We start from the raw sequence: 121,896 nt of genomic DNA, 5'->3' as shown, positions 1-121,896 counted from the left end.
TTGACCTTCAGCATGAATGTCAGGTCCAAGCGAAGGACCACCCTATTATCATGAAAGGTGCAGAGGTCTGCCCTGGAAGAAAGTATCCCTAGTTCAGAGATGTGCCTGGCCAAGATGATGGCCACTAAAAAGGCCACCTTAAGCATCAAAAACTGAAGCGAAACAGTTCTGAGTGGTTCAAAAAGTTTGCCCATTAGGGCCTAGAGAACTGTAGGGAGGTCCCATGTGAGAAATCTATGGACCACTGGGGGCTGTAGATTGGAAGCCTCTTTTAGGAATGCCTGATGATCAGTTGTTGAGCTAAGTGGTTTAGTAGACTGTCTTCCAGCACCGTGGTCAGTGCTGATACCTGGCGATGGAGTGTGCTGTGTGACAGACCCTTCTCGAGTCCATCCTGCAGGAACTCCGGGGGGGGACGCAGATGTAGACCCTGGCCTCCCACACCACCTAACAAATACCAACCTGGTCGCATTGTAGATACGCATTGTCGAAGGCCACCTAGATGCCTGGATGGTCGAAATTACTCTATCGGAAATTTTGGCCGCCCTCAGGATCCTCCTCGCAAGTGCCAGGCAGTCAATTGGAGACACTGGGGCTACGGATGGACTAAGACCCCCTGGCATAGGGAGACGTAGGGACAGAAAGACTTGAGGCGAGATTCTCGCCACTGCTGCAGATGCGCTGATGCCTTGACTCTGGTATGGGATCAACACCCATTGCAGGTCCTGACATGCAGACAAGCCCAAGGTACGATGTCGATACAGGAAATCATCTTCCCTAGAAGACTGGACAACAGGAAGACTGATATCAACTGAGCCTTGAAGACCTGAAGTATCAGCTGGATGAGGCTTTCCTGACAATCTGGGGACAGGAAGACTGCACCATACAATGTCAATCGTCCTCAGGTGCTGAAACCGCCTGACGGGGTGTGGATGACTCTTTTGAGAAGTTCACTGAGACACTATATCTTGCAATGTTTGGACCATCAGTTGCAGATCTTGCCATGCCCAGGTCGCTGATGTTGCTAGAACCAAGATATCTTCCAGTAGCACTTGATCTTCATTGGAATGCCTAGAGGTAAGCCGCCAACACTGCCAACACCTTTGTGAAGGTCCTGGGCGCTGCATATGCCTGCATATGAAAATCTGAGAAATTTCCTATGGTCTGGAAGAATCTTGACCGTGCAAGTAAACCTCTGTAAGGTCAATAGAAACTAGTTATTCTCCCTTCCTAATGCTGCTAGAATTGATTTTAAGGATGACATCTAAACCTACAGTACACTAGATAACGGTTAAGGGATTTGAGATCTAAGATCGCCCTCCAGCCCCCTGAAGTCTTCGGAACAACAAAAAGGTTGGAAAGAAACCCCAACCCCCTATCCGCCTCTATTGCATGGATGTCAAGGAAGTGTTTGATAGCAGTGCTCATAGCTTACGTTTCTCCCTGACCTTGGAGACTTGGAAGATCCTAAAACAATTTGGGGAAGAGGAGAGGAATTCAAGCCTAAGACCTTCATGGACGGTATTAAGTACCATGCGTCCGAGGTGACCACTGCCCAGGATCCTGCAAAGATGGCAAGGATCGACTGCTGGCCCCACGAAAGGGCCTCCTTGTCTGGGACTGATAGTGAGGTTGGTACTGTGTCTGGTACTTCTGCCTGTCCCTAGGGAAACCCCTATCCCCGTGCCTATCCGAACGGGGGCTGGCAATACCTTTGAAGTGGAACATCTGAGTCAGGCAGACAGTAGGCTAATCTGCGGTTGTAAGATGCCGGCCGTTGTTCCGAACGCTTAGTGAAGGATGTGGGCAGCACACCTTCTCTTGCCTTATTCTTGACTAAGATCGATTCAGAGATTCCCCAAACAATGAATAAGGAGCAATAGCTAACCTCCATTTGGACTTAGCGGCCGCCATTCCAATTGCACAGCCACACCAGCCTCCTGGCCGCTATAGATGATGACAAAGCCTGGGACGCAAACTTCACCACTGTAAGGGTGGCGTCCGCTGAGAACTGTTGCCACCAGCAACTTATTAAAGTCCTGCTGGAGGTGGGCATCCTGCAGGGAAATCCTTTCCTGTATCTGTTGCAGCCACAGCAGAGAAGTTCTGTTAAAGAATGAAGTAGCAGAGGCAGCCTTAATGACCCAGGCTGCTGATTGGAAATTCTTCCGAAGGATTTGCTTGGCCTTTTTGTCCTCTGGTTTAAGATTGTCTGCTATGTCCCCAGACACTAGGGAGGAGGAAGTCACAAACGCCGCCACTGGTGCATTGACGGATGGAAACCTGCAATATCTGGAAAAGGCCTGTTCCATGCTATAGAACTGACGGTTGTTGCCTCCCGGGTTGGTTCACTGGTTCTTAACTACCTCTGAAAATAACTGCAGAGCAGGATTATCTTCCTTGTTCATCTGGGGCTGAGAGAAAAGAGAGCCTCCCTGAAGCGACTGGGCTGCTGGGGCCTGGTTGGCCGTTGGGGTAGGGGCAGCTGTCTCCAGATTAGCAGTTGCACATGCCTAACGGAGGAGGGACTTGAAAAGTGAGGGGGGAGAGCAACCGGAGAAAGCAGGAGGTTCTGGTTTTGAGGATTCCTCATCATTTGATAAATCTAGGTCCCTCTGGGGCTTCTCCCCCAGCAGGGAACCTTCACTGACCACAGAAGGGGATATAGGCCTATTCTTGGGGATGCCCAAGCCTCCCTGCTGTGACTGGAGCTTTGACCCCTGATCTCGCCTTGCTTAGCAGGTTTTTTTGGAAATGGCCAATATATTGAATGATCAAGAATATTCCAAAGATTGAGATCAATAATTCAGAAGTGGAGCCAAGGGAAAACATTCTCTCTTGGACCAGACTGAGTTAAAATGGGGCCAAGGAAGTGGAGAGTCAGAGGCGTGGCTTAAGAATTATTGACTCAGTCTCTGGACCAATCAAGGCATGAGAATAACCATGCTTGAACCCTCCTGCTGGATCCATGGAGAATCCAAGAATTCCCAACAGCCTTGCAAATCTTAGCAGAAGGCAGATGCTTTGTTAAAGGGCCAGAAATAATGTAGAAATACTTTCTTAAGGATTTTCAAGTCAATCTTTGACAAGAAAAAAAAATGTCATATGTAGACTTGGTTTAGAGCTGAAATATTACTACTACCGGTAATGGTAATGCCACCAAAGATGTTATTTTACAACCTCTGTTTTGAATTGGCTTTTCTTTGATATGATTTTTGAAGTTTTAACCATCACTGTACACTCGTATATTTGACCAGGTCTTAATAACTGTTAAAATTACAAGTGAAAAAGAATTGCTTAGAGGGGAACTACAATTGTCCTGTACAGAGAAAATGAATATGACTGTATATTTGAGATATTAGAATAGAATAATAGCGTTGGAAAGGACCTTGAAGGTCTTCTAATCCAACCCCCCTTCTTAGGCAGGAAACCCCTAAAACAACTTTGTAGGGTGTTAATTTTATTTTTAGATTTATAATTAAATTTGTTATATTGTTAGATTCTAATACTTACAAGCTGCATGGAGGCCACTCAGAACTATACTATATTCATTAACCTACTGTTAAAGTGCTAGATTCTTGATGACAATGTCCTTAAGTACTATAAACCGAAGGTGGGAACTTGCTGTAATCCAGATGTTTTCAGGCTCCAGGTCCATAAATCTTTGCAAGATCAATGCTCATGTAGTTTGTAGAATTGGAATCTAAACTATCTGGAAAGAATCATATTCCAACATCTGGGACATTTCACTTTCACTCTTGGATGAGGTTGCATTTCAACGGGATCCCCTCTTGGACTACCATCAATTCCTCCAAGGTAAGTGGCCACTATGGCCATAAAGGCTTTGTACTGATACGTTTTCCTCAACTAGCTATGATCAGAAGACTTGGACAATTGCAACATGCTACATTTGAGGGTGCCCTTGAAGACAATCCGTATAAATGCCAGCAAGGTGAACTGTAATAGGTGTTTCACAGGAAGGTGTACCTTTTGTGTAGAAGCATTCCCTCTTTTGGGGGATACATAGGGTTCCTATCCTTCAAACATTCCATAAGTTCTGAAGACCAGTCTTCATCTGAGTTGATAATGTCGATGGAGCCTTGGCAATGTTTTGGATGTTATTAATGTGGGACTGTAGAGTCCAAGTTTGAAATCTAAAACATTAATACACTTTTGGTTGTTAATGTCAATAAAGATGTTTGAAAACTGCATATATGTGCCAATATTTCCTGCATAGAAAAACAGCACCACTATGTCCTCCACTGCTATGTTAGAAACTCAAATAGTTACGTGTGAAAATATATTTTATGAATATAAACAAACATCAGTAAAAGAAATTCAGTAAATAGTGAAAAATGTTATTTTTTATTGTAGACTATGCACATATACCAGTAATGTTGAATGGAGGCACATTTGTTTGAAATTCTTCATATATTGATTTGTTTATACCTCAGCATATTCAAGCATGCAGGTTAGGAATTTGCAGTGGGTACACAATTATCAATGTGGTATCTCTTTCAAATAAATGTCAAAATATGTAAGAAATTGGTCATGAAGTTATTAATGATAAAAAGTATTATTGTAGATACCCTGCATATATTAAAACAGATTGTGAGAAGTGTAAAATGGCAGTTTCCTATTTTTTTCTTCAAGATTCAGGCATTCATTTTAGTTATTTTATTCACCACATTTCTATACTTCCCCTCTCACCTAAGTGACTCTTGAATGGATTAAAAATTCATAATGCATTAATATGAAATTATGTCTAAACAACTGGAAATATCATGAGACGTATGATTTTTCAGAATGAGCTCAAGCCTCACTAACACTTCTTGAAAAGGGAATAAATAGGAAATTACAGCCATGTTTTGCCCTCGTTTTTATAATCATGATGGCTCCTTGAAGAAAATGTGCGTCACAATTATTTGAACATCTAGGTTCAATACCTGGTATCTTAAGGACTCAAGTAGTTACATATTTTTATATCTATAGTAGATAAGATATTTAGTTGTAAAGCTGGCTGCTGTGCTTCAAGATGGTGGAAGAAAAAACTATCTGTCAAATAAACTTGGAGAAAGGGGAATGTTCTATGCACCGTCTGGCCAACCTCAATGTTCCTGACTAGAGAAATGTGAGGAAGTAGTATGGTGTTTCCCACCCCCCACTCCAATCTCCATAAATTCACCCATTTTATTTAAGTTTCAAGATTTCTTAGTTTCTTTCAGGTACAGGTTACCAAAATTGCATACGATTAGCAACTTAGATCGCCAATTGCTGTTATAAATTAAGTTGGGTTTCTTCATTGCCAGAAAGCACTGAGAATGTTGTTTTCATTGTGTGTGAAGTGAATACCCAACCAATCTTACACTTAACTGCGTTTCTTGGTACACTTCTTTGGTCGTAGCTTGTTTTTGGCTGTAATGATACATCAAACAACAGAAGCCTAAAATTATGTAACCAAGTAATGAAAATATTGCATTTAGTGTTTTCGGTTATGAAAACTTAAGAACTGGATCATAGATTTCTAGTAACTACACAAAATAGCTTCAAAAGCTGGAAAAGATAAAAAAACATAATTGTCCAGCCAGACGTATTTTGAATCCTTTGGGAGAAAACTTGGAACATGTAGCAATCAGCTTTACAGCAGTATGCAAAAAACTCCCTGTTTGAGTTCAATTTTTTCCCTCCAAATTTGAAATGAACAATTTTTATTTTTTTTAATCACGCTAAAAGCTTCTGTGCTCAAGTCGCTTCTGGATTGGTTGATCTAGTTCATTTCAAACTTGAAAGAGATCCTCTCAAATTTACATCAATTTAAATTCATCATCTTTTACATCCCTTAACAATTTTACTCCTTTAAAATTTACTCTGATAACTTGGTAAGTATTGTTTCCTAAACAAACTTTTTAATTTTAAAAAAATTCAGGATGTTGTTCAGGTATTAACTGTTACAACTAAAAATGGTAAAATTAAAGTTTATTTTCTCCACATGTTTAAAAAAAAATGGTTTCCAGATATCACTTAGGAAATAACAATGCAAGGTAACACACATGGCCCAAGCAGCAAGTCCTGTTGTCACTCCGGCTTTATGAGACTTCCTTTATAGTGCCACATGTCTGCCTTTTCTACAAGTAAAACTATATCTACGTGACTCCAGTTTTTAGCCCCTGTCTGATCTGTGAGGCAAGTATGGGAAATAGCCAGTAGGTTACAAGCACCTTTGCAAGTAAGAGTTGTTGACAACAGTATGTATTTTCAACATTTCTAAATCCAAGGACAAAACCCCAAGAAAAAAACCTTCTTCAAGAATTCAACAGTCCAAGCCCTTTGTAGCTTGTTAGCCCACATTTTTGAAAAGTAGAATTCTTTAAATTTCCTTTGTATACTTTTTGCAAGGCAGTGAAAATGACAGAAACAGGAGCAAGGGATTAAAGTGCAAAAAAAATGTTTTTCAGAATACTTGGAGAAAGATTCTTAATAGGCAAACATGGTCAAAGCCACCTGAAGACCAGAGACCGTGTAAATCTGCCACCTTTTGTTGCTTTTTGGCTTCTACTGAACTTAATACAAGGTTAATTCCACAACCATTCAAATTTGTTGATGTAAAGACACAATCAGGATGAATGAAGTAGCTTGTTCTCTTGTGGCCAGGTTCCTTTTCTCACAACATTGCCCATCTTATGATGAGGCACTTGCAAAGGCTGCAGGTTTGGGCATGTAGCATAAGGAGCGGGAAGAAAACAGGCTGCAATTCCATTTGAAGCAAAAGGCAGGGAAGGCCCATAGAAAACTTCTTCTTTTCCTTCCTTACTACATCCAGTACCTATGTAAGGAAAAATAGCAATCAGACTTAGACATATATCTCGCTCTACAATGCTTTACAGCACATGCACATGGGTGGTTTACAGAGTCAACGTATTGTCTCCAACAATCTGGATCCTCATTTATCCAACCTCGGAAGGATAAAAAGCTGAGCCAACCTCAAGCCAGTCAGGATCGAACTCCTGGCAGTGGCAGAGCCTGCAATGCTGCATTCTAACCACTGTGCCACCTATGGTTAAAATTAAGTCTGCTATTTTATTCCAAGCAACTACAAAACCTCATATAAGAAATACCAAAGGTGAGGCCACATTCAGGTATACTTTCTTGTAGTTTCTTTGAGTCAGTGTTGTCTCCTGGCTACTACCAGGACAATTCTCTGCAGTTTTCTTGGCCAAGTTTTCAGAAGTGGTTGCCCATTGCCTCCTTCCTAGAGCTGGGAGAATGACTGGCCCAAGGACATACATTGGCTTTGGGCCTAAGCGGGGCAACAACTCACAAATTTCTAACCCAGTGCCTTGAACACTACACCAGACTGGTTCTCTGCATTGTAGACTACAGTGAATGAATATTGTATACTATCTAAAAAACAATACTGGATTTTTTTAAAAAAAAGCTAAGTGATATTCTAAAAATTAAAGCATACAGTGAAGATGTAATATTCATGCCATTTTTTAAAATCAGAAATTTACCAAAAAGCTCCTTATTGGTGATCTACAGTATCTGATTAAGTACACTTAATATAAAACTGCACATGTCTACACCATTATGCATCCCAGTTAAACATTTTCATAAAATAATTAACGAAAGGGTCCAATAGTTTTCTTAAAAGCTTTCTTTTCCCTATTTCTCACCAAAGCATCTCATCAGAACAATTTGAAAAAGTCAAACGGACAAGTTACCTGGATACATGCTGAGGGTTCATTTGTCCAAATTGAGTAGCCACCAACTAGATATATTCTGCCATTGTGTACAGCCACTCCAGATTCATTCTGGCCTGATAAAGAGAAAAATAAACCATGAATTTTGTTAGCTTATTATTAAACACCAGAACGCCTTTACAGCACACTTCCACCCATTTAATGCTGTGACAGTCTCAGTTAATTTTAACATGACATGCACAAGAGGACTAGATTTTTCTGCAATGCAATGCATGTTTGTCCCGCCATTTTTTAAAGTGTCTTCTGGATGGAATTTTGCATGCGCTATGGTTTGATAAGGTTAGGTATACCATATAAGGTGCAAGGCACTGTAGTGGTCATTAAGACAGAACTCTCTTTTAGAGGAGGAGGAAAAAAGTTCCAAATCAAGCTCAACTTGTGATTTAATGGGTTAATAGGGTTTAGCGGCCACTTCCCCCATCTACTCCATCTCCAATCTTCCCTGAGTCTTTCCATCCCTCTGGTGTTATTGGATGGGCAGCCAGGGCTCAGGACCCTAGGGTAGATTTATGAGAACTGGTTTAATGTCAAGGCTCCAACTAAGGAACCCAAGCAAATCAGAACTCTGAAACTAGGATCCTTTCTCAAAAGTCGTCTTTATTGAGTACTTATTAGCACAGTTTCAAAGGAAAACTAATTCTAAATCTTTCCCGCAGTTTTAGTATAATTAAACTAAGAAATAACCCCATCCCCAAATGTCACAGATCACATTGGGTTAATTGCGTTCTCCAGGCACTCCTTTCCCAACGTTATCTGTTGACAGTAGAGATGACCTTGGTTCTCATGAGAAAGCTCTCTGTTTTGTCTGGAAAGGCATTTCAACCTCCTTCCCCCACTTCCCCTTCTGTATGGCAACTGAGGAATGGAAAAATGGCTGCTGCCAGGTTCAGTTCAAAGTTGACTCCAAAATGATCTTGAAATGCTTTGTCACTGCCACCTCCATAGATGTTGTAGATGTCATTTCAGCTTCACAATCTAGCCAATAACCCTGATACTTCCTGCTATCTCTCTAATATTAACCAGGTCTAGCCTGCATAGCATTTTGATGTCAGTCAAAGATTGGGCGGGTTGTTTGTTTTTGTAATATACGTCTCCAGTTAAAAATAGGATTTCTCCTACAGGTTGGACACATTCTGCTAAGAACACTTGCCTGTCAACATGCTGAAGTGACACCGGGTCCACTGGTCGCATCTATGCTGTAGGAGTCTATGTGGCGGCCAAGATTCTGTCATTGTTGTAATCTAGATCATTGCCCCCTAAAACATAGAGTTTCCTTTGAACAGCAGCCATGGAATGGTAGACCCTCCTCTGCAACATGGGGCTGCGGCTTAGCCATTTATTCTGCAAAAGCAGACAAAGAAAACTTTACACACAATGAACATTTTAGGTGTGTTGATTTCCCATTCACCAGTCCGCTGAAACACTCTCATAACACCTGCTATCCAAATACCTCTTGCATAAAACCTCATCATTTATTTTAGGGAAAAGAAACAAATAATAATAGTATGCCTTTTTGTTTGTAGCATAATCACTGAAAAATGCAAGTTTAATGAAATTCCATCCAGGGGGAAAAAAAGACCAATTTTCTATTATTTCTAAGATATTTTATCATTTTGATGTGTAGCAAATATTTAAGGCCAGCATGAAAACTATTTTGAGCTGTTTGAAACATTGTTAAGTGGTGAGTGTCAAGAGCAGAAGTCAGAAAACAATTGTCCGATGTAGCCCTTCCAAACGTATAGCTATCCATTAACTGTGCAGCACCTGATTGGGAGAAATTAATATTTGCATTTACAGTGCATTCCCTTGACACAGGACTATAGGCACCATCTGCTTTGCAAAGCCTGCCTGCATCCCCTGATTATATTTAGCTTCCTTCACAGCAGTGACTGCCAGGTAAGCCGCCAAGCACTGTAAAGGCAAAGAAGTGGGGGGTGGGGGCGCTGGTGGGGTCTTCCTAATAAGTCAGCGTGTGAATACTAATCAGCAGTGGAGAAGCAGAGGTCACCCCAGCCTGCCTGTTGGCAGGTAGCGATGTGCTCGGTGGCAGATGGTAGACATTATCAGCACACCACAAAGGCCTTGTGCAGAAACAGGCACAAGCACCCAACGGATAGAGTTATTTGAGATTCTGTGCAAGACGCAGGGCAGATGTGAGGGCTTCGAGTGCCCACCATACAATCTGCCAGCAGATTTTTTTAAAAAAAAATAAAAATAAAAAGGTATGTGTGTAAAACCATGAAATAACCCACGCTGTAAGAATGCTAGCCCGAACTTGCTGCCTTTTCATTGTTGGTGCAGACTGTGGGGATGAAATTTGGGAGCAGCCAAAATGTGGCAGCTCCTGGAGTGTTTGGCAAGCCGGGCAGGGAAAAAGGACACAGGGAAAAGGGGAACATTTGACTTTTTAAGGTTTAAACACAGGCCAAAGGGCTCAGTTTGGCAGTAGAAATGCTTGCTATAATAGGACAAAGCAGAGCACAGGTTCTGGAATTCTGTACCCAACTCTCACACCAGTGGTGAGAAGGACCTGCATTTTCTTCTATGAAAATATGGTAATTCGAACAGCTGGTTTAATACTAAAAATGGTGAATGGCATTCTCCTTCCTCTTCTTCCTGACAAACCACTGAAACCGTACAAAGATTTCAGCAACTGCTGAAGCCACACATTTTTTTATATAGCCTGTTTTCAGCCCTTCCTAAATGCATTGCAAGGCTTCAGCGGTTTGTTGGCTCAAGGGAGAACAACATCTTTTTTAGTAATAGGTACTCTGGTTTTGAGTACAAATTCAGACTCCTACAATTCTGGGATAAAGAAAAGTTGGGAACAGAACTCATTCTTTAACCAGGGGACTAAATGAAAAGATTCCGTCTCAGGAATTCCATGTAAAAATTCTCAAAGATGCTGGGTAGGGCCTATAAAGGATGCTAATCTCAGGCGAAATCTTATATTTACAACCACTGATAAAGCTCAAGAACATGATTCTTTCAGCAGACAAGGACAGACAGCACGTGGCTGCAGAGAGATTCTGCACAATTAAATAATACACCTTCCCTTGCCACCTCATTGAAGTACATGGAACATGAGAGAGAGAAAAGATGTGTGTCTTTTGCCTTTGGGCTCTCACATGCATTCACACAAACTACGGCGCAGAAGTTATTGGAGAAGCAGAGCTTGACTAACAGAATGAATATAAGCTTACCTGGGCTTGGATCATACACCATTAGTCTGTTCTGATAACTGTGCCGTGTTGTCACTCCTCCTGTAACAAACATTCATGGTATTACACAAACATTAAACCCAGTTGGGAAGGGTTTCATGGGAAATTATTTACTAGTAAGAAAGCATGCTAATGTAGAAAAGAAAATGGCTGAGTTCAGAAGTCTTTCCAGCCTATTTATTCCTTCTATTTATAAGTTAATAATATACTGGTGCAGATTTGATTGGATCAAATCATTGCCAGGTAAAACAAGATAAATATTTTAAAATCTAAGAATATGGTCAGCCGGTGCATTTTGTGGGAGGGGGAGGGGAGGAGAATATGTGTGTATGCTGTGGAAGAATCTCTTATATAAGCTAACTCTCAAAAAAATATGCAGTATTTTGTTCCTAATTTGTAATGGTAAAAAAATCTTAAAAATCTTTTTAAGGTTTAAGATTTATTACATGTACCATATTTACTTGTGGATAAGCCAAAACTTTAGATGCCAAAATAAATGGAAACAATGAGTTCATCTTCTCAATAGATTTCCCTATTAGTATTAATAGATTAGCTTTTTAAAATATCAATATACCCTGTAAATACTCATAGATAACCTTAACCATTGGCAAATCTCCCTTCAAATTTCCAACCAAAATACCAGGAAAAATGTACCTCCCTTAAAAGGTAACAGTAAAGGTTCACTTGCATATATGTGCTAGTCATTCCCAAAGCGCCAGCACTGTCCGAAGGAGTCTCCGTGGTCATGTGGCCAGCATGACTAAATGCCAAAGGCACACGGAACAATGTTACCTTCCCACCAAAGTGGTCCCTATTTTTCGGCTTGCATTTTTTTACATGCTTTCGAACCGCTAGTTGGCAGAAACTGGGACAAGTAACAGTAGCTCACTCCGTTACGCGGCACTAGGGATTTGAACTGCTGACCTTTCTGATCAACAAGCTTAGCGTCTTAGCCACTAAGCCACCGCTTCCCTGTCCCTCCCTTAGACAAGTCAATTGTGAAAATTAAAGCATGAAAATTTTATGGGTTATATATTATAGTGTGTGTGTGTGTGTGTGTGTGTGTGTGTGTGTGTGTGTGTGTGTGTTGCATTTGTGCTGATAAATAAATAAAGGGACACTAGTATAGATCTATTTCAAGCTATTTAGCTCTCATCAGCTAGCCATACCCTTACTGGGATTCGAACCTGTGCTGTATTGCATATTAAGCAGTTGTGTTAACCACTAAGCCACAAGGTTCTCCTCCTTTATCAGTTGAGCCAGGGAAATAGGTTTGTATTTAGTGTTACAACCCCTGGTATGCCCAAATATGGGAGGAAGCAGACTGCTTCCATTCTCTGTCTATCGGTATTTGGGCATACCAGGGGTGTATATATATATACACACTCTCGTGATGGACTCTTGTGACGAGCCGATTGACAGATAATGGAAGCAGTTAGCTTCCTCCCATAATTGGGGCATACCAGGGGTTGTGACTCTAAATATATACCTTTCTCCCTGGCTCAAGCTGATAACGGAGGACAGCCTGTGGCTTAGTGGTTAACATCTCTGCCTGATATGCAATCAGCTCAGGTTCGAATCCCAGTAAGGGTGTGGCTAGCTGATGAGAGCTAAATAGCTTGAAATAGATCTATACTAGTCTCCCTTTATTTATTTATCAGCACAAATAACTATAACTATAACTAACTATAACTATATAACTATAATATATATATATACTATATATAATATATAATAACTATATAATATAACTATATATAATTAACTATATATATAACTAACTATAACTATAACAACTATAACTATAACTATAACTAACTATAACTAACTATAACTAACTATTATATATATTAATATATATATATATATATATATATATAATATATATATATATATATATATATGATTTTTACAACCCCTGGTAAGCCCCAATTATGGGGAAGCTAACTGCTTCCATCATCTGTCAATCGGCTTGTCACAAGAGTCCATCACGACAGAAACCCAATATTTTTACTGTTGCCTTTGTTATATTTGTGGTTTTTTTTATTTGTGCTGAAATAAATAAAGGGAGACTAGTATAGATCATTTCAAGCTATTTAGCTCTCATCAGCTAGCCATACCCTCAACTATTAAGACTTATACTATATTGCCTATATGACTTTAACTAAAAGTGAATATGTCTAACTAATCTAAAGCTGGTAACTATCACTATAATTCTGAGCCACGGTGGCGCAGTGGTTAAGAGTGCAGTACTGCTGGCTACTTCTGCTGACTGCTGGCTGACTGCAATTTGGCAGTTCAAATCTCACCAGGCTGAAGGTTGATTCAGCCTTCCATCCTTCCAAGGTTGGTAAAATGAGGACCCAGATTGTTGGGGGCAATATGCTGACTCTGTAAAACCTCTTAGAGAGGGCTGTAAAGCATTGTAAAGTGGTATATAAGTCTAAGTGCTATTGTTGTAATGACAATACCTGATCTCAAACTGAATGATGATCTCTCCTATCAGAATAACAGAGCTAAAAGTTCTTCTAGTCAAAGCCTCTGCACAAGCAGGAGACCCTATACCATTCTGGACAAATGGCTGTCCAATCTCTTCTTAAAAACCTGCAGTGATGTAGTATCCACAACTTCTGAAGACAATCCGTTCCACTGGTTAATTGTTCTCACTATCAGGAAATTAGGACTCTACGTTCCCTCTCACATAGTGATGGGTTCCTACTGGTTTGGACCGGTTTGGCCAAACAGGTAGTGATTTGGTGGCCTGGGTCACTGGAACCGGCAGTGACCCAGGCCTGCCATGTCCCCAAATCAGTTCTCCAGTTCATCTTGTTTTTCAGTTCTGGGCATGCACAGAACAATTTTAATTGCACTTCGCATGTGCACACAGTGCACATCAAGTGCATGTGCATGTGCGAAGAGCACATGCACACAAGGAAACCGACAGTAGTGCCTGCTGGAACCCACCCCTGCTCTCACAGTTACTGCTATTAAACCAGGTTGCACTTATTCTATAACTATACATTTGGTTTTCCTTTCTTAAGTGTAAAACTTTACTTTTCTTACAACTGAATTTCATTTTATTTGATAGGGCCCAGTTTCAAATCTGTCCAGAGCCTTCTGGATCTGAAGTCTATTTTCTGAGGTGTTGGCTATTCCTGTCAGCTTGGTGTCATCTGTAAATTTGATTTATTTCCCTTCTATTCCCCCATCTAAATCATTTATGAAGATATTGAAGAGTACTGGGCCTTAGACAGAACCTTGGGGTACCACACTGTTACTTCCCTCCATTTAGCTGTAGTTCCATTAAGAACTACAGGTTGAGTGCAGTTTGTCAGTCAGTTGTGAATTCATTTGATGGTGATGAGGTCTATCCCACACTTTTCTAACTTACTAAGAAGTAGGTTGTGGTGAACTTTGTCAAATGCCTTACTGAAATCCAATATACTAGGTCCACAGCATTTTGCTGGTCTACAAATTTGTCAAAGAATGAAATAAGATTTGTTTGGCAGTTTCATGTAGATTTTAAATAAAATGGGGAAGGGACCAAGCTTTGAAACACCCCACAAAGAAGTGCAGGTTTTTAACATCTTCCAAATCTCACTGCACGAGTGACCAATGCAATTTCCACTTCATTGTCAAAAAACCTATATTTGAAGTCTGTAAAACTTCTAAGATGGTTAGATCAAGGAATGGATATTTAAAAAGCACACACTGTATTGCCTACTTAAAATCATTTGGCAAGAATCCCTCCACCAAAAATCCCTCTACCACCTCCTGATCCCACATGAAATCATGTTCTTTCTGACTGCACATATCATTCATAAGGGAAAGGATCTAAGTTGTAAGTGGCTGAGATGATCCTCAGGAAAATTAAGTATTAAGGGCTCAAAAGAAACTCACAAGATCTCGGTCACCTCATATAAGATTTGGCCAATGTAATATCCAGTTCAGAATAAAAATGAGTTATTTCTCTCCTCAAAATACCTAACCAATTACTTACAAATGCCAGCAAGGGGATCTTCTGATGTCCCCATTTTGTCAAACATGTTCTCAGACAAGTTTAATAAACCAATACTGCTCTAATATATGCATTTCACTTACCTTTTTAGTGTATAAGAGAGCAATTGTCATTCTACTCTCAGTCATGAGTACAATTTTAAAAAAACTCATGTTAACGTTTCTCCATAAATACCTGTGGTCTTACTATTTTCCAATACTCCCAAAGCACATATGACTTCCTTATTGCCAGTTATTCCCCCCACCCCCAACTTGGACACTAACATTTATAGCATTATTTCCATTCAGCTCTGATAAATCACTCTCATTCCTTTACTAATCTCTACAATCCACTTCTGCCATTCCCCCACTTCAATTTCATTTTAAATAATTTCATTATTATTGCTTCCATTCACTCTGCAAGAGGCTCACTACTTGCTCCTTTTCATCCAGTTCCAAAACATGCTTTTTTTAATTATTTCCTCAAAACTGCTTTGCATACTCTCTGCCCTTTTTAATCTTTGCAGCTTTTTTAATTCACAACTCAGATGTTTCCTTTGTCCTAATTTTGCAGCAATCATTATCTTACAGATATCATCCACAGTTTATTTCACTTCATCATTGCACTAAGCATCCTTCCTCATGCTTCTCATTAGTGTAATAGAGACATCTGTGGCATTCTGTAACGTAAGTCTTTTTATTCTGTTCAAAGCAGCTTCCAAAACTTTCTTTTCTTACATCCATTCTTCATACATTCCATTGAGAGGTTAATATGTTCTCTAATACTTTCTCAGACTTTGTATAGTTACAGTGTACTTTCACTGTAATTTGTTTTCTTTTTCATCACCCCTTATCCTACACGGAATCTGCCTTACATCATAAAAAATTAACCAATTATGCTTCTAAGATTTATATCCATTGTTTTGTTTAAGCTACAGGTAGTCCTTGGCTTACGACCGCAATTGAACCAAAAAATTCTGTTGTGTATTAAGTGAATTTTGCCCCATTTACGACCTTTCTTGCCACAGTTGTTAAGTGCATCGCCACAATTGATAAGTTAGCAAAATGGTTGTTAAGTAAATTTGGCTTCTCCACTCACTTTGCTTGTCAAAAGGTTGCATGACCTTAGGACATAGCAATGGTCATAAGTAAGAATCAGTTGTCAAGCAACTGAATTTTGATCACATGATCATGGGGATGATACCCTAGTTCCCTAAAAATAAGACCTCCCCGGATCATAAGCCAATTGGGCTTTTGAGTGCATGTGTTAAAATAAGCCCTCCCCAAAAAATAAGCCCTCCCTGAAAATATTGCAACACAGCAGCAGCCATGAGGTGACCACACTTGCCGCCTCCTGCATCTCAAAAAGGCCAAGTGCTTATTTCGGGGGTCAAAAGAAAATAAGACCCTGTCTTATTTTCGGGAAAACATGGTACAAAGGTCGTAAGCGTGAAAAAAGTCATAAGTCACTTTCAAGTGCCATTGTAACTTTGAATGGTCACTAAATGAACTGTTGTAAATCAAAGACTATGCATTAAAATGAATCTTCTAAGCAAATATCCCTGAGTAGCCATTCTGAGTCACCTTCACCTTGGGTGTCTGAATGGCCCCTTTTTTTTTTGTGCTTTGTCTCATAATTATCCATCAATTTATCTCACATAATGGAGTAGCTGTTTGTCAAAGATGACATTCCTTCAGAATGATATGCTATTTTTCCTAAAAAATTTCTTATTTTTCATTATCATCATATTCGCTGAAGCATTACTCAAGGCTAGAGCGTTAGCTAGCAATCTAGAAAAGCCAGTTTCTGTCTGGCACATTTATTCCTTTCATCCACAATCAAATATACAGATCCACAGTTATACTTGTATTTCATCAATCCTGCTACAGTTCTCTCTTAGTGTCACAAATGTAGAAGATTTCTTGTGTTTTGATTTCATCCTATAATCTGGACTCTTTATTATTTATTCCCATATTCAAAGTTGCAAAGTTCAAAATTTGCCATGGGATCACCAAATGGGCTCACAGAAACTCATCTCAACTGTCAACTGAGGCTTTCCCACAATGTTTTTAGTTTTAAAAAGAAGGAATAAATAGATTTAGTAGCCTAAATCATACCAGCATCATATGCAAAATTCCTTTACTATAATAAAGGCAGTATGAATTAATTCTGGCACATTTCGGCCATTGTGCCACAAATAATCAAAATAACAGTTTTACTCCAAATATAGTCTACTATGTAAGAGCACGATATCTAGAGACAATCCTTCAAGCCAATACATGCAGTAAACTGGCATTCAGGATATATTGGGACTATAGATTCCTAAATTCTTAGGAAACATCGCCATTAGCCACACAGATTGAGAATTCTAGGAATTTGTGTCCCAATATAGCAGATCATAAAAATTCAATATAAAGATGGTTAAAAGATCAGCAAGCACAATGAAATTATAGACAGGACAGAAGTTACTGCTATTGGTTGAAATAGATATTGGTGTGTCTATGTGTGTATGGGGGGAGGGGACAGGCATAGGGCCAGAAAAGCTGGAAGACAAGTAATTGCAGAGACATGAGCAAAGGGTACATCACATTTTAAACTAAGATTAAAAATTAGGCTCTACATTTTCTTAAAACAAGGAATGAAAATTTTCAGGAATGAAAATTATGCAAATCCCAGTTGTGCTTTTGTAAAAAGCATAATTGTCGGACTGGGTGCAGTTAAGATATTTGCTTCGGAGTATATGGTTATACATTTATTTATAATTGGAACACTCTTGTTCTGCAGGTTTTGGTTTTTTTTTCACATACCACATGCATGCCGAAAACCGATACTTATTTAGCATCCTTTAAAAAAAAAATCTAGCAAAATGAGATGCTATGGATTTGCATACAGATGTGACTACACAAAATAGGAGTGAAATGAATAGCACACTCTATATGTTTTAATCCCCCACCCATTAGATCAAATACCCTTGCCTGCAGCAGAATCCCTGGCTTTGAAAGTCATCAAGCTGATTTGTCTGCTCGCAAGCTAGGCTGCCACATGCTGCTACATTGCCCCCTGCAATCACTGCATTTGCAGAGAGACATCCCATGCCTTCCCTGCCAACAAGTATTTAATAGATTGGTAGTCTTGCTTTCTGCTGCTTCTGCTCCTTCGGTCTCCCTCCACCCTCTCTCCCTGGGAGGATAATATGCATCTTAGCCGTTTTCTACAGATTTGTCTGACATTTGTGTTACAATTTCCTATCAGCACCCATTTTCAATACTTAGCTTTATCCTAAATGCTGCAGCAAAAGTTGTTTTATTTTTAATGTTCCAGTTTTTTTCAAAAAATGAGAAATTCAATTTCTCCTGTTTATATTTAGCAAGCTTAAAATGACCTTTTGGATGGCCAGACTTGTAGAATACTATAGGCCACAGCAAATGAAAATAAAATGAAAGAAGGGAGGGAGAGAGAGAGAGGGAGGGAGGGAGGAGGGGGAGGAAGGAAGGAAGGAAGGAAGGAAGGAAGGAAGGAAGGATGGAAGATAAGTAGTAAATAGAAAATGTATAAATTGTATCAGCAAAAGAAGCACTTTCCCATTGTAAGCTGGGACAATAAAAAGAGCAATTGCTTTAATTTCTTCATGCAATTTTCTGAAAGAAAGAAAGGGAATAATGATATGATATCAAGATACTTTTAAAAATAAACTCCATAACAGGTGAGCTGCAAAGAGGACGTTCTCTGCTACTGTTCCTGCCCTGTAGAACAGGAGTCCCCAAACCCCAGGCCGCAACCCACTACCAGGTCGTAGTCTATTTGGAATTAGACCGCAAGAGTGGCTGGCCGGATCACAGAACATACAGATCAACTTGCATGAGCAGCGGGCCAGCAGGCACTCACAAGTGTGTGTGCCAGTCCGCCGCTTACACAAGCGTTGTAAGCACACATACACCGGCCCATTGCTTGCGCTGCCCAGTTCTCCTCTTCCTCCCCCTGGTCAGGCTGCAAAGATTGCTATAGAATATGCTCTTGTCTCCTGGCCTTTGAAGATGGCTCTGCCATCTTGTCTAGGGATCGCAGAGCAGCACACAAGCCTAGGATGTTCAATGCCTAAGGTCCACCTCCCACCTTTTAAATTATTTAGATTTCTACCATTCTTGTGAGTAATGTTCTTTTTCTATATTTTTACACATTTAACTATACACTGCTCAGAGCTGCTCTGAGAGAAAGATGGGCAGTTCCCAAATTGGACAAATACATAAAAATAATTTGTAACTCTCCAAATACTACAGAGAAATGTATCCAAATATGATTGTACATTGTATATGCTACAAAGGACAACTTTCTTGTAACTAAGAGTGGCATTATATGTTGTTGTTGTTGTTGGTTGTACAACCAGTCGGATGTTTAGACTGGGTGTGGCATTTTTATCCACCTATCAAGTCCTTCCCAAGGACCTGGGATAGACAGATATAGTTGTTTGATGGTGTTGAAAGTTATCATCACAGAATATAAGCTGGAGAGACATGGACTGTCCTTAGTTTTTGGTTCAATCTACTTTGGCTGTTGGGGGGAGGGAATGAAGATCTCTGTATAGGTTACTATGAGCCCTTCAAGGAAAGCCAGATATAAATCTTAACAATTAACATGAATTATCGGAAGGTGAGGTATTGGACTTAAATGGATGCCTTACCTCATGGTTTGATGCCCATTTCTAAGCCTCATAAGAATAAAAAAGGAGCTCAAAGCTTTGGCTCTACCTCTAACCTAAAGTAGCTCTGAGGATTGCGAAAAGACACTGGGGATCCCTAATTCATACATCTAGCGTATTAGCTATCCAGTCCAATTTTAAATTATCTCCAAATATGGTAAGCATTGCTCCTACCACTTCATCCAGATCATTAAGAAAAAAAGAGGGCCATATAGTACAAGGGTGTCAAACTTGCAGTGCCACATTGCCATCACATGACGTATCATGTCTTTTCTCCCCTTTGCTAAAAGGGGGGGGGGTGAGTGATGCATCCGGGCCGTGGGCCGCGGGTTTGACACCCAATATAGTATATTCAACACTTTCCTGAAGTTTGATGAAAATATTGAGCTTTTTACTGAGTACAGTTTTCAAGTAAGAAGTAGATTCATCAAAGAGATGTCATCCAGCCCATACTAAACTACTTTGTTTTTCTGAAATTAAGTTACAGTATATGCTACAAATGCCTACAATTTGGAAGTGCCCAATAAAAAAAAATGACTTCAACTAAGTACTACATTGAAAAACAAACACTAAACATTTGGAAAACAATCTATTCTGGACTCTTCCTAACTGATGTCAAACTGATTGCTCTATAGCTTTCCAGATTCTCGTTTTTTAGTGCTTCATGAAGGTCAAAGATGGCTAGAGATTCAGTCAAACTATCAGCAAGTCCTTTTAATATTCGAGAATTTCACCTTCTTGGGAAACCTGCTATGTCTCCTTTCAATTTCAGAAAATCATTTTTAATGATAAAGGAGATATTCCCACATATTGCGTACTATTTGAAATCCCCATGATACCTTTCAACATGATAATGGTTCCAATTTCTCCTTTTTTGAATGAATATTGACAAAGTAGGAGGTTCCCTGTGGGAATAAAGAGGTCAGCCTTGTCCCAGAAATAAGCATCCTCCAAAACAGATTTGGATAGGCGCAAAGTATTGTGTTGGTTCTATTTCTCTAGATTTCATTGGAGGAAAAAAATCTCTATGGCATAAATCAAGACTTGGTAACCTAGAACCTGTTTAGCGAATATTGCTCCCTAGATGTTTCACTCTACAATTAAGTCAGCAAATGAGGATCCAGATTGTTGGGGGCAATATGCTGATTCTGTAAAGCACTGTGAAGCAGTACATAAGTATAAGTGCTATTGCTATTGAAAATCACTTTGAGCTATAATTTGAAAGAGAATTTCTATATATTATTGGTATTTAACACCTAAAATTGTCAAAATATATAAAATGGTGTGTCAAACACGTTGGAAATTTAATCATTCCGAAGGCACCTTTTATCGCCTCTGGTGTACATATAAGGAGGCTAAGAGTTACTTGAATCAAATACATTTGATACGTTTAAAATTCAGGGAATTTTTAAAACAAAAGTACAATTGCAATCAGAGATTTTACTTTTAGGTTTAACTAAGCAGTTAGAGAAAAATATGGGACTTTGTTTTTAAACATTATAACTACGGTGAGATTTTTGTAATGCCCAGCGCTGAAAGGTCTTACAGATTCTCACAATGATGGATGGTGAAGTTAATGAAATTGATTGAGATGGTGAAATTAGCTATCTTGATTAAGGTAATTTTTTGTCTAACTTTGCTTCTAGATGGTAAACACTTTGGGATTATTTTGCTGGAAATACACACACACACACACGCACACACATAGAGTATATTGATTTAGGATTTGATACAGAGTCATAAAAGAAAGTTTTAGGAATGTTTATGATTATAGAAATACTGGGTATGATTAAATTAAAGTTAATAAATGTTTTATTTGTAATCATAATGAAGAAAGTTAAAAGCTTCACTTTATTTTTGTTTTGCTTTTTATCCTTTGCATCTTCCCTTCCCCCATCTTTTTCCTACTTAATAATTTTTGCTTGTATATTTGTTTTTATAGAAACAAAATCCTTCGGGATTGGGCGGCATACAAATCTGTTAAAACTTAAACTTAATATATATTTTAAAAAAGGAGGTTCAGTGCTGACACAGTTTTTTATTCTTCACTATTCATAAAGGGAAAATTTTGTATAGGATTTATTTATTCCACCTGTTATTTAAGAGTTCACAATGGTATCTGCTGCAGTCCCTCCTTTTCCTCCTATGTTGCCTAGGACACAAACCTTGAGGTAGAGATGAAAAAGAGTGACTGTCCCACATTCACCTAGTGTGTTTTCACAGCTAAGATTGGTGTCTCCCTTATTCTAGTCTAACATTTTAACCACTATACCATAGTAGCTATTTAATTATGCTAGGTATCAATTCTTTTTTTAAAAACTGAAGAGATAAAGGTTTCCCTTCTACTTTAAGAGACTCCACTGAAATAGTGGAAAAAAATAGTCCTGTAGCAGTGCCAAAACAATAGACAATGGATTGTTGAAAATAAACTTCTAGAGAATGGTAGAAAGGAGAAGTGATATTGTGACAGTTTTCTGGCTTATTGTCCAGGAGGGAGATAACAAGGTTTTAAGATGCATTAAAAAAACCATCCATCCATCCATCCACCAACCCACCCATCCAGAAAATATAAAACCAGATAATAACACAAATATTAATATCCTGGGAACATTTAATAAGCGACAGACGTTAAAACAAAACATAGAAATTTTGTCTGTTCTGAAGTTCTCTGATAAGCAATAGATCATTTGATCAATATGCAACTTAAGATAAAGAAGCATTGGTACATGCTTCTGCTCATATTCCCAATTAGAAAAACACTGATGCTCCAAGCCAATAAAAACAATGAAAATAAATAAATACACATTAGCAGGGCATGGAAAGTCAAACTGTTTAAAGCATACTGCTGAATGCTTCTTGGGGGAGGGGGCAATAGCTAGAGGAAATGAAGAACACTTGTAGGCTTTCTCAAGCATCTGGTTACCCAACATGCTTTATGACAACTAAGTAGATTCCCACAAGCAGAAAGCAGCAGTACTTCTTGCTGCTGCCTCCGACAACTGAAAATGGGGGGGGGGAGTAAATATTATGTAACGAGGAAAGAAAAGGTAAGGAAAACATGTAGTGTTAGATCAAGAAGGCCTGGCCTGTAATATGACTATATTGGAGGCCATTTGTATGCCAGGAGGACTGATGGATCAGTTAAGAGCATAGATTACACAGGCTTACTGGGTCTTCTAAATAGCATCAAGAAATTATAGAATAAAATGCCCTCTAGTTATTGCTGTTTAAAAGAGGCCTTTGCTATTGTATAAAATGACATAAAGTGACTATTGGTGTTGTAGAAGTCTTGGGAAGATTAGGAAATTTTTCAGTTGAATTATCTCAAATTGAACTTGGCATACATATTTGAATTGAGCCAATTCAACTCAAATTAAATCCCTGCCAACCCCCTCCCCGTAAGAAATACTCTTGCTTAGTAGCCTTTTAAAAACTTTCATTTAATCATACTGCTCCTGGTTTTGTCTGCAATCTTTCTTTTTCTTTAGGTAAATGGAAGATCTTGTTGTCCTTTTTAAAGTTTGATCAACATAGGTGCTTTCCTTTCTTTAAGTAGTAGCTGTCTTAGACCATACTGCATCAATCCAGATAGATTACTGAATATATATTTTTTAATGATATGGATGGGCTACATGGCTGTTTTATTTAAATACTTCACATTTTAAGCATATAGTATGGCTTTCTTTGGGAGAAATCTGGGTCAAATTTGTACTCACCACGTGGATAACTACTGAGAGCAATGCTGACATACTCCTGTTGCCATTCTACACTATAAAAAGGGAGGGACATGTTCTATGTTTGTGTAGTTTCAACCTCTACTATTCTCTGATAAGAAACAATCTATATATTTAATCATCACCACCTTACACAAGAACTTCAACAAATTCTTTGAGGGTAAAAGAGGTGGACAGTCTTCAAATTTTCACAGGAGTTCTAATTTAAATCATTCAATCAGTTACCTTTTTACGGATTACAAGGGTTCTGTCCATTCTGTTTCTATTCAACATTTCCAAAATGTGCAAAATCTTCCTTTTTGAAAATAGGACATTTATTCCTAGATTCAATACTCTTCTCCCCTATTAATTAATTGATTTTCATTACCTTATTCTCATTTTACATTTTTAAATAGTAGCAAATGCAATTGTTCTTTTGAGTTGTTCATAGTCAGGTGGCTTACTATTATTATTATTATATTATATTATTATTAATAATAAAATTATTATTATTATTATTTATTGTTAATTTATTATTATTGCCATGAAGACCCAATCTGTAACTGTGGAAGATCACTGACATACAACTATTATTTGCTTAAGTTTCATGCCTTAAAAATGTTACTTCAACTAAGATAGGTACTGAATCCAACAATTTGTGAAAAAAGAATCAGAGTGCATTTATTGGCATCAAGAGATAAGGATACATACATCTTCCTCTTAATGGGCCAATACAATATGTTTAAAATAAATTGCTGGGGACACTTCTATTTAAATTGTAATTGCTTTGTTCAGCAGACACTGCACTTTCATTATCCCTGTATACAATTCTCTGGCCATACAACTCCTCTCCTTTGTGCTGAATACCTATTGCTGAGTATCTGTAGCTCAGAAATATATACCACCTGCCCTTTGTATTAAAACTCAATTTCCAGCAAACAAAGGAAACCTTTCTAAGGCATGTGCCCCAAACGAATGCCACTGATACAAACTGTTTGTCATGCTTTTCGTCTTCAAAGTTGCGGGTGAAACATTTTCTACCTGATATCCAAAGAAGACCATCCACAACACATCCCGCATGACAGGAAAGGGACCTGTCAAGGACAGAACAAAAGTCCATTTGTTTCTTCTTAGGGCAGTATCGTTTCAACAGTTGGCAAAACTTGACGTAGCTCGTTTCTGCCTCCCACAGCATAGAGAAATTCATCCCAGCCCCAAGAAAAAAAATAAAAAGTACAACATGCTCCCTGCAATTCTTCATCGGAGCTATTTCTGCCCAGGAATTATTACGGGGATCATATCTACAAGCAGTCCGTACTGCACATGTGCGGCCAGTGGCTTGTTCAACTTCACCGCCTGCTACAAAGAGGAAATCTCCCATTACAGCCACGCAGTGGTGGCTTCTTCCCACTGGCATGGAAGCCAGCTCACTCCAGTTTGCAATCCCTGCAATGTGAACATTTTCTTGGTCCACAGGATTGAAGTATCGCAGCTCTTTAACTCTGCATATTTCCCGTTTTTTTCCACCTATGATGTAAAGAGTGTCTGACTGGAAGCGAGGTTTCGTCCTTCTGGTCTGCCAAATTGGCTGTGCATAGATACTTTGATGATAGACCAAAGCCTCATTGATCAGTGCTGTTGCCGTTTCACTAGTTTGGACAAGAGGGTGTGAGAGAGCAACTGTATGCAGTGTATCCTCATCCATAAGCCCAAATCGAACGTACTGTAGAAGTTCATCCATGTACTGATATCGGCAGTTGTGTTCTAGCCATCTCACAGCTAGCTAGAAGGGAGGAAAAACATTTTTAAAAAATGAACTTATCTACATTATTCACAATTCGGTGTGAGAAATACATATTTGAATTATTCAACTTATCAACAAAAAATTATACTCCCAAATTTAATCTTGCTGCATATATAAAAACATCCCTTCATCTCCCCTAAAATAATGATGAATCTGTGTAGAATTAATGTATGATAACAGGGCTGTCTTGTCTTAGCAAACATTAAAAAATGGGTGCCCTGCATAAACAAGAAGAAACAACGCATGACAACATGGGAGTTTTCCTATGATGTCTAATATACATTATATTGGTAATCAATTGACCAGAGCAGTCTTCTCCAATTTGGATCTGTATTTGAAAGTTCTCAAAAGTGTCCAATGTTGATGTTCACTGAGCATTATGGGAGTTATTATCTCATCATTTTTGGATGCCACCAAATTGGAGAAGGATTCTCTGGCAGATGTACCCATTATTCACGGTCACTGAGTGTTTTGGGGATTATAGTTCCAATTTATTTGAACAACACAAAAGTGGGGAAAGCTATGGGAAAGCAAGATAAAAAAATGTCAAGAGCCCACATCTCTATTGAGATATATACCTATCTATTGAAGTATAGGGTCTCCTGCTTGAGCAGGGGATTGGACTAGTAGATCTCCAAGGTGCCTTCCAACTCTATTATTCTTTGTTCTATTGACCATATGATATATAAGATCTTTATTCATTCTTGATGATTTTATATTCTTTTTTGGGATGGAGTCATTGTTAATGCATGTACGTAACTTTTGAACTCTTAATTGACAGTTAACCAAAAGGCACACCACTGAAGTATACCGTACAAAGCATGTTACAAAAATCTAATGAACACAACAACGATGATGAACTAGGTGCAATAAATTTTGAGTGCTAGCAATCATAGGTAGTAGAATGAAGCACACCCAGGATTTGTTTTCTAGTATATACATGCAGTGCTCTGCTGGACATGTGATAGTGCCACATAGCAGTGATAACTATGGCTGTATGATAATAATGTACTGGACAATATTTGAATTTGAAATACCCAACTGAAATCAATGGGAAAAAATCCACTGGGATTTGTTCCACTGATTCCAATGTGAATGAAGAACTGTATTAAGGGGTCTGGAGGCATGCTACACTACTCTCAACAGAGCTGAAGCTCTATATTGAATAACCAATCCCTCAAAAACCAAGTAGTAACATCTGGAACCAGCTGAAGCCTCCAAACCATTTTACAAAGCAGCACCGCTAATAGGAATGAGTCTCTCAGTTTCCTATTTTTTGCACGTGAAGCTCTGGTGGAGAACTACGTGATGAGAACAAAAAGGCATACTTTAATAAAGGTTTTTTCCCCCATGTAGCAAGATCTTTATTGTTTTTTGTTTGATTCTGCTCCCCCCTGGAATACATATATTCATTTTTAATAATAATTATAGCCTCTCTGAATGGGACATATGATCAGATGGACAGAAGTTCTCCCTCTCTCCCTCCCACCCGAGTCTCACCACTAAAGAGTGGGGGGGGGAGAGAAATAATGTGCCTTGCGGGAGCAATCATGTGAAAACTTTTCTTTTTTTAACTGCCATCCCTGTTTTCGTATTACAGATACAAGTCTACCACCTCACAAACAGCCCTGGCAATATTCCGTGAAACATACTACTATTTAAAGCAAAATAACTTCCACAATAATTTTTGACATTCTTATTCTACAACATGAAACAAAAAGCAAAAATAAGACTATGCCAGACACAGATGATAAACACCCTTGGAAGCGGGGAGGGGGGGATTAAAAGGAGGAGGGAAGCAGGATTGCACTAGATCCGCTGTGACTTTAAGTACAATTCACGGGGCCAATGAAGGGAAGTAAGGAAATAAAAATAAAAATAAATTAAGAGAGCAGAGGAAGCCACAGTGAAGGTCAGGGAGTGAAAGAACTTCCTCAGGGCACAGAATAAATTAAATCCCAAAGAGAAAAAAAAGTGATTTCCAGAGTGCAAGGCACAAACTCAAAATGACAATGATTGGCAGCCAAACTATATCCATGCAATATCGAAGGCTGCACGTTCTCATTTACCACGGTGTAGCCAGCAAGCGCCCATTAAACATCCGTCTGATGCCCAAATTAACCTTCTTGGCAAACTGAAAGAGGCACAAACTATCATAATCAACCTTTCATTATCACAGCAGCCTCTAGTTAAAGGGTCAGAATAATTGTGCCATCAGAGCCCTGATTGTTTTCAATCAACAGACGGCTGGAGTGACAGCTCCGTGATGGAGTAGTTTGATGAAACCGCACCAGGCCTAATCAGAGCAGATGAAAGGAAGGCATGATTGGTGCAAATGAACAGTCGTGCCTCTCTTTTTCATTTACAATCTGAAATTACTCTTAAATTTACAGGTTTTCCCCCCACCCACCCCTCCTCCTCGAGTACCTCAGAAAGAATATTTGACTTATTATGAGTTCTGACAGTGCAGAGTTATAAAAACACAGGTAGGATTCTGCCTCCTCCCCTTACTCCAAGTGCAGACTTTAAGTGTGCGTTCAGCATAATTTCAGCAAAACCCAGTCACAAGATAACTGACTTCCAGTGACTCACCTTTCCATGTTGCTTGATTAACTGGGCAGGTCATTCTAGCCAACAGTTTTCACAATGTCAGGAAAGTTTGGAAAATAGAAAGGGAGGAATAGCAACCACAATGAATGTGCAAAAAGCTCTGCAAAACATTTTCTTCAATGGTAAATGTATTGCCATTCTCAATTTTAAAATGATACATTTATGATGTTTTCTCTCTTTGGTGGTGGTGGTGGTGGTGGTGGTGAATCGAAGCCAAGAACATTTCTGGAATTTAATACGGGGGGGGGGAGGTTTTTCTTGGAGCTGCTGATTTCAGAACTATGTTCTTACTTAATCTATTATAAATTAAAGCTAACAACTGATACTCTTAATTATGAGGAAAGGGGAACAGAATATTCCAGGCGTTGCTAACTCACCCCATATTCCTACACTCTCTCAGCTAGCTTTGCATAATTCTACCACATTGTTTTTGGAGATTCTAGTAACTATTAAAATAAAACTGCCAAAGGCAACCTCATTTTATCACTGAACAAAGTAGGTGTTTTAAGTGGAAAACTGCAAGACACCTTTATGTTCTTGAGCTGCATCACATACATCTAACCAATCGTATTTCCCCACAGCACATCAGCATTCAGGACACTGCAGCAAAACAAGAGGCTTAGCAGAGGAGATTAACTTGTATCTGAAGAAAGGCAAAGCAGAGAAAGAAGGCTGAAGCTAATTCAAAGAGCTTCATATTTCATAAATTCACTTCCAGTTTGTACCTACCTGGCAAACTGAATTTATTTCCCTGTCCTTTTACATGCACCTACCCTTAATTGTAGCTACAGCAATATTAGTGTGCCCCGGGCTTATTAACTATTGGCAGATATGTAAATGTAGCAATGTTAAGTGGACATGGTCCAGTCTAATTTAAATATGCTTGAGTCCCATTAGTTTCCATTAAGTGTGCAATTCACTCTTTCCCACTGAAATCAATGGGACTTAAAGATGCTTAAAGGAAATTATTGTGTAGCATGTTAAAAAAACATTCCCATGATCAAAGATGCTTAACAGATCACTGACTTACAGCAGAGACAGCAATAGCAATAAGCAGCTGTATCTGGCTGAAGAGCAGAAGATCTTCCTTCAGCAGTATTACTGACCTGCTTTGTTTCTAAAGCAGTCATTATTATTGTATTTCATGTACCAATCTTTTGAGATTCTTGCAGTGATCAGCAGCTGTAGTGTTATGTGAAAGACTACATAATACAGCGAAGCTATAATACCATGAAACATTTTGTTTCAAGTCTGACTTGTGTTCTATATTTAAAAGCATTCTGTGACGTGACTGTTCATGTTCTTCACCTCTCCAAGCTAAAAGTGAAGGGAAAAGTAACCAATGCTGTTTGGAGAACCAGCAACTTTTTACTTTACTTGTATATCCCCTGGGTCCTTCTTATTCTTTGCAAGGCAACAGAATTCTGGAAAGAAATATTGTAGAGTCTCAGAATTCTTGCGGGTCTGACAGTCTGTCCATCTCCCTACTCAGGAAGCTTCCTTTCAAATGAACAAATATAGAACAGATCAAGAGATGACATTAGTGTGGTTGGAGAAATCAACAAAAGAAAATTGAGTTCAAAAAGGTAGATCAGTCCATTTAAAAACCACCAAGTATGCTTATTTCTCAGACTTACTTCAGAAGCTTTTTGTGAGGTAAAAAAAAATGGAATGAGCTCAACTTTTGCAGAAAGAAAAGGAGACAGAACACTACAACCAAGGGTGATTTTTCCTTCTCTAATCAGTTTCAAAAAGAACATAATCAAAGAGCTGACAGAAAATAATAGAGCACTTTATGAACTGCCCAGTCAAGGACTAAAGCTCAGCATCATAGGAGATTATGCAGCTATAATTACAGGGCTTTAATCTTCTAATCAGAAAGTTGCAATAGCCAATTGGGGATCCATTTCCCTTAAAATTTCAGCATACAACACTATAGTAAAATGTTCCTCTTGGTAGAAAAATATGTTCCTATGCTCTAAGGTTCTTATAACAGACTGCATTACAGTCCACAGTAAAAGGTTTTGAATAAGATTCTACAAAGGTAAAAGCTTTGTATCCCATCCCTGGGCTCATTCTTAAAGTTTGGCCAGAGTATTTGAAATTCATTTATTTATTCAGATGCCACTATTTTACAGCAGGAACCTGGACCGTGCCCATCTTGTCAAATCTTATCAGAAGGGCAAAAGTAATCTGAGACAAGTGAGCTCACAAATAAGCAGCATGTTGTACTGCACCTGGAAGGTCAGGAGTAACCAGTACACTTTGCAAAGCAGTGAGGTTCCATGGGAAGGCTGAGGTATGACCATAACTGCTCATGTTGCTGCAATCTAGACTAATGATGTGAGTGGTCTGAAGGGCAGTTCCATGTTGAGCATTTTTAGGTAATAGAGATGAAAGGCGACTATGGCATGAGTGCGTAGGGCAACAATGGATGCAACTGGCATAAAAGGTGGATTTGTACAAAGATTCTCTGAGCCCCAGATGTCACCTGTTCTTCAAGTAGTCTGGAGAACTTCCAAATTATGTCCCAAAGGTGCTTTTTCTAGCGGCAACTGGACTTTCCTGTTTTTTCTTTGAAAATCTTTTGCTTCTCATCCATGAAACTTTTTCAGCTCATCAAAGAAAAACCAGAAAGGCCAGTTGCCTCTCTAAAGGGCACTTTTGGGACAACCATGACCTGGATGACTGGACTCCATGGACATTCCAAATTTGCATTAGGTCTGCTTGGAGCAGTGCAGTCTTATTTAGAAACTCTCTGATTCCAGATGGTTTCCCCCAACCCATAGCTACTTGGCTGGTTTTGTTAGGATTGATCTTGAGTCAATCACCCCATCCAGAATGCAGGGAAAATAAACTCTCTTTGTGAGATGAGGGGCCAAATCTTGAAAAGGAGTCAATCTAATCAAGAGCTAAATTAAGCCACTATTGTTTGAAGCACATAAACTCCATCTCAAATTCTAAAAAATATTCCTTTTGAAATCAGGTCCTTTGATTTTAATGAATTTTTTTTACATGTATGTAGATTCAGAACCCCAGACCAAAGTGTAAAAGCGCACTTTCTGTTTGTTTTTAGAAAGCCAAAGAAAGCATTTTTCTAATTATTCTCTGATATTCAGCCTTGCCGGATAGATGAAGCTCACCAATGATTCTACATTGACCATTCAAATATGGTAGTCACCTAAATAAACAAAACAGTGAATTTCAGCAATGCTTGGTTGATCTGTAAAACAGACAATAAAAAGGGGAGGCAGAATTTCTTTTAACTATCACATAGTTTTAAGGGTGTATGTGTTTAAAAAAATAAATATAGAAAGAACTGGAAATACCCTATTATGTAGCTTAAGTAAGAAAACACTGCTGAAATAATTCAGAAAGAAATCATTATAAAAGTTTCAAAACCATTTCATCTGTGAAAATGGTTTAAGGGGATTGCATATATTGTATACATGCTCCCAAATTCATGAGACAAAACATTAAGTCCTACCATTAAGTTTTAAGAAGTTACAAGAAATGGTACTTTGAGAGGTTAGATGTAACTAAATCCTAATGAAATCAAAGACTTTTAAAAATACCTTGAATATCTTATGTTCAAGCTGAGCTACTCTAATTTTTTCCTTCAATTCTGTAGAAAAAGAAGAGAGAGATCTCTAGAAGACATATTCAAATGTAGTCACTGTGCTAAATATTATTAACTATGATACGTTTTAAAATTATAGGATTACTATCTAAAATCAGCAGAAGAACATAACAGATTATGTCAGAATCACCTAGAATCAATCGAAATACAAACTAGGAATGTATGTAGATCACATTTCTGGTCCAACCAGCCAAAATAAATTGAACATTATTTGCTATCTCTAAAATAAAAATAGAAGTAAAGAATGTAGGCCTACCACAGAGTTACAAAATAAAGACATATTTTGAAAATAAGGATTTCACACTATGACATATTTGGATCTATTCTAAATTCAAAATAGCCAAACATATTGTTAACATACGAATCAAATTCAACTCTTGTCTTTTTAAGTTCCCATTTCCAAACTCATCATTCCCTGGAGCACTGTCCTTCAAATGAGCTGTCTAAACCAAAAGACAAAATGTTTTATGCCAATATATCAATAAAGCAAGGAACAAGTGATCTAGGGTCCTTCCAAGTATTTTGGACTATAATTCCCACAATTCTGAACACCCGCACAGGACGTCTTCATGTTTTGCCCTTCTGTCTTCCTACAAAACTACTGTGCTTCAGTCTTTTAATGTTGCTTGCTTGCTGTGCTGTTACCTCCTTTTATTTCAATCTCTTCCTAGCTGGTGATAATATACTTTCTATTCAACGAAGTCAAGAACTGTGAACAGCATAGCGTATTCTAAGAAAGTATAATTCCAACCAAGAAATGAGGAAGCAGAGGAGGAAGAAATGTCTTGCTCCCAAACCAGGCTTTCCTCGTCTAGGATGGTCTCTGAAGTATGGCTGTTAGATTGTGAGAATTGTTCTTTCCTTTTCTAAAATCACATCACACAAGCCACAAAGCATGGTTGTAAGAGGAACTATTTTTACTACCTCAACCTCTGTGAATATAGTATAACCTTACTTTTCAATTGACGTGTGTCTGAGCCACATAAATACCCCATTTAACAGTTGTTGATAAAGATAAAAAGTCTGGATAGTGGATGCTGCTGTAATATCTGGAGACAGCAGAAGAGAAGACGAAGAAAGAAGAGAATAACAAAATACAAAAACTGCAAATAGAAGTAGAACAACTGTGGCAAAAGAAAACAAAGATACTACCAATTGTAATAGGCACCTTGGGTGCAATCCAAAAACTACTGAGATACCATTTGAATACTATGGCATTGACAAAATTACTATCAGTAAATTGCAAAAGGCAGCTCTACTTGGAACAGCTTACATCCTGCTACAATACCTTTAACAACATCATCTGCCTATCCCAGGTCCTTGAGAAGGATTCAATAGGTAAATAAAAATGCTAAATCTAGTCTAAACATCTGGCTGACTTTGTGACCAAAGAATAATATTAGTAATAATTTAAGTTTTCAGAAATTTATTAGCCAGAATTCCCAAACATGTACAGTAGTTTTTAGACACCAAGTGCCCAAACTGTGTGTGCGCATTCCCAAACTGAAAGGTGTATGAAGGTGCATGCGCAGACATGCACATGCAATGCATGGACACACAGGCATGCGCAGCAGACTCAAAGACCGACTGGCCAACGGGAGGCAGGGCATCCCAACAGCAAGATGTAAGATCTTTTTTTCTTTTCTGAGCTTCTGTTTTATCATTTGCAGGGAAAGAGAAGCTCACAAAAGAAACGCCATGGACCTCTGACCTGGAGCGACGGTGTGTGTGCCAGCAGAGAGGGCTCTGGTGTGCCACCTCTGGCACGCATGCCATAGGTTTGCCATCACGGATCAGAGTACACAATTGATACTCATCAATCCTTGGCTGTCCTGAGGTTTTTTGCAACAGACAATCCTTGTTGTAATCCATCTAAGTGCTGTGAAATTGCAATTTCTCTAAAGGTTGTCTATTTTATTTTCTGTCAGACTTTGAAAATTAATGGGAAAAAATATGTTGTGATTTTCTATATTTTGTTCTCTAACTGTGATGTTAAACACAGCAAGTCCCAAAATATTTTCATAAAAAGATGTGACCTTTATTGGGTCATAACCTGCAAAGGTGATACTTATGCCACTGATGTCTGATTTTGAAAAGAAGGCCTTTGTGTTTTCATCAGAAACAAAACCTTTAGTGTATAAGAATTGAAATATGCTAATGCTGGCATCATAGCATTTTCTTATATTCAAATTCTACCGAGTTTGTTTTTAACACTTACCAAGTTTTTAAGCATTAGCACTTGTTTATTGGCTATCAAAGATAGGGGACATTCCATGGCAAAATAAGAACGATGACACTATCTACACAAGGATCATGTGACCAGAATTCTATATTTAGCCACCGTCATATCTGCCTTTTGCCTGGCCTTACCAATATTCAAGATAAATATTTTTCTTCTAAATTGTTTAGCCAGTATAGTGAATATGAGTCATCATTTCAGTGACAAGAATGTAGGAATTATTTATGCCTAGGCAATATTGCTATCCACTCCAAGCGTCCTGCCCTTGGGAAAAGGAAAGCGCAGAGACACCATTAAATTTGTGGTCGATGCTTATTGGAAGCACAACTAGTGGATGATGCCTTGGGGGGGAATACTAAATCAGAGTTCTTCCTGTTCATGCATGTGCATACACAACATGGCTGCAGCTGGCTTTTACCAACACCTCACCAATTTAACATACAAGAGTAGTATTCTTCACCAGCTTTTCTATGCTTTTCCACCAGTGCCCTCACCCAAATTTGAGGCTAGGGGCCCCTCCCTCTCCAATGCCTCTTACCCTGTTGTTGTCCTTTAAGACATAGGATGGGGATTTGTCAAAGTCAATGAGCACTTTATTAAAGAGAGTGCTCAGTAATGAACAATTCAGCAATTTAATGAGATTCTGTAGCTCTGGCTCCAGCCTGTATATCAAGTTTCACTTCTCTAAAGCACCCTGACACTAATCCTCTGGCATACCCAATCTTCACTCTGGGCTGAATATTAGATTCTTCCACGGTATATTACTTTACCAGTATAACCTTAACAAAAATGATGAACTTAACTACACTCGAGGCAACAGAGCAACCCTGATTTGATTTTCATGTATTGGGTTGAAGGAATTGCTTATTTACTAAGATAAAACAAAAACAGTTACTTACTTCCCTCTCCAAGCTTAAATTGGCAAATATTTATGTGTCTTAATTCATTCTAGAGGTCCAGGAATGAAATTCTGGTTTCATTCATTTTGCCCACAGCAGTAAAATAGCTTAAAGATTCTAGGTAACGGCATTAGTAACCATTAGAGAGCCAATTAGAATAACACGTAGAATGGCCAGTGCAGCGTTTGCTGTCACTCAGAGAGCAGCAGTTTCGCCATAACTGAACGCACTATTCACACTACCAAATGTGATGCAGTAGAGAAGCACAAAGGCAAAAATAGCTGGGTGAACCATGCAGCATGGGGTGGGGGGGAGGGGAGGGAGAAACAGATGTATGTTCTGCAAAAGTTCTGGTTCTCGTAATGCTTCATGACTTGGGGAGATGGTCATGCTACTGCATTTCAGTATAAGGCGTATTTTCTGACAACTCCACACTTGCATTTCTCTCACTGGAACGTGGTAAACTCATCATTCAGGAATGAATTTTTCAAAGGATGGGAAGGAGGAGAAATTTTGAACTGTTGAATGGTTCCAAAACAATATTACTAAACTAAAACTCTGCTGCAAGCAGATCTTGAGAAGTTCAAGATCTGTTTGCAGAATCCACCATTCATGAGAAGTTCCTGCTTCTGTTTAAGATGCTTCCAGGGCAGTGTGTAAAAGAGATGAGGATCCTCATATTACTTAATAGCATTGTATAGCACTTCAGATTCAAACATAAAAGGTGCTTCAGAGTGCATGGGGCACTCATCTATAGCACCTGTCTGTAACGTCCTGCCAGGATTATGCAGCCGGCTTCCAGAGCTTCAGCACCAGAAAAAACATGTGTTAAAATTGGCTTGTATGTATCCGAATTTAGACCTAAATGCTGGAGATGTGATTGTGTTGATGCTACGTATTACCATATATGGTGGACTTGTAAAAAGGTTAAAGCATTTTGGATAAAATATGGTGGATTATGCAAAATATTCTTAAAAAGAGGATAAAGTTTACTCCTCAGTTATTCCTGTTAGGTATAATTACAGACTGTACAGTTATAGAGACTAATTTGATTTTGAATCTTACAACGGCAGCAAGACTGTTGGTGGCGCAGTACTGGAAGAAGGAAGAATTGCTTACTATTCAAGAATGGACATTAAAAGTAACAAACTTAGCAGAGATGGTTAAAATATCAGAATATCTTATGGACCATTTTGATGAGAAATACAAGCTGGAATGGAGAAGATGGACTGATTATATTCAGAATAAATATGGGACTAAGAAACTCCAGATAGCTTATGAGTGAATAAGCAAGGAATGATAGAACTTGTTTAAAGTTAGCTTTATAAAAGAGGAATTAAAGTACAAGTGAGGGATGATGCTGAAGTCTGTTAGTTTATTTTAGAATATGGTTGTTAATGTTTATACCCTATATTTGCTCTGGGAGGTTGGGGGGGAGCTGGGTTCAGGGGGAGGTACACATTTGTAAAACTTTTAAAAAAAAATTAATTAAAAAAAAACACCATGTTTAGTTTGAGTATCTACAGAACAGAATAACAGAGTTGGAAGGGACCTTGGAAGTCTTCTAGCCCAACCTCCTGCTCAAGCAGGAAACCCTGTAACATTTCAGACAGATGGTTGTCCCATTTTTTCTTAAAAACCTCCAGTGTTTGAGCTCCCACAACTTCTGGAGGCAAGCCGTTCCACTGATAAATTGTTCTATCTGTTAGGAAACTTCTCTTTATTTCTAGGTTGGTTCTCGCCTTGATTAATTTCCATCCATTACTTCATGTCATGCCTTCAGGTGCTACATCTACAGAGATGTACTACATGCATAGTCCCATACCCTCCAAAGCATTTTTTTACTTTGAATTTTGAGTTCTGAAAAGCCCAACTACTTAAATGCAACAAAGATTTCTTACTAAGAAACTCAATTTAGTCAGACAAAGCCTATTTATATTTTAGCCCAGTTCAGACATTTGGACACTTCAGACAATCTCCACTGATAGGAAGTGTGATAGCTATGGGATTTAAGGGATCATGTTGACATGCCAATTTATCAGCCACTTCCTCCAAGATCAACTTTTATCAAATTACTTATTAGGGATGTATATCTTGTCCTTCAAGGAAACGGCTACTGATAGTTTTTATACACATAATATTACTAAATATAAGAGAAATGAATTGAACATCTATTTTTGGTTTTGGCAAAGCATATTTCAGCTTATCCCTGCGTATTTTTCTAACTGTAAAGTAGACTGCATTGAATACGAAGAGCCTCTTATGTTAAGAATGTAAAGATACAAGCTATGCAGCAAAAGCTGAAAATATAATCCCCAACCAATTAGCTGTATTTGTTAACCCCTGCTCTATTTTAGAGCCCCTTCTTGGCATATGGAGGCCTTCAGTATGTTGGGATATTATCAACCCCTCCCTCCCCTTCTGGAACAGTGAAGTTTTACTTGCACTCTCGTCAAATGGGTAAAACAGACTTCAGAATGCCCCGGAGTGCTTTCTCGGGGCAATAATTAATTAATATAGCACTAATAATTAATTTATAATGCTTTTATTGTTTTTGTCTGTTTTATTCTGGAAATAGACATTATATTCCACTTTGTTTGATTTTCTTTGATATAGTCATAAGATTAATCAATCAATAAATTAGTTCCCTAGTTATGGATATACAATACTGATCTTTGAATAGTTTAATCATTCTTTGTACATTACCTGCCAGATTTGTTCTTCGCTGAGTGATGTGAGTTGATCACTTTTCAAAACTTCTTGGATGAGACAATATGGCAGCGCCAGGACTTCGTCAGGGTGGTTATTTAGTAGTTCTGAGAGATGTTTCACTAAAAAATCAACCACGGCTTTCTCCAGTAGATTTAGGTTGAAAAGATCAGCAAGTTTATAGAGATCCAAGTAATTAAAGCTATTTAACTCCTGGGCAAATAAAAAAACACAAATTGTTTAAAAGGAATGAGAATTTAATAAAAACCTATGGTAATAAAAATAAAAAATTATGGTAGAAGATAACTTCAGATTGAAATATCATTTTCTTAAAAAGCTGTCCTTCTGCAAATAAATATATTTTAGCATACTAAACCTAGAATAAATTACTAATGCAATCTTATATCATCACTATCTATATGCCACAACACAACTACAGAAAGAGATGTGAAATAATTTGTTTTGATGGATTAAATGTTGGCAATATTTGGGATAATTCTAGAACAACAGATGGAAATGCATTTCCAAAATATTCAAATCAACATTGCTAAATGCTCTGATTTCTTCTATAAAATAAACCTCTTTTGTAACCTTTATGAGAACATTTGCTATTCTTTGCTACTCAGCACCATAACACAAAACACAAAGAGAATATAAAGAACAACCACTAACCTGAGTTAGTTTGTTTGCTTTGACGCTCCTTTATCAAAGGTTAGTAACAATACAATCAGTTCCAAAGAGGATCTTTGGGTTTATATATCTCACATAGCCCATCACACACTTCCAAAATTCAGAGTTTTTAGAAGCAGAGTGTGATATGGCATATACCATTGTTAATGACATTGACATTATTGTCATTATTTTTCAAAATAAAACAACTAGAATAGTTTTCCCAATCCCGGTCAAAGTGAACAGAGACGTTATTAATAGGAGTTACCATATTTGTCCTTTTTTTTCTAAAAGCACTCTCTATCATTATCATATATCATTTTTGCCCCATGTGGTATAGGTATGTGTATACCAAAAGACACAATTAAATTAGTAACAAGTACAGTAATATAAATAAATATAGAATTTTCTTCAAATATCAATAGAACGGAGTCATTAAAACTTTGGAGAAAAATGAACACTTTCAAAGCAAATATTATTCCCAGATTAATTTATATTCTGAGAGAAATTCCAGTTCATATATCTGGAGAGTATTTTCAGAAAATAAATTCTTTGCTTACAAAATTTCTAAGGTATTCTTCAATCCCAAGAATATCTTTACAAAAAATGCAATTATCAATTGATGAGGGAAGATTCAGTTTTCCAAGTCTGGAGCTAGTATTTCCAGAAACAATTATGTCAGTTACAAAGTTCTGGAATGTAACGTCTATTAAAAAAAATACTTCCCTTTTCATGCTAAATTGACCTTATGAGAAAGCTCAATTTTAAAAATTGGGGAAAAGGTGGTAACATGGAAGAATTGGATGGAAATAGAGATATTAACTTTGCATCAACTGATAGACAACGCAGTTGAATTTTAACATATTCTATGTTACATGTATATAATTTATAACATGTAACCCAATGGCAATATTTATAGCTACAATAGTTAACAATAATTTGGACCAGCAGCATCTCCAGCTTCTGAGTCACCCGAGATAATCCTTTAAAACTTAAAAAAATCTACTATTAGATTTATAGATATTTGTTATCAATAAATCAATTTGATAGGAAGATGCTAAGAAAGCTGTATAATTAGAGGTTCCTATATACCAGGAGTTCCCAGATTGGGCAACTTTAAGATTTGTGGACTTCAACTCTCAGAATCCCTCAGCCAGAACTTCCTTCTACAGTGAATCTTAAGCAACAATTTATGCCATAAAAATAATAGTTAAAATTTGTTAGACTGTTATGTGTGGATAAAAAGGACTGTCTTAAGAGTATTTTGTGAGAGATGCAATAAGGACAGTACATCTCTAAAACATATGTATGTATCTGTGTGTATGTGTGTATATTATATAATGTGTGTGTGACAAAAGCTAAAATTTTCAGAGAATATTCTCTTGAATTACATACCTACATACATGGAATTTGACAACTCGGCAACATCAATGTATTCTGTGCCCTTGATGCAGCTAAAAGTCTGACATTGCAACACTCGGAAGATAAATGAATGGACCCATTTACTCAATGGTTTGAAGACCTGATTATACTTGCTACTTATGAGTGGATACATACAGATTTATATGGATAAGTACAGGTTAGTCCTCAAGTAACTATCATTCATTTAGCAACCTTTCAAAATTACTGGAAAAAGTGACCTATAATCAGTCCTCATATTTACAACCATAATAGCATCCCCATGGTCATATTATTAAATTTTAGGTGCTTGGCAATCAGAATGAATTTATGATTGTTGCATAATCCCGGAGTTATGTGATTGCCATTTGCAACTTTCCCAGCTGGCTTTCAACAAGCAAAGTTGGATTTATTTAACAACTGAATGATTCACTTAATAACTGCAGCAATGCACTTAACAACCATGGCAAAAAAAGGTTGTAAAACTGTGGGCTACCCTTTAACAACACTTTGCCTAGCAATGGGTAATTCTGGTCTCAATTGTGGTTGCAAGTCAAGGGCTATATATTAAAAAAATCTTTGTTTGTATGTGTGTCTGCATTATACATGTATATGTAGAATTATAATTGTTAACTGTAATAATGATATATTATACTTTAATTTTTTTTTTTTTCTTTTTAATGGATTTTTTTCTTTGCGAACATAGGGTTTTGTATTATAATTATCAATGTGTTTTCTTTTTTGTTATTATTTTAAAAGCAATAAAAAATAAACAAAAATGGTTTTCTCCACATGGTGATGACAATGATAGGTGGGTTATGATGATTTCATATTAGAATGTATCCTTGTCCATTGAAGACTAAAAATGGTACTTCTGAATTCTGGAAACTATCAGTCTGTTACAACAGAATTATTGTCACTGTAATACCAATCACTTGTTCGGCTTAAAATTATACACTGTGCTACCCTACTATCCAGCTGATGAAGCTGCATGCCAAAAGTGGCATGCCGAGTTGGTGAGATGCATAAAGCTGATCAGATAACCTACTTTCCAATCAGCAATAAGACTTTTAGGAACATAATGATAACAGTATAGAAAGTTTGAAAAAAGATTAACTTTCTTTAGCATACGCTTACCAATATTAAATCAGTTGCTTGAAACATGACCTTGCTATCTGCCTTTTCACATCACATTTTAATATAGAGATATACATTTGTTTTTTAAGGAGCCCCAAAAGTAATTTATTTCAGCAATAATGCACTGAAATGAAGCACATTTTCAGCAACAAAAATTATCAAGAGATTAGAAACTAACCCTAATGAAGAGACATTGAGGGAACTGGGTATGTTTGGCCTTGAAAAAAGATGAGTCAAGGGAGAGACGATAGCCCTCTTTCACTATCATATTACACAGAAGATGGTTGAGGCATGTTTTCTTTCATACCAGAGAACAGAATATAGAAAATGGGTTGAATTTTTTTTTTTTTGAATGATTGATATAGCCACCCAACTAGTGAACAGCAATTCTGGGTGACATGGGCTTAAAAGGATAAAAACAAAATGACAAATAACAACAACAAAAACCCAACAATGCAACAAAAATACAGCACGAATGAGGGCAAGCCAGAAACATACAGATAGTCTTCGCTTAATGACTATTCAACGTTACGAAAGCCTCTCAAGGGGGCTTTTTGGCCGGAAAAGCATTTATGACCATCATAAAATGTTACAATCCTCCCTTGCAGTCACATGAACACAATCTGAGTGCTTTTGCATTTTCAACCAGTTGTCAAGTGCCCCGTGATCATGTGATTGTCATTTGCAATTTTCTCTGCAGGCTTCCCTAGAAAGTTAATGGGGAAGCCAGCAGGGAAGATTGCAAGCTGCTGCTGCCTGCTGAGAGTACTCCTTTTTGTCTCTGGAGGCTAGCTGAAAGAGCTCCCTGCTGATCCGTACCTGCCTGGACCTCCACAGCCGAAATCCAAGCAGACATAGCTCAAAATTCCTGTTTTCCCATCTTGAGCTATCTAGTTTTATAATATATTTGTACTATCACCAATCATGATCCTGCACAGGTCATCTACCAAGTGCAATCAATACTAGCCCAGTACTGTATCTCAAACTGAATTCCAACTGCAAAATTTGTCTGTCTGCATAATATTTTTCCTTTGTAGCCAATAGAGATGCAAACTGTCTACCTATTTGCTGTCCAGGACTGCTGGATGGAGGAGTGGGTTTTGTTTTTTTGGGTTTCTTTTAGAACAGGACAGACCACTACTTTTTAAGAGCTGGAAGAACCAGTCTATCCCTCAAGGAAATAATCAACACCACCTAGATTTACCTGAAGGCAACTACAAATATCTCCTGGGAAACCTTAATCAACCAGGAGAGATAAAGAGTCTAATACACATGTGACTGCATTTCAATCACTTCTTCAGGACTGCCAAATTCTAATCCTTCCAGGTAACTATGTTAAGCCATGCTTCAGTTAACTCCAAGAATTAATACAACTTTTATCATATCATTCTGTTTCCAAAAGGCTTGTTGCTGGCTGAAAAGTAGGTTATCCAATCAGCTGTATGTATCGTGCCAACTTAGCAGACCATTTTTTGGCATGCAGCTTCATCAGCTGAATTGCATATTCCACCACATCCCTCCCCACTATGTTACCGCCTTGCTCCTCCCTCTAATACATTTGTGTTCACCCAATCCCTATCCTCTTTTCTTTTGAACAAAGGACCCCCTTAAGACCACAAACATTCAATTAGCTGATTCACCAGGTTTTGGGGATACAGCATCATCCTCTACTCTTTCTCTCTTCAAGATAACTAGAGTAAATTATATTCAGAAATGCCTACCTGAAGTACTGGGGGAATCACTATCATTCTCTATGTCTCACTGAAAAAAACAAATATAGTCCAGACACAACCATTTCTCAACAATGTCCACCAATGCCCACTTTTGATGTGGATCGCAGGTCCTATCCTTATCTAGAAAATGGAAAACCATGATGCCCCTGTAAAATAGAACAGTCCACAAATCTTCCAATGCCTCTGAGTTCTGTTATGGCTTATTAAGAGATAAGATAGTTACTGCCAATGTGGGGGGGTTAGGGTTAGGGTTATGGCAACACAAAACACAAATAAATCCTGTAGTCAGTGCACCATACTACTCATGCTCCCAGTGTTACTCAAAACTGTCATTGGGTGCTCACGGCCACCAAAACTCTAAGGGAGGTAACCCGGGATTTGCCAGCACCACCGCCACAAGTAAAGATACTCCAACTAAACTAGTCACCATCACCTGAACAACAGTCAGTTCCAACGCTGTTGCCAGCACACTACTGACAAATGTTCATCAGATGAGTGACAGTGTCTCCAGCTTATCACAGCATACCACCAATAACTGATCAGAAATTTTAGGTGCAATTACTCCATTCTGGCTCACCACTGATTGTAGATAGGCAAATAGCCCTAGCCCTGGTCTATACTGAACCACAAAGTCATCTAAAGGACTTTGCTCATGGTTGACTTTCACATACGCTGTGAACTATTGCCATGTTAATCTCTCAGAAAACCCTCTAATTCTCACTCAGGACATTCTCACAATCACAAACCAATTCCAACTTGCTTTTTTATTGCAACTCCTAGCTTTAAAAAAGTCAGGTTCTGAATTATTGTAAAATTTAAAGATCAAGTCCTAGTAGTAAGAGCAATTTGATAATGGAACCAAATATCAAGAAACATAATGAGCTAATTTATATTGGAATGTGTTCAAGTGGAAGATTGAAGATCTGTTTGGATCACTTCAGCCTGGATCATAGTATTTATAAAGTTTACATTCAATGGTCTGAACGGCTCTTTCCAACACTATGAATGTATTTATTTGTGATAGTTCTTATAGACAGCTGTGTTCTGTACATTGAAATGAATGCCCAAAGTTTTTGAGGTATTACTAGTTCAGGTTGTTAACCAGAATGGTTCTTATCCTTGCCTATGTTCCTGTGGACCAAGGATATTCATACAAGAAGTGCAAATCTCCTACATACGTTAAACTATTGTAAAGGTAAAGGTTCCCCTCGCACATGCTAGGAACCGGTGCTCATCTCCCTTTCAAAGTCGAAGAGCAAGCACTGTCCGAAGACATCTTCGTGGTCATGTGGCCGGGCATGACTGAACACTGAAAGCACATGGAATGCTGTTATCTTCCCACCAAAGGTGGTTCCTATTTTCTACTTGCATTTTTACATGTTTTCGAACTGCTAGATTAGCTGAAGTTAGGACAAGTAATGGGAGCTCACTCCATTATGCGGCACTAGGATTCGAACAGCCAAACTGTCAATCTTTCTGATCGACAAGATCAGCATCTTAGCCACTGAGTCACCACATCCCCTTAAATTATTGTACAATTACATTATTATTTAAGTGACATGGGTTCTAACCAGTGAAAAGTAGCAACAATTAGCAGTATCTAAGTTAGACAAGTTCCAGTTTGAATTTTAAAAATGAAATCTGATTTGACTCAGACTGATTCACATTTCTTTTATTTTTTGATAAAAGAATGTTAACATATATTGAGGAAGTATCAAAATGCCTGCAGAGTCTTCTTTTAGGCATAACTGGGTGAAAATAGCAGGGATCGTGAACCTTTCTGAGAAAATTAATCCTTCCACAGTTTCAGCTGGATATTTTCAAAGGTATCATAATCACATTTTTTGGAAATATTGCCCTTCCACCCCTTATAAATTTGAAATTGCAAGAATGAAAAAAAGACTGCATACCAGCCTTCAAATTGTTGTGTTAGTGTCAGACATCACACACCTCTGTGCTTAGTCCACATTCACATTGTCTGAGACTTTACAAAGTCAAAATGTCATCAAATCTCCATCATTCCAGATTTTTTTAAAAAAAAAGATTAAAAAGTACTTGATTCGATGGTAAGAATTGTTTCAAAATATTGATTCAAAATAATTATTTCATAAAACATAATTTGAATCAAATGTTACATGTTGCCCAAATCTAATGATTGTATATCCTAAAAACCCAGCCTGAAATCCAGTCAGAGCTGTTTCTTGCAACTCTACAATTTATTGTAATACCACCGAAAACTTCAGGAGACAACAATACAACAATTTATTGTATCCTTTCAGGTAACTTGTTTTAGAGATTCCCAAGCACATTCCCTTGTTCCCTTAATCTTCTACATTGACCCATCTCAACATTCTGCATTGTCCTCTTTCTCTAACTCAACAGCCTGCATTCCAATCTCTATTAACCTATGCTGCTCTACTGTTGCTTTTAGGTGGGATTGTAATACCACCGAAAACTTCAGGAGACAACAATTTTCCCCATTCAGTTTTCAAATCTTACACGGAATCACTAGCCTCTAGGCTCACTCTTAAGTCTGACAAGTAAACAAGCTCACTGCTAATCATTCACCACAGTCACTATTGAAAACAGGCTATTGCACTTTTCAACACTCACAATAACAGGCAGCATGCAAAATGTAGTAATAAATAAACAAACATGTGTTATAACTACCTTGCTTATTTTCCTTATAATTAAAACAGAGCATGCAACTAAACTGAAATTGCTCTCCTTATAGTTTCATGGTAGAATTCAACTAAATGTAACAAATTCCAAACAAGGATATTATACTCTCTCCTTAAATCATGTACAAATTTCTCATTTATTTATTATACAAATTAACATTTATTCAGTGTGCAAAGATTACATAGTAATTAGGGCTGACAATGGGTGTACTATAATTATAATACTGTATTATTATTGATTAGACTATGCATAGTGCCAACCACCAATATGTCTTAGAAGTTTATCATAAACAATAAAACATACTTTTCAATGTTAATATAACAATTTTCTGGAAACACTATTGAATTTATTGAGCCTTAGCTTTGACTAAACATGCATAAGAATAGTTTACTGAGAAATTTAACAATGAAGATACATTGATAAATAATTTTATCTACAGAGTGTTCTCTTAATTCACAATGTGGTACATGTTTTATACATTATATGACATGCAGATCCAAATAGGTATTTCCTTACAGTATGAATATATACATATACACAGACACACACACAGACACACACACACACAGCAACAGTGATAAAATACTACATAGGATAACAACAAATGATTTTTTTCTTAGTATTATTTCATATTTTACATTTGTTTTTCCTTTGTTGTTGTTTTTTTAAAATCACTGCATATGCCACAGAAAAGGATGTATATCAATAAGAGGCTGATAAATGAAAGTTAATCACAACCATGCACACAACTGAACTGAGTACAATATACCTCTGTTCCTGTGTGCTGTGCTATAAAAGGAAAGAAAAACACAAGGAGAACTATGGGGAGAGGCTGTACTTCTTTATGACCTTATTTGAAAGATAAACTCCTTGGGGAAATACAATTTATTCAGATTATCAAGACCCTGCTGTGCAAATCTACAATCTGGGAGCACACTACAGAGATCAAAAAATATTTACTTTATTCTGTTGGGTATAAAAGCTTCTAATGAATGCATAATTAAGACAGAAAAAGTGTATACAGCTTTAGAATTCCATTGCTGAGCCAAGCCATTAATATCCAAGGCATCATACCCAGTTTTACTCCACTGCTTTATTTTTGGATTAGAGAACAGTTGTAAGTCAAGGTATTACTGCTCCATTTCCAATAGTATATAATACACATGTAATTCAGTGGACAATTTACTAAAATTATGTGGAAATCATACATAAAATATATATAATTTTTCCCTCTGTCCCAAATACATATGCGCAATTACACATGCTTGAAGACAGAAAGGAATAACATAGTATTTTTAGATTTACTAAATGCAAAATGCAGTAAAAAAAATTTAAGCCTACAACTGAATTCAGAAAAGCCATTTAAGATTCTCTATGATATTCTTTTTTAGATTTCACGGAAATGTTTCAGAGAATCAGTCAGTCTTAGTGAAAATAGGAATTGAAACACCACAGCTATATCAACTCTTCTCAAAGTCTTAAATGTCATTTTACCTCTATGAATAGAAATGCTTTACAAGGGGCAAACCCAGGACACAAAAAGGAATTAGACCAAATGTTAAGTGTTTTCTGGCATCTTCAATTCACCACCACTGGTATTTGGGGAAATGTCCTAAAAGACTTAATTCTTAGAGACAATGGCAAATATAATGGTATTATTATCCCATAAGTGCGGTTAAATATTCAGATGCATCCCTTGGCTTCTCGTATTCCCTCTCTTGATTTTTCTTCACCATTTTGCCTTTGTTTCTCTTTTCGGTATTTGGCTTGTTGTCACTTCAGTGCTAATTATACTTCTTTGCTTTAATTTAGGTATGCCCATGTGCTTTAACTTTGATCTCCCTTGTTTCCTTCAATGCCTGAAGAATACTAGAAAAAGGAAGGTTTTTTTAACCTTGGTTGAGAGACTGAAAAATCTTGGGACTTGAGGGTTCATTTTCCTCCCATATAGTATCTCTCAGGGCTGCTTCCCTCAGTAACCAAGAAAGAAACCACTCAACTCCTTTTTGCAGAATTAAGAGTACTTTTACTGGTTATGAGTAGATAGTAGCTAGGCAAAGCAAGATCTGAGGCAAAAGCGTGCGTAATCATAGATATCAATATGTGACCCAAGCCCTTCCCCTTGGTAACCCCATCCATAGTCCAATCAGTACACCCCACAGGTGTCATGTGGGAGACATCTTCAAAAAGCATCATCAGGCTGATATGTCAGACAGTTGGCCTTGGCGGCAAATCCTCTATCTGCAGCATGCACAGTAGACGGTGAGAACAACTCCCTTTTCACAGGAACTCCTGCACTGACATTTCCCCACCAAAATACAATGCCCCCCTCCCCGTTTCAATGGCAGCCGAATGGCAGCAAGGAACAAAACAGAGGCTGACAGTATCTTTGTCATGTTTAGTATATATCCATCACAAACCATTGATACACAACCACTTATTGATGCATACAGATGCCACCTACTTCAAATACTCTGTGACTCTTCACTGGCAGAACTGAAGAGAAGGAAGGGTGGACAGAGTGTTAAAAATTAATTCTTTGTGCCCAAAGTCTTCCTTTCTCCCATAAATTTAACTGTTGGTTAAATATTTCTAAGAGTCAATTAAATCCAAATAGGGTTGTTTTTGAAATAAAGGCAACATTTTGGATTTTTTGTTTTCTATTCAGGTATACAATATTGTTATGTTTCTGTCCCCCTTCACGGCTCTTAACAAACGGCCAGACAAATAAAGTTAAAAGGAACTTTCTTTATCAGTTCTCAGTTCAAACTGGCTTCAAGCCCCAAAATAAACTAATTAAAGTCTCTGCCAGAAGATAACGGACTGAAACATAAATCTTTCTTACTTCAATACAAGGTGAATCAAACGAAAGCAAAGCCCTTCTTCCAAAGTCTCTACAAATCAGGGTTTCAGAAGTCAAACCACTTTTCCAAGTGTACATCAAAGAAACCACGATCAAGGATCAAGGAACGCACGAAGGAACGTTGACTCCTGCCACTAGGGCGTGGCAGCATCCGTCCTTTTATCTCCAAACCTGCCTCTAACAAGCCCCAGCTGCATAATGAATCTTGTATCCCAAAAAGACTCACAGCAGACATCTGCTGAGTCACAACAGTTATGGTACACAATATTGTTATGGAAAAGTTACCGTATTTTTCGGAGTACAAGATGCACTGGAGTATAAGACGCACCAAGGTTTTTAAAGAGCCATTTTTTTAAAAAAAAGTAGGTCGGTAGATAGAGGGATAGAGAGGGACAGAAGGAGAGAGAACTACAGTAGGTAGGTAGGGAGAGAGAGAGAGAGAGAGAGTAGGTAGGTAGGTAGGTAGATGTTTCCAGGCATATTTATCCATGTGCTGGAGAAGGAAATCGCTGACAATCTACAGCACCTAAGACTTGTTTCTGCTGGCACAGCACTTGATCAATGTAATTCTCATCAATCAAAGAGCTTTCCAAAAGTGGGGGGGGGACTTTTTGCACTCTGCAAACCTCACAAAAATGGCCCGTTTTTCGCAAAAACAGGCCCATTTTTTTTAAAAAGGCATAAATAGCCCTGGGGGAGGGCTTGCAGAGTGCTCCTGGAAGGACAAAAATGAGCAAAAACTGACCCGTTTTTCGCAAAAACGGGCCCGCTTTTTGTCAAAAAAATTGCATGCATACCCTCATGGAGGTTTATAGAGTGCTGCTGGGGGGGGGGGGGAAACGGCCCGTTTTTTGCTCATTCCTGCCCCAACCCCCCAGGAGCTCTCTGAAAGCCTCCATAAGGATATGCACAGCCATTTTGGCAAAGGGGCGGCACTTTGGGAGGCAAAAAATGCTGTATTTGATGTATAAGATGCACCCAGATTTTCAGCCTCTTTTTTGAGGAAAAACGGTGCGTCTCTATACTCTGAAAATACGGTACTTTTCCTAAAAGCAAAATAGATTATTGTCACTCTTTTTGATAGCTGAAAGGAGTACTCAATCAAAACTCAGCAAAGATTGGGAGACTTGTGAAGATGAACTTAACATTTTCCCATCTTCATCTCTCTCCATAGCTTTTGAATGGGAAGCAGGATTTTTTAAATGAAGGCTACTCATTCTTCAGAGATGTCTCTGAACATGGATAAAAACCAATTTAAAAAGAATGTGTTCATGTAGGTGGTTAGGCCTAGAGAAGCTGATATAAATTTTCTCCATTTCATTTGAAGAGCTTAAAGAGTGACATGTATCTAGTATTCATATTTCTCTTCTCTTGCATTACAGCAGCAAGTCTCCTCTTTCAGGTCACGTCTCCCACATAAAAGTGCTAAACTAATGCCGTTTAATGACAAATTAATGTCCATGAATAAAAAATACACCTCTAATAGCATGGAGTAATTTGCCATTACAATATCATCATTGGACATGCCCCTGGTTTAATACGATGTATTTAATTCATAACTTGAGTGATATATAAAAAGAGAGAGATGAACCCTGCAATTACATTTATGTGAGTCTGTCACCTTATTTGTAAAACCTTAGAGTCATTTACATTCAAATTAGAACAAATGAGAGATTTCACAAAGTGCAATGATAAATGACCATTGCTGCACAAGACAGGGCTGTATTTCCTGCGAAACCGTTAACAGTTCCCCATTATTTGTTAAAAATTACAATGCATATTGCCCAGTGTTGTGTGAATAATGACTTTTTTACTGATTAGGTCACAAGACTAATATGGAGCAAAATAAATAATTTCTTTTCATTTTTTCCTCCTTTCTAATGCTTTAATTTATTCAGACTAGTGGACTCATACTGCCATCTACTGTTCATTGGTAATAATAAAAGGGATTTTTCTAAAAAGGACAGTTCTTGGATACTCTGGAACTCTTTATAATCTGATGCTCTTCTTCAAGCAAGTTCTCTTAGTTGAAATGTGATGGTTTCAAGGGATAAGAGATACCTCTTAATTACATATATTGATCAGTTCTCCTTATCAAAAATATAAATTAAAGCATATATTGCATGGAATATGTACAGTTCAATATCATTTAGTACTAATCTCATTATACCAGAACCAAGGAATATTCAAATGCAAGTTCTTGATACGTATCCATAAGGAAGTTGCTTTATCCAATGACTCCTATCTCGTTTGCCTTTTTTTTTAAAGGAAAAGAATTATTCACCCTGTGAAATCTATTAGTTAAAGGCAAAACCTACAGACAGTCATAAATCAGGACTTTTTATTTTGTGGAAATTAATATTACACTGTTAAGAGTTTTCTTGTTTTGATAAATTAAATTCTAATTACTTTCTTAAATTATTTTTAAATTTGTATTAAATTACTTTTTTAAAAATTGAATTCAAATAGATTTATATCTTCTTGTAAGCAATTCTGAAAACTCCGTAACAGGGAGCAAATACTGGGCGTAAATAGAAAGAACCATGAGGACCAAATTTTGTGCAAAGGGTTGGCCAGTCCAAGGCATTGGGATGGTTCATCTTTGACTACACCCTGAGTGCATGTACCTCCTAAATAATGAAATGGAGAAAACAATATTATATTGTTGTTTTCAAAGTAGTTTCAGCATTATAGAGCTTTGCCGGCATAGCAGAATGGGTCCTTCACTGAGGTTAACCATGGCTTTTGGATAAAAGATGACCAAACTAAGCATTATATTCTTTCAGCATTATCATCATCATAAGCTGTGAAGGTGATTAGCTATCCACTGATGACTAAGGTATATGGAGCACATTGTAATTTGTATCTAAGAAAAGAAAAGGCATAAATTAATGATACTAATAAAGGAGAATATTTGTAGCTCAGGGCTGAAATGGGAGATATTGGTACTCTCTGAGCTTGCCTGTTTTTTTATGATGTTACCTAGTTTGGGTAACAAAATGTCTGCAAGAATGCAACTAAGCTCAGAGAGCACCAAAGACCCCCTCATAAATTCATGAATAAAGGAAAACAGACAAGCAAAATAGATATGTTAGGCTTTTGTAAAATAAAAAAGAAAGATAAACAATGCCATAGGTATGCATGGAGATAGTTTGGTTTTGTGAAATAGAATTGAAGAATGCATGCAGGAAAGTAAAGCATACATTAAATGAAAAAAGATAATGTAATAAGTACCAGAAAGTATGCATCGGTATCATCCAGTTTGTTACTGATGGAGTATGAAACCTTAGATTAGTGATAACTACTTGTTGTGTTCTAGTGAATAGTGAAAATAGAAGAATAGGGAATGAGTTTGGAGAAAAAATCCATAACACCCGGAACAGATGTGAGCTGAATGCAAAAAGAGTACCTAGGCCATTTGGAGACTAAGAATGAATGAGAATGAGGAGAGATGAACATCAGAGAAAATGATAAGTTTCAGATACCTAGTTTAAGAATACATCTAATTTAGACATACATATGAAAAAAAGGAATGAACCAAAAAGCATGACTGATTTGTTTATGATGAAAACTGAGAAATTAGTGAATGAAAAAAGATAAATGAGACTTCTGAAAGTGGGACAAATCATTTGATAGCTTCAACAACTAATCTTGAGGGGAAAATAATCATGAAAGAAAAGGCAACTTTTAAATGAAACCTGTTTAAAATGCAGGAAGAATTAATATGAATCCTGCATGGAAAAAAATTATAATATGTATTAATCTCCCAACAGGATTAATGAATGGAAAGTGAACATTTTTAGACTTTTTTCATATGAAAGAAGGTAACTATATTTGGTATCTAGTGAACAGAAAGTGTTGAAAGTCAAAGTTGGAAGCATAGCTATCTTGTGCTTTTCAAATATGTGTTACAAGAAAAAAAGGGTTTTAGAAGTTGTTCAGTTGGATTTTTAAAAGGTTATATTCCTGATTCCACAATACATCTGAAACTCAGTCCTTTCAGCAGAGACTGGAATAGCATTCTTTGAAACTCAAGCATATGTAGCATGGGTCATCTATTCATTTAAATTAATTTTAATTTAATTTCATAAGAAAAACTGTTACATTGGCCACTGTAACTGTTCATCTGTCTACTCTTGTACAGAACAGATCTTGCAACGTTCCTAAAGAATAGCAGCTATTTTTGACTTTTAGGTAGGGGAAAATCAAAATTGTAGATCATGCAGTGTTGCAGTGTTGCACTGTATTCTTTCATAGAGAAATTCAGTGTGTGTCTGTATGCATTTCTCCACCACAACTCAATATTTAAGCAGGATTGACAATGATCTCTCAGTTTCCTGTGAGCTGATCATGAGGTAGAAATCTCAGGAAATACAGCCAGTTTCTCTATACTGGCTATGATGGAATGTAAACAGTTGTTTCAGATAGCATACATGCAAGTATTTTGTTAATGTAATTTCATATGGGTTCTGATATATTATTTTACTCATGTTTCAATTTTGATGTACCTATTTTATTATTTTAAGTTACTCTGATCTACAACCATAACAAACTAAATTAAACAAGCTCATTTCTGATCACACACCAGTAGTATTATCATTGGTTTTGAAAAGTAGAATCTCATCAGATGGTATTTTAATAATTCTTTGCTGTAAGACTCTCAATTTGTTGAACCACCACCAAAAAAAGATATAGTGGGTTTTTTCCCTTTTTTCCCCCTCAAATAAATAGAAAGGGCAGATTGGGATAAGCATATATTTATGGTGAGATAATAGCCTACACCTCCTGGAGGAAAAAGATGTGTGCGCTGCAGCATAGAATATGAAAACTGGAATTAAAAGAAGCACTGAAAGTGTATTCTACAAATCAAACTCAGAATGCATATTATGTTTTAGATTCGTTAAATTATAGTCAGATCAATTATGCATTGGAAATGGAATATGGAATAAAACCAATGAAACAAACATATTGGAACAGGCAGTTATTGGGTTTTCACCTAAACTTCTGAAGAAAGGTAACAAAATGTCTATTAAGGATTCAATTGGCTAATTCAAAGAAATTATAATGAAATTCATTTTCAACTTTTAGGTTTTATATTTCAGCAAATAGAGTTATAAAAAAGGACTCCCTGCAGATTTTACTCCGCTAGTCGTTGCTGACTATACGGGGCGGTGTTCATCTCTGTTTCAAGGCCATTGAACTATCCTATCCAAAGACATTTCCTCAGTCATGTAGCCAGCAAGATGTCACAGAGCACTGTTACCTTCTCACCGAAGTGGTACCTATTCATCTAGTCGCATTTGCATGCTTTCAAACTGTTAGTTTGACAGGAGTTGGGGAGAATTTGGGAGCTCACCCCATCATGTGGCATTTAGGTCTTGAACCTGGGCTGCCAGTTTTCCAGCCAACAAGCTCAGCATCTTAACCATTGAGCCACTGTGCCACCCTAATAGAGTTATGGGCAACAAGCAATTTCTTTAAAAATGCAATAAGTCATCCAGAAATCTTAACTAAGAGAAATTAGTTGTGTCTACAACATACAGAAAAATCTATGAGATTATTGATATAACAATACCCAGAAAGGCCCTGGGCCAGATGGAGAATCTATAGAATAGATAAAAAGAATCACTATACTTTTGAAAATATATTAAATATTTTATTGAGGGTGAGAAAGGAGTCATTTTCTTATTATGAAGCTTATATAACTGAAAGTTTGAAAGCTGATAAGGACCTGATCCACTGCAGATTACAGTTGGTATCTCTATTAAGCGTTATTGCTAAATTTTTAACGGATGTATTGCAAGAAGATTAGAGAAGTTTATTTACCTACAATAACAATCTTATGTAATCTGATTCTATAAATACGTCATGACCCAGATAAAATTAAACTTACCATTTATATACTAGTTTTGTTTGTTAGTAAACACCTATCAGTGCTTTTAGCTTTGTTGGGTATAGAAAAAGAAAAAGCTCTCGATATACAGTCCTGCAAATTATGTTTTAGTTCAAGAAATGAAGAAGTTTAGATTTCCTACAGAAATTATTTCATAGATAACAGCTTATTATTCTAATCCCTCTGCTCAAGTAATTACTAATGGGATTATCTCACTGGTACTTAAATTGCAAAGTGGCACGTATCAAGGATTCTTTTATCTCCCTTAATTTCATGTTAAAACCTCACTATGCTTAATAAGACAAACTGGGGAAATTCAAGGAATTCATTACCCAAATTTGAATGTAAGTTGCTGTTACATATAGATAATATTATGGGTTTTTTTTAATGAGTATTCACATTCTTTCTGTAAATTTGCAAAAATTAAACAGTTATTGGGTAGCAGTAGAAAATGTTGTAGCTCAGGGTTGAACGGTGAAGTTCCTCTTGTTCTCCAAGCTTGGCTGTTTCCTTGCAGATCTTTCCTTACCAAACTACGTAATATTTCAGTGTTAAAGTTGCTACCGAGTCTGATAAGGAAAGATTTGCAAGCAAACAACCTTGTAGAGCACCAAGGGACTCCATAGATATAGGATTAATATTCTGTCTATATAATCAATAGGAATCAGTTAGTCCAGAATGCAGCCGCGCGAGCGATTGTGGGTGCACCTAGGTACACCCACGTTATACCTATCCTCCGCGAGCTGCACTGGTTGCCCATTGGTCTCCGGACAGGCTTCAAGGTGCTAGTCATTACTTTTAAAGCCCTGCATGGCATTGGACCTGGGTACCTGAGAGACCGCCTCCTGCCAATTATCTCCCAAAGACCGATTCGATCGCACAGACTTGGCCTCCTCCGGATTCCATCTGCCAGCCAATGCCGGCTGGCGACCCCCCGGGGAGGGCCTTTTCTGTTGCAGCTCCGGCCCTCTGGAACGATCTCCCCATTGAGATCCGGACCCTTACTACCCTCCCGGCCTTCCGTAAAGCTACTAAGTTCTGGCTGTTCCGGCAGGCCTGGGGCTGTTGAAGTATCCAGCCCCACTTTAATTGTGAATGTTGTTGTATTTTAAATTTTGTATTGTCTTATTTATCCCCCTTCCCTTTTTATTATAAGCCGCCCGGAGTCCTTCGGAAGTGGGCGGCATACAAAACCAATACAAAACCAATAAACTCTATAAATCAAATACTGTAGTGTAAAGAAGGTCCTAATGGATATAGATAAAAACATAAACTCTGTGCATCATCCTGAATTAATTAAATACCTGGAAATTATTATCTCTCAGAAAATCAATAGAAATATTTTGTGCACAAAAATATTTATGTATGATCCAGAGGAAATAAGGTATAAAGACCACTATGAAAAGCGGTCATTAAAATTACTTTTCATCAAGTTTTATATGCCTTTTAGGTGGTTCCAGTTAAATATTTTAAACAGATTAACAAACTAAATTTGAAGGACAAAACAAATATCCAGATTTGTTCCTGGATTATATATCACTTATACTGTAACTTTGATATTTTGATGATGATTTTATTTTCCTCATTTTAAGAATATCACTGGGCATATTTGTTAACCTTTGTTATATAATAGAGTGAAAATGATATTAATTCTCTACCAATATGGGCTTAAAAGGTGTATATATTGAAATATATATAGAAAATATATCCACTAAAAACAAAATTATATTTAACACAAAGAAATGAAAAGAACTTCATTTAGGAAACAGAATTTAAATAGGCAAATACACCATGGAAGATACTCAGTTAGCCAATTATGCTTGTGAAAAATATCTTAGAAAAGTAATTGATTAATAACTGACCTTAAGTAAACAAGGTATTATGAATGTAAAATACACGGATCGATTTTAGGCCCAATTTTAAAAGTATAGTTTTCAAATAGTATTGATCTTGTTTTATTTTTCAGTGGTCTGATTATACATTAAGTATTTGTCCACCTGACACCAGCACTCTTTAAAGAGGATATAGTCTAGGTGGAATAATATGTATGATTAGAAGATTTAAAATAAATCCTATAAAATAAATAAAAAGTTCTGGGAATGTTTAGCCTTGCAAATAGAATTGATAATGGTGATGGATGAATTATGATAACCCTTATAAATGCCTAAACAGATGTCATAACAAAGAAATATGTCCTATATCAATTATGTCAAGACATGGAACAATTTATTTGTTTTATGAAATCTATTCTAGTTTAATATTAAGACAAAAAATAAAAAAGTTATGAGCAGTTCAATAGTTGAAAAAATTCCCAGAGAGGCTATTTTTTCAACTTATTGTGAATCACTTAATTTGGATCTCTGGATGGAGCAGGAAATTGTACTAAAGTGCTAATAATGACATTCTTTAAAAATGAATTAGGTAAGGCTGAATCACCACCTCTATCTTAAACAAAAGAATTTAACTATGAATGTATTTCATTTCAAGTTGTAGGGCTAATAAAAGTCAGTATTTATTATAGGTATTTCCTATAATAATTAAGAATAAATAAATTATTAAATATCATGTTGTTCTTCAGCCTCTTTCTTTAAACTATCAAGACTGATTTGAATTTTATTGCAGTATTCTAGGGTATTTGAATTTAATTCTGCCTTTTAGTGTATTAACTATTTCGCCCAATTTTCTTCCATGTTTAGATTTGGTAAGTATTACTTCCAATCACTTATGTACTTTTTTAAAAAGAAGACTAAATATACAAGCAAAGGACTAAATCTTGTGGAACCTTATCTGATGTTTAAATAAGCAGTTTTTGAGCACCGTTTTCAAGGCAATGTATCTTCATTGTCATACCACCAAGCCTGTACTTAATTGTTGCCAATCACAGCTTTGTCAAATGACTTACTGAAGTAAAGACAGGGGTGAAATGCTACAGGTTGAGATCAGTTCGTCCAAAACTGTAGTAAAAAAAATGAAACCAGTTCGGGCAAAATGGTTTTTCTGACAATCAGCTGTGACACATGATTTATATTAGCTAAAAAGCAGGATTTCCTGCTTTCCAGCTAATCTAAGTCACATGGCACAGCAGATTCCCCCACCCCTCGCTATTCACTTACCTTTGCAGGTGTACGTTTTTGATGCTCTGCATATGCATGGGAGGTCCTGCACATGCACAGAGGTGATCTTGTGAGCAAAGCGAACATGCGCGCACTCACATTGCTACCGAACCGGTAGCAAAGGTAAGTGGATTTTACCCCTGGGTAAAGATATATATTATTCATAATCTATTAAATCTATTAAGATATACCTTACTCATTAGTAAGAACTGCAGTGGCGCAGTGGTTAGAATGCAGTACTGCAGGCTACTTCTGCTGACTGCTGGCGGACTGCAATTTGGTGTTCTTCCCAGGTTCTTCCCAGGCTCAAGGTTGACTCAGCCTTCTATCCTTCCGAGGTAGGTAAAATGAGGGCCCAGATTGTGGGGGGCAATAGGCTAACTATGTAAACTGCTTAGAGAGGGCTGTAAAGCACTGTGAAGTGGTTTATAAGTCTAAGTGCTATTGCTATTATCTATTAAATCTTTGTCTGACAAGGTTTGTTTTTGACAATTCCATGCTAATTCCTGGTCATTACCATGTTGAGCTATAAGTACTTTGAAAATCATCCCTATATAACATTTGAATTGAGCTCAGGAAAACAAAGAAAAATATCCGTTTCATTATCCTTACCTGGATAAGATAGTGTGAACATAAACTCAGCATTTCCAGCAGCTGGAGATGGCTACCTGCAGCAAGCACATCCTGAATCACTCCTGGCTCCAGCAGAACCTTTAAGCAAAGAAAACAAAACCAAAGCGTTAAAATTTTTTTTTAATGCAATTTTTAATAAGAATTTTATTACAATAGTAAAATGAAAACTAAATTCAGACAGCATAATAAATAAATAAAAAATAGAGAAAAGAATAAACAGTGCAGGAAAAAGATGAAGAAAAGTAGAAATATTATAAAGAAAAAGAAAAAATACATAAAAGGAATGACTTCTAACCTTCATCACATATATAAACATATTTTATAACTCTTCAACCTTATAAGATTATAAATAAATAATTAAATGTATGCTAATAATTAATTAATCATTTAATAAGCAAATCCATGAATTATCAATTTTTCAATCCTGGTATCAAAAAAGTCCACAAGTGTGCAAAATAGATGTCTTATTTTAATCTTGATTAAATAAATCAATTTTATTTCTTCCCTTTAGTTCTAAGAGTTTTAATCTTTAATTCAATCAAATATTGTCTTGGGATTTAATTTATCTTTAATCTTCTTTATCCCATTGCATATGTCTTCAAGGATCGAACAAGCCTCTTTTGTAGATCCAATAAGAGAACACTTTAGAAGTCATTCACTTTGCATTTCCCTTTTAATTTTTAAAATTCCAGCCAGTTTCTTTTTTGTATCTAGGGTCCTTTTCCAAATCATTCTCTTGAACAGTCATTTGTAGTTCCACACTCTGTACTTTCTCTGTCTTTTCAGACAAAATTTGTTCCACATCTGTCATTTCTTCATTAATATATTTTGGACACAGTCTATCTATAGAAGGAGACATCATTACTGACAGTATTGATATTGTAATTACTAGTTTTTGGCTCCATTCTTTAAGTATTTCTTTTAATGTTTCTGATAATATTTTTGGGCATTTTGTAAGTCCTAGTACAGTGATGGCGAACCTATGACACGCGTGTCAGTGCTGACACGCGTAGCCATTTGGGGTGACACGCACAGGATTTCATGCGATTCATCCTCGGCTCCTGCACGGCCGTCGAGGATGAAAGAATCTGTGCTGGAGGAACGGGGGGGGGGCGGGACGTGTGATCTCCCCCGCCCACACTCACTTACTGTATCGCCGCCGCCCCTTTCTGAGTGCAGGGGCTGCTGGTAAGGCGTGCGTGCCATGCGCACACACGTCATCAGCGTGGCGAGGGAGGACCCGCAGGAGAGGAGCGCGGGAACAGTGCGCGCCTCTCTCCAGTCAGGCCAGCACAGAGAGTCTACTCCTGGGACTGTCGGTTACGACCGCACCACAGCAGGGAACAGCGGAGTGCCAACGGGAACTGTGAGCGCCATTAGCAGCAACTATTGGGGTGCCATGGACTTGTAATTGCCCACAATAACTGAGATAAGTGAGGGGGAGGTTGTGTTAGCTTGTTAGGCTAGTTAACCCCTAATTGGCTATCTATAATTCTATCTGCTGTCACTGGCCCACTGATGGAGCACCCAAAAATAAAAAACAAAGGTTAAGTAAAGGGAGTGGTAGTGGCAGTGGCCGACCCTTTCAAGAGACATGGAGCGAGATGTATGGCATTATAGAAAAAAAATGGCAGATCATTTTGCGTTCTATGTACTGAAACGGTAGTAAGCAGAACGTGGAATAAATAGACATTTTGAAACTAATCATTCCCAGCTCTTGGAAAAAAGTGAGGATGAAAGGAGGGAATACATTTCCAGGAAGCTACACCTTTATAAGAGCCAATCTAACTCCATCCTTAAATTTATGAAAGGCTCTACAAATTTAAACTCTGCAAGTTTGAGCATTGCTCACTCCATAGCTCAGCATGCAAAAGCGCTTAACAAAGAAGTTACTAAGCAGGTATGTTAAATAATTTGTTTTTGGTTTATTAAATACAATTATATATTGCAATTATACATTTTTGTAGTTTAAACTATAAATTGCGCAAAATTATGTTTTTGTCGAAGTGACACACAACGCGAGTTATGCTCGATTTTTTGCCGATTTTTGACACACCACGCCAAAAAGGTTGCCCATCACTGTCCTAGTAGTAACTGACATCAAAAACAGACTCATAATTTTTCCCTTCTTAGAATCTTTAGTCCCCTCTAGTGTTCATCTTCTAAAATCATAAAATAATGTATCTTTGTTGCGGTTTGCAGTAGCCAGGATAGCGAAAATAAGCCTGTTTCCCATAGGAAACTGTTTTTAGTTAATTCCAAACATTTATAGTAAAAGTCAATATTCCAAATTTATCTGGATCATTAATCCACTTATATGTTTTTTAGATCAAAAACATATTTAGCTTTTCACTGTTTATCTCAAATTCATTACGTTCTTAAGCTTATAATCAATTTTTCTTTTATTTCAAGTTGAAGATAAAACTTAACTGATGCCTTTTCAAACTTGTTGTATGAAAGGTCTCTAATAGCTTTAAAATGGTTAAATAGGCAATTTACAAAAGTAGTTAGAAAGTAAGGTTTGCTATCTTAGTGTTCTTTAAAAGAGTCTGCCACACCTGCAAGCAAGATGGTTCATCCCTTTGTGTCCCACTGCTTAAATCTATGAAAAATTGTTGTCCTGCAGTCTCTACACAAGAAACACCATCCAGAGCAGGGGTGGGTTGCAGGCAGTAGGCTCCGGTACAGGCATACTGGATCCTGCCCGGAGCACTGGGTACCATTCCGGTACGCTGCTCCAGAGGGCCCACCCTCCCGCCCAAGCACCTTACCTGTCCTTTAAGCCTTTGGCACTTCTGCACATGGCACATACGGCACCTGTGTGATGCTCCGCTGAGCAGCTGGAGCATCGCGGAGGCTTGTGGAGGCAGTAGACAGGCATGACACCATGTGGGCGATGCCAGGCCCGTACCTGTCCTTTAAGCCTTTGGCGCTTCTGCCATGTGGGCGATGTCGGGCCCGTTCCAACCGTACCAGTTGGAATGGAATCCGGAACCCACCACTGATCCAGAGCATATGTAGGCAATCTCCCACCCTCTCCTTATCTTCTATCCTCTATTCCCCGATACCTTGGTCTTTGTCGAGGATGTCTCAGTTCCCCATGGAAGTTCACAAAGTGACATTTCTTGATGTCATTTTTTACAAAGCTGCAGATACACAATTTCAACAGTCCCAACTGTGTTTGAAAGCTTTTACAAACAAAATGCTTAGCTAGTGTAACAAAGTACTGGTTACAATAATGTTATTCTTTATATCAAAAGGGAAAGGGAAGCACAACATCTATTTCTACAGTCACAAAGGTGTTTTCTAAGTTAAGGCACTCATTGGCACACAGAAATCTGCATTAAACCAAATCAAACCATACAATTCAATGTTAAAGTAGCTGGAACTATCTGTCATCTTTTCTGACAGATCTTTCATCAAGGCCAAAGCAATACTCTAGTATAAGGAAGAGCAAATTCAAGACAGCAAAGACTTTAATAAAAGTCTATTTAGAAAAGCCCTTTTCCAAGCAAAAATGCACTACTTATAAGATGGGAGCAATAACATACATAGGAAAATGTAGCAAAGCAACCTACATTGAAGTTATGTAGAATATAAATTTATGAAATGTATCAAAAATGTAACAGTAGATATTTGGTGAGAACATTCTACCCTGACATAACTCTAAGTGGTCCCAAATCCAAGTAAAAGTGATCTTCACTTAAAGGCCGTGTGATTAGACTAAGAGACACTGTTGCCCCAAAGCAGTACAGAAAACATCAATATCAGTACCAAATTAAGATGCACACAGTTTAGGGAAACTATTTTGATCAGCAAGGCAGAAAATTCTAAAGGAAAAAAAAAGATGATCTGTGCAAAAGAAGATGATCACACCAGTTTGCTGTTTTATGATATCCAAATAGAGTCTCATTTTGCCTAATGATAAATGCTAATACCAAAAGAATATGCAACATTACTGCAGTATCTTCTCTGGTTTTAATCTGATATTATTATTTTGAAAAAAAAAAGTAAGGAAGACTATTACTGTGGCAACAAAGACCCAAAGTTTCACTAATGGGGGGGTGCGGGTGGGTTTCAATATAATATGGAGATGTGATATTACCATACATGGCTTGATTTCTCAGATCCATGTGTTAAAAATATAGTACTACAGCATCCCACAACCATGAGTCTATATGGAATGTGACAGTATGAAAAGATTTTTTAAAGAAAAAATTAACTACATTTTATCTTTTTAATTTTAAAATCAATATAATTCATCTAATTATGGCATTGGACTGCTTGGTAAGACAATGCCAGTTCTAGCAGACAGGCTCTGTTTTTGTCAAAAGCTTTTAAAAGCAGAAGAATTTAAATATATATCCTTGAGCATCCAATGAATAAATCAAGCCTGGCTTATAGAGATCTGAGGGAAATCATGCATGTGACAGAATCCAATCTGGGTCAGTCACCGGGACCAGAGGTTTAGACTTCCATGCTTTCGGACTCATGGTGGAGCCTATTTTCTACCTGAGGATGGGCTCCACTGCAAATCTGAAAGCATGGAAGATGAAGCCTCTAGTCCCAGTGACCGACCCAGATTGGATTCTGCAACATTATCCTGGGACACACATGTTTGCCATCATGTGTGTGAATCTTTTCGGAAAATTGTATCAATGGGAAGATTGGAAATAGTTAAGAAAGTTGTTTTTATAAACCTATCACAACCAAACTTAAGAAATTGTCTATTGTAATAATTTCAGTGCATAGCTTTAGTGTTTAGTGTTAGGTACGGAGAGCCACTGGATGCATGGTGCATGAAACAGACTTTAAAAAGTAACTATAAGCCCACTGGGTTGTACTAAAAAGGACTCTAGTGGCATTAGGCAAAATATGGTACTAAAAAGTTTCTGAGACTTAACAAGGCAATAAAGCAATTCAGAGTTGATTAGGCATGGCCTATTTATTATCTCAGTTAAGAGCAATTGTAGCCACTACACCAGATTTAATTAGAAAAATTCAAACATGCCATAAATATCCTTGGATTTTCAGGGACAAGGTTAGGACAATCAGGATTCTCAATAATTTTAAAGTGAACATCAGCACAAGAAAAGATTTTTGTAATGAGAAGTTGGGTCTATAGCAGTTTTCTATATTCGCAGCCACCTCCTGAAAATTGCACTACTAGCTGCATGCTTTTAAAAGAAAGTTGGAAAACCAGGCTGACAAAATGATTAAATAAAGGTTAATCAAACAACAAAAATCACACGTTTTGTTGAAATATTACACATTTTTGCAAAATTATTAGGTAGTGCTACATATGCATTTCAGTGTAATTCTTTCTCAACAGAGTGATTTTCCTATGAAGCTGCCTAAATCATTCATAAATTCTCATGAATCATGAATCCAGCTTTTAATGAACAGGAAAAATTAATATTTACCATATACCTTACAATTCCCATTTTTAATACTAAATCCCCGCAACACCCAACGTTTTCACTAGAGGTCTCAAGATATCCACCTTCTCCAGGAAAGAAATGTTTTACTTTCCTACTGTCCAAAAAATGTAAGCAAATAAGTAAAAGAATGATACAGGGTTTTGTGTGAAATATATCTTAAAGTAAGTAAGCGTAATTAAATACTTAAGTTTAATTAAAGTGAGTTTAATTAAATATTTCAAATGCAGCACAATGCAGTACAGGACACCAGATGCCTATCAGTAAGACACAGGAGGATCAGCATGTCATAAACCATCAAGCATGCATTGCATCTTAAAAATAAAATCTGAATTGAAACCATAAATAATTTGGATAATCAGAGAGATTATACAAAAAAAGAGAGTATAGTTAAAAAAATATCACAATGTACAATGTTCAATGGTGAACCTTTTTGGCACCAAGTTCCAAAACTGGAACAGGCGTACGTACGTTTATGCGTGCGTGTGCTGGAGTATTGGAAACCTGAAGACCAGCTGCCCAGTGTGCATGCGTGCACCAGCCAACTGGTCTTCCGGTTTCCGATGCTCTGGCACATGCGAAGACCAGCTGGCTGTCATACATGTGCATGCTGGAAACCAGAAGAGCAACTGGTGATGGCATGCATGCCCACAGATATGGCTCTGCATGCGACCTCTGGCACAGGTGCCATAGGCTCGCCATCATGGTACTAGGATTTAAACTGGCAGGAGAACAACATTGGAAAAATGAAACTTTGGCAACTATATACCCTGTTTCCCCAAAAATAAGACCTTCCCGGATAATAAGCCCAATCAGGCTTTTGAGCGCGTGCACTAAAGCAGCGATGGCGAACCTTTTTTGGCTCCAGTGTCATAAGGGGGAGGAGCGCAGGGGGGTCATGTGTGGGCGTGCCATATCCATAATGCAACACGCGACCCACCCAGTGCCCGTGCGTGCATGAGAGACATGACCCCCTCCCATTTTCCATGCTTTTTTTGCCCTCCTCAGTCTTCACAGACTTTATAGGAGCCTGGAGAGGGCGAAACCAGCCCCCCCCACCCAGAGGCCCTCTGGAGGCTTCCGGGACCTTCAGGAGGCTTTCCTGAAGCCTCCAACAGGCAAAAACAACCCTACGAGCAAACCAGAAGTCACTCCAGAGGGCTTAAACCGACCCTAAGAGGAAACTGGAAGTCTGTTCCCGAACTTCCTGTTTGCACTCCGGAGGCTTCAGGGAAGCTCCTGAAGCCTCCAGTGGGCCTCCGGGGGTGGGGTGGGGGGGTGAAGGAGGCTCTTTACACTCTCCCCAGGCTCCTATAAAGCCTCTGGAGCCTGGGGAGGGAGAAAAATGGCTGTAAAAAAGGCTGAACTCAGCTGGCCAGTGCCGCATGTGCGTTGGCCAGCTGACAAGGCAACGCCTCGCATTCCCTGACAAATGGCTCCACCTGCCACCTGTGGAACGCGTGCCACAGGTTCGCAATCCCGGCACTAAAGTAAGCCCTCTCAAAAAAATAAGCCCACCTCACAAATATTGCAATACAACAGCAGCCAGGAGGTGACCACGCTTACCGTCTCCCTCAGCTAAAAAATAATACTTCCCAAAAAATAAGAACAACCGCTTATTTCAGGCGTCAAAAGAAAATAAGACCCTGTCTTATTTTTGGGGGGGAACCATGGTAGGAAAGAAAGACCCAAAACAGAATATATGTATTGGTGAAAAAGTCTGCATATATTCATAATAGATGCTTAACTAAATTCAAGTATGAATGGCTGTTTTATATTTCAAAGACAAATTATGCTTTTAAGAAAACAAATCAAGAGACCAATAAAAAAGTACCAGACAAAACTATTTAAATAAATATAACCAATTGAAGAAAAGGAGAAATATTTAAGCAATGGTTTTAAAAAACCTTAAAGAAGGAATTAGTAGGGTTTTTTTCAATTTTGTTTCAGTTAACTCCATACTTTCACTATTTTTGGCTAACAGCTTGAAAAATGTAAAGTGATTGTCTATAATATGGTTTCATATTTTAATAAAGTGTGTAGCGCATCACATCACAATTGTGCACAATCTACATGGCATGTTTTCTCCAAGAAGCTCAGATTATATGTTTCACTTCCTAGAATTTTATCCTTCCATAAAATATATGCCACTGGGGAAAAATAATCAGTTAAAATGTATTGGATGAACTTCACAGCTATGTAAGAATTTGAATAGGATACCTGTTATATCTCTTTGCTGAATCCTTCCTCTCCTTGCACTTTTTATATAGCATATTGTTTGTAACACGAAATGCAAAAGACCTCTTTGACATGTCACATGAGTTTCATGCCAGATTTAGACAAATCAGGATTTGGCCACTTACAATCCTAGGGTTTTAATTTCATAACTTTTGTAAACAAGAGTACTTCAGAATTAATTCAGAATAACTACTTTATCCCTGAAGCCACCTCTTTGTACAGCAACCAATAGGTGCCTATTGAAGAATCAGGTCAGGCATGTTTGGTCCTCAATGGGAGAAAGAAGATGGTGAAGGTCAGCTAGGGCATCAGGAGCCATGAAGTGCAGGAGACCAAGAGGGCATAGATGTGGAGGAAAAGTTGAAACCCTGCAATTGTATGTGCATGCTGCCAAGAAGCCAAATTTTGATCACATGACTGTGGGGGAACTGCAATGACCATATTTTTGGACACAAATCATAAGTTCCTTTGTTCAGGAACTGCTGTAACTTCAAACAGTTGAATAAATGGTCGTAAACCAATAGCTATCTATGCCTTGTCTTTGCAACCGGATAGTCAGGCTGCTAGAAGTTATGAATGGCAGAGGCAAGGAGCAGAGAAGAAGGATCTGAAAAAAGTGAGCCGAGGAATCTGCCCCTGCTTTCTTATTGCAGACAAATAAAGCTAAGAGAAGCTAAATTCTAACAGATGTTTGCAACCATTCCTTTGTTTCATCCAGATTTTAAAGGAGAGGTAAAACTAAGCAATCATTTGCATAAACCCCCAATACTATAGAAAGATGGTTTCCTTCAAACCAAGAAGGAAAATACTGACCAGTTTGTCTTTCTTGGCTGGCTCTCCAAATTCCTTATCCTTCCTACAATTCTTCAGGATGCCTTACTTTGCAGTATATAAATAATCTAGCTGCTCCACAATGATTACATTTTCTCAATGGGAATAACTAATGGAAAGTCATACCTCTTGGGACGATATATCCTAAACAAATGATAAGCATTTTGGCAGCAAGGTAAAGATGGTATATGGCTGCGCTCTCAGAGAAGTATGGAGATGAGAATGCACAAAACTACTCATTTGCTAACAAATGTTTTGAATTATAACTGGTGAAACCTCGGGAGTTTCTCTAGTATTTCAATGGCATTGAGTTATCACATGGGCACAGAAACATCTCACTGTTTTTAACCTGAGGCTTCTATCATTTGAAAATAGGTCTCTCAGGAAAACATTCCAGGAAAAGCAAGCAAACAAAACAGAACTTTTTCATGTAGGGTTACTGTTAGGATGGTCATACAGGTAAACTGCAAAATTGAGTTTAGGGTTTAATTTGGAATCAGGCAACTTGCTTTTAACTGATCTTAGTTCAGAAATCCAAAGTGTGATGTCTTGGCATTTTAACATTTGCCTAGTTGCTGTAATCTTTCTCCAAGATGTATCTTTATCTCATAGTTAAAATTAAGAACTCTGTGAATTTTTGAGACTACACTATGAAGATAAAGTCAGCTACAACATCTTTGTTGATCTTTCTCCCAGAAGTTGCAATTCCAATTTCTATTCTTTTTATCCAGTAGTCTTTGTTGGTTTCTGTTTTAAGCAAGTAACAGGGAAATATACCTCCTTGGGGGACTGCTTTCTTTTCAACCATTCCATTGCTCCATATACTAATCCAAATGTTGCTTCCTGGTCATCATTAAAATTCTTCAATAAACAGATGGAGTGTCTAGTACACCCATGTTTTAAGGACTATACACAGATTGTTGTGATTTTCTAGTCAAAGCTTTAGTGTAATGCAACAAACAAAATAGGTATCTTACAGGAATTACTTTGTCTTTTATGTTTTTTATCCATTAACCTCTGAATTTAGCTTATATGTCTAGCAGTTCACACTCCACATATTGTTGAGGTTTAGATTGCAGAACTTAGAGCATTATCTTATGAGTGTGTGAAATAAGAGCAATTGTTTGATAATTTGAACATTTTCTAATAGGCTAATTTTAAGGTATTTGAATATTTATTCACAATATTTACAGTCTTCTACAAACAGCATCTGGGTGAAGGTACAACATAGAAATATAAATTGATATTTTCATTCCCTTGGCCATTGTTATTCTATCTGTTTATAATTCCCAAGTAGCATTTTAACTGCATCATCTTTTAAGATTACAAGATAAGCTTAATAGCCACTGTCAAGATTCCTGGTAGATTGCTGCTTACTAATTTTACTGGGAATGAACTAGAATCTACAATGATTTTATACAAAATGTGTTTCCCCACTTTTAGAAAGTAGCAGAAACCAGAATTTTATTCACCTTCAGTCAATAGATGACTAATCAGCAGATTGGCAGATGCAGCATGCCAACCACGAATTAATGTTTTTGTGACTGAAAGTCACACATAACTTTGCCCTCTTGACTCAAGAAGGGAGGTTTTTAAATGAAATTTACTGGAATACTTCTTAAAACCATATTAATACAATATTGAGAGGACAGAAGGCAACAAGATTGAATTGGATTGGGTTGGGAAATCTGGAGGAAAGAAAGACCAAATTTTTCTTCCCTGTACAGTACAACCCTATGGGCAGTAAATCAGAATTTTCCAGTTCTCCATTCTACAATACACATTCTACACATCTGGCCCAGAACAGAACTATTATTAAAGGCCTGAAGGCATTCCATAAGTCCTGGTCTATACTGTTTTCCTATCCCAATTGATCTCTTCAATATTATGAGTGAAGTTATTTGGTAAAAAGCAGTTCATATAACTTTTATAGGCCGATTAAGGACTGTAATATTATACCTGTCCAGTGTACGCGAAGTCCAGAGCTTGCTTTAAACCTATTCCTGTGATGCCATGCAAATTCACTTCATCTGCACAACTTTCAACCATACAAAGACTGAACATTGCCTAAAGGAAGAAATGAAATATTTATTCATTAAAACTGTTATGCATAATGTCCATGTTAGTATCAGAAAACAGTGGTTGTTCTCTTGCTACTCCGTAAAAAAGATCTTTGTTAAACAGGGACTGGCTCCCAAATGGTACAGAGGTTTCTATTTATGTGGCAAAGACTAGGCAAAGAGATTGTCTCTGTAATTTTTCTTTCTCCTATACAATAACCTCTGTGTCTTTTGGAAAGCGCTTTGGAAGGCTGGAAAATAACACAGGGCACTGTATGAAGAAGAAAAACAACTATGAAAAGCTTAGAGCAGAATTTGTAGTGTCTTTTATAAAACGAAGGAACAGTTGTTTTCCAATCTGGATTTAATCCAATGAAGTTATTAATCAATATGCTATATCAGAACTGTCAAATTCCCGGAGCGGGGGCCAGATGCATCACACATTGGTCACGGTCACGCCTGGTTTAGCGAAGGGGGGGAAAGCCCAATATGTCATGTGACGCTGCTGCGACGACGTGAGTTTGACACCCCGGTGCTATATCTTCAAGGGAGTCAAATTTTGGAGTTACATTTTGTTTTATTCCACTGATATTCTTCCATTTCTGTAGGAGCTTAAAGCAATGGATATGATCTTCTTCCATTTTATCTGTCATTATGCCCATAAAAAAGGCTAGGCTGAAAGATGATGACTTTCAATCAAAATACTCAATCTGTTGAGTCTGAGTATCCCCAGTCCCAAATTGACATTGGTTTCACTGTACATGGCCAGAAGATTGTACTATTGAAAGTATGAATGCCAATGCCATCTGGCCTACGAGCCGGGGGAAGGCCTTCTCTGTTGCAGCTCCGGCCCTTTGGAACGAACTCCCTGCGGAGATTCGGACCCTCACCCTCTCCCTGCTTTTCCGAAAAGCCGTTAAAACCTGGCTGTGTCGGCAGGCCTGGGGTTGATGAGCTCCCTCCCCTCTTGACAGGTGTGGTTGTTGGTCATTTAATAAGTTTATTTTGTACTTGTATGTTCCCCTTCCCGTTTAAGTTGTTCGCCGCCCTGAGTCCCTTTTAGGTAATAGGGCGGCATATAAATAAAATAAAACTTAAACTTAAACTTAAACTGAAGGGGTTTTGTTTTGCAATTTTACCTTGTAATTCACCAAAGGGAGACATGAGAGCCCTATCTCTCATTATCAGGGTAGTGGAATGGATACCAATTGAGGGCACTCCTGGAAGATGGGTGTTGGCAGCAGAAATTACCACTCTCTTTTGTTTTAAAAATCTTACTGAGCCCCAGCAATCTATACTTGAATATCTAGGAAATGAAGAGAGATACCTGGAACTTTGCTCACAGTGGCATATTCATTCATTCACTCTATACAAGTACAAAAGGACTTTTAATCAATTAAAAAACAATATTACAGCAACTACTATGAGGTCCCCCTGAACTACAGATCTCTGCTGGCCAGGAGAGCCCAAAATGTACAACTGCATATTCCCTTCCAACCTAAGCAGTATTCTTTTTTTCCTGGCTAAGCAATGTCTGCACACAGCCTTAAATCTACGCCCACAGGGCTTTTTCACGCACATAAGGTGTTCCAGCTTGTGAAAAAGCCATAGGAAACTACTCCCACAACACTGCTTATAAGTGAAAGCCTCACACTGAAGGACAAGCTGTGTTTTTGCAAACATTGACAACGGCATTGTATATCAGGAAAGCAACATATGCTACTTCTGGCACCACAATGACTAATCGTTTGAATCCTCTGGCATAGCATAACTACTTCATACACTAATCCAACTTAATATTCTATATTTTGCCAAGAGAACCTTTCACCTCACTTCTCAATTATGCACTCAATAAAAAAAAGGAAAACACAGCATAGTAGCATCAAACTGAACGACTCAATACAGATAGTCCTTGGGTTTATGACCATGTGTTTAATAACTGTTCAAAGTTATAATGGCACTGAAAACTGGATTTATGACCTCTTCTTGCACTTAGGACAATTATAGTATCCATGTGATCAAATTAGGGTGTATGGCAACTAATCCACACTTACAACCATTGCAGGGGTCTGCCATTCCATTCCCTTGTCCTGCATGAAGTGTTTCTGCTTCAGTTCCCCCGCTCCCATCAATCTTTCCTGCCCAATGTTTGTCCTTTGAGCTGCCCTGCACAGCATGTGATGCTGCTATGTTCTACTCTCCCAGCTGACCTTTGTAATCTTTTTTGCCTCTCCTCCGCTGAATAGTCTAGAGGGCCTTAAGCCCCACAGTGTAGGGGTTGTGTCACTGCTAGACCCGGAGATGGCAGAAGACTACAGTGTTATCTTCATCAGGGTGGCGCAGAAGGGCAAAGATGAGCTCCAAACAAAGCTCCCAAACCATGGGGCTTGAGGCCAACTGCTGTCAATGAACCCAACAAATGGGAAGGGCGGTGAAGATGATAAAGGCGAGTATGACACCATCAGTAGCATCCCCATATCGGTTAGGCTGTACAGAGCAGTCAAAAGAACAGTGAAAGGAGATAGGTGGGTAAGGGAGTTGAAGCAGAGGCACTTCCCGCAGGGCAGGAGAAATGAGCTGATTCCCTGAAAGCATCCCTTGCCTTGGAAAAGTCAAGGCTGAGAGCTCAGAGGGACTAAGTCAAGAATGGCTTGGATTGGTGTGGGAGCTTTCAAGTGACAGGAGAAATGATCGCCATTTGCAACTTCCCAGTCAGCTTCCAATAAGCAAAGTCAATGGGAAAGCAGGCAAGAAATCACACACTGCAGCCACCTGATGTCCTCACCTAATAACCACACTGTCTGGAACTGCTTGGCTAAGCAATGAAGTCAACATGACCTTTAACAATGTTTTTATTGTTAAACCTTAATTTTTAAGGTGTTTTTTAAAAAAAACACCTTAGTATTTTAAACTGACATTTAACACTTAAGTGTTTGCTTCGCAATGGAAATTCCAGTCCCAATTAGAGTCAAAAGTTATACCTATAAGTTCATGATGTAAAATAATAAAACCATTCTAAAAATATCCAGCCAAATGAAATTATAGTGCATTGAAAATCAAGTAAAACCCCACCATAGCTATTTTATACAATAATGTGGCAAATCCTTTGCACTGCTCAGTCCTTTCCCTTTTAATAGTAAGCTGACTACGGGCCACACAGTTGGATTGTAATCTTAGTATAGTTAGATCATTTATAATTGACAGATGGGATTTTATCATAGATTTTATCCGCTATTTATTATTTTATTCTAGAATTTTTAATTGTATATTTATTGAGTGTTTTTATTTGTTCCGGTCTTTGATCTATGACTGTACTAAATTGAAAAAAGAATCAAGTAATTGACAGGTGCATTAAGCATAGATAGTCATTCCTCTCTCATTAAGGATGTCTTTTCAAATGTAGTCTGGCGGTTGCATTTTGATCAAACTGAAGCTTGCTAACCAGTCTTCAAAATGCAAGGAGAGCATATAGTATAACTGCAGTGCAGGCTGAGAATAAAAAAGAATAAATTAAGTAAGGTCGTCAGGTCTGTTCATAAAAGGATTTAGCTGATAGAAGATTAATCCTGCTATCTAGCCATACGGTAATTACCCAGATCCAGGAACACCTCCTAGTACAAACCTAATATTTCAAAAAGATTGCAAATCCTGATAGGCTGCAATCTTGTCATGATTTTCTGTTCTTCATTTTATCCAAAATCATTCAGATCACGACAAATAGAGAATTTATTTCTGGGGCCTGAATGCATTAAATTATAATTTGGTTAATGAGTATTACTTATTTAATTCATGCATGCATGCATGCATGCATGCATGCATGTATGTATGTTATGTTTGTTTGTTTGTTTGTTTGTTTTCATATATTTTCACGGGTACAGGTATGCAGGTCTTGGCGTATTCGGGTCTTTTCCCATGTAAGATTGACAGTATCTGGGCGACGTTTCGACGAGGTCCCAATCGCCATCTTCAGGCTGGTGCCTTCGGCTTTGTGCTTGTGCGAGCAAAGCATAATCGGAGCTGACATCTTTCTATAAATATTGGTGTGTGTGTGTGGAGTACTGGCTTTTGCAGCTGTAAGTGGATTGGTTGGCTGTGTTGTAAAATCTCGATTAGTTGATGGAGTTGATGTTTGCAGATTAGTCGGCTGTTTTGTAACATCCTGTGTGGCTGAGTACTGGCGGTGTGCCTATGTTCTTTTGTGTTGTAACAACCTGGATAATGGGCTGTGTAATGACATCCTGATCTCTATTGTAGTGATATCCTGAGTCCTGTACTGCAACCCCTTGGGGGGGGGGGGTTGGCTGCATTGTAACATCCTTAGCCTTTGCGTTGTAACTTCTGAGGCTTCATCTGGGTTGATTTTGGTTAGGGTAAATCAACCCAGATGAAGCCAATAAAATCAGACTTGAAGTCACCAACATCCTCTGCTCCAGCAATCCACCCAGAAGCAACTTACATAAAGAAGAATAAAAAGCACTCATCAACTTGAGGAAAGAGAACAACATAATCATTCCCCCAGCAGACAAAGGTAACGCCATAGTGATGATGAACACATTTGACTACCAAACCAAACTATCCAACCTACTCCAAGACCTCGCTTACAAACCTCTAAACACAGACCCCACCACCTACCTGGAAAAAACCACCAAATCCAAAATAAAAGCCTCTCCCATCAGTGAAGAGATCCAGCAAAGAATCATCCCGAGAGAGAAATCATCCAGATGTCCCAAGCTCTATGGCTTCCCCAAGATACACAAAGAAGGAATACCACTCAGACCCATAGTCAGCTCCATAGACTCACCTCTACAGAATCTTGCCAAATTTCTTGCCAAAAAACTTCAGCCCTGCACAGAATCCATCACCTCACATGTACAAAACTCACTCCACTTCATAGAAACAATAAAGAAACAAAACCTACAACCCAGCGACCTATTTGTGAGCTTTGATGTCATATCCCTCTTCACCCAAGTGCCTATTAAAGAAGCCTTGACATCTATCACAAACAAATACAACCCCCCCCCCCCAGCACATCCTAGATCTGACCAACCACTGCCTAACCAACACATACTTAATCCACCATGGACAAAGATACAAACTGATAGAAGGAGTACCTATGGGATCACCCCTCTCACCCATCATCACAAACCTATACATGGAACATTTTGAAACCAACGCCTTAGATAAATCTGAACACAAACCCAAACTCTGGCTTAGATATGTAATGACACTTTTGTAATTTGACCACATGGGAAGGAAAAACTGGACAACTTCCTCACACATCTCAACAGCCTACACCCCAAAATACAATTTACTATGGAAATAGAAGCTAACAACCAACTTCCCTTTCTGGACGTCCTAATCTACAAAAAACCCAATGGCTCCCTAGGACACACCATCTACTGGAAAAAACCACATACCAACCACTACTTAAACGCCCAATCCCATCACCACCCTGCACAGATCAACTCCGTAGCCAAGACCCTCATCTCCAAAACCCAAATGCCTAGCCGACAAATACCACCTGAAAACTGAATTACACACTCTCACAAACATATTAATTTGAACAGATTCCAAAGAAACACAATTACCAACCTAATCCAAAAGGAGACACTCCCCCAAGAACCAAGACAAAGAACAGGACAACGGCATCGCCCTCCTCCCTTACATCAAAGGCACCAAAGATAAATCAGCAAAATTCTCCACAAACACAATATCAAGACAGCCTTCAGCACTGACCAAAAAATAGTCAACATCTTAAGAAACCCCAAAGACAAGATCCAGCTAGAAAACCAAGGAATCTATGAAATACCATGCAAAATCTGCCCAGCCACATACATTGGACAAACTAATAGGAGAATAAATGCACGCATCACAGAACACAAGAACGCAGTCAGAAAAAAAGAAAAAACTTCCTCCCTCTTCCAACACCTTAAAGCAACAGGACATGAAATTGATTTTGAAAGAACCAAATTAATCTCCAAAACTGAACACTTCAACAAGAGAATAATTATGGAAGTCATCGAAACAGAGAAACACCCCCACAACATTAATAAACGTAACGATACCTCCCACCTACCAGACATCTGGAAACTAGCCATAGTCAACAAACGAGTCCCAGCCACAAAAACACCGGACCCAGAACAACACAGGACGCAACCACCAATCACCCTCACCAGACTCAAACTCAAACCCTTCCCATAGACCAAATGCAATCACCATCCAGAAGCCAAACCACGGCGGCATCACCAACTGCTGCACCCCCCCTCCGACCCCCACACAAAGCAAACTGACACACGCCATGAACACATGGCCAGACCACAAACTCGGAGCCAAACCAAGCCCTGGATGTTACACCCAGCCATCTGCTCAGGACAATACATCACAGAACTCAGGAGGTTACAACACAAAGTCTTCAGGATGTTACAACACAGCAGGAGGTTGCAGCACAGGACTCAGGATATCACTACAATAGAGCTCAGGATGTCATCACACAGCCCATTACCCAGGTCGTACAACACAAAAGAACAATAGGCACACAGCCAGTGCCTCAGCCACAGGATGTTAAGAAACAGCCGACTAATCTGCAAACATCAATTCCATCAACTAATCAAGATGTTACAACACAGCCAACCAATCCACTTACAACAACAAAGCCAGCACTCCACACAAACACACCAATAGACGACAGCTCTGAACACGCTTTGCTCGCACAAGCACGAAGCCAAAGGCACCAGCCTGAAGATGGCAAGTGGGACCTCGTCGAACGTCGCCAAGATACTGTCAATCTTACATGGGAAAAGACCCAAATACGCCAAGACTACATATGTGTGTGTGTGTGTGTGGTGTGTGTGTGTGTATACATATATATACATAAAGACATACATACGTATACAATACATATACAATACATATATATGTGTGTGTGTGTGTGTATATATATATATATATATATATATATATATATATATATATATAATTTGAATTAAATTATAGCTATCTATCTAACTTAGATGCATTAAAAAAGCAAACTTTAAACTCAATAACGTAACTAAAAAATAACAGAAATAGTGAAAAAACCTATCATTACACTCATCTAGTGTGATCAATTACACAGTTAACTTGAAAGTGATCTTCAAGATAAACTTTCCACCATAAACTGCTTTATTTATGGCACAGAAAAATCTAGTTTAACTATCAGAAAGTCCTTAACTTACAACCTCAATTGGGACTGGAACTAGTGATTAAACAAGATGGTATTGAGTCATTAAAATCATGTTTGCAGAAGGCCCTGAGAAGGTCACAAATGACACTAATGTGACATTGGGACACTACAATTGTTATAAATGCATGCCGGTTGCCAAACATCTGATTTTGATCATGTGACCCAGGGACTACATGAAGGTCATAAGTACAAAGACTGGTCTCTTTTTTCAGTGTCATCATAATTTTGAATGGTTGTTAGATGAATGTTCGTAATTCAAGAACTATCTGTACATATTTTACATATAGAAGAGAATCTTATGCCAGCCTTCCCTTCCAAGGACTAGATGCACCACACAGAATCTATATATGTACATATATACACTCCCAGAAATGTATGTGCATAACAGTACTTGAAAAATATTTTTTTCACACTGATTATCACTACTGTGTCCAAAATTTAAAAGGAAAAGGAATTTACATTTATCATAATAACCTAGAAGAATACAATTACATAAAAATATAACTATACTGTGCATATACTATACAAACATATTAACTTACTCTGAAATAGTCACTGCATGCTGCTAGCACAGCCTTATGAGCTGGGAATTTCTGTTCTTCAGCAATTAGAGTTATATCACAGAGTATCCCATCATTTCTTTGTTGGTTCAGAGCTGCCAGGACAGCATCATTGTGAGAACTGGATTGGCAAAGTCTCTGACCAGTCAGCATATCTTGAATACTGCGAAAGAGGGAAAATTAGGACCATGAGAATCAAAATAAAATCTATGGAATATACCCATGTGCTTTAAATTATCTGATTTTTTAATCACCACATATATAATCTATCTAAAGATGTATCTATACAATCTTTTTTCAGAGAAAAAAGTTCCTGAGAATTCCTTGTAAAGGGAAATTGGACAGAAATTCAATATTATGGCTGGAGACACAGTCAATCAGATGTTTAGATTGGATATGATATTTCTGCCCACCTGTCAAGCCCTTCCCAAGGACCTGGAGTAGGGAGATGTTTTATTGTTATTATATACACAATGTGTGAAATCACAGCTGCCACTTCATTAGCTCGTGAGGGCCTTTATACACATCAAGTTCTTTCCAAGAACCTAGGATGTCATAATTTATTGGTGTAATGTATTCGTGGATCCAAATATTGTGACCTTTTGCAATTGACAGATGGAAATTTTGTCAATGCGCAGATTTTCTAAGTGTCATATAAAACGTTTTGTGTCAATAACCACCATCACAATCTGTTTATGCCATAATCTTCAACTTCAATTATTGCTATCGGTATTATTATTATTTCTGGCAATTAAAAATCCAGTATTTTTTTCCTATTTCTGCACAGAATCAACAGATCTGCAATATTATGGTCTGTCAGAAATATTACTGTAGTCTATTAGACAAAAATATATCTCCTCCTTCTTTACCAATAATGCTATTCTAAACATACAACAGTTGTGCCATACATAAATTATCATTCCTAGGCTCACATTAACTGAACTGCAATTCTTATGTTGTGTAAGAATGTACAATGTCAACCAATAGCATGCAATTTCCTCCAATTTTCCTGAATATAAGTAATTAAATTGGTCATTGCCACTAGAAATGGTAATACATACTATTCTTCCAACACTCTGGAAATGTTCAACTTATATAATGCAGTTTTGAGAAGGCTAAGTGGCAGTACTGAAGCACTGAAATGTCTTACTAAATATAGCACTGATTCCTTCAGATAATTTATGTATCACTACCGTTCCTGTCAACACTTTTTGCTGCAACAAAAATAAACACACACTAGAAAAAGTTTTAACAAATCACAAAGAAAAATGAACTACAGAATAAGGGATAGTATACTAGAACTGCATTTGCATTTCTCAGGGTCAGCCATTCCTACAGGACTGTGATACTCTTTCATGATGATAAACATGTCTATACCTGTATCTCCCAGAAATCCCAGGCACTGTAGCCCTTGGGAATACAGGCTGGGATTTTGAAGGAGGAGAGCCATTTGGTCTGTGGAAGCAAAACATTAATCTGGTGATAGCTTGCCAACTTAAATAAAATCATTAGAAAGCTGCTTTTCATTAAATGCAGCTCTGATAAAATGGGCTAAAGCGCACAAAGTTTCATCTTTAAATAAAACGTGTTAGTGATAGTTCAGCTGGAATTCTGGCTTTAAAGTCTCAATACATCTGAAGGAAAGACAAAGAAATTAAGAAACACAACTCAAACTAATTTTAGAATTTGCTTTTAAATAAAGTTGCTTTTTTGCCTACTAACTTACGTTAATGTCATGCAATGAACATGTTAATGTTTAAGATAATAAGATGGTAATTATTAACCTTGCATGTCTAAAATGTCCCAAACATGTAAATCCAAGCCAATTCTTGTGCTTAATCGTTTGTTCTAGAGTTTTGGACACATTTTTAGACCTAAAGAAGTGCAGATACAAAGTTCCCATTTCTTTTTACCATGCATAATTAGAATCACACTTGCAATATGTAAACACCACAAATAGTCCAATCAGCTGGGGAAAATATTTGTATTACAGTAATTGAATGAAATTTGGAGGAGTAAAATATCTTATTATTCTTTGTACTTTAGCTTTTATATGTTTTTTAAAAAAATAATTTTGAGGACTGCTCTATGAGGATGACCCACAATACTATTCTCTTCCTTTCTCTCTCCCCCCCCCTCCCCCCCGATTTACAAGTTCTTATTTTAGGCTGGAATGCACAACATGTAACGAGCTGACAAACCCATGAAAAGAACAAACATTTTTTTTGCATCCAGATTTTCTGTGAGAAAAGTTCTCATGAAAATTCAAGGGAGACTACCACATTACAAAAACAAACCTTTGGTTGACAGGGTAATCTTGATGGGGTATCCGTGCTTGCAGAGGGTGGTACTGTCATCCTTTGGGTAACATGAACACAGATAAAATGAAAATTGGCTGAGGCAGATACTGTGAACTATACCTGAGGCACACTTCAGATGGCATCCTTCAGCTTTACTGTTTGGAATCCCTTACTTCTTAATAATTTACAGAAATGCACTACACATTCAACTGAAAAGAAGAAAAAACTGAGTTAGAATTAAAATGACTTCTGTTCTCTCCGTTGCAGAGAATACTGCAAATCACTACAAAAAGTAATTAGGCTAAAAATTCATGCTGAATAGTTAATGCCAGTATCAATGCCCAATAGGAGATATTACCTGCCAATATTTAGTATCAAGTTACAAGTATACTTTTTGGAAATTGCAAATTGAATATAAAGATTGATGTAGAAAGTAGCCTATTTCCTATTTTCCAATTGTAAGACAAAATTCTGGACTCTCTAAGAACTGTTTACTTTTCTTTAATTAAAATCCAAAAATTTAAATCAGTTCAGCACAGTATACATATTTTGAGCCATATCCTGAATGAATCTTTTCTGCTGAAGCTCCTACAAACTAATTCAGACAATACATTCTTGAATTCTTTATGGGGCACAAAAAGTTATGATGCTTATACCACAATATTCAACTTCATGACTGAGTCATTAAGAATATCCCACAAAGCAACATACAAAAATTACAGAAAAAATAGCATTATTTTAATTCCATCAAAAAACAGTCCACAGTCCCTTGAGTTTCATTAATTCCACCCTTATTCCACTTCATATCTTAACCCTGTTACTTCAGCATGAAAAATTCAAGCAGCAGTGGAAATACAATTAAAGAGGTTTTCCATTGACTGATACTTGTATCCTATCTGCCAAGACAACAAGAATGTGAAATAGAACCAGAGAAGGATGATGCAAGTTTACCACTAATTGTTCCCCTATGACTCTTACTAATCAAAATACACATCTGCACATGTTATTTTTAAAGTTCGCTGTGAAGGTAATGCAATCTTATTTTTGCACATTCCAGAACACATCTCTTTCCTCATCAAAGAAAACATCATCTCTAGAAATTCCATGCAGAGATTCAAGGCATAAATCAGCACTCATTTACTACACGATAAAACATTTTCAAAACCCATCCTTTATCATCTTTCTCATGATGAACACAATGAACATCACATATTTTGTTAGCTCTATGAATAATTATAGGAATGCAGAATACACACAAATGGTCCACTATAGGATCAATTGCCATAAATGCAGGTGATTACATTACATTACAAAAACTGACTCCATTTTTTCTAGTGCAACTCTTTAACAGAGCAAATTTACACATTTTATTAGCTTTCATGTTTAATGTTAATCTTTCAGTTCTCATATAGATGTAGCCCAATATTTTGATGGGTTTACAAAGCCTCAAAAGTCTTTCATGTTAATAGCTGAATATGGAACAACATTTAGATCTTTCAAGGAAAATGATATTTGAAGAAGATAGATGATTCAACATGAATAGAAATCAAACAATTTGTGGGAACAGGAGCCAACATTGCGACGATATGGACGTGCAGTCTCGATGCTCCGAGACAGCAGCTGATACTTTGGCACTGGGTGGTCCAGTAGGACCTAAACTGTCCCGCAGTGAACAGGAAGAATACATCTTGCTGATCTCAGGAACATCGCAAAGTCCCTGATGGATCCAAGAGAAGTTCTTCAAGCCGGCGACAAAAAATCCAGCCATTAGGCTGATGAAGTTGGGGTGGCTCCAAAACGGAAGTATATGGAAAGAGAAAGTGTTTCCAGCTGGTGAGGAAATTTTGCCGTTTTAAAAGAGGCTGCCTATAAAAAACTTAAAGTTAATTTAAATTTGAAAACAGAAGAAATAAGCGGCGGAATTAAGCTTTGAATGGTTTTGGACAGTGGGTTATCTTGCTTTTTAAATGCTATGTTCATGAATGGAATTTATGCAAGCCTTTTAAAATGAATAGATTAAGTTTTCTTCTTCTGTTTTTTTTTAATTATTATTCTTTGTAACCTATGGACTAAAATTCTACTTCTTCACTACTGTGGGTGTTTTTTCCCTTTTCTTCTCTAACTCATTCAAGAATTTGACTTTTGTTTAACTTGGAATATAAAAAAGATACAAAAGGAAACAAAGAAAATTGTTACAACAGAGGGAAAGAAAAACGCTGCTGCTCGGAGGCTGGAGGTATGTGTATTAGAAACAAAACACTCTTACTTTCCTGATTATTCTGGCTTGGCACTTCAAGGTCTCACTGTTTGTTTATAGAGAGTGAGAAGAAGAAAAGCATACAGATGTTCCTTTGAAGTATATCTTTAACCAGAGAAAAGTGAAAATAAGACCTTATTGTGAATTTATGCTTAATATTGTAAAAACCTTCTAAGCCAGAGCAGCAGTGTTTGTCAGCTGGAGATAATGGCACAACTTCAACAGCAGAAAGAAATTTTAAGCCTGCAAAATATATTGTTAGAAATTCAGAAATTATCAAATACATTTGAGAGAATGGAGAAGAAGTTGGAAAACCTAGAGCACCTAACAGTAAAATATGATGAAGAAGTTGGAGATGTTTATCAAGTGGAAAAAGTGGAGGTTAGAGTCCTAAAAACAGAAGAGGAAAATGACCATAAAGTAATTAAATCCGCTGATATCTTTGGTGATTGGTTTGTGTCTGGAAATGGAAAGAGTGGAACACTGAAAGAGGAATTAAATGGAGGGGAGCTCTACCCCAGATGGTAAGATACAGAAGAAAAAACAAAAGAATGTATGGATTTAAAGAGAGAAATTTTATTAGCAACATCATTGATAACACCACTGACAATTAAAGATAAGCTGATTAAGGAAACAGAAGAAGGACATCGAAATTACATGAGAGACTTAATAAGCAATGAGTTGCTAAGAGGAGTCCATACAAATTTGATTAAGGAGATGATTAGAGGACTGATACCACAAATGGCAGAAGACATGAGACTGTTTTGCTACTGGAAAGATACAGGTTGATAGATGGAAGTGCATAATTTAAAACTAGTTAAACTTAGTGAAATTTAGTGACAATATAGTCAAATAAATAATTGATAATGATAATACTATATACATATGTATTGTTATGATAAGTAATAATTTGATATGAATATTTGAATGGTACCCATGAAAGGAAGATTAGAAATCTTTTTGGTTATATATAAAGGCTAATAAAAAAGAACTAAGTTAAATTTAGTTAAATTTTATTGGGGGGGGGGGAAATGTTACGATACAGGATACAGTTAAATAAAGGAGGGATAATGATACAAAGGAAAATGTATGGGTACAGCATAAGGAAACTGGATGAAAATTGTAAACAGTGATTTGGTAAGGAGGATTAGAAATTTTTGTTACTAGATATGGATGTTTAGCTAGACTAAGCCATAAGGATTCAGTGTTATTGGAGGATTTTAGAAATATCAAATGAAATGCCAGTATGTGGTTATGTTTTAAATCTTGATATATTTTATGATGAAGGACATTTAAACAATTGTAGTCAAATGAAAAGGGAGGTATGATGATGGTAATATGTATAAATATCTGAGTTAAAATACTTGAGTTAATATGAATTATGATTGATGACTGTGGAAGAGATGCACGGAAGTTTTTTTTTAACCAACTGATACACTTTCTACAGTATGTAAAAAGGAGGATTCTTTGTGTTGTGTTGTTTTGAAATTAAGGAGTCGAGCCTTGTAGCTCAATGGTTAACACATCTGCCTGAGAGGCAATAGAGCACAGGTTCGATTCCCAACATAGGGTATGGCTAGCTGATGAGAGCTAAATAGCTTGAAATAGATCTATACTAGTCTCCCTTTATTTATTTATCAGCATAAATATAACAAATGTAACAAAAAGGCAACAGTAAAAAATATTGGGTTTCTGTCTGGATGGTCTCTTGTGACGAGCCGAAGACAGAGAGTGGAAGTGTGACCTTCCTCCCATATTTGGGCATGCCAGGGGTTGTGACTTTAAATATATACCTCTCACCCTGGCTGGCTGATAAGGAGTCGAGCCTTGTAGCTCAATGGTTAACACATCTGCCTGAGAGGCAATAGAGCACAGGTTCGATTCCCAACATAGGGTATGGCTAGCTGATGAGAGCTAAATAGCTTGAAATAGATCTATACTAGTCTCCCTTTATTTATTTATCAGCATAAATATTATATATATATTATATATATATATATATATATATATATATATATATATATATATATATATATATATACACACACACACACACACACACACACACACACACACACACCACACATATATATATATGAAAGAAATCAAACAATTTGTGGATAAGAAGACTACAGCTAAGAGCTCTTGGCTGAAATGATCTGGGCTAAGGCAATTAAACAGGGTCATACCTGGTAACTGGCAGGTTATACTAGGCTAGTAGCGATAGCAATAGCATTCAGACTTACATAGCGCTTCACAGTGCTTTACAGCCCTCTCTAAGTGGTTTACACAATCAGCATATTGCCCCCAACAATCTGGACCCTCATGTTACTGACCTCGAAGGAAGAAAGGCTGAGTCAAGCTTGAGTCGGTGAGACTCAAACTGCCAAATTGCAGCCAGCCGCCAGTCATCAGAAGTAGCCTGCAGTACTGCACTCCAACCATTGCGCCACCATGGCTCTTAGTAGACTAACTGAGGAGTCTAAAAACATTCCCAAAACAAAGAATGGTGGAAATAGTCTAAACCAAGAAAACAACCTGGATACCAGTGGTGGGTTCCTACCGGTTCGGACTGGTTCGGCCGAACTGGTAGTGGTTCGGCGGCCTGGTCACTGGAACCAACAGCGACCCAGCCTCTCACGCCCCTGAATCAGTTCTCCATAAGCACCACCATCTTGTTTTTTGCTCTGCGCATGCGTAGAACAATTTTTATTGTACTGTGCATGTACATGCAGTGAGCATCAAGCACACATGGCGTGCCCATGAGTGAACCGGCAGTAGTGACTGCCAGAATCCACCCCTGATGGATACTTAAGAGAAATATTCACTAGCTGGACTGAACTTTATCTTAAAGTTAGGTATACCATATGATAAAAGGCTCAGCAAGTACTTAGCTGTTTTCAAAAATAATCTGAATTTGTTAGATGTATCTGAAGGAGGATGTACAAATTCAGTATAAGATCATAAATAATTCCAGTATTCAACCTGTGTATCCACCCTTATGAGTGCAACTTTTGCTGCTTTTTGTATTATGCTTCAATATTTACTACAGGTATAGATCCCTCTCTAATTGGAGTTGGCAAAAAAGAGAGCACAGCAAAGACTCACAGCAAAGGAGGAGATCATCCACTTTCGATGTAATCTCTAGCTTCTCCAGATACAATTAGAAAAATTCCTATTAAAAACATAGGGAAATCTCTTCGACAAAGGCAACCTTAAGCTAGATGAATCAGAAGACTCGCTTGATACAGTATAAAGAAGCTTGTACGACCTTGATTTTTTTTCTACACAGAATTGGTTGCCTGGAAACATGGCTACTCTATCCATTTATTCAATAGTTTTATGGTTCTCCACCCATTACTCCACCAGCTTTAGATTTTATTGGCTAGAATATTCTACTAAAACATTATACAAGAAAGCAGAGCGCAACCATTTCTCTCTGAAAACCAGCTTTTTGTCCTACATGCTGGCTTTTTAGAAACCTGGACATTCACAGGGATAATATTTTCAGGGATACGTTCTCATATTTACCATTGGTAGCATCACTTGAACCAGCAATTATTGCCTTAATAAATGTAGACATTGCTGAATAGGAAATTTGATTCCAGCTGCTTTGATCTATTGCACAGCAGTGAGCAACAACGACTTGGAAAGAAGATACTGACTTGAAAAGTACATTCCACTCCAGGAAGAACATTATGACCAGATTAAAGCTACAATTTATGAAATAACAGCAGAATCTGTGAAGCAATACTAAAGATTCCAGAGTTTCAAAATCATTTAGACCTACGGTATATTAATACTATGATAATAGTATTCTATTATTTGTGAAAGAAAAAATACATAATGTTAAAACGATTTTATTATCCTTTTCTTGAATTATGTTGTTCATTAAAGTAATACAGGCAAAATAATAGAAAAAATTAATTATGGAGGCTGGAAAGAAACTAATATAATACTAAAATAATTGCATTTTATCATAAAGTGTACCAATCAAACTGACTCGATTTATATGTCACAGCGTATAATGCTTGTGGTTTAATGTTATCTGAATCCCTTCTGTTTATTCTGGTTTATATAGAGAATTTATGGTTTACTTTTGCACATATCAGCAAAGAGTTTATTCACATTGATTCCATATGAAGCAGACCATAATTGAAAATGTTTCAGAGGTAATAAGGATATTAACTTTAATTGCAAATGTTAGGAATTCCTATAAAACGGGAGCAATTCCAGTATAATTTTCAGAAATATAGAAATACATGTAACAGATTACAGACACACATGGTTTTCAAATGTGGAAACATGAATGTAGCAGGATCATTTCTGCATTATTTGTATATAATGCTAAATAAGAATTGAAAGATTAAAGAAACATTATTTTTACCTACCTTCCTAACTTTCAAATAACAATTTTGAAGTAAAAAATGGCCTTAGGAGAGAGCATTGGGGAACGTTAAATTTTGGTATCTCCCTTGATCATTAGTATTCAGCAGGTTCTGAATAGTTATAGAGAACCGGTAACGGAAAATTTGAATAGTTTGGAGAACCGGTAAATACCACCTCTGTCTGGCCCCACCCCCATCTATTCTCTGCCTCCCAAGTCCCAGCTTATTCAGAGGGAATGGGGATTTTGCAGTAACCTTCCCCTGCCATGCCCACCAAGCCACGCCCACCAAGTAATGCCATGCCCACAGAACCGGTGGTAAAAAAAATTGAATCCCACCATTGGTACATTAGTACTACTGTACTGAAATGTATATTGTTTATTACTGTTACACTATGTAACAGAAGAGCCAAGGTGGCGCAGTGGTTAAATGCAGCACTGCAGGCTACTGCTAGATCAGCAGTTCAGCGGTTCAAATCTCACCGGCTCAGGGTTGACTCAGCCTTCCATCCTTCCGAGGTGGGTAAAATGAGGACCCAGATTGTTGGGGGCAATATGCTGACTCTCTGTAAACCGCTTAGAGAGGCCTGAAAGGCCTATGAAGCGGTATATAAGTCTACTGCTATTGCTATTGCTATTGCTATGTGATTTTTAATCCTCTGATTTTTCGATATACAGTATACTTAGCAGATAGAAGAGCAGCTAGAAATACTAATAAGTAAAACTAAAATCAATCAATAAAACAAGCATCATACAGAATCAGACAAAAATATGTGCTGCTTTCAGGCAGAAATACCAAATCACCATTTATGCACGTCTCGCTGATATCACGGTCATGACATTAGGATAAATTAGGAATATGGAGTAAATTGCTTTGTAATTTATTCTTGTTAAGAAGACATCTTTAATTCCCGTTCTTGCCAAATATATCTTCTATAAAGGCTAATGAGAATAAAATTGAGAAACCAATACTATTAGTCTACTAATATGAACAATATGAAAATATTTCCTATCAAGTCTTACTAGCTTTCTGGAATGAGAGGGGTAAACCAAGGTATGGTCCCCTCAATTCCTAGAGTCCTCCTTCAGGTTTCTTATTATCTTGATAGAAACCACCTCCAATCTTTTCCCAAATACTATAGCCTAATTTAAAAAACCCAATTGCTTCATTTTTTTAAATAAAAGCGAAATAAATATCAAAACAAAAAGAAAAAAGTTGAGTTTATATTTCAGTACACAAAACAACTAAATTCAGCAGAGCAGAAATTTGAGCCAGGATTTTGGTCTGGCTTTAGCACTTAAAACTATTGCAGGTAATTCATTAAGAGGCAAAAGAAGGTCAACCGATCTGGATACCAACCATGGTATTCTTTAGAAGCACAATGCCACAATAAGACTGGAACATAAATTTTCAGCGACTCTAATCCTTGGAGGAGGACTGCTTCTAGATGATTACCGTATATACTCGAGTATAGGCCGACCCGAATATAAGCCGAGGCACCTAATTTTACCACAAAAAACTGGAAAAGTTATTGACTCGAGTATAAGCCTAGGGTGGGAAATGCAGCAGCTACCAGTAAATTTCAAAAATAAAAATAGATACCAATAATGTTTTTGAATATTTATTTCAAAGAAAAACAGTAAACTAGCGGTGTATTCAATGAAATACTTCACTCACCTCATGATGCTGATGTCCCGCTGTGATGATGATGTCCCGTGCAGCCGCGGGAGCGATGTCCCGCCTCCTATGACACACGGCACAGTGATTCCTATCATTGGATCACTGTACCAGAGGAGGTGGGACATCGCTATGTGGCTGCTTGCCATAACAAGGAGGAGGTGGGACATCGTTGCAGAGCGGCAGGAGGGGGAGGAAGGGGAATCGTAAGACAGCCCTGCATTACATTAGAACGTGAGGAGGGGGGATGGTGCGGTGCGCGCTGCGCGGCAAACTGACACAGAGGGAGGGGAAACTCACAGGGGCGCCGGGCCATTCACGAGTGTCACCCAGCGGCATGGCCCCGCCCCTTTTTCTCCTCCATTTCGGGCAAATTTTTCACTGACTCGAGTATAAGCCGAGGCGGCTTTTTTTAGCCCAAAAAGTGGGCTGAAAAACTAGGCTTATACTCGAGTATATACAGTATTGTTTATTTTTTCCTCAAGAATTTCTCATCACACTGAAAATAGAATGAAAATATGCTCTACACTAGAGGCTGATGACTCTCAAGGTAAAGGAAAATACAGTTGGAAAGGTCAGATATTTCATTTACCTTGAAATGAACAGCTTCACTGGCAATGTATGGGTCCCATTAATTCCATATGGGTAAATAATCAGGCTGACAAGAGTGAGTGGGCTGATTATATCCCTACCCAAACACCTATGTGGTTTCATATTATCTAAGGGAAACTGGAAGTGTATTCTTCCATGACCAGCATGGAAACAAAAGGTAGACAGCTAATAATAGGTCACTTTCTTTTACTAGCCTAGCAACAGGTAAATAGTCAGCATTTCCAAACTAGTACTAGTCAGTAAACAATTTTCTGGATTTATTTACAAGAGAAATTTATCTAGAAATAACAATGATAAAGTGGAGAAGAATTGCCATTTTTACACCTCTCTCTCCTCAGTAAGCATAAACTGCATAAACAATAGACCCAAAGGAATACCATAATATAAAGCTTTGTAATGTCTGTTGGCTTAAGGACCTTGCCAAGATTTTGTGAATCCTGTTGAGGGTGAACCTGCTGTGAAAGTAAAGGGTCTGAGGCCCAAATTTTGGGGAAAGGTGCTTGGAATTGTAAGGAGTAAAATCTGCAAAGCTCTAGGCACCCATTTTGCTCCTTAGCCTTTATTCCCCAAAATAAAACAAGTGGCAGAAATGTTGGGCCAATTCTCTTGGAGGATAAAATCTGAAAATACCAAACACAAAAATTTATGTTAACTTGCCATAACCTCCATTCCTGTTCTGTTTCTTTCACAAAACCCACATCTATTCCATAATTTTAGAGCTTTATACATCCATGACATTCCAAATTTCAAAATACTACACAACTAGATTCCACTACTAGCTATTAACAAAAACTAAATATGGTTATGGAGAAGCAACAAGCAGCATTAAAATTCTGAAGAAAGCAGATGAACAAAACATCCATAAAAATCTTTTGAAATCAGGATAAATAAAAGAAAGCACTCCTTTATATGCTTAAGCCACGGAATTTACTATTCCAAGTGATAAAGCCAAAGCTGAACAGCTTTAAAAGATTATTAGGCTTATTCATAGAGACTAAGTTATTAATAGCTACTAATCGTGATGGCTATACATTTTCTCCAGTACGAAGTACAACAGGGTTCTCGGGATAAAGGCTGATGAACATTAGTGCAAAAGAGTTCTTATTTGTCCTCCTTGCAAATTTTCCAAATGGTATTTGGCTGACATACTTTAGAAACAAGATGTCAGATTACCGTAGATAGAATTTTAACTGGATGCAAAACTGCTCTCCTACCTCTGTTTATTTATATATTTACTTCTAGTATTTATACTTTCCCCCTAAAAAGCTTTCATAACTTGCATGATAATAACGATTGGACCCAAGTCAAAGAACTGCTTAGGATTACATAAATAATTGTTACATTTTCCAGCAGACTTTCTACTTTCTTCCTAAAAACAAAAGTTTAAACGTTTCCCCCCAACTCACTCACTTTTTGTAGAAAACTTTCATAATCTCCCAGGAGATGACTGCTGAACAGTACAGTACTATAATGTACTATATAAAAGCAGCAGCAAATCTCTTTATCTGGTTTCAACAACCAAGATCTAAAGCCCAGTTCTAGATCAGCAAGAAATGTTATCTCCCAACTTCTTGCACCAAAGCTCATTGTAAATAAATACCTCCCAAGACGTTGCCAACATGTATTGACTTCTCAAAGACTTTGATTGCACATATTAACAAAACCAAGCTCTATTGAATTAACTCTCTTGCTTCAATTCACAACACACTGAGACACAAATTAGCCAACTGCACTTTAGTTTAATGTATTACTGTATGTGAATCCAGTCAAAATGGCCTTTCAGTGAATGTTTCCTCATCCAAGAATATCTCAGATCAATCAATGAAGCTAACAGGAAAAAAATACAATAATGAAGTTTTGAAAAGGGGAAATGGAAAAGAAAAAAGGGGGAAACCCCCCACACACTCACACAGATTTTAAGAACATGTTCTGAAAGTCCAGAATATCTGGATATGACCCGTGTTTGGATATAAAGGAAGCAGCCCAAGAATTATGTATAAGTGGCCCCAGAATTGCACAAGGGGGGAAGGAACAAAGTAGTTTTTACGAATAGGATATACTTTATGGATGTGATTCTTCTCTATTTACAGCCAAATCAAGCCTATTCTTCAAACTGGTTGGATGTAGCTAATAGCCCAAGTTATCATACGGCTTTTTACAACGTGAAAGGCCCTAAAGCAGTGGTTATCAATCCCCTGGGGGTACACAAAGTCTTGAAGAAATGTTATGATTTAAATTTTAAGTTACATCTTGGTGGTCTGTGGCCATGATCTTTGGCCCCTAAAGGCCCATGGTGAAGAAAAGATTGAGAACCACTGCTGTACAGTTATCTGCATTTCCAGATGGCAACGATGTAAGGCATTTCCTTTCCACTCACCTGGCCTGAGACCACAAACCACATCTTAGATCTTCCTCAAAAGCAGAAAACCACGGCTTCAAGTCCTGGAAACCCCAGCTTGCAGCCCCTTCTCTTCAGAGTATTTTCCCCAGAACTGCAAGGTGGAGGGTGGGATGCCTTCCTTTCGAAGGTCAGGGGGAGATTATTTATTTGTTTGTTTGTTTCATCAAGCATGTATTTGATAACATATATTAGAAGAAACATGATTTTGGATACATGAAATGGATATGAATAAAAAGAAACATTAGGACAAGGACGGTAGGCACATTAGTGCGCTTATGCACGCCCCTTACAGGCCTCTTAGGAATGAGTGAGGTCTACAATAGACAGTCTAAGGTTAATGGTTTGGGGTTTTGCTGAGATGATGGAAGGCATCAGGGGCAAATTTATCACTTCTGCAAGGAAAGGCATAACCTGCAAATGCATGCTGCCCGCCACTCAACTGGGCAAATCACTTAAGGGGACAACTTCTCCAAGCCGCCACAAGGCTCTAAGAGTGCCATTTGGTATTCGATGAACAACAAAACAGCATTCATGCCAACTCAAGAGACACCCAAAGGGCCCCCATCCCAGACATCCTTCCCTAGACCACCACCACCCCTCGCCCCAAAAAGTCCTTCCAAGAAATGCTGCAATGCTTTAAAAAAAGGGGGGGGGGGTCTGAATTCAGTTGTGAAACGAACTGAAGGGCTGAAGCAGGGCAACGTATCCCACAGGCGCCGTTGAAGGTTGCCCCGGCAACCGAGGCAAAACCTTCCGTTATTGGTTGAGGGGCAAGTTTGTCGTCTCCCCCCCCCCCCGCCTTTCCGCCCCTCCGGCCCGCTTAATAATCAGGGAACTAAGTAGACTTTTCTCTTATGCGGCGGCGGGGCAATGACGGCGTTTGGGGGGCTGCGGCAGCCGCTCGGCCGCCAGGCCTCTTTTATACGGAGCTCCGTCCTGCCTCCCTCCCCTCCCTCTCCGCTCTATGGGGGAGCCGTTCCTCCGTTTCCACGAGGCTGAAAAGGCGATCTCCTCCCGCCCCCCCCCCCGGGAAAAGTCTATTCGGAGGAGCGGGCGGGAATCCGTCCCGGTCACCCAGCCTCACCTCTCCAAGAAGGGAGCAGCAAGAGCGTCCCGTGGTTAGCAGCCGGGCTCGTCCGGCCTTTCCTTCTGATCTCGGGGGCCGAACGGACCGAGGACAGTCGAGAGAAGGGACGCGGCTTCTGTGGCTAAGCGGCGCTGACCTGCACACTAACCGGCGGCTGTTAATGCTGCTGCTGCAGGGGCAGGAGGAGGGAGTAGATCCGCTCTCGCTCCCTTTCTCTCTTTTTTCCTCTATCTCTCCCTCTCTTTCTTTCTCTCTCTCTCTCTCCCTCTCTCTTCTCCTTCCCTCCCTCCGCCTCCTCCTACTCCTAGTTGTATTGCTCCCCTTTTCTCCAATGCGCAGGAGCGGCGGCGGTGGCGGCAGCAGCAGCGGCGACAACGCATTGTTAGGAACCGCGAAAAGCCGGGGGAGGTTTTCGACTAATTCACCTGCAGGAGGAGGAGTCTGGAGGACGCCCGCTCGGAGCGCAAGAGGAACAACAGCGGATCAAACGGGAATTGCCTCGGCTGCTTGTCCGCTGGCGGGTTGGATTAAAGCCTCGCCGCAGGCGGATTCAAAGGCCTGTTGCAGGGTGGCAGGACTGGCCCGAGACCTTTTGACAGCGGAAGGTGGAAAGAAGCATAGTATTTCGGTGTCCCCCCCCCCCCCCGCCGCCGCCGCCGGATCCTTATATTAAAATCTACCTGAAAGCAGAAAGCAAATTCTCCTTTGGCAGTGGACCATAACGGATTTTTATTTATTCTATGGATGCATACCTTACCTTTTCTCCGGGAGACTCAGTAGATAATCACACCTGCTACCTGATCTTGTTAGGACTTGGGAGATTCAGATGAAAAGTAGCAGGCTACACCAAGGGGTTGTGTCTGGCTTTTTTTAAAAAAAAAAACAATTTATAGAATTTGAAGAAAAATGTTTTTTTTTAAATGGTAACAAAACATTTTCATATTTAAAGAAAACCACATCAGTGTTATCCATATCCTCATCAAGAATTAAGTTTGACTTTTCTGCTCTCCCTGTACTTAGCATTCTTTTCTCCAATGCCCCAAAGGTGCTTTTTCAAGAGACAACTGGACTTCAGCTCTTAACTGAAGAAGCTTCTTGGATGTGAAGCAAAATGTCTTCAAAGAAAATCCAGAAAGTCCAGTTGCTTCCTGAAAAATGACTAGAATCAGGGGTCACCAACCTTTCAGACCTCAGGGACCAATAAATTCATGTTTAAATCCCGTGGACCACTAATAAGATTTTTTTAAAGATTAATAGTATTTAGTGCAATGTAAAAATACAAATAATTTTTCTGCCGACCACCAAAATTTTCTCATGGACCACCAGTGGTCCACGGATCGCTGACCTGGATGGCTGAGAATCTCCATAGACTCCAATGGTTAGCAACCACTCTGTGGTGACCCAAAGGTTTGTTTTCAAAAGGCACTTTTATTTTGTTTTTCCTGAAAGACGTTTTGCTTCTCATCCAAGAAACTGCTTGTTACCAAAGAAAATGTCCAGTTACCTTTTGAAAAAGAATCTTTGGGACAACCATGACCTGGGTGACTGAGAATCTCACTAGACACATTGTGATGAGGATGACTGCCCTAAAATCACTTTTGGTCACCAAGATATTTCCCTATGGTGTTTTAGCATACAGTAACATGTTGATCCAGCTATTATTTATAGTAGGGGGTTTACAAATTAGGTGAGCTCAACTCATGTAATCAGCCAGGCGTGTCTGCAAGGGAGGATGTGTATAAAAGCATAGTGTCATTTGCCATCTTAACTTTTTCACCCAACATGGTAATCAAGCAGAGTAAATCGAAGTATGGCCTAGTACAATGTACAAGTCAGCCACATCAGAGCAGTGTGTAATCCTGTAGAGGAAAGTGATTCCTGGAGCATGACTTGTCAGCAGCAAGAACTGCTTCCCCTTCATCTCCTGCTATCTTCAGATGCAGTTGAGATTCTCTTCTTGCCAATATTTAAGATTCTAATAGTAGAGATTGTATGTAACTCAGAGCTGAAAGTGTATTTGTGATGTTCTCTGAGCTACAAAAGAAGAGAATAGGTTTCAAGTTCATAATATTTTTCCAATGCACCTATTTTATCATTTTTAGATATGTGATAGACCTCTTTTATTTATCTTTACGATATTTTAGCCCCCTGAAAAATGATTCTTGTTTGTTTCTTACAAACATAAAAAAAAAAAACAATAAGCCATAATAAGGGTTTAAGGGTTTATTAAACTTGTATGCCGCCCTATTCCCAGAGGGACTCAGGACGGCTAACAAACCAAGGGGAAGGGAACAATACAAGAACAAACAAAACGAGAAACAAATTACAAAGAACAGTTTAAAAAAAAAACTCACAACAGTCACAACAATTTGAGTGGGGCTGAGAACTCATCAGCCCCAGGCCTGCCGGAACAGCCAGGTCTTGACGGCTTTGCGGAAAGCCTGAAGGGTGGTGAGGGTCCGAATCTCTACGGGGAGGTCGTTCCAGAGGGCCGGAGCAGCCACAGAGAAGGCTCTCCTCCGAGTAGTCGACAGTCGACATTGGCCGGCGGATGGAATTCGGAGGAGGCCTAATCTGTGGGATCTAATAGGTCTTTGGGAGGTAATTGGCAGGAGGCGGTCTCTCAAGTACCCAGATCCGATACCATGTAGGTTTATAAGTAACGACTAGGTCCGGTACCATGTAGGGCTTTTTAAGTAACGACTAGCACCTTGAAGCGCGTCTGGAGACCAATAGGCAGCCAGTGCAGCTCACGGCGGATAGGTGTAACGGTGAACCGAGGTGCACCCACAATCGCTCGAGCGGCTGCATTAGAAACAGACTGCTTTCTATTGCTTATTTATGGATAGTTTTAGAAAGTAGAAAATTGGTAAGCAATTCTGCTAAAACAACCACTATCATCACTTTCAAAAAATATATAAATTTTGAAAAGGAAATAGTAAATCTGGTAGTTATCAATAGTGATCATAATACATCATAATTCTATCATGTATTTATCATCTTGAAGTGGTTAGATTATGTCTTAGGATTCTATTCTAATATTTTATTTTAAAAAAAATTGGGGGGGGAATCAGTGGAGACAAAGTTATATACAAAATAAACTTTTTCTGATTATAGGCCAGGAAATAAGACAAAAATTACAAGATAAAGAAAAATATAAAATTCTAAAATATTTAAGAAAAATTGGCATACTGTACAAATTATAGAGCAGTTTTTAGCTATGGTCAACCAAATGAAATCATTAGTGACAGGATATTATTAATGTTGGGCGGGTTATAAAAATTAGATTCCCCATATGTGACATAAATATTGAATATAGGAGAGCACTGAAAATGTGCATTCAAGAAGAAACATTTTGTATACTGAGTGTGTTTCCAGTAGCTGTCAAAAACAAAATGTTAGACAAAATTTATTTAAATATATTCCCCATGTTTTATAGTCTGATTCACTCCTTTTGAGACCCGATTCCTAAAGGACATTCTCCTAAATGTGTTAGAAGGATGTTTGCAAGGCTGTTGAATGTGCAGGTCAAATCACCCAGCCCATAAATAAATATCCAGCATTCCTCTGTAACAAGAGAATCTTGGTAGCAGTTAATAAGACCACTTTCAAAATATTACTGATAACTTCATTTTTGAATGGAGTAGGATGCAAAATTCCTGCTTTTTTTGTAAGTACTATGAAGTGTGGCCATCTTTAAGAGGGGCCTACTTCAAGTACTGAACAAGTACTATGGAAAGAACTGATGCCTCCAAGCATTTCTCCAGGGTAACTGTATTGTTAGGTGCAAGGTTAATATGGGTTAATCTAAATTAGGCCTCCATTGAGAAATAGAAAGGAAAATTAGGAAATAAATCTGTTGAAGTCTGATCAGCTAAGGCCTTTTTAAAATCTGTAGTTAAAGCTTACATTGTTTAACCCATCAATTAAAATGCTATTCCATCAATCTTGAGATGGTGTGCAAGTAATAAACATTTGTCCAGCTGTTCCGTATTTCTAATCCTACATTATCTTATTTTTAATCCTAAATTGCATTAACAGAGGGACAGAATCAAAATCACATGAACTATTAGTACTGCTTCATAAAGCCTTAATATAATCGCACTGAGAATATTGCATGCAGTTTTGGTCACCATATTATAAAAAAGATGTAGACTAGAAACTTTGGAAAGAGTACAACCCCCCCCCCCCCAAAGATGATTAGGTAGCTGAAGGCTAAAACATATGAAGAACAGTTGCAGGAATTGGGTTTGTCTAGTCTAGTGAAAAGAAGGACTAGGGGTGACATGATAGCAATATTCTAATATTTGAGGGGCTGCCACTAAGAAGAGGGAGTCATCTAGTGGTGGGTTTCAAAAAAATTTAGAACCTATTCTGTAGGTGTGGCCTGTTCTGTGGGAGTGGCTTAGTGGACATGTGACTGGGTGGGAGTGGCTTGGCCATCATGTGACTGAGTAGGAGTTGCTTGGCAGTTATGTGACTGGGTGGGAGTAGCTTGGCAGTCATGTGACTGGGTGGGAGTGGCCAAATCGATGTCACTGAATTCTTTGCCCCAAAGAATGACCTACAAAAAGAAGATATTAAAAAAGGAAATTTATTATTTTGTGCACTTACTACTTAAATAAGAATAAAATAAGAATACAAAACAATAAAACAGCTACTAACAGAGGAAATATGGCTGTCCTTGCCGGTCTTCAACATTACTGACCATCTTACACACACACTTTCACCCCTTCTGCCTCTTCCCTCTTCCTGGATTCACTCAGACATTTTTAAAACTCACAGCCTATGCACACATAAGACATTTTTAAAACCAACAGCCTGTGCACAGCACACTCACTTCCAGCCCCTCTGCCTCTTCCCTCTTTCTAGATTCACTCAGATGTTTTTAAAAGAGTGGAAGAGTGTGTGCGTGTACACAGGCTGTGACTTTTAAAAATATCTTGTATGCGCACAGGCTGTGAGTTTCTGAGTGATTCCAGGAAGAGGGAAGAGGCAGAGGGCCTGGAAGTGTGTGTTCCTATAGTATCTTCCAGTCCCTCTGCCTCTTTCCTCTTCCTGGATTCACTCAGACGTTTTTTAAAACCCACAGCCTGTGCACATGCACACACACTTCTAGCAGCCCCTCTACCTCTTCCCCAACATCCTCCCCCCCAGCCACTCACCAGTTCTTTCTTCTTCTGGTTCTTCTGATAACTTTTCAGCAGCATGGTGCGGATGGGCAGGGCGAGTGAAAGAGCAAACAAGGGGAGGGAATGTTCCGGTATGGGGCCTCCCGACCAACGGATACGGGAAGGCACGCTAAATTTCACCATCCGGGATGGCAGTACGGGGCTGTACTGGTTGAAACCCACCCCTGGAGTCATCCTATTCTCCAAAGCATCTGAAGGCAGAACAAGAAGCAATGGATGGAAACTAATCAAGGAGAGAAGCAGCCTAGAATTAAGAAGAAATGTCCTAAAAGTGGGAACAATTAACCAGTGGAACAGCTTGCCTTCAGAAATTGTAGATGTTTCATCACTGGAGGCTTTTAAGAAGAGACTGGACAGCCATTTGTCTGGAATGGTATAGGGTCTCCTGCTTGTGAAAGGGGTTGGACTAGAACAAGAATCCCCAACCCCCAGTCTTTGGACCAGCATTGGTCCGTGGCATGCCAGAAATTGGACCGTGCAAACAAATGAAGCCCCATCCATGGGATGGCAGGCAGCACACAAAACCACACCCCTTCCGGTCTGCAGAAAAACACTCTCCATGAAACAGGTCCCTGGTGCCCAAAAGGTTGGAGGCCACTGGAGTAGAAGACTTCCAAGATCCCTTCCAACTCTATTTCTGTTAAGAAAATAAAAGGACATATTACAAATGTTTGATAATGTATTAATAAAATGATGCTACTTCTTCCTAAGATTTTTTTAATGGTTAAGCTTTAAGTAATAGGGTTCAGAGCTCATTTACAATCATTTTTAATGATATTAGAGTTGATGCTCTCTCAACCAGCATAGGAGAGAGAAAAAAATACCAACTACTTTAAGGCCTGACACCACTGTCATCCAGCTATAAAAAGCATTTATGCATTTATTGACTTTTGCTATATCTTTACTGCAAGCACTTAAATAAAGATTGACACCTAGAGTTAAAAGGACAGCTGACAGTTTTCATTCTTACAAACATGGAGCTCTTACTTGGCAAACGGAAGTGTTTTACAAATTTGTTCCCTGTCATTTATTAAAAAAAACAAAAAACAAATTGTAGTGAATTGATAAAACGCAAGCATAATAGATTCAGCACTTCTAATTTTCTCTGGAATAAGCTTATATAACATTTATTCAGACTAATATCACCAATTAAAAATAACTACATCCCAAATAATCTGATAAAGACAAAACATTTGGCTCTCACTCATACCAGACCTTTCAGGAACACATTGTTAAATAATATGTGTATTCTTGATAATTTACTGCTAATGTTCCTGATCAGCAATACTTAACATGTTTTATTAAATATGTAGTTTGGTGCCTTAAATCCATGACTGTGAAACACTGCTTAGAAAAAGTGCTGTTCTGGGGAAGGCTTTCCTTTTCCTTCTTTTGTTTCTTGATTTAATTATCATATTACACTACAAACATTTAATAATTTATGTTAATCCTTTTCTCCTTTAATAACTGTTTAGCAACAACCACTCTACTAGAAAGTAATAAAGGAAAAGTAGGGAACCCAAGATCTGCTTCATTAACTCTGCATAGGTCCATATATGGTTTTTGGCTTCCTTTTGGATTTGGATCAAATTGATCCAAACTCTTAAGAAAGATATAGAGACATCCATGTAGTAACCTTGACAACAATAGGAAAAGCTTTGTTATTTCTATGGCTCTGGGGTTTCCTGGTGCTCTCGCCTGTCCCCATTGCGAACCAGGAATAAACCTAGATAATCTTATTTAAATCTGCCATTGGACATGTTCAATCATGTAAAAATATTTTTTCTTAATATGCAACACAACTGTAAATAAGGTACACAATTGTTGTATTTTGATGCTATTGTGGTATAGAGAAGATACCATTTTGGAGTCCTTTCCTCCCCAGGCACCATTATTCCTTTCCCCACGTTTTTTTTCAAAAGTAACCCCCACAAATTCTTATATTTTGAATTATTCTCTGGTTGGAGTTACCAGCTGATACTTGTTATATCTACCAGCACTGTTTCCATTCCCTTTCCAACTCTTTTTTTCCATCTCAGCACATTCATAACTAAATCATATACACATTTGTCCTTTTTATAGGATGCTTCTGCTTTCAGTACATTAATGGACCACTTGTCTAGAAAATGTATCTATTATTCCTAATTGTTAATTAAATTGGAGAATACATGACTTACACAAATGACATATTTTTGATTACTTGCATAAAAATGTAATATAACAAATAGACATGTCCATTGCATCCAGGTGTCTTAAATCAATATTTTCCCCTATCACAATTTTTGAACAACTCTTATTTTGGCTTATTCAAGCTTTAAAATTTCAAGTTATGGCACACTGCCCATTTATTGTTTGAATTCATTAAAATTTGCTTTCCTGAAATCCATGATGTACATCTGACTTCTTTCAGCTTTTCTTCCTCGGTTTGATCTCCAATATAACATAGCCATGGTTTCCCCAAAGTGCCTCTTTAGTCCTCAACCTAATTCCTCTCTGTTGATTAGGAATATGTCCAGGAAAACTAGCCTTGTACTTCCTTTAATCTTTTAAAAAATGACATTTCTAATAAAAGAGGTTGAAAACATCTTAGACCTCCTACTCCTAGCTGAGTTAATCATCTAGAAAATATAACAGTTAATTCTTTTATTACCATTATAACCTATCCTCTTGAGAATTTTGAATTGATTTTGAAAGTCATTATTCATGCTTCTGCTTTGCTAAATCACTTATGTAATATATAACTACCACCTACTGTACATGACTTGCTACTTATTGTAATCTAATTCCATACATCATCAATTATGGTTATGATATACCTTACACTACAAAATGAGATTTGTTTCTTTTGGATTTAGATTGCAGTGTTTCCCCTTACAAATGTTGTAAAAACTGTCATAAAATTGAGGCTGGTCACACAGTGTCTCAACTTATGACCTCAATGACGTATGTCCAAAATTCCAAGCTCCATTGTGGTTGTAATTCAAGGACTACCTGTAGTTTGGACTTTGTTTAGACAATGCGTGAATGTAGCCAATGAAATGTATTTGTAGATCATAACATGGGTCAACCTTATTTAAAACACCTAGCAAAGAAACCTCAGTCACTTTCTCCTTTTATAGTATTGGTAAACATACTGGTTTGTAATATTGTCACTCTTTTCTTACAGTTTTTCAAATCCAACATATAAAAGAGCTGACCAAATTATGGATGGAGTCATCATGTGTCTGGTAAGAGAAGACTGGATCTTTTTCCCCCTCCCAATTTGTTCCCCAGTTCATTGTAATCTTTCTGGATGGATTGCTTTGGCCACTGTTTAACAAATGATGTTTGTTCAGATCCTGTGGCTCTTCTTACATACACATTTATGAATCATTCCTTAATATTAAATTGAAATACAATATAGAAGCATTTTCTAAGATCATTAAGGACATCATAGCTACTTTTGGCAGTATTGCCTAATGTAATGGAGTTAATGCAATCTGAACACCTCAGCCCACAGGGGTCCCCAACCTCTGGGCCATGAATCAGCACCGGTCTGCAGCATGTCAGAAACCAGGCCATGGAAACAAATGAAGCCCCATCCACTCATGCAGGCAGCATACAAAACCACACACACACGAGTCTGCGGAACTGGTCCCTGGTGTCAAAAAGGTTGAGACCTGCTGCCTTAGCTCATTATATATTCCAATGATAGCTCACTTCTCCAATTAATATACTTCCTTCTATCACTTTTTTGGGCTAGTTTAATGGCTAGTTAGATTGCACACTGTACAAAGACACTATGATTTGCTAGACTTTTCTTTAGTAGTGTGTATGAAGCTGACGTGACCCGTCAAAAGCGCGAATGTCATAAGCGCGCCGACAACACCGCGGCGCTAAAACCGCGATTTCAAAAGCGCGCCGACAACAACGCGCCGACAACAGCGCGCTGACAGAAGCGCGATTTCATTTAAGGTAAGATTTACAGTTAGGTTTAGGGTTAGGTTTAGGGTTAGGTTTAGGGTTAGGTTGAGGGTTAGGTTGAGGGTTAGGTTGAGGGTTAGGTTGAGGGTTACGTTACAGCGCGCTTCTGTTGGCGCGCTTTTGTCGGCGCGCTTTGGGGCTAATTAGTTGCTCATTCGTCGCGCGGTTTTGTCACCGCGCTTTAGACACCGCGGTTTAGTCAGGCGCGCTTTTGTTGTGCGCGCATTTGTGGTGGAACCGAAGCTGAAGCTATGCAGCTAAAATTGCAGCCTGCCTATCTCCTTTTTCACTTTAAAAAGTGTCACAATTTTATTCTCAGCCAAATCTCTGTACTTGTACTAAGAATCACCACCCTGAGGTCTGTCTGAAATCATTAAAAGAGAAATACTACAAACAATAGACACCCAACTAGCACAGGATTGGCATTTATTTTATACAGTAATTGCCACATTGCTTAAGATTTGGACTACCGGCTAATTAGCACTATGATAACACATTCACTACTAGATAGTGTCCAATAATCAACATATGCATATGCTAATATTGATAGATTGCTAAATTAAAGTCACATGGTGGTCATTTGCTCTTAGTGGCAAAATAATTATTTGTGAACCACAAATGGGTGCCAATACCCAATGTTTATTGTATTAGACATGTATGCATTCAGGTAATCACTTAATTTCCCCCCACCTACATATAGCTGGAATAACCTCTTCAGGATACGATGGCATATGGTAGCCAAAGTTGCAGAGAGATCCAGAACCAACAGCATGTACTCCTCTCTCTCTTTCCCAGGGAAGATCAATAAGGTGACCAAAGCAGTTTAGATGTCAAAACTGGACCCAAAATTTGTTTAAGAAAATCTGTTTTGTATAACAGTTTTGATCTATTCAGACTCTGTGTCCTCAAGCATCTTGTTCAGGAAGAGGATGTTGGAAAGAAAGCACATCAGGTTAATACCTAAACATACAAACTGTGCTCTCTCTCCATCAAAGAAATAAGCTCCTTGCTGAATAGATAGAATAGATAAGAATAGAATAGAATTCTTTGTTCGCCAAGTGTGATTGGAATCTGTCTTTGGCAGTGTACATAAAAAGACAAGATGCATTTGTCAAGAATCATAAAGTACAACACTTAATGATAGTCATAGGGTACAAATAAGCAATCAGGAAACAATATCAGTATAAATCGTAAGGATACAAACAACAAAATTACAATCCTACAGTCATAAGTGGGAGAAAATGGATAAGAATAATGAGAAGACTAATAGTAATAGTAATGCAGCCTTAGTGAATAGTTTGACAGTGGTTAGGGAATGATTTGTTTAGCAGAGTGATGGCGTTCGGGGAAAAACTGTTCTTGCGTTTTGGTATACATTGCTCTATGGTGTCGTTTTGAGGATAGGAGTTGAAACAATTTATGCCCAGGATGTGAGGGGTCTGTAAATATTTTCACAGCCTTCTTTTTGACTCGTGCAGTGTACAAGTCCACAATGGAAGGCAGGTTGTCAGCAATTGTTTTTTTCTGCAGTTCTGATTATCTTCTGAAGCCTGTGTCTGTCTTCTTGGGTTGCAGATCCAAACCAGACAGTTATAGAGGTGCAGATGACAGACTCAATAATTCCTCTGTAGAACTGTATCAGCAGCTCCTTGGACAGTTTGAGCTTCCTGCGTTGGCGTAGAAAGAACATTCTTTGTTGTGCTTTTTTGATAATGTTTTTGATGTTGTCCATTTTAGGTCTTGGTTGCTGCCAGTTCAGCCCAGTTTGGCCAAAACTGGTAGTGGAAGTCAGATCTGGGTCACAAAACCGGCAGCCACATCCCCAAATCGGTTCTCTCCCCGCCGCTGGGCCGCCACCATTTTGGATTTCCATGACTGCGCATGCGCAATTCACTGTAAATTGTTCTGTGCATGTACACAGAACAATTTACATTGAACAGTGCATGCGAGTGACACGCACAGGTTGCAAACCAGTAGTAAAACCGGCAGAAACCCACCCCTGCTTGAAGGTCTCTACTGTTGATACTGTGTTGTCTAGTATTGTAAGATGTGGTAGTATGGGAGGGTTTCTCCTAAGTCTACCACTATTTCTATGATTTTGAATGTGTTCAGTTCCAGATTGCTCCAGACGCACCACAAGGTACAAAGATAACTTGAACTTGAAGATAAATTTAACTTGGGAGGAGAAGCCAACATCGCAACGTTACATTGTGCGGATTCAATTGTCCGAAACCGCTGATGACACTTTTGCCTCTCGACGGTCCGGCAGGACCTAAACAGTCCCGAAGAGACAGTGACTGGGAAGACAAGACCTTTCTGGCCGCAGGGACATCACGAAGTCCCTGATCGACCGCAGGGAAGCACTTCCAACTGGTGGCAAACATGCAGCCCCCCCCTCCCGGCTGACATAGTTGGAGAAATGAAAGTGTTTCTACCTGGTGAGGGTTTTTTTCTTTTCTTTTAGAAGATTGCCCTAAGAATCTCTTTTCTTAAGCTAAATTAGTCCCTTAAGCAAGAACAAAGCTACATATTTAATTCCTATTGGACTGCTTTAGAAAGTTTTTTGCTCTTGCTTGTAACGATCTTTTGTGGATTGAGTGATTGCAATATTTCCATTTTTTCCGCTTGAGGTGAAGGGACCTTTTTTTCTCTATTTCCCTTTACTACTTTAACTTTTTTGGCTTAAATTAAAACTCTTTTTATTTTAATACATTTCTTCTTCTACTTGTTACATATTAAAGATACTTAAGGAAAAAGGTTTTAAAATAGTCGAATCTGCCACTTTGAAGCCCAAGTCTGAAGCTTTTTTGCTGTTGTAACAATGTTTCCTTTGTTCATTCTTTTCTGACTACACTGACTGTGCAACAGAAGGGTTTGGAACTTCTCTTTCAAACCTGATAAAGACCCAAGGTCACAAATAGTGGTGTGTGGAAAATATTTTGGCAAGAATTGGAAAAGGAAAGAAAAAACTTTAGAACCCTTCTTCTTTGAAAACCATAAAAGAACATTTGTTTAAGATTTAAAATAAAAATAGATGTATTCTTCAAAATCTGTGACAGGCTAGAGTGGCAGATAGTACCAAATTCTTCTTCTTGCTTTTTCTTTATATTTTTCCTTACTCTAAAAAATGGAGCAATACTTAGATGAAGAAAACTTGATAATTCAAAACATTTTGGCTGGACTTCAAAACATCTCAGAAGGACTTGAGAGATTTGACAAGAAATGGGACAGACAAAAAAAGATGATCGGGTTGCAGCCCCAGAAATTAAAGAAGCGAATGAAAATATAGAAAACAGAGATAAGAACTCAGATGAACTTACAAATGGAGTAAATGTGAGTGAAGGTGGAAAGAAGGGAAGCTGGAAAAGTGACTTTGATAATTTGGTGCTCCACCCCAAACTCCAAGATGTAGGAGAAAAAGAAAGAGCGAAAAAGATGGAGTTAATAAGACAAATCTACTCAGAAATAAACCTGACAACTAAAGTTAAGCTTACACTAATAACAACTCAAGGGCAACAAATCCACATGAGAAAGCGTTTAAGCTTTAAAGTACGGAGAGAAGTCTTAAACCCTGGAAAGGTCCTGGACAGAGAATAGACACAACGGCTAGCGAGAGAGGAAAGATCATTTTGTTACTGGAAAGATACTGGTTAATCATGCTAGTTGATGGAAAAAAGCTAGCTAATTTTTGATTATTATTAAGTAGAGATTTTAGTACCTTATAGACTGTTTTAGATTACCACTGAATGTTTATCCATTAACATAAATTTACTATGATATTAATAGAGAAATAATAACCCTAGTTAGGATAAATAACCAGGCCATAGAAATGCTAATGTATATTTTGGGTGATTGTCAAGTAGAAATGTTAATATCTCTTAGATTGTCTTAGATGTCTAATGTTTATTTTCTTAGCACATAATTAACTAATTTGGGATTGAGGGAAAAGTCCTATAAATCTTATTAATAAATCGTTGTTTAAAGACGGTTATAAAGTTGTAATATTGTGTGGGCCTGGAGAGGAGAGGTGAGATAATTAGTAAATAACCTTTAACTACAATAATAACAATGAAATGTTAATGGACAATATTTAATGATACATACAGGTGTGTTATATCTTACTTAACCGAATTAATTTTAGAATATGTTATAAAGGTGCAATATTATTGGAGATCTATTGAAATTGCAAATGAATGCCAGTAGGTGGTTGTGTCTTCTAATATAAATGATTCTAGATAAAAACGTGTTTAAACAATGGTAACTAAATGAGAATTATGGTACAGGGATAGTAAAATACATAAGTTTTTCTTTCTTGACTTAAAATGTACAACCTGATTTGAATGAAGCATATGTAAGGATTGTGGAAGAAACGCACGGAATATATTTTTAACCAATCGATACGTTTTCAACAAGATGTAACGTAAGATGATTTTTTTTTTGGTTTAACTATAACAATAAAAATTTTCTCAAAAAAAGATACATTTAACTTGGGCTTTCCTGTCACCTGATTGTTTTCTAAAGAAAACTTATCTTTATTTTTTTTCATGCAAACATTGACTTCAAGAATATTTTTTTACAAAGATTATATTTCTAACTTTAGTATTGTACTACTTACAAAGCTATAATATGTAAGCATATCACCAGATATCTTTCTTGTAGAACAGGCAAGAAGCTGGTCATTTTTGATGACTAGTTGTATTTATTCTATTCACACGGGGCAAGCAGCCTCAGGCAAATTCCAAGCTAAATTCTGTAACTAGACATCTTTTTTTTAAAGAGGGGTTTTCTTTCTTTGAAGAACCATCCATGTGAAACACTTGCATTGGCAAAAGAATGCAGGAAAAAACAAATTGTAAGGATTTGCACTCGGCAGGACCAACAATGAAATGCTTAAGGCTAGATACTTGTGTAACAACTTACCACACCGAAGAAGTATCATGATGTCATTGTGCTTTCCAGATATAATAAACAAAGCAAATTTTGCAACAAGTAAACCCAGACCAAAATATGCATTATTTGTGGTTCACATTTATTAGTAGATAAACAGAAGATGTGCCATCATATATGTGAGTCCCGGTTTATTTGCCTATATGTCCTATTGATTATTGAATATGGGCACACAACAGAGAAAACAGAGTTCTTATATATTCAATTAACTGATAACCTGGCATTGCCCAGGTATTTATTTATAGGGAGAAAATGTCCGGACCAAACATAATTTCTAATGTTGGATTTCCTCCCTTACCAGAGGGAGCCCCATTGTGGAGTACTATGAAGCTATTACCATGGCAACTCCACTGCACTGTACAGTAGAAACCATTTTATAGCAGTACAGTAGAAGCCATTTTAAGGCACAACAGACTGTATCTTAACAGAACACACACCCCAATGGGTGTTAGGGGTGTCTTACCCAAGCAGTATTTTTTTCCAGAGTAAGTCATCTGTGTACCAAGTTTATACTTGAGGTATTGTGACTTCCCCCCCACCCCTTCGCTAAATTGGCCAGCACGTGATGCATCTGGTCCATGAGCTGTGAGTTTGACAGGCCTAAGTTAAAGGCTTAAGAGTAGCATCTTCTTTTCCATTTGGTCACCGTTTTCCCTATATATATGCATAGTCAATCTTGACAATTTTATTATAATTTGGATAGCTATTACCACTATAGGTAGTACTCACCTAACCACCTGTTAAGCAACCATTCAAATTTATGACAGTGCCTGAAAAAGTACTTATGTCTGGTTCTCATACTTACAAGATTGCAGTGTCCATTTGGCAGGCAGCTCATAATTATGATGTTGAAGCATTCCATGGTCACACGATTGCCATTTGCAGCTTTCATTGGTTTTCAACAAGCAAAGGGAAAGGGAAAACCAGCAGGTCCCAAAGGATGATCACATGATATCACATTTTATTACTGTGCTACTTAGTAATGGAAATTCCTACTGTGGTTAAATGAAAACCACCTGTATCTCCTACTAAAATAAACAAACCTAAAAGTGCTTAGCTTTGGCTCAGTTTTCTCTTTAAAAACTTCTTATTTTACAGGTAAAAACAAAGAAAATCTAAAACAAAATATTAATAATTTATGTAGGTTGAATCTTTCTCCACATATCGGAAAGAACTTTTTAGTTTGATTACTCTACTATATTAAATATAACTTTTTGGGCTGTGCAACTAGTTTTCATTCAAAGGACAAATATTTAGACCAAGCCAAACCACATTATGTTTTGTTGAATTAGATTGCTGAATAAACTTCAGCTAGTCCAGAATGCGGCCGCGCGAGTGATTGGGGGCGCACCGCGGTTCGCCCACATAACACCTATCCTCCGCGAGCTGCGCTGGCTACCTGTTGATCTCCGGGTGCGCTTCAAGGTGCTACTTACCACCTATAAAGCCCTCCATGGTAGTGGGTCTGAATACTTGAGAGACCGCCTTCTGCCGATTACCTCCCTCCGTCCCATCAGATCGCACAGATTGGGCCTCCTCCGAATTCCATCCGCCAGTCAGTGCCGACTGGCGACTACGCGGAGGAGAGCTTTCTCAGTAGCAGCTCCGACCCTTTGGAACGATCTCCCCGTGGAGATTCGTACCCTCACCACCGTCCAGACCTTCCGCACAGCCCTTAAGATCTGGCTATCCCGTCAGGCCTGGGGATAAGATCCCAATCCACACCGCCCGAATGCTGAATGAATGTTGTGTTTTACTGTTTTATTTTATTTACAAATTTTATGTTTTGTCTTGCACTCCCTCCCACGAGTTGTAAGCCGCCCTGAGTCCCCTCAGGGAAAAGGGCGGCCTATAAATGCCAAATAAAACTCTAAAAAAAAAAAAACTCTAATTAGTTCAATGTTTAATTTTCTCTTACTTATTGCATTTATCAGGCAATTTAGCCCTCAAAGATTCTTGAAATGGTATTCTATGAAAATAAGGCATGAAAAACTAATAATGAAGTTTTACTACATCCAACAACTTTTCACACCACTGTGTAAGCTAATCCTAAAGCCTGACACTGTCAGCTCCATCTGATGTTTCCTTCTATCAGCTGTCACCTAGCAATTTTTGCATTTTTTCCAGTGTTTTTTCTATTCCAGACATCATTAAGTTCTTCATGTTACACTAAGAAACTATATATTTTTTCATTTTTTTCAAAAACCCATTTTGCTAACCAACAGCCTCTAACCAACTTTGATTTATCTTTTTTAAAAAAGGTACATAGGGATAGACCTAATTATTTATTTCTTTATGTATTATATATAAATTTTATTTTAAAATGCTTAAGAGATTAAAGAGAAGGCAAATTTGGGAAGAAAAAAGTAAAGAAAGTAAACAAAAGTATTAGGTAAATAAAAAGTGTAAAAAAAAGAAAAGGCAAGAAAAGTTTTGAACAAGTGACATCCAATCTTTTTGACAATAGTTATAAAATGCATTTATATTTTCTCTGTCTTTCTGAGGTTACAACATAATTTCCTTATTTCGATAGCCTGAGCCTTTTTTATAATCAAACTCACATATATCACAAATTCATTTTTTAACAAAAAGTCCATAAGGAGTCTCTAGTCATTAATATTATGGTTATCGTCCTTTTTCTAATCAGACAAGTCAATTTTGCCATCTCTGCTAATTCTGACATTTTAGAGGGATAGAACTGATAAAAATTTAGATAGGAACCACCAGGAAATCCCAGGACTGTAAATTAGAGTGTTTTTTTTTAAAGGTATTTAACAAGGTCACAGCAAGCAACTATCATACTATTGCCAAGAAAACCATGAGCAATTGAACCTAATGTGCAGTTTTCCGTAGATGAACTTGACTAAAAGGAATGTTTACTTCTACAGATCAATACATTTGCATTTATTGATTTTCCTATTGATAATATTTGGAATTTTTTTCTCAAAATCTCTTTTTTCTGAATAGAAGGTAAAAATGATTAGTAACTAAATTATTCTATAAGTGACACCTGGACAAAAAAACCAATCTCATTTTATAAAAGCATGTAATATTATGCACTTCTAAGCAGTACAGTAGTTCAAAACCACAACATTCAATATTTACTGGGAATAAGTTTGCAATAGAAAATTATGATCATTGCACTTGTGAAGGAATTAGGTTGTAACATGATGGCCTCCAAGTGTTTTAAATTACAATTCCTATATCTACAGACTTTAAACAAAACTGAGGCATATAGGTGCTGAAGTCCAAAGCCTCTGGAAAGTTGATTTGACATTGCAACATTGGTGTTCTTCTGATCTGTTGGGCTGCAACCTCCATCATCCTCAGTGAGCAAAATCATTTGGGAGAAACTAAAGTAGGGAAAATTAAAAAGACAGTATAAATCTTCCAGATTAAAAGACCCCCAGTTCTCTACAATTGTTTACATAATTTAATCCTGTGCAACTGTGTACTCTCACCAAGCCCCGCTGTGTTACTCCTCATTAGGTAGCTTTGAATTTAAGGTTACCATATGTCTAACAAAAGGAAGACACGTCCTTATGTTCTCTGTCTAGCAGCTATAAGCCTAAAATTAAATGTGTTTTCTTTCATCTGTTGACAGATTCAACAGCCTTGATTGACATTATTTATTTCCTGATGCTATCAGCAATCAATTTCAGTCCATCCCCTTTCAAGAGTCTTTAGATAATAACATGATTTTCATAGGTTCCTGTGGTGAAATTTGAAGAGCATTCCTGTCGATTCTCTATTATCATTAACATGTATTTGAAAAATAAAGATTTATAGGAAAAACAGCAATTGAAATTCTGATACTAAAGGTGTGGTTCGTTCATTCTTTTCTTTTCTTTCTACAAGTCTGTAACTTTATAGCTTGTATCCTTAAGATTTATATTGAAATTGATTGTTTCCTGATTGCTTATTTGTACCCTATAGCAATCATTAAGTGTTGTACCTTATGATTCTTGACAAAATGTATCTTTTCATGTCTTTTTATGTACACTGACTGCATATGCACCAAAGACAAATTCCTTGTGTGTCCAACCACATTGTGGCCCATAAAGAATTCTATTCTATTCTATTCCCTTCCTTCTGCAGTTTTTCGCTGTAATACTTGTCATGGACGCCCAGAAAGATAAACAGTGTGTGTCCTCTTTTCCAATCGTCTGTGTCTTCCCAACCCTAGTAGGATTGCAAAGTTTCGAGCTCGCACCTTCCTGGTTCACACGTGGGATGGGGGAAATATCACAGAAGGGTCGGGCTCAAGTTGGTAACAAGGCGAGCGACAGCTTCGGATTTCCACAAAGAAAAAAAAAAGCGACTTTGTTTTAGAAAACAACGCGACCTCCGCGCCACTAAGCGGCGCCCTCGGCCGCGGCCTGGCCTCCGATCGGCGGTCTTCTGCGCAAAGGCCAGACTGACACCTCCCCGTCGACACACTGTGAGCCGGTGCGATGGGCGCCAGGGTGACCCGCGTGCTTAGCAAGTTTAACCTGGAAAACCGAGCGCACCGGGAAATCAGCAAGAGCAAACCCACGCCTGCCCCGCACTACCCCGTCGCAGCCACGCCGGATTGTGAGTTCAGCAGGGCGCAAATGCATGCTGGATGGTTGAAACATCCTGCGCCGCTTCCTTTGGTTTCTGCTGCAGAAGGGGCTGGTTAAAGGACATTTGGGGGAGGGAGGGAGGGAACCAGGTGCCGGCCCACCAGGGAATATCCCCGGGCAGCTCCGTTGCATGGCGTCCATAAAGAGCAAAGGGCTTCCTTTCCCTTTACATCTAAGGGAGCCCCAGCCTTGGGAGTAGATCTTGCAAAGGAAGGGGATATTCGTAGTCAGGCTTTGTCCTCCCCGGGCTGGGGAGCTGCAGAAGCAAAAGCAACCGCGATTTCCGAGGTCAAAGGCGCTGGTGACGTTAAAGCGACCCCTCGCTCCGCTCCCAAGTTTTGGAAACCGCGCCCGCACTTTAGCTCTGCCTTTGGAAGGACTGGTTGACTTTTAGCAGCCGCCGCATGCGCGTCTCCGATAATGGGCAGAGGCTGGGAACGGTAGTTTGGGAGGCAGTTGAGGTGCAAGGATGCCGAGACAGAGCGTGGATACAGCAATAAGCAATAGCACGTAGACGTACATACCACTTCACAGTGTTTTATGGCCCTCTCTGAGCGGTTTACAGAGTCAACAGTCTGGGTCCTCGTTTTACCGACCTCGGAAGGATGGAAGGCTGAGTAAACCTTGAGCCTATTGAGATTCGAACTGCTGAACTTCTGGCAGTCAGTAGAAGTAGCCTGAAGTACTGCATTCTAACCACTGCGCCACCGCAGCTCTTGGTCACTAAGTGAGGACTATCTGTATTCTTCTCTTATGAGTCTACCTGGTTTCCCATTTAAAAGAAGTGTCTGGTTATAATTCTTGTTATTCTGGCTGTTTATAGCACTTAGACTTATATACCGCTTCATAGTGCTTTTACAGCCCTCTCTAAGCTGTTTCAGAGCCAGCCTATTGCCCCCAACAATCTGGGTCCTCATTTTACCAACTTCGGAAGGATGGAAGGATGAGTCAACCTTGAGCCTAGTGAGATTCGAACTGGTGAACTGTTGGCAGTTGGCAATCAAAAGTAGCCTGCAGTATGGCACTACTGTGCCACCGCAGCTCTATGAAGGTCTTCAGGTTCCATCAGTACAGACGTAAATATACAAATGATTTAACAATATCTCCTTTTTTGTCTGGCTGACACTCTACTCGAAATAGCCCTGTTGCAAAGAACGAATGTATAGCTCCTGTAAAGAAGCAGATACAGGTCGTCCTCAACTTACAATACTTTGTTTAGTGGCTGTTCAAAGTTGTAACGGCACTGAAAAAAGTGACTTGTGACCATTTTTCACACTTAGGATGATTGAAGGGTTCCCATGGTAATGTGATCCAAATTCAGCCGCTTGACAAGTGGCTCATATTTATGACAGTTGCAGTGACCTGAGATCATGTGTAAGCTTTTGCGACCTTCTGAGAAGCAACATCAACGGGGAAACCAGATTCACTTAACAACTGTGATACTAACTTAAGAACTACAGTGGTTCACTTAACAATTGGGGCAAAATTGGGGCAAAATTCACTTAACAGATGTTTGCTTAGCAACAGGGATTTTGGGCTCAGTTGTGGTTGTAAGTCAAGAACTACCTGTACTGTTCCTTCCAGCTCCAGACAGATCAGTCAACACACAACACACTTTGTCCTGCTTTCTTTAACCGTGGTTAAATAAGCCACAATCAGTTAGCTTATGCAATGTGCTAAAGTAAAACCAGAGAAACGACACTCGGACTGACCTGTCCGGCCACATGGGTGACTAACCATTGCTCAGGGCTGGAACACATGTCATCAACCTCTACCCACCCACAACCCACTGGAAAACAACTTCTACCTATCTTTTCCTGCTGTGCCATGATGTTTTCTGATTTGTGTTGGCGCAAGTGGTGCTATCCAGTTTATCTGTTGCACTTAATTTCATTGTGATGCAAACACTACTGTGTGCTGTGGCAGAAGTGCCTCCTCCTTTTCCTCTTTGACCATTGATCGATCCCTTGGTGGACATTTTGTCTTGGGTTGCTGGCCTGTCCCCTTCTGAAGAGACTTTGATAGTGAACCTCTGGATCCCCCCCCCCCTCCGGTACCATCTTTATCTTAGCAGTAGGCTAGTGAAATTGGACTTCTTCTTTCACAGTGAATCAAGGATATGGTGGCTCCTTCTTTTCCTCTCTAGGAAAATTGAGAAGGTTTCATTGTTTTCCCTTGGCAACCTACATGACAGGAAAATGGTAAGAGCACGGTGGTCTGTTAGTGGAAATCCAGTTTCCCCAAAGATCCATCCAAGGAAAGAGAGTGGTACCTTAGTGGGAGGCATAAAGAAGGCAAGTCTAGCCGTTAAAGGTCCATTGCCAATGTAACATAACCAAAGCAGAACAGGTTGAAATCTAGGGGGAGATTCCCCTTACCAGCTTCATTTCCAACCAGTTTACTTATAGGAGTCAAGCAGCTTAGGCCTATGGTATGAGGGCATCCTTAGGAAGTTGAATGACCCAGGCCAGGAAATTTCCTGAGACTATATTAATTTCAGCGGGCATCATCCTGTTACGGTCAGGACATATGTTCTTCAGCTGAAATCCACTAAAAACAGTAGAGTCGAAGACTTATATTCTAATTTTCATTCAGCCACAATGTCCACAAGCTAAATCATAATCCCTTAGCTAAACATGCCTACAAATGTAGCACTTAAAACAAAATGGAAAGTCAGTAAGATGGGTAGAAAAAGAATATAATATACTGAGGAAGAATTAGGAATAGAATTTATTTCCTAAGGCAGGGGTCTCCAACCTTGGCAACAATGGAGACCCCTGTCCTAATATGACAGGCCTGCTTAACTACATAAAAAAAACACTCTGCCCCTTGTCTTCCATGTCTCCATTATATTGTACAGTTGACAGAGACCTCACACATTAATTGATTCTGGCCCAAGTTAGAGGAATAATTGTTTTCAAGTTTTTAAGAGTAGAGGCTATTTCAAATGCAGTTCAGCAGCCTGAATATGTGTGTGTGTGTGTTTGTAAATGCACATATAAACTTTTGTATATGATTTCATTTAGAACCTTCTTGTGGAGTCCATGGTGCTTTCGGAGGTTGTTTGCTTTCAGACATTTCATTAATCTACTAGGTAATATTATCTGTGTTACTGAGAGTGGTGTTTGTTTTCTATTTATTTACATTAATTTTCCCTGCTAGTATTGGCAGAGATGTTATTTTTTTCCTTAGTACTTCCTTGATTAGGGTATTGTTTTATGCTTGATTGATTGATTGTGTCGATGTCTGCTTATCTGGATGTTGGCTTTTTGTTTCAAGGAACTAGTAAGGAGACAAACAATCAAGCAGAAAACAATATCCTATTCAAGAAACTACCAGGGAGAAAGCCACACCCTACTAACCCTGTCAAGACAAGCTACTATATATAAATGAGGAGCAAACCCACACTTACTAGCACTGATAAATTACCTAGTTCAGTGACCTTTCTGCCATTGTGTGCCAAAAGCGGGAGGAGCACAGAAGGGTCATGCGTGAGTGTGCCCACACCAATGCGCCCTTCCCCCCGTGCACGCCCCCCCCCACATGCTCTCCCCACTTTTGGCACAAAGTGGCACAGTGGACCCGTTTTTCGCCCTCCCCAGGCTTCAGACCCTTTCTAGGAGCCTGGGGATAGTGAAAATGGCCTTCCCCACTCTCCAGAGGCTGAAAATGGCCCATTTGCCAACTTCCGGTCAGACCAGAAGGCCCATTTTTGCTCTCCCCAGGCTCCAGAGCCTTTCTAGGAGCCAGGGGAGGGCGAAAAATGGTCCAACACGGAAATTCGGGAATGGACTTCCGGGTTGCCCAATGGGCCATTTTTCACCCTCCAGAGACTTCAGGGATGCCTCCGGAAGGTGAAAAACGACCGAAAATCAGCTGGCTGCTGGAGCTGACAGGGTACCGCCTCATGTGCCCTCAGAAATGGCTCCATGTGCCATCTGTGGCACGTGTGTCATAGGTTCGCCATCATGGACCTAGTTGGATAATGAAAATTCCGCAGCTAAATAGCCAAGCTCAGAGAGCACCAAGAATTTCACAGTTCAGCTCTCAGCTACATATATTCTCTTCTGTTGGAACTGTTCTACTTTGTTGTAAAAACAGAAAGTTATGGGTTTTATGTTTATTTTCTTCAGGGTCTGCCAATATCCAAGAAGAGATAAAGAAAAAAGATGAAAAGCTTCTTACTTTGTTGAAGGATGTCCGTGTTGATTCCAGTGATCCAGGCTTGCAAGTGAGTTACCAAGTCTTAAAATGCACACACACTTTGATAATTTAGCTTTACATAGCACCCTGGGGACAAAAGAAGTTTTTCATGATACAGTCTAAATAGTCTTTGCTTTCTTATATTGATTTGTTACCCATATCAGTACAAGCCAGTGCCTGATATTTCTTTCAGTTTATGAATGGAATTAATCTTTTATACATTTCCCATTCCCAGTGACATTTAAGGATCGATCTGTGTAAACTTTTTCACAGATTCCCCAGGTATCTTGTTTTATTTCACCTGCTCAAAATTCTGTTTTGCCTTTATTTTGGTAATGAACTGCAAATGCATCAGAATTCCTGGTAATTTGAAAACTCTCACAGGTACTCCTTGACTTGCAACCATTTATTTAGTAATCTCTTGAAGTTACAAGAAAGCTGAAAAAAGTGACATATGCTCTTTGCACTTACACCAGGGGTCGGCAACATTAAACACTCAAAGAACCTCAAAGGTCCTAACTGGAAGTCCCCTCCCCTGTTCAATTCTGGAGCCAACCAGAAGCCTAGTTCCCCATAGAGTCTCCTCTTAGCATGGCATCCTTTTTCCCCTACCTGTCCTAACCAAAAGTCCTATCAATTGTGAAGCTGACTGATGACAGGGAGCTGCAGCAAAGGGATAAATGAGCCACATGCAGCTCCAGAGCCACAGATTGCTGATCCATGACTTGGACTGTTGTCCTGTGATCAAAATTTGAGCTCTTGGCATTTGTATTTATGATGGTTGCAGCATCCTGGCATAGGAATAGCTCTTAGACTTATATACTGGTCCCATAGTGCTTTACACCGCTGAGAGGTTTATAAAGTCAGCATATTGCCCGCAATAATCTGAGTCCTCATTTGACCAACGTTGGAAGGCTGAGTCAACCTGGAGCTCTGTCAGGATCAAACTCTAGACTGTGGGCAGACTTAGCCTGCAATACTGCATTCCAAGCACTGCACCAACAGGGCATGTAGGTTACAAATGGCGATCATGTGATCTCCTTTTGTAATCTTTCCAGCCAGATTCCAACAAGCAAAATTAACGTGGGAAGCTGGATTTTCTTGGCAACGGCAGTGATTCGCTTAACAACCATGGCAAAAAGGGGTCCTAATATTGAATGGGACTCATGTAAACAACCTCTTGCATAACGAAGGAAATGCTGGTCCCAATTGTAGTCGTAAGTCAGGGGACTACCTGTATTCAAATGTAAGCACTTCTGAATAACTTAATTTGTATTTGGAATCTGACATGAAGATGCTTATAGATTGGAAGATTATTCAGAAATAATGTTAGCTGTGTTTAATAGGGCTTTCTCTCTTAATTCTAAGATAATTGATGTTAACTTTAATATAAGAGAGATAAATGGGCCTGGGGGGATAACTCTCATGCATTTGGTGGATGAGCTAGGTTCAAGGCCTATAGATGGCTTATTCTCAGAATTTAGAAGTTAGAAAGAAATGCTGAAGGATGTCCTGCTTGGAGATGCCCTCCTTTTTCTTTTTTGCCTCACTGTGCCTCTGGCAGCTTGTTCTACTTTCTGTCCCAGATCTTTTTTTGCCTCCTTTCTTTTCTGTTCATCTCTTCCCCCTCTCCTCCACTCAACTGTAGTTGCAGAGGTAGTTATCTTTAGCCTGAATTTTAATATTTCATGAGGTTATATGAAAAAATACCATGGCTGTGTTTGCTATCATTGCTGTCCTCCACTGTCTTTTTGTAGTATTTTAAGAGAAATCCCACATCAATCTATAATGAGATTTCTGGGGAGCTTCTGAGGAACTTTGAAAAAAAATATCTTAATAAGCATTGCTTATTTTAAATTTCAATGATTATTGGTAGTGTCAAAATGTAAAACACGGTAAGGGAAACAAATTGCAGCATAGCAAGGAATGATCTGTTGATATCAACAAACCAGTTGTCCAAAATCAGAAAATCAAAATCAAAATCAGAAAGTCTTTTTTACCCAGCAGTCTACTGCAAGCAGTCCCTGTGCTTATTCGCCTTTTCATAGCAATTAAAACTCTCAAGCAAGAATAGCCCATCTCTTAGCATATCAGTTTGTAAAATTCCTTGTGTTTTGATGCTATAAAATAGGTCAGCCTAATTTCAAAAATCCTCTGCAAGGGATCAATTTAGAAAAACTGTCTTCCTTCTGGCAGTCCACTAGGTGGAGATAAAAAGAGAGAGAAAGATCACTTTTTCCTTGCTGAGCCCTCCCCAGCCTGAAATTTTGACTTGTAAGTGGGCATCATCTTACAGGGGGTGCAGTGTTTCTTAACCTGGGTGACTTTTATGTTATCTGGACTTCAACTCCCAGAATTCCCCAGTTTGCTGAAGTCCACATATCTTAAAAGTTGCCAAGGTTGACAAAATTAATTCTCCTTCTTTTTCAATTTTTTTGCCCAACAATCAATTGCTTGGTTTCAGTTACGAAAACTAAACTAATTTAAGTAGTCCATTTACAATTTTCTAAGATTCCTGAAAAGATAATGAAATGTATAGACTATTTTTTTCTCATGATTAGATCATTTATTTTTCAAAAAAGATACACCTCTGAGGTTATGTCTTTTATCCTGTATGTTAATGGGCAAAGCCTCTTGTCATTTAGGTTACCCAAAGAACAAGTCTTCATTGAGAATAGTTTGATGAATAATCGTTTAGAAATAGAAATAAGATACCGAGGATATCTTGACAGGCCACAACATTTGGCCAAAACTAATTGAATGTAATTTAAAAGTAATCAGGCTTGCATTTAGATACCATGAAAATAAGTAGGGTTGCTGTAATTGGCACCTGTATCTAGAGACTTTTGTTTAGATAATGTAAGAAATGTTAAACTAAAAGGGCCTGGGCCTAAGCCAGCAGGGCTGTTTAGGTTCTTAATTGTTTTGTAAGTTTGCACTTATATCTTTTTTCCTTCTTAAACACTCCAGGTAGCTTAGTATCTAGATCTTCCCTCATTTTAGACTCAAAACAATCTTGTGAGATGTTTAAGACAAGAGAGAACGTCTGGCCCAGAGTCACCCACTGGGTCCTATAGCTGAGGAGAAATTTGAATTATAGTCAAGAAAAAAATAATATTGAGGAAGAAAAGGAACAGCTGCTAGCAAGAAAAAGAAACCTGAGGTAAAAGAAACCTGAGTCCAGAACAGAATTGTAACCTGAGGAAGCATCTCAGACAAGACCCATCCTAATTCTCATGAGGATAAAGGGAGGGAGAAGGCAAATGCATTGAGTGGGAAAGGGATTTTTAAAACCATTGGAAAATAAAAAAGTAACAAGCTACTGTATAATAACCCAGACTATTATTCTATTTGGCTTGATTTTGTCTTTAACTGATAGCAGCCACATTTGGGGTTTCAGGATTCTACCTTGCTAATAATCCTAGATATGAATCTGGGATCTTGTACATAGCAATAGCAATAGCAGTTACACATATACCGCTTCATAGGGCTTTCAGCCCTCTTAAGCGGTTTACAGAGTCAGCATATTGCCCCCAACAATTCGGGTCCTCATTTTACCCACCTCGGAAGGATGGAAGGCTGAGTCAACCCTGAGCCGGTGAGATTTGAACAGCTGAACTGCAGAACTGCAGTCAGCTGAAGTAGCCTGCAGTGCTGCATTTAACCACTGCGCCACCTCGGCTCTATAGTATAAGTATAAAGCATAAAAGCATAAGTAATGTTCTAATGTAATAATTTTCCAAATACCCCTGAGGTACTTTCCAATTCTTTAAACAGCCAGAATAACAAGTATTATAACCAGGCACCTTTTTAAAATGAGAAACCAGGTAGGCTCATAAGAGAAGAATACAGGTAATCCTCACTTAATGACCAAGAGCCATGGTGATGCAGTGGTTAGAATGCAGTACTGCAGGCTACTTCTGCTGACTGCTGGGTGCCAGAAGTTCAGCAGTTTGAATCTCACCAGGCTCAAGGTTGACTCAGCCTTCCATCCTTCCGAGGTGGGTAAAATGAGGACCCAGATTGTTGGGGACAATAGGCTGACTCTTAGAGAGGGTTGTAAAAGCACTGTGAAGTGATATATAAGTCTAAGTACTGTTGCTAAGTGCTATTAGATCAGCAACTAGTTACGCTAGTTATGACAGCATCAAATGGTGTGTGTGTGTCTTACAACTGATCCTTGAATTGCAATGATCGGTGACCATTGTGACCATGTGATCACATTTTGGGAACCAGCTCACAATTATGAGACCTGCTGCATCCCATAGGCATGTGATTGCCATTTGTAACCTTCCCTGCCACCTTCTCACAACCAAAGTCTATGGGAAACTGGCAGGAGGTTGCAAATCACTCACCTCCACCAATTCTTATTCCAAGAAGTCTCTGGACAGCATGTGGACAGCACCTGTACTCTGTAGTGCCTGACTGCATTTTCTAGTGGCTACCCCAGCACCTGCCCACCCTGCACTCTAGCACCCACCTGTGGGACCTACCCGCCTACTTATCTGGAACAAAGTTTCGGTAACATAAGCAAACATGATGCGGTCTTGTGAGTCCTTGCTTAACCATCTACACAGTCCTTGCTTAACAATGACAACGTCTGCTACCATTGCAGTCATGATACTTTCTGCTTTATGGCTGCATCATTTAGCAATGGAGATTCCAGTTCCAATTATCATTTGTAACCCAAGGATTAACTGTAGTTCAAAACTTTGTTACAGGTGATTATATGAAAAATAAATTCCTTAAAATAGAAATAGAACATTGGCTAACATATTTCTAATTTTTTTTTTCTATCTCCATCTTCTAGAAGAAAAAAGGGAGAAATCTCCTACGTAAGCAGGAAGATTACAGGCCGCTAATAGATGGACAGTTCAATTATCTGGACATTCAGGCTGTTCCCAAAGGCAAAGTCTTGATAGAGGAAGCCTTGACTCTTCTCAACAATCATCAACGCTCTCCAGAGACATGGACTGCTGAGAAAATAGCAGATAAATATTCTTTAGAACTGAAGGATGTGAATAACCTTTTAACATTCTTCATCCCGTTTGTTATGGAGTTCCTTCCTTACAAAGACCAGAAAACCCTGGACTCCAAATAAAAATTGCAAGAGAACTCTAGAGAGTTTGTCAACATTCAACCATAATTACATACATATAGTAATTCTTCCTCCCCCATCAATCAAACATAACAATTTCAGTAGTATATTTTCTTTGGCACATCTATATCAGCAAAACCAACCTGATCATTGAGCTAGGTGGGGGAGATGTGCCGACAGCCAGTCATGCAGTTTTCCTAAATATTCTAAAAATGTTGGCTGCCTCATGGATGATGTGTTCCAAAGCATATGTTCATTACCCAGAATCAGACAATAAAAGTGCAGGTTCTTTGCACCTGATATTTTTCAGCTGGAGTTCTGTAGAAGCTTCTGCCCTAATAGCATTCTGCAAATAGCTTTCAAAACAGATTTGTATCTTCCTTCTGAGAATTTTCCAGTGCGTATCTGTAGTTATTATATTTGGTCGACAAAGGAGTACGCATACAAATGGGGAAGATTAAATTTAGGGATAGTGTTCTTTTAATTTTGAGTTTATTACCAGTGTTAGAAACAAAGGATGTTTGAAGCAAATACTGTTTTTCCTCATGTTTGGATCCTAATTTCTAGTTATTCTTCCTTACTACATGGTTCAGCTTAATATCCTATTGTTAATTATTGACATTATACCCATGAAATCTGTCTTAGCTGCTCAACTTGTTTCAGCCTTTCAGTAAAGGCCTATAATAGATAACTAGTGAAGGTTCTGCATTTTATGATTGTGGAAATAACAATTGAGATACAGCTTTCCTCCTTTTGGTTCTAATACATTTGTTCTAGCTACTTAACTTTTTTGGGGTGTTGTTTGTAATTGGAGCAAACTTCCTGGTGAGACTTGGAGAGAAGGAAGCGTTAGCGGACAGGATTGGTTATTTGAGCCACCAGTTGTATGTTATCCCCAGTTCTCAGCTTTGGTTGGGCAAATAGAACAATTAAAAATAAATCCCTATAGTATAGATGTTGTATTTTTTTCCTATAGGAAGATAGTGGGATCCGAATCCAAACCTTCCCTGGATTGATGTACATTATTTGTTTTTTGTCCCTAGTAGCAACAGAGATGGAAGGTTGATGAAATTTTTCTCACTCCGTAGTGGAGTGTTTGGAAAGCGTCACCTCTACCTCTCTGTTTTGACTTGTGTGGCCCTGGGGATGCTTTCTCAGAGGCTACTATTTGCAAACATAGATACCCTGTATCATAACATTGACTCTAAACTGACTAGTAAATTGCGCTTTGAGGTCTCTTGAGGAGAAAGTGTTCATCAGATGCAGAAAAAGAAAAGTCTTTTGTCTAGAAGAATCTGGAAAAAAAAACAAATCAGCTAGATTGGTTAAAATACTCCGAAACTGAAACCTGACTTTAGATAGGTATACCTTGAGCAAAAGCAGATTAAGATGCTATTTATAGATTCCAAAATGTTTCTGCTCATAGAAGTTGTGACTTTTTTCATTAGCGCCCCTGGTGTTGCATCCACGTTAATCAAAAATAGATACGCATTAGAACCGATACATAAAACCCTAGTGGGAATTAGCTATATTATTGTGTTATCCTGTTGCAGCCAAACCCAAAAAGCATCAAGCAGCCCCTTCAATTTCATTATGGCATAGACAAGTATTGATCAGAATTGGTTTCTTCAGATGAAATAGTGTTATCCTTAATTAGCAGCAGTGTGGAATGAAGAAGAATGAGATTAGAGAGAAATTCTACCCAAAACTCAGCAGCAGAATGGTTTTGTTGAAATTTAAAACTTATGTAAAATACAGCTTTGGTGATAACAAATATTTACTATAACAGCTCTGCCTGATAATATTAAATTAATTTCAATTTAGAATGAGCTCATTGTCTTAGCTGAGCCTGTAGACCAGTGTTTCTTAACTTTGGCAATTTCTAGTAGTATGGACTTCAACATCCAGAATTCCACAGACAACTGGAAGTTGAAGCCCACATATCTTTTTTTTTTTAATTGAAGATTTTAAAAAAGCTTTTACAAATATTTACCTCCCCTCCCCCACCCGAACCCAACCCTTCCCAACCTTCTCCCCCCCCCCCCATTTCCCAGAGCAAATACAGGGTATAAATCTTTAACAAACATATTCTAAAATAGACTAAAAGAAAGTTCTTTCATTTGTGCTTTAACTCCTCTTTTGTTAGGCTAACTCTAAATAGATTATATCATTCCTCGCTTTTTCAGACATAAACTATCTGGAATTTCTTAGTCCTGTATTTATTTTGAATATAGTCAATCCAACTTCTCCACTCCAGTTTATATTTCACATCTGAGTGATCCTTAAGATATGCTGATATTTTAGCCATGTCTGCTAAGTTTGTTTTAATATCCATTCTTGAATAGTAGGCAAATCTTCCTTCTTCCAGTATTGCGCCACCAACAGTCCTGCTGCTGTTATTAAGTACAAAATCAAGTTAGTCTCTACGACAGTACAATCAATAGTTATACCTAACAGGAATAACTGAGGGGTAAACTTTATCCTCTTTTTAAAAATATTTTGCATAATCCACCATATTTTTATCCAGAATGCTTTAACCTTACAAGTCCACCATATATGGTAATATGTAGCATCAACACAATCATATCTCCAGCATTTGGGTTGTAAATTCGGATACATAAAGCCAGTTTTTTAGGATCTAAATGCCATCTATAAAACATCTTATGCTGAGGTGGCGCATTGGGTAGGGTGCAGTACTGCAGGCCACTTCAGCTGGCTGTTATCTGCAGTTCAGCGGTTCTAATCTCACCGGCTCAAGGTTGACTCAGCCTTCCATGCTTCCGAGGTGGGTGAAATGAGGACCCAGACTGTGGGGGTGATATGCTGACTCTGTAAACCGCTTAGAGAGGGCTGAAAGCCCTATGAAGCAGTATATAAGTCTAACTGCTATTGCTATTGCTATCTTATAAAAATTCTCTCTCAGACTTTGGGCTTGCGTGAATTTTACATTCCTTACCCATAACTTTTCCCATGAATCCAGCATTATTGGTTCTTCAAAATTTTGTGCCCACTGAAGCCCACATTTCTTAAAAAGGCCACTGCTAGAGACACTACAACTGAATGTCTTAACATATAATTCAATCATATCATGCTAAGCCAAGCAGGAGCAGAATTGCCTAGTTTGGGACAAGAGGCAGTAGCAATGGCAAGGCTGTAGTATGGACTAAATATTTCAACATTAATTAACAACTGGATGGCAGTGAGTTAAAGAGCTGAATCCATAAGCTGTTTAAAGAAAAGTGGGATATAAAGCCAGTACATAGGTACAATTCATGCAAACATCACTGGATGGTATACAATGTTCTGGTGAGGGGGGTCTCTATTCTTCAGTAGTGGTCAATAGGAAAGCTAAGAAAACAAAGAATCAGGGTTGGAAAATCAGTGGGGAACATGCTGATCCTCCATA

General features: G+C 38.3%; 3 protein-coding genes across 3 annotated transcripts; 1 reads left to right on the top strand and 2 right to left on the bottom strand.

Moving 5' to 3' along the window:
* Positions 1–5,491: 5,491 nt before the first annotated feature.
* Positions 5,492–9,070, bottom strand: LOC116506974 (kelch-like protein 32). The gene is made up of 3 exons (XM_032214875.1): positions 8,911–9,070; positions 7,722–7,816; positions 5,492–6,823 (listed from the first exon to the last, which is right to left on the bottom strand). Exons 1-3 carry the CDS (start codon positions 8,990–8,992, stop codon positions 6,662–6,664), a joined length of 339 nt encoding a protein of 112 aa, XP_032070766.1. The 5' UTR covers positions 8,993–9,070; the 3' UTR covers positions 5,492–6,661.
* Positions 9,071–23,935: 14,865 nt separating this feature from the next.
* On the bottom strand, positions 23,936–78,258 carry KLHL32 (kelch like family member 32). Its single transcript, XM_032214874.1, is given in 8 exon segments — positions 23,936–24,531; positions 24,533–24,597; positions 24,600–25,170; positions 37,286–37,501; positions 57,389–57,487; positions 67,876–67,983; positions 75,741–75,921; positions 78,179–78,258. Coding segments are annotated over 8 exon segments (1,665 nt in total). The 5' UTR covers positions 78,202–78,258; the 3' UTR covers positions 23,936–24,129.
* A 30,703-nt stretch (positions 78,259–108,961) lies between these two features.
* On the top strand, positions 108,962–118,790 carry LOC116508533 (NADH dehydrogenase [ubiquinone] 1 alpha subcomplex assembly factor 4-like). The gene is made up of 3 exons (XM_032217182.1): positions 108,962–109,157; positions 113,323–113,420; positions 118,203–118,790. The coding sequence occupies exons 1-3, from the start codon at positions 109,037–109,039 to the stop codon at positions 118,491–118,493; spliced, it is 510 nt and encodes a 169-aa protein (XP_032073073.1). The 5' UTR covers positions 108,962–109,036; the 3' UTR covers positions 118,494–118,790.
* Positions 118,791–121,896: the final 3,106 nt, after the last annotated feature.

Source organism: Thamnophis elegans, chromosome 4 (genome assembly GCF_009769535.1).
Source record: "Thamnophis elegans isolate rThaEle1 chromosome 4, rThaEle1.pri, whole genome shotgun sequence".
Classification (NCBI taxonomy): domain Eukaryota; kingdom Metazoa; phylum Chordata; class Lepidosauria; order Squamata; family Colubridae; genus Thamnophis; species Thamnophis elegans.
This window is presented reverse-complemented; position numbering and strand designations above follow the sequence as displayed.

What these genes read in the sequence shown, in the direction of transcription:
- LOC116506974 (XM_032214875.1), bottom strand. Translation starts at nt 8,992, where the DNA reads ATGACAGAATCTTGGCCGCCACATAGACTCCTACAGCATAGATGCGAC. An exon ending in TCACTTCAGCATGTTGACAG is followed by an intron (nt 7,817 to 8,910) that starts GCAAGTGTTCTT and finishes TCTCTTTATCAG; the next exon opens with GCCAGAATGAATCTGGAGTG. An exon ending in AACCCTCAGCATGTATCCAG is followed by an intron (nt 6,824 to 7,721) that starts GTAACTTGTCCG and finishes TTCCTTACATAG; the next exon opens with GTACTGGATGTAGTAAGGAA.
- LOC116508533 (XM_032217182.1), top strand. Translation starts at nt 109,037, where the DNA reads ATGGGCGCCAGGGTGACCCGCGTGCTTAGCAAGTTTAACCTGGAAAAC. An exon ending in CGTCGCAGCCACGCCGGATT is followed by an intron (nt 109,158 to 113,322) that starts GTGAGTTCAGCA and finishes TATTTTCTTCAG; the next exon opens with GGTCTGCCAATATCCAAGAA. An exon ending in CCAGTGATCCAGGCTTGCAA is followed by an intron (nt 113,421 to 118,202) that starts GTGAGTTACCAA and finishes TCCATCTTCTAG; the next exon opens with AAGAAAAAAGGGAGAAATCT.